Raw genomic sequence first — 144,179 nt, forward strand, 5'->3', positions numbered from 1 at the left:
GCTAATTCTTCCCACCCTAATGACATCCCTATCTACCCAATTGATGATTCCCATGATGAAGAAGAAGCTTTGACTAGAGTTTCCATAGATTAACTTTCAAAACTGGACAATCAATTTGACAACTTCCAACAATGGATGTCCCAAGAATATCCTAATAGTGAAGCTCTTCCATTAATTGAAGGCCTAAAATGCATGATTCAAAGTGATAAGAATGGAATTTGATATATTGTGTGGTATTGCTCACATTGTTGATTCTAATGTCATGCCTATAAAGAGTTGTACTGAGACCTTAGGTTATTCACAACCATCTACACAAATCAATCATTTTATTCCTTTGACCACATCAATGATTAGCATTCATACTTTCACCTCAAACATCATGGCTACTTCAACTAAAAATGTAATACCTACAACCATTAGTCATGGGGGAAATCCCTCTACTTCATTCAATCCTCCATATTTATCTATGCCTTCAATGAGTATTCCTATTGTCTCTCAGCCAATCAATGTGACACAAGGGGGCAATTCATCTATCCCACCTTTTAGTGTCTCATTTCCTACTCAATCATCGCCTATGTCTAATTACCATAGTGTCCCACCACCTTATTCTCAATCAATGCCTTCTTTCAATAACATCACACCACCTTCTCAATCAAACATGTCTAACATAAATTCCTCAACCAAAGCAACCATTAATAATCTTGCTCAAACTATTTCTTCATTGCAACAACAAATTGCTTATATGAGTCAATCCAAGTTTAGTGTGCCCACATTTGATGTTGTGAGCCCACTTTCTCTTTATATTGTTAGATTTGTCCCTCCTAAACATGTTGAAGTCCCTCAATTGGAACTCTATAATGGAAAAGGTGATCCTTTAACACATCAAAACATTCCAAACTTTGTGTACTGACTTTGCTTATGATCAAAGATTGCTTGCCAAATTGTTTACTAGAACATTAAGAGATAAGGATATACAATGGTATTTCTCTTTTCCTTCTTATTCTATTACTTCTTTTCAACAATTAGCAAATGCTTTTATTCAACAATTTCAAAACAACATAGGTCCTAAAATCACTTTGACTAATTTAATGCATTGTAAACATGGTGTTAAAGAAAAAGAGACTGATTTCATTGGTAGATATAAGCATTTGTGTTCTCAAATTACTTTTCCAGTGCCTAATAATCATATTCAAATAATTTTCATTTCTAATTTGCAAAAAGACATTAGGGACAAGCTTCTCCTTTCTAAGTTTACTTCCTTTCTACAGTTGTGTGCAACACTTAACAATTATCAACTGACTGTGAGTCAACTAGAGAAATCTACTCCTATGGCTCTGAGTGATAAGGGTGAGAGTTCTCAACAACCGTTTGCAAAGTTCAAACCGAACAAAGGTTTCATCAAATTCAATGACACCATCAACAACAACAACGTGAATGCTACAACAGGTGTGCCACCTATTTATAAATTTTTCAAAAGAGAAAGACAATTTATGCCTTTGAATGAATCTTTGTATAGCATCATGTCTCAATTGTTTCAAATAAATGTTATCAAACTTCCTCCAATCAAATCAGTTGATCCTTCTAAGGCAATATCACCTCACTTTGATACTTATTATTTTTGTCAATTTCATCATCAACCTGGTCATGATATTGAAAAATGTTTTGCATTAAAAAGTAAGATTCAATATTTGATTGATAATAATACTATATATGTGGCAAGTGTGAATGATCAGGGAAACAAATTAGTAGCTCCTCCTAATCAAAATCTTAAGATTTTCACTGATCCTTTACCATCTCATACCTCTAACGTGATTGAAATTGAACATACCTCTTTCTCTCCCTCTGATCTCACTACCACGACTCTGAATTTGGTTAATATGGTAGAGAAACAAGAAAAACCTAAGGATCCATGTATCACATTTGATCCTAGTGAGACCATTAGAGCACCTGATGGCCTTTATACATAGTTGCAAAGATCCAAGGCAAACCTTGTCGTGGTGTGCTTATTGATCCCTCTTGCATGGTTAATGTCATCATTGAAGAATATCTTTATACTTTACACTTGCATAAATCAATCTATGATGATGCTAATGTGTTTGTCAGGTTGTTTGATGGATTTTCTTGTCCTACTATTGGTTCTATCACACTTCCTGTTGAGGTTCATACTAAATCTATAGATGTTAACTTTGTTATCATTCCTTCATCTTAATAATTCCATGTGAAGTTAGGCTACCCTTGGTTGTCTTCCATGAAAGATATTGCTTCTCTAATACATAAGTGTTTGAAATTTCCCCACAATGGAGAAATCATAGTTGTTAGCCATAGCTTATTTCAACCAACCAAAAGAAGCCCAAGTGTTCCTATTGATTATTTTTGGCCTCAACAATTTTGATCTCTTCCACCAAGAAGTGATTCTCTCTTTCAATCCTATCAATAATGGAAGAAAGATATGATTTTATCCTTAAGCCAACCTAGAACTCCAACACTTGATATTCCCATCATTCTTGAAGATGAAGTTCTTCCCCTCATGGATAGAACTAATCTTCCTCCTAAGGAAGATTCCCAACCTATTCCTATGGATGAAACTATGCCTTCTCCTAAGAGTAAAAATAATATGCCTCCTCATGTTAGACCTATACCTCCTCCTCTGGACAGACCTAGTCTCCTTCCTACACCAAACGTTCCTCCTTTATATGGTGCAGTTCTACCTCCTTACTCTTATAGATAGAAGATAACTACTTCTCCTCTTGTTCAACCTAAGAGACCTCAACCTAACCATCTAACTACCAAAGATGATAAAATTCCTCCTTCAACAAATATTCCTCCTTCTCAACCTTCCGCTAAGACTCGACAGAATCATTGTGCGAGAGAACGCTGAAGAAAACATCCTGCTAGATCTCGTGAAGTTGTTTCTCAAACTATTCAATCTCCTAAAACACCAACAATTGACATGATTCCATTTTCTCCTAAGCAAGATGTCGAACCTAAATCTCCAAACAATAAGTTGCAAAAAACATGTGATGGTTTTACTTCTATTCATGTTAGAGCACCTCTTTTTATAAATCTTGATAAAGAAATAGGTGGAAATGTTATTCATGATGGAAATAAAACTCCTAATGCTTCTGATAGTGAATATGAATATGTTGATATTGACAAACATTTATCTATAGAATTTTCAAAAGCCTTAATCCTAGCTCCTCAAAACAAACAAAGTGACTTAGCACATGAGCATAGTCCTTGTTTAGATCTTGTGATAGCTCCATCTGCTATACTCGATGTCTCTCCTATGGTGTGTTTCTCACCTTCCCAAAATAATGATCAGCAAAATCGAGAGGTGGATGTCATGCTAGACTAGTTGCATTAACACCATAGACCCTCTACCTCTCTCTTTTCTTTCTCTTTTGTGATCACTCTTCTATTTGTTGTCCCTAGTGATGTCTACTTAAGGATGATGCAAAGCATTGAGATCTCTTTTGGTCTCTTTCATGCTAACTCAAAAGACACATGTGTTCCCTTTCTTCCAAGGTGGTTTCCTTTCTTTGGGGAATGAGGACTATTCTATGCATATATATACATGATATACATGAGTTTTCATACAACATACTAACCCCGAGGAAAGTGAAGCCACCTTGTGCTTTTTGTTTTGTGTTCATTATCCTTGGGTTTATTCCTTGATTGGGGGATAAATCCTTGCGACAACATGCTCCCTCTCTTTCTCTCTCTTAAGTGTATCCTACCTTAAAGCAATCACTTCCGATAAGGTGTGTGCAATCGCTTTAACGTGGGGCATACACTCCTCTCATATTTTCCTTCTTAATACTTGGAGTTACTTAGCGGACTTTGGATTTTCTTTGTAATATTTTATATCCTTTCTTTTCATGACTCATAGTGAGGGGAACCTTACTACTTGCAGTCATGGTTCTCTCACTCTTGATCTTCCCTTTCACTTTGTCAATCAAAGTTGTAAGATCCTTAGTCCACTGGGGGCTTGGTGTATCTTGCCTCCTTGACATGGTGAAAGTCTTTCAATCTTGTCTCCTTGTACTTTACTGATAGTATTGGTGTACGCCTATACTCCCGCTAAAGTGGGGGCTAAATGTAGCATCATAAAATTGCGACCCTTGAAAATTTTTATTGCATTTGGGTCTTTGCATTGGCAGATGAATCCCTAAGCCTGATCGGAGACCTGATACATGGTCAAACATCAAAAACTTGCATTTTATACAACCTGCACTACCTTTTTTGTCACTTCTTATCCTAAACTAGGGCATGATAAGGGTGTGGCGCCCCTATCCCAGCCCTATTTTGGGCCTCCCTTGGTCAAATTTTGCATTGGGCTTGTCAATTGTGAGCGGGAAAAAGTTTTCCTGTGTCGGCCTAAGATGGAAAATCAGCTAAATACCCCTAATTGGCAAGTATATAAGGAGAATTCCCCCCTCCTATTTGTATAATCCAAGTGAAATTAAATAGGCAAAAGCGACGATAAGCGACAACAAGAAAAATCAAACTTTCAAACATTCAAGCATTCGAGAATTCGTTGAGCATTTCAAGTCTCCTTTCAAGGCTAGGTGTTGCATTCAAGTCAAGGATTCAACCATTGAAGACGAGATCTCCATCAACATTCAAGACATCCTATCCCACATATCCTTTCAAGAAAATTCATCAATTGCATCCCCTTAAGGTGGATTTTACTTCAGACATTTCCTTTCATTTACTTGCAAGTGTTTTCAATCACTTGGTTAATTCCAAAACAAGGTTTGACCTAAAGGCAAACCCCCAATCCCAACAAAATTTTTCTCTCTTTTCTGTGTGTAGGTTGTAGGTGTGCAGTTGTAATTGCAAGTTTAGGCTTCATTTTCAGAGACGGAAAAACCTTTTTCAGTGCGCAAATTTTTTAGAGGACCCCTCTTTAAAATGTAATGCACGTGAGAAGTTGAAGGGAATCCTTTGTGAAACTTTCACTCCTTTCTTGAGGGGAGTAAATCTTTCCACTTGATCTCCCCTCACCACTTTTAACCACATTACATTAACTTAAATTTGCACCAAATCTATCCTATATGACTACGTACATAAACATGCAAACAAACATTTTGGTGCTCGTGTTGGAGGATGAATTCACTGGTTGTGTGGAGGTTGTGCTTATTGAGAACTTCATAGATATTTCCTTTCTTGTTCTCATTTGTAGTTATAACAAAATCATTGTAATATGTGGCCAGTGAAATAAGTCTTATGTGAATCATTTTTGTTTGTTACTCACGAGAAAAATATTTTATACCATTTTGGATCATGGTTGTTAGAGAGTTGATCTATATGAGTTATGTAATATTGACTATAGGGGAGACAAAAATAAATATATTGGACATCATTTTTGAAAGAATTATCCTGAAGTTCATTTTAAGAATTCACTGAGATCATCTTCAGCCAATTCATTGGGAGGAAGGGTGTCCACTCCTTTGGTGTTGAATGAATGTATATATATTTTTTATTTTGCATGGTGTGCGATTTTAATTCTGTTTTGCATTATTTTAATTATGTGTTATGGTTGTCATTGATTCTTGTAAATAATTATGTAATTGATTCTTGTAAATAATTATGTAATTGATTCTTGTAAATAATTGTAGTTGATTTTAACTATCTATTAATTTAGATTAAATTAGTTGTTATAATTTTTGTGTGAATTAAATATTTTGTTGATTTGAGTTTTATTCTTTCGCTTTGGATTTTATGAATTTGGTAATTGGTGTTTTGTTTTAGAATTCATTGTGTGTACAGATCCTATCACCAAGAAGTGACAATTCCTATCGCCATGTTTATTTTGATTTACAATAGGTTTTCTTTTCATATTTTCATTCATCCCCACTCATCTCACGACTTTCACCCCTTGATGGCATATTTCTCTGACATCTCTCACAAGTTTATGCCCCCAGATTGACATGTATAGACCAACTAAAATTAGTTATTAAACATCAATTCTATTGCACTTTTTGCCCTAGTGTTGGCCTATCATTTTGGCATCATTTCCAAGGAGAGCTGTCAAAGGCCTATTAGCTTGATGAGTTGAGTTAGGACCAATGCATTAGGAAGAAAGCTCACATGACTGTCGACCTCACCTGAGTGACTACTCCTGGATTGTGTTGTTTAAATCATATAGATGCATTGTTTGACTTTGTAGGTAGATCTTAGAAATTAAGAATTATTTATATATCCACACTCATTGTTGTGATTCAATCAATATAAATCAGCAAGTGTGAAGAAATAGCACAAAATTTTTAAAAATGTTGCATTTTCAAGGGAGTCCAAATGCATCAATTTGGGGAGAAAACTGCTTCAGAAATGAAGAATACAAAGGCCGCACAAGAGGGAAACTATATTTGGTATTGGGGGCATTGCCCCTTGACCCTGCCCTGTATCGCAACAAGGAGTGCACCTTGAGTGGTGCCTCGGGACCTCGCAAGGAGCATTGACCCTTGACCCCACTAGGGATTTCTGCCCCTGAGACCCTCGCTTTTAAATTTAAAAACCAAAAAGGAAATTGGTGGGAAAATCGCGTTGAAACAAGGTGATGTTTTTACACCCCCTCTATCTAATGAATTCAACATGAACTATCTCGAGCTTCCATTACCATTGTCACATGCATCTATAAATTTTATTCCTATAGATGAGCAAGAATAGATAATTGATGAATTTCTAGGACAATGGAATTTTGAAAATGAATATTTAACCATGTGTTGTTCTTATTGTTACAAGGAGGAAGCTAATTGCACATGCCAAGTTGATCAAGAGAACGTGCTAATGGATATACAAGATATAAGTGAGCCTCATCAAACAAGGGTGGAAGTGAACAAGTCTTTTCTAAAACTCAGAGACAACTTCACACGTTAAGTTGGGAAGATCAAGGTATGCATGATGATTTTGAAATATCTATTGGAATAGGAAGATACCATGTTTCTTCACAGAATTCTTCTTCACCTACTATATATAGTGAACAGAAAAATTTATCCTCACAACAACCACAATACATATTATTACCATCTCCATCATATGTAATATGATCTTCATCATGCCCATCCTACTTAAGCCTGCCCACTATATATCCAAGACAATTTTTACCATTATCGCATTTGTGTCACCAACTATCCACTTCCACATATCCACCAAAGGCAACCATGATGCCTAATAAAACATTACATAATAAGGTGCTTGAAACTACATATAATAATGCAAATTCATGGATCCCTTTACATTCTAATAATGTGCTTAAAATTGGCCAATCGCGGTTCAAGTATATTGCTGCAATTAAATTATGTGATTTTGATTTCCTTGAATTAGAAGAACACTATGATCTATTGAAAAATATTCAACTTATTTCTTCTCATCTTCTTCCCAAATCAAAAAATTTACATGACATTCACACACATGGGGAAACACTTCAAAATGAGTTTAATTTTATTATGGAAACACTTCAAAATGAGTTTAATCATGCAATAAGAAATGTTGAACTAAATACATTGGTCATTCAAGCATTGTGTGAGTTAACAAATGCAAGCCTACAAGATTTGTATCTTTTAATATTTTTATCCTTAACTATATAAGATCTTTGGAAGCCTATGTTGGCAAATGCACACTTCAATGAGAAATTGTAAGTGATTGAATGTTTTGTCATTGATGGCAACCTTGCAATCATTTGATACCGGCAAGACAATATACCAACACCGGCAACAACAAACTCTACACCGGCAAAGAAAGGATAGATACCGGCACCCTGGCCGACAGGAATTTTGTTTATAATGTATTTTGTAATTAATTGTAAAATCATTGTAAGCTGACATGGTGAGTTGTAATATGACTCATATATGTATGAGATCATTGTAGAACATTTTTTAACAAGGAGATAGGCGAAATAAGGCAGACCTAATATGCGAATTAGAGGTCAAGGGTTTATGTATGAAGCAGAGCTAAAACCGGTACTGGATCTAGCATAGCAGATGCTAATTTGAAGTAGTACAAGACATTGGATTTGTATAATCCATTTTGTAAGTCAGTGTGACTTCTTATTTTGTAATTGAGCAGTGAGCTCTAGGCACTTGGCCTTCCTGCATGTGCAGGCCCCTATTTGTAAGAGTAATATTTGCCTATTGGCCAGTAAGCAAATATTATGGGTCACAAATCCCACCGAGGTTTTTCCCACACCGGGTTTTCTCGTTAAACTATTGTGTTATGGTGTTCTTTTCATGTGGTTGTTGTTATTCTTGTTTACTGCATTTTTCTTGGTTTATTGGTATACAGTATTGATAAGCTTTACATGTTTTAAATCAAGTAAAGTCAAAAACCGGTTAGATACTGATTCACACCGCCCCCCCCCCACCCCTCTCGGTATCTTTGGGAATCCTAACAGCTTATGGTCAAAATTTGTATTCCTCACATACTCATTGATTTAGGCCCACCAATAACTGATTTTATGATTGAGCATAATTAAGATGGGTTTGAATGCATTGATGACCATATCAAACATTGACAAGGATATAATGCTACAATGATATACTGATACACAATAATGAGTGTTCATTGACAAGGATCAAGGAATTAATATTTGTATCTTTGTCATTCTTGATTATTTATCTTAAGATAAACATTCAGTGAAACAAATCAAGGTATTATTTAATATATCATTGTATCTCTTTATTATTTGGATTATCTTACAATGACCATTCATTGAGCATGCTCAAGGTATCATTTACTGCATCATTGTATTTCTTGATCCCTTGGATTATCATGCCAACCTCGTGAGTTTGTAGTATGAAATTAAGTTTTTTTTGGGGGGGGGAGGAAATCCCTTGAATTTTGGAAAATCCTTAATTGATTCTTGACAAAGACTTCATTGATTTCATTGGTGCTTCTAATAAAACCACATGTGTGAGCTTTGGAAAAAATCAAGGTATGCATTCTAATGTTAGTTTGAATTGAAATTATATTTTATTTACACAAGCATTCATCGTAATTTATCCACATTATTATTATTAAGCATTTATTCATACATATAACTCTACCATTCATTTTCTCATATATCAATTTATTATAATGGTGGAGTTATTGGATGGATGATATTTCTTTACTATACTTGATATGCTTGGTCTTGAGAACATGATTACAGGTTTCTTATGATGGCACCTTTGCACTAGTAGCAGTTCACGTACATGGGTATCCAAGACACACTTTCCTAGCCTTGCTAACTAGATGGTGATGAGCAAGTTTCTTCTGCGCTTCACTCTTGGAGTTCACAAAAGGGTTTTTATGCCAAGTGCTCAACATTAATGGACATGCATTCTCTTTTTCATCATCCTTGCTACTAAGACCATGTGGACAACACAATGCCAATTGGTGTAACAATGAATCTTGCAGTACTATGTTCATTGACTAATTTTTCACAAGCCACACATCCAGAGAAAACTTGAACACATGTGGAAGTCCTACAAGGAGCCTAAGCATATTCTAATATGGATCATTGTGCTTCATCATAAGGATTGATTCATTTGCCTAGATTTGTTAGGAGACTACCATTAGTATTTCACTACATTGCCTTATCTTTGGAAGATTGCTTCTATCATAATTACTTCTTTCAACTAAGTAATTTGGCATGTCTTCTACAATTCTATAGTCAACTTTTAGATATGGTGGCATGCATTAAATGGGATCATATTATGCAATCTTGTTATACACATATGCATGGTCAAAATTGATGAAGGTATATTTCTTGTTGATAATCATTTCAAGTTCTACTCTCACCTTTAAAATAAAGTGGAATGAGCTAAATGAGATCAATATTGTTTGTAGCGGTGGTTATATGTTCCAAATTGTGCTCAGGTTATTATTGGTCATCATTTCAAGCTATGCATCATGTAACCAGTCTCAAGACTTTCAAGGCTTCACAAGGAGCTCCAACTTTTGGATGGTATCACTTTAACATCCATATGAGAGTTTCAATATCCTTGGTCATCATATGAAGTTTTTCATAAGGCATAAATGAAAAATAAAAAATAAAAAAATGAAAAAATTGAAAAAAAAAAGAAAAAAAAGGGGAAAAAAGCAATAAAACATCCAACAATGAAAACCTTAATATCTGAAAATTGGATTTCGGTGGATATTAATTGCAAAATAAACTTAGAGCTGAAAACCAAATTTTCAGTGCCTCTAGGTAGTGACGGGTTGAAAACCAGGATACCGACAATCTGTTGTCATTATCAAAATTGAAAAAAACAAGAAAAGAAAAAGAAAAAGAAAAAAATGCAATAATTCATTCTTTCTATGCGCTAATTCTTTTCAGGTACACAACCACTCTCATGGTTGCCCTCTATCTGAATGCCTCTAGCACCTCTTGTTTGGTGTGATATGCTCCAGTTTGTTGTGGTCTACACAATTTTGATCACCTGTGGCACAACTTACAAATTTAGCTGAGGTGCTCAACAAGTAAAGAAAGAATTAGCTACCAATAGTATGTTCTATAGTGCTTCAGTCAAATGGCAATCTTGTAATTCTTGGTGTAGTATGTTGATCCTTCCTTGTTGGCAAGTCACAACTAATGATTTCTTCTAGTTACTAGACCTTGGCATAGTTCGACATGCAAGTTGGTAAAATAATTAGTTTTATTTTTAATTGTTTTATCTCTTAAATTTATTAATATTTCTTATTTATATTGATCATATATGCACCATCCATGCCTATCGTTTCCTTGTTTCCCAAGGACGATCAACCCTTTAAGTTGAAGGGAATCCTTTGTGAAACTTTCACTCCTTTCTTGAGGAGAGTAAAGATTTCCACTTGATCTCCCCTCACCACTTTTCACCACATTACATTTTGGTGAACCCGGCATCTTACATGCTTTACATTAAAAATTAATGCATATTTTTCATTTACAAGTTTAATTTTCTTGAAGAACTTAGGGGTTAATTCAATCAAAATCCTAGTTGTTAAAATTAAAATTGAACTTGTGTTTTGCAAAAATTGCTATCTATTGTCTTACATCTGAAAAATGCATTGCTTATAAAATTCAATTCTTTCATTGTCTTGTTCAATTTGCAAATCAATATTACAAAATTAAGTGGTTAATTGTCAAAACCCTAATTTTCAAACATCATCTTGAACTAGTTCAAAAAAATTGGGTTTACATTTAATTTTCAGATTTGTGATTATTTTCAGACTTGTCTTCTTGCCTAAAATTCAAATTTTCAATTTCCCTCCTTTTTCCAAATTTCCAAATTTCAAAATTCAGTGGTTAGGTCCTAAAACCCTAATTTTCAAATTTAATTGGATTTTGTGCAAATTTCAATCAATTTCAACCAATTTCAGTTTTCTAAATATTATTCAAGGTGGCCCTATCCATTAGGTGTGACCTTTTTCAAAATTGCAATTCACTTTCTCATATTTTTCAAAACCCTAATAGGGTCTTATTTTGACATTCAAACCTTAATTTTGCCTATCTGGAGATCATAAAATCAATCAATTTTTTGAGGTTGGCTCTCAAATCATCATAGCTTTCATCCCTAAAAATTTTTGAAAAAGTTGGGAGGACCGGGTACACCTTCAACTTGGTCTCTATCTTTTTCCCAAAATTTCGGGAGACTGTTATGACTGTATTTAATTGCTTAAATCTAGAAAATTGGTTGATTTTGTTGAATTTTGGTCCCTCTAAAATCGAAAATACTTCCTAATTTCAACATCACAACTTCCAAGGAAACATTTAAAATTAAGTGGTTAATTATAATCTGCCCTAATTTTAAGATCTTACTTTTGTCAATTTTAATTTCTAAATTAAGTGTTATCCCATTGGCCCTAATTTTAAATTTCAATATCTTTTTGTGTCATTCTTCTTTCCACAATGTTCAAATTGTATAATCATTATTTTTCTTGAATTTTGCATTATTCAATTTTTCAAACTTTGTTCCCAAAATTCACAATTCAAATTCAAATTTCAAATTTTCCCTCTAGTGCATAATTTAGGTGATTTTTATAATGAGGATATTGTTAATTTTTCCCACCCTAATGACATCCCTATCTACCCAATTGATGATTCCCATGATGAAGAAGAAGCTTTGACTAGAGTTTCCATAGATCAACTTTCAAAATTGGATAATCAATTTGACAACTTCCAACAATGGATGTCCCAAGAATATCCTAATAGTGAAGCTCTTCCATTAATTGAAGGCATAAACTGCATGATTCAAAGTGATAAGAATGGAATTTGATATATTGTGTGGTATTGCTCATATTGTTGATTCTAATGTCATGCCTATAAAGAGTTGTGCTGAGACCTTAGGTTATTCACAACCTTCTACACAAATCAATCATTTTATTCCTTCGACCACTTCAATGATTAGCATTCATACTTTCACCTCAAACATCATGGCTACTTCAACTCAAAATGTAATACCTACAACCATTAGTCATGGGGGCAGCCCCTCTTCTTCATTCAATCCTCTATATTTATCTATGCCTTCAATGAGTATTCCTATTGTCTCTCAGCCAATCAATGTGACACAAGGGGCCAATTCATCTATCCCTCCTTTTAGTGTCTCATTTCCTACTCAATCATCGCCTATGTCTAATTACCATAGTGTCTCACCACCTTATTCTCAATTAATGCCTTCTTCAATAACATCACACTACCTTCTCAAACAAACATGTCTAACATAAATTCCTCAACCAAAGCAACTATTAATAATCTTTCTCAAATTGTATCTTCATTGCAACAACAAATTGCTTCTATGAGTCAATCCAAGTTTAGTGTGCCCACATTTGATGTTGTGAGCCCACTTTCTCTCGATATTGTAAGAGTCATCCCTCCTAAACATGTTGAAGTCCCTTAATTGGAACTCTATAATGGAAAAGGTGATCCTTTAACACATCAAAACATTCCAAACTTTTTATACTGACTTTGCTTATGATCAAAGATTTCTTGCCAAATTGTTTACTAGAACATTAAGAAATAAGGCTATACAATGGTATTTCTCTTTGCCTTCTTATTCTATTACTTCTTTTCAACAATTAGCAAATGCTTTCTTTTCAACAATTATCAAATGCTTTGGATTTTATGAATTTGGTAATTGGTGTTCCATTTTAGAATTCATTGTGTGTGCAAATCCTATCACCAGGAAGTGACAATTCCTATTGCCAATTTTATTTCGATTTACAATAGGTTTTATTTTCATAGTTTCATTCATCCCCACTCATCTCATGACTTTCACCCCTTGATGATAGCATATTTCTTGAACATCTCTCACAAGTTTATGCCCCCAGATTGACATGTATAGACCAACTAAAATTTACTATTAAACATCAATTCTATTACACTCTTTGACCCAGTGTTGGCCTATCAGGGATACTCAAGTTTGACCTCCCTTGTAATCCACATATATGACATGTTGTTTGGTAGGGACCACATTATACTTAGCCACTTTATCGATCCCATATGCTTGCAAGGTGCCTTACCTATCAAACACAACCCCTATGGGAATTCGGGGTTAATCAAACTAGTTGGTCTCTTTTTGTCCATTTCCCCCCACAAACCCGCACATTCAACTGAATGACATGTCTCTGCACCACATGATTGTGGGCTAATTAAATATTCTACCTCTTACCTTCTTCTCGCACATCCATGTGGCAACACAACAGATATTTATCTACAAAGAAGGGTTGTGTGGAATCATCAAATTTATCATTAACCCGAATGTTTCCATAATGAGCAATTGTCAACATCACGGGGTTGTGGGGCTTTATACTTGGGCACACTTTTCAGTCACATGAGAAAGTCAAGACTTAATGAAGGGTCAAAGGGTCAAAGGGTCATTGCATTTAAAATCTTTGATAAATATAGATAAGTCCTCAAGGCGACCTAATTAAATAATAAGAGCATCCTAGGGAATAAATGGAGGGGCCATAATTTTGAAGATACTAACAGTATCAACAAAGATAACATCATGAATATATGAAGACTCGAAGTCTCTATGCAATTGTTGGATGATGGTCCAAGTAATGAAAGGGAACTCAATGTGCTCAATATGATAAAAATATCCATTCCATATGTAATACCTATTATTCTATAGACTTCATCATGTTTGTCAAGCCATTTGAACTCATCATTTTCCATCTAGCTCAAGAATGAGTCTAAAGAGATAGGGCAATAGATGACATTCACGACAATAAATCAATATCCCTTGTTTCCAAGATAGATAGTTCTCTAAATTTAGCTTAATGACAAAAGGATGAAATTGTGGTTTAGATGACATGATGGACCTCCCAAAAGTGAATCATTTTCTTAGTTTATGATTATATGTACAATCCCCATATCATCTCAATTAGAGTCTCAAACTAAAGAAATGAAGAAGGGTTTGGAAGCATACACGACACACACATGTTACACCCCCTTCCCTACCCCTCCCAACCCCCCTTGATTTAGTTTTAGAGTCTCCCTTACAACTAGCACTTTATAAGTACAATGCATAGTCATAATCAATTGGAGCAAAAAATGACACTTTATAAACATAGTATGAAATCAGCTCCATTGGATTGGGAACAAAAAAAGCAAAAACTTTTGCAAGAAAGAGCAAAACTCAAATTTGAGCTACCGAACAAAAATTACATGAATTCCAAGTTTTTCCAATTTACCTAGAATATAAGTTAAAAAAATTAATGCCTTTTTGTAAATTTACAAGCTGCATATGTTTTCTTTTGTGAGTTATAAGAGGAGGAGAGAAAATGAGATTTTGCTACCATGATGAATAATAACATGTGATACATTCAATTGCCTGTTATCTCCAAATCATAGGAAAAAACAAAAGACCAAAGACAAAATTAGTACAAATTTTAAGAGGAAAAATACAAACTAATTTTGAAATTCAAATTTATGCTTGCCCTCCAAAATGTCCACTGCTGCAAGTTGCCTCAAATTGACCCCAAATTTGAAGTTTATGAGCACAAATTAGACACAAAACCTATAGAACTAAATTCTAAACTAAGTGAAACCTAACAGATTTCAATGCCTTCCTACAATTTGAAATGGCGCCCAAACTGGTCATTACCCATACTAGTGCCAAAATAGACCCTCGAGCAAATATTTGAAGGCAGGGGTGAACTTCTTAGTCAAGAAATCCTAGAAGAGGCAAGTTCAATTTTGCATTTAAATCGTAGATTTATACTCCCATATTTCATGCTAGAGGTCACTTCAACCAACAAAATAAATAAACTTTCACACAACATATGCGCACTCCAAAAGTGAGTGGCAAGGTGGATGAAAAATATTGAAGTTGTTGCCAAAATCAGTGTCCAAAGAAAACCAAACCAACGCCAAAGTAAAGTCGACTTTCCTGCAACTCCAACACCTTTTCTTTGCATGAATAAAGCTCAAGTTAAAGGTGTTAAGAATAGAGGCTGATATGACAGACCTGATTTGCAAGAGATCAACCAAATCATTAACGATTTGCATCGAATTAGAAATGCCTTGTACAAATATTAGTAAATTGAAAATATTTCACCTGTCTTTTTAATAGACGTGCCTTTGCGGAAAATATGGCATCACCCTTGTACTGTTAATTTAAAATGAGCAGAGAAAACAATTAATCAATGCAAAATAAAGAAAGAATAATACAACAAGAACACAAGAGACGAATTTATAGTGGTTCACCATAAAGGCTATGTCCACTCTCAAAGTAGGGAAACTCTTTATGATCATTATCAACTCTTGGTGTTGAGCTCTCATATCTTGGTCTTGTGGCTTTGGATAATTTCATGATGAAGTGGGAGCTATTTATCCTACCTTTGACTCGCCTTTGTGTGATATTTTGACTAATGAAGTTGATTCAATTATTAAAGAATTTCTTGCCAAATTGGATTTGACTCAAGATGAGGATATTGAGGCAAGTGAAGATGAACCTGAAGAAGATGAGACCGAGAATTGGGAGGATTACCAGAACAATTGAATTTTGAGGCTAAAAGAGGAGAATCTATGGCTCGCGGAGAAAATATATTTTTTGGAAGATGAAATGGAAGATTTGCGCTATCGTATGCTCAAAGAAGTAAAGATAGTAGAGCCAGAATATGAAGTTTTCATGATGGAAGTTCAAGAGGTGCCTCGCCAAGAAGAATTTTTTAAAAACTTGTCGACTAAAGAACTACTTGAGAACAAATATGAAACTAAAGAGACAAAGCCTTCTTTGGAGCTCGGAGAAGCAACTGAAGCTGAAAAGAAAGAATAAAGCTTGAAGAAATCATTAGGTGTTGAGAAATAGTGTGTTTCTGATCTTGAGAAGGCTTTACATGAGATGTGTTCTCAAATTGTTGAAATTAAATTTATATCTAATAGTAAGTTGGCACAAGCTCGTGAAATGGCGTCGCAGTAGTGCAAGAGTGGAAAACAACAAGAAATGATAAAAAAATTCAAACCAGATCCTGGTGAGATATCAAATGACATGTTTGGAATAATTGCAAGATTGAGAACGAAGAAATTCTCAGAGCATCTGTAGGCTAGGGAAGATGTATGGAGTCGGGGATGACTTTTTGGAGAAGGTGGTAGTGAAATTTAACCTCCAATAGGTGCCACCAAGGGCACTGAGTTAAAACTCACAGAGAAAAAGGAAGTGTGATGGTATGATGAAAGAACAAGGATCCGGTTAACTACTGAGAGGGGGGGTGAATCAGTAGATAGAAAAACTGATAAACTTCACCAATCTCAAAATCAATCTCTCAAAGTAGACTTAGAACTATCAATGCAATAGCACTGTCAAGATAAAACTGTCAAGCTAAACCGGTTGATTGTTACAACAAATTAACAGTAAAAAACTTGTAACTCACAAACATCCAAATACTTTTACTAACATAAGTAAAACTTCATTTCATATTGTTGTCGGTTATCACGACTTATCAAAGTGGATTAAGTAGTTAAGCAAATCAACCATAGAAAACATAACCACAAAAACATTCACCACTTGACACAATATTTTTGACATGGAAACCCAAATGGAAAAAACCACGATGATATGAGACTCACAAGATAACTATTTGAACTCTTCTAAAGTTCACCGTGTTAGGAGCCAAGCCTGTTAAAGCTTTTACAAAAAGTCTTAAGAACAGATCCTGTTAGGGACTGTAATACCCTAAAAATGGTCATCTAAACCATGGGCCCCTAATCTCGACAACGTCACCAAGGTCCTAACCAAAGGAAGTTAAAATAAATCTTGAGCACACAATTAATTCTAAAATCATCCAATGTCATATGGCAAAATCAATCATCAATATTAATTAAATATTTATTTAATTAATTAAATCATTCCAAGTAAATCATTTTAAACAATTATCTTATTTATTTTAATTAAATATCCTAGCATATTTAATTAAATAAATCAAATTGTCATAAATCTTCAAAAAAGGAAACAAATCAAGAAAGAGGAATTAATTCAATTAAATAAATCAATTGAGCACAAATCTTCAAAAATGGAAATAAATTTAAAAAAAGAATTAATTGACCAGGAAAGGAATTAATTGAGAAAAGAAATCAATTTGAAACAATCTTGAAAAAACAAATTAAAAATTGATAAATAATCTTAAAGAAAGCAATTAAAACAATTAAATATTAAAATTGAATGAAATAGATAATAAATTAGTTTTTTCCTTATTTTATCTTAATTTTAGTTCAATTTCCTTTAAAACTGAGAAAAGCATCCTGTAGTCACATAAATCTGTCCACTTAATTAAATGAATACTTAGTATTTATTTGATTATTTAACCATCAATTAATAATTAATTAAATTAATATTTAATTAATTCATCTTAACCCTTCATTTCCCTATTTCTTCTATAAATAGAACCCTTCTCCTCAAGCAAAGGGAGAAGCATTTTAGAGTATTGTTGTTATACTGGCATTAGCATAGAGCTTTTTCATAGCATCACTATCTACTCTAGCATAGTATTTAGCTTTTCATTTCATATTTGAAGCTTAGTATTAAATCTCAATCCTCCATAAGCATCCATAGTGCAAAAAGCTGCTGAGAGCTACACTCATTTGGGACTTGGAGAGGAGAGGAACAAGGGAGGAGCAACTATGAGCATCTTGATTAGCTATTTCATTTTATGTTTATATGCTTTCTATTTCATGCTTAATATCTCTCTTGATATGCCTGTTTAGGATAATCTTTTGTTGCTAACACTAACGTTTGTTTCTTGTGCTCTTGTGTGTGTTGCCATCAAACTGATTTTCTAATCCTTTTTGCAGAGCATCATTTGGTGAACCCGACGTGAATCCAAACACCAAAAAGATCATTTTTTTTTTTTAACCAATAACATGTTTGAATGTTGAAAATGTCACACAGGTTGCGATTTTGACACTGTTTTGGTGCGTTTGGCATTATTTTGGCGCTATTCCCCCTGTTTCAGTGCTTTTCCCTTCTTTGTCTTTCCCTTTCTTTTAATACGTTTGTGTTAAATAGTGCCTCTGTTCAAACGCAGACTAGCGCTATTGTAACAAAACGTTGTACAAATCACCTTGTAACCAAAAAAAAAATAAAAAAAATTTAGGCTTGTAGAAGCCCACCAAATAGGCAGATTTTACTAACTATTTTTCTCTTTTGTGCAGATTTAAATTAGATTAAAGAGTAGATTTATATTTTTTACTAACTTGTTTTTGAAGTTGGTTTTAAAAATGAATTCACTTTTTATTTTGGTTTAAAACTAACTTCACATTTCAAATTTGGGCTTTTGAAAAAGAATCACACATTTGTTTGGGGCTCTTAAAAAGAATTTCATTGTTCAAAGGTAAAAAGAACCACAAACTTATACAAAAACAACTTTTTTTTTTTTTTTTTGCAAGTTAGGAAACAAACTTCGTTTTGGTGCTTAAAATCAACAAGGCAAATTTTATTTCTTGCATCAAGATAAAACTCACAATCCACACTTCCATTTTTGGTGCAAATAAAATTCACAATCAACTTGTCTCATTTTTAAAGCAATCTTACTTCATGCAAACGTATTTTTCATTAAGTTGACCAGGATTTTCAAATTCTAGTTTACTCAAACAATTGCTTTTGAAAATTAAAAAGAACACCATGATTGTTGGAGCAACATCTCCAAATAGTTAGATCACATTGCAATGATAGATTAAAAAGAACAGGTGTTTTTCGTGCTTGGCACACTTGTGCAAAGAGTTGGTCGAGTGGTCCTACTTCTAACACACACTATCCTCTCCCTTGGCTTTCGTGGTCCTAGGTGAAAGAGAAAAGTGTTAGTAACACTCACATTTTATCTTTTTAAGAGAGGCCTGCCAAGGGATCGATACTCTTGGGAACGACCTCGAGCGGTAAATCCTTCGAGCCGCTATAGAAATCAGGTGAGAGCGAAAGCTGTAGCCTTGGGTATAGCTGTTCCTACAGTGTAACTGGTCGAAAGGACAAATGGGCCCCACCACCAGTTACAAGGCTCTTAAGTGAGTCACTGCAGAATGAACTTATGTCCAAAGCCATCGAACATGACTAAACACCTTTAAGTAGTAGCCCACCTGTTCTATTGATTGAGGATATTTGAGGTATAATTTAGTGCAAGAGCATAGATGGTTTTGCTCCCAAGATACTCACCATACATATTTCCTTGAGTAGAAACATAGCTTTTTGAAAAGTCACTTGTGGCTTGATAAAAGTGGTGACTCCCCCATCATAGGGATCATCTATTTGTTATGCTCGTGCAAGACTTAGTATATCACATCCTTACCTGCCATGGCGGGATTCATAAGGTATGTAGTACCAAAGTCAAAGAAATATCAAGATGTGGGCTAAATTTATCACAACTGGCCATTTGACCTTAGGGATAAAAAGTGTTTGAAGTGTGTTCGTTTTACAGACCAAGTACAAATTGAGCCGACTTCAGGCTTTGGAAATACTCCTTAAAATACATCTAAAGGAAGGGTCATATACAAGTCCAAGGATTGGGTTGATCTAGACCCATACTCATTTGTGCCTTTTAGGCAACATTCTTGTGTTTGTGTGCTTGCTTTGTTTTCTTGTCAAAGAAAAATCAGAAAATCAATCCCAAAAACAAAGTATTCATCCAACATTTCTCAAAAACAACCAAAAGTACCAAAAACAAAGTGCAAAACAACACAAAGTCACAACTTTTATGACCATTCTTCACATCTTGCGAAAGAAGAAGTGTCATCAGAGTATCACCTTGAAAAGGAGACCACTAAGCTCAAAGGCTTTGATCAAAAGGAGGAAATTCTTCTATCTCAATAGACAAATTTTTGTCTCACATAGAGTCTTTCTACATCGCATGCGTCTATACCTTCAAGGTAAAACAAACGAGTTTGATTCAGAATCATTGAACCGCAGAGCTTTTATGCAATATAGAGCTTTGAGTTATCACAAAAATCAAGGAGGAAAGATTAATCCCAGCTTCTTCCCAAACATCTGTATCACCTACAACACAGCTCGAGAAGTGCCACCAACGCTTGAAAGGGAAGAGATAGAGTTTGTCCCATTTGTAACACAAAGTTTTTATTGAAGTTGAAAACACTTTCATCCATCATCTTTCTCATCCATCATCATTTCATCATCAATCCATTCCAACTCTCAAAACATTAGGAGGTTCTTGTCCCAAGATTCCGTTTTAGATATTGCTTGAAATCAAACACACCACATCACTTTTTAGATTGTTTCTACATCTAGGATAAGCTCATCCTAAGAGACATATCTACGCAGGTTAAAACTAGTTCATGAGTGAATCCTCTCATTGCTAGGTAGTCCAATCTGTAACACATCTCAGATTTCTCTACACCTTATCACATCCAAAATCATCAAAACAAACAAGCAATTCAAAGAAAGAATTCTGGTTACATTTACCTTTAGAGTGCTAGAGATCTACAATCCACTAATCATCCATCTTTCATCGAACAACTCATCATCATCTTCAATCAACTTCAAAACAAACTTGCAAACAAAATGGCTCAAACCCGATCACGGTCAAGGCAACGAAAAATTGAAATTGAAGGACATGACCCAAAAACAACCAATAATGATCATCAGATGTTCAAGAATCCCCTTCCATCACAAGATCAAAGGGGTCCTTCCACTTCCAGACGAGGTCCTGATACCACTGATTATACGCAGGCTGCGTATAATTACACTGTCAATCACCTGTATGATGCCAGTGAACAAATTGCAACTATCACCTTCAAAAATCCCACCTCAAATTGCAATGTTGTTACGCGTCGCGGCAAAGTTACCATCAAGGCAGCTCCACAAGGCACCACCTCCATCCCAAAGCAGTACAATCTTGTGGAACAATTAGACAAAACCCCTGCACTTATATCCATTTTGGAGCTTTTGCGTTTGTCACCCTCTCATAAAACAATCTTGGATCACGCACTCCAAGAGGCGTCAGTCCCTGCAAACCTAAACACGGACCAATTTCAAGCCATGGTTGGAACTCTAAAGTCATCACCTTGTCTCACTTTTTCCGAAAGTGACAACTCTTCGTTCCAACAACCTCATAACGCCTCACTCCACATTGAAGGCTTTGTCAACCAACACAGGATCAAGCGAGTCTTGATAGATAATGGAGCAGGCCTAAACATTTGCACACTACAGTTGGTCACAGCATTGGGATATGCAATAGAATCAGTGGATCCTCGCAAGAAGATCACCATCAAGGCCTATGATGATGCAGAGCGTTCATCCAAAGGAGCTGTGGTACTACCAATCCGAGTGGGCCCTGTGGTAAAGCATATCATTTGTCAGGTTCTGGACCTTCCTCTGCCATATAATCTATTATTAGGGAGACCTTGGATACATGCCATGCAAGCCGTTCCATCTACCTACCATCAATGTATCAAGTTCCCACATAATGGTGCAGAGATCACAATCCCGGGGGATGCAAATCCCTTTGCATTTTGCCATAATATTAGCCATCAACCAGAAATTACTGTTCCTAATAATAGAGAAGCCATTTCCTCCACATCATATGTAAATCCCGCCTCTCTTGCCAGTTCAAACACTCCTATACCCAAGCAAGAAAAGCTTAAAATGAAAGTAGCAGAGGAAGGTCCTGGAGAATATAACTTGAGTCAGCTCTTTTGTGTGGGACAAATGCCCACTTCTCCTAGAACACATGGTAAACCACAGCAGTTGCTCCAGCAACCACTAATCACGCCAGCATGTGCCTTAACGCCTTTCATTCTTGGAAAGAGTCAAGAGGAAGAGACACAAGATGAGGACCTAGCGGACTGGATCTATAAAGATCCCATCACCACTGACAAACCACAAGTTACACTTCCTACGGAACAATATGGCAAAGGCCTCCTCATTATGCAAAGAATGGGATATGATGGTCAGAGTGCTTTGGGATACTGCAAACAAGGACGACACGAACCGCTGCTACCAGAATTCAAGCCCAAAGGTAATACAGGCCTAGGTTTTGAAAAAGAGATCCTTCCTAAACTCAGATTCAAAGGAAAACCTAGCAAACCATTTTTCCCACCTACTGCAAAGAGGACACCTTTCATAATCAAAGCACCATCAAGCCATATCCCCACTGCCCCCTCAAGGCTCACAACTCCACCATCACCAATGTCACTCATCCCATCAAACGAACTAGTAATCCTATCAGCAACACCATTTGTAGCAGCAACTATATTGGAACCCGCAACAGCATCTATGGCACCAGTAGTTCCAGCAGAAGCCACTGAGTCACCATTACCGATACTTCCAGTGACAAATCCATTAAACCCCATCACAATTCCTGCAGCACCGATCACTACAAGGATACATAAACCAATCACACCTGCCGTGTTTAACTCCAAAGACATCCCAGTATGGTATAGCAATCGGATGCTGGAGAGTGATTCAGAGACCGACTCACATGAGTGGGAATTCGATTCAGTGCAACTTAACACTTCAGATGAGGAAGACACATCACCACCTCCACCCCGCAAAGACATCCCTGTTTACGGAGAAGCACAGATAAAGACCACTTGGGTACCTGAGCTGGAAACATCTTCCACAGACCCTACGTCTCATCCTACGCCTGATTCTGACAGGGAGAGTACCATCAACAACCTTCACCACACTGTCTTAACCCTCACTGATACATCTCCCGCACTTAACTTAATCGATGAAGCAATGCCCATTATCCACCCTGAACTCATTGAATGGAACCAACCAAATCCCCCATGTCTTGACCTCTTCCAAAACGATGAGGCTATCATTGACTTTTTGGAATTAAGGGATAATCTACCAAGCGGGGATCACAAAGCTGGATTCGCCATTGAACTTAATAGCGCAGCATACTTCGGGGCGGATGCCAAACCCTTCAGCTGCAAAAATATAACATTAAAACATGGATCTTCCAGTGAAAACCACACTGTGGCACTGTTTGATCCAACAAAAGTAAAAAGAAAGAGCGTATCCAATGGTGAAAACCTCTCTGAGGCGCCTGAGGATGAAGGGTTTGACATCCTCCCTGCTAGTACACAACAGGAACGATCAACGATTCTTATCGAGGAAACCAAAGAATACAATGTGGGGACTCCTGAAAACCCTCATATCATACATCTGGCATCTCTTCTCACTCCAGAGGAACAACCTCAATTTATAGAGTTCTTCCAACAGCGTCAGATCAACTTCGCATGGTCATATGCAGACATGCCTGGGCTTGACCCTGATTTAGTCATGCATCATCTCACAGTAGCAAAAGGAGCCAAACCTGTCAAGCAGAAGCTTTGTAAGATGCATCCTCAGATTGCCGTGCTAGTCAAAACAGAACTCAAGAAACTCCTGGATGTTGGTTTCATTAGACCAATTGATTATGCAGAATGGATCTCCAACATTGTGCCAGTCGGCAAACCAAAAGGAGGCATCCGCATTTGTACAGACTTCAGAGATCTGAATAAGGCATGTCCTAAGGATGACTTCCCCCTACCAAATATCGACATCATAGTGGACCTGACAGCAGGACATGCCATGCTTTCACTCATGGATGGCTTTTCAGGATACAATCAGATAAAGATCGCACCAGAGGACCAACATAAGACAGCCTTCACATGTCCATGGGGCACATACTGCTGGAATGTAATGCCTTTCGGTCTAAAGAATGCAGGAGCGACCTATCAAAGAGCAATGACCACCATCTTCCATGACATGATGCATACTATAATGGAAGATTATGTGGATGATTTACTAGCAAAATCACTTACTAGAGAAGGACATCTTCACATCTTAGATAAAATCTTTGATAGACTGGAACAGTACCATGTTCGACTCAACCCAAAGAAATGTGTCTTCGGCGTGACCTCCGAGAAGCTTCTAGGATACATTGTCTCAAGCAAAGGTATTGCGGTCGATCCAGCAAAGGTTAAGGCAATAATGGACATGCCACCTCCGAAGAATATCAGTCAGCTAAGAACACTACAAGGACGGCTTCAATCTATCCGCAGATTCATTGCACAATTGGCTGATAAGTGTCACCCATTCACACACCTGCTACACAAGAACATCCGCTTTCAGTGGGATGACAGATGCCAGCAAGCATTTCAGGCGCTTAAAGACTATCTCATGAATCCACCATTGCTGATGCCACCAGATCCAAGTAGACCGTTGTTACTTTACATCTCAGCGACAAGTACAGCATTAGGTGTACTACTGGCACAACATAATGCAGAAGGAAAAGAGTGTGCTATTTACTACATCTCTCGCACACTTGTGGGCTATGAACTCAATTACACACCTATTGAGCGAGCTTGCCTAGCAGTAATCTTGGCAGCCACTAAACTGAGGCACTATCTGTTAACACACAAGGTGCAACTCATTGCAAAGATTGATCCACTCAAGTATTTACTCAGCAAAGCAGCATTGACAGGCCACTTGGCCAAATGGGTAATGATTCTAAGTGAATTCGACATCGAGTATGTGGACCGTAAAGCTATCAAAGGTCAGGTCATTGCAGATCAATTGGCCGATGCACCACTCATAGGCGATCATCCTCTCATTTCCAATTTTCCAGATGAAGAGATATTCATGATCACAGAAGCACAACCATGGAAACTATATTTTGATGGTTCATACACTAGGCACGGCTCGGGGGCAGGCATTCTGTTTATCACACCTCAAGGTGATAGCATCCCGAAGTCTTACAGGCTCACATTTCCATGCACAAACAACATAGCAGAGTATGAGGCCTTGATCACAGGACTCAGGTTAGCTGTACAATGGAAATTACAAGAACTACAAGTATATGGCGACTCACAACTGGTCATTCGACAAGCAACTAATGAATATCAGACCAAAGATGATAAACTCATGCCATACAAGCAAATGGTGGACAGTCTAAAGACATCATTTACTACTATCACTTTTGAGCAGATACCAAGAGATCAGAATCGAGCTGCTGACTCCATGGCTACCATCGCATCTCTACTAGATCTTCCACAGAATTCAACACGCTACGAGTTCTTGGTAGAACAACTTTGGATTCCCGCTTATGATATCCCCGAATCTGAAATGATATGTTGCCTTGTTGGTTCTGAATCCCCATGGTACGGTGAGTTCTACACCTATCTCCGCGATCACACCCTTCCTCCCAACCAATCAAATAACCAACGTAAAACCTTCATTCGCCAAACTGCTCGATATACCATTATTGCCGAAACCCTATACCGACGCGGTCTTGATGGTACTCTCCTTCGATGTCTGGAACAAGGTGAGATAACAAAGGCTTTGGAAGAGGTACATGAAGGAATTTGCGGGACTCACTCAAGTGGTCCATCACTAGCCAAGAAGATCATGCGAGCTGGATACTATTGGCCATCTATGGAAAAGGATTCCTACTACTCTGTCAGGAAGTGCAAAAAATGTCAAGTTCATGGCGACCTAATACATGCACCAGCTCAAGAACTGCAACCAATCACAACACCATGGCCTTTTTGTCAATGGGGTCTTGATCTTGTGGGTAAAATCCATCCATCTTCATCCAATGGCCATAAATTCATTATTACCGCCACCGAATATTTCACCAAGTGGATCGAAGCTGTTCCACTTACCCAAGTCACCGGCAAGCAGATCGCCTCATTCATCCTCAATTACATCATCTGTCGGTATGGTGTGCCCATGTCCATTGTCACAGATAACGGACTTCCTTTCAAAAATCAGGATGTCCGTGAGCTTTGTGAGAAATTTCATATCCAACACCGCTTTTCCACTCCCTATTACCCACAAGGCAATGGTCAGGCCGAAGCATCCAATAAAAACATATTGAGGATCCTAAAGAAGACAGTCAATGATGCCGGCCGTGATTGGCATGTTCAATTGAATCCAGCGCTATGGGCATATCGAACTAGCATTCGGACCCCTACAGGTGCAACTCCTTATTCATTGGTCTATGGTGCTGAAGCTATCTTACCTATTGAGGTCGAGATACCATCCTTACGAGTTTCATTGCACAATCTCATTGATGATGAAGCATACAGAGTATCCCGTCTTCAAGACTTAGAGTTACTAGATGAGAAGCGACAAGCTGCATACAATCACCTCAAAGTCTATCAGCAGCGCATGAGTAGAAGCTACAATCACCGAGTTAGATCTCGTACATTTGAGGTAGGTGATCTTGTTCTTCGAGAAAATCCTCGCAACCAACCAAACAGAGAACATCAAGGCAAGTTTGAATCAAACTGGTTGGGCCCATATGTTGTCACTGCTGTATTCGGGTCCGGGGCATATCAGTTGGCTACATCAGACGGAGAACCACTCGCAGATCCAATCAATAGCATGCACCTCAAACGGTTTTATACCTAAGGTATACAGAGCATCAGGCTCCCCTACATATCAGAAAATATCAAAAACATTCAGAAAATGTCCTAAAGAAAATACAAAACCATTCAAAAACATTCAAAAATTCAAGAAAAATCATGCATCCAAACGGTGAACAACCACTCCGGTGGCACCTTGGGTAAGTACGATGGTGAAAACCTGGCAAACAGGTGCCACTCGTAAAAGCAATGGCTCCAGTATCTTTCAGGCTCGTTGCGATCACATTCATGCACACATACATCCATCCATCCCAGCCATGGTTTGTTATTCATCTGTCATTAAGAAAGTACTTCATGCGTCTAGCATCCCACCTTTTCATAAGTCAGGTCTACAAACTGGGGGCAATACCCTTACCCTAGTGATGGAAGTGGATTCTAAATTGTCTTATATGTCATTACGCTCTTCATTCAGGTAATCATCAGAAAAAATCCAAAAACATTCAAAAATGACTCACAAAATACCAAAAACATTCAAAAATGTCTCGCAAAATCCAAAAACATTCAAAAACTATTACACAAAATCCAAAAACATCAGAAAACCCATCAAAAATCACACAAAAACATGGCAACACCTTGTACATATTTATCCGATCCGATACAAAATGAACATTGACAACTACTCACACACTGACCACTTACCACACGACAACACAATTGACATCAACAATCCAACCCGTCTTTAAAACAAGGATGCATCCTTCCTTATCAAAACAAAGACAAGATGACATTTTCTTTGACAAGAAAATTATGTTAAGCTATCAAATACTTGGTTGATTTATGAGTACAATCATTTGTTTATCTGTATCGGGATCTTTCAGCATTGTTTTGTATCGTTTGCGCATTACTTCCGATGAAGTTCTGGGGCATGTACTAATGGTGTCTACGTGGGAAGTTCACCAAGCTACATGATCTTATGCAAAAATATAGTCATAGATCACTACGGCTTGCTGACTACAGCGTATACCTCGACCATATGAGCATGAACCATTACCAAGGATCCTTATTCTTTATTCTTTATGTATATATTGTTTTTTTGCAGGTACAATGCTCCTTCTTTGGTTCCTCCTACCTCATCCAAACTGGATAAAGGTTTTATCTCTTAGTACGGTATGCACTTGTCTCAGGATATGATCAGCCTAAGATCAAGGAGGACGATCCAAGTCATGCATGAACGGAGATAATCCTTGTCTGTTCCGCAAGCAATACTCAGGTCAACTTGATCCATTATATCAAGTTGCTTGTATTAACTTGCTATATAAAAATCCATGTAAGAAATACTCTGGTCATCTTGAATCTTGATGTCAAGTTGCTTGTATTTTCTTACAACATTTTAAAGCTCAATGATGAAAAATAAAGCACCATGGATCGTCATTCCATCTCATCTGTATATATTGCATTTCGTTGCATTCCAACCATCCATACATTCATAATAGCTGCATATCATGCATACATAGTCATAATAATGCATACTCTATTTTCCTCTTCTTCCATAGGAATGAGTCATAAGTCCTCCATATCTTCTATCTAACATCAAATTCCCCCTCACCCTCCCTATCTTGATCATCAACATCATCCTAATCCCTTCATCGCTTCCCATCCTCATTCATCCACACAATCCAGCAAGTTGCTCTATCTGCACAGATACATCGTCTCACACACACCTAGACTATCAACAGATACTCTGATCAAGTATCTTCGGGTCTCAACAGGTAATCGATTATGGTAATCCTAGACTACATCAGGCATTTATCATAATGACCTAGTCTCAACGGGGCTACCATGATTCCCCACAACCATCCATCACACGCACATCCTATCAATTGATCAACCAATCAAACACAATCCAACGGACAATTACATCAATTGTCTACGTCTCAACGAGTATTTTGCTTCATATACCTTGACTTCATCGGGCAATTACATCAATTGTCTAAGTCACATCAGGTCACTTTGATTCACTTACTCAGACTTTATCATGTTCAAGCGACCAACTGACATCAACTGTCACGCTTTGACTCGACCGGGGCAATTAAACCGATTGCACCAGATTGTCCAAACCAATTTTGATCAATTGTAGAGCATCAATCCAAACCCCACACTACATCTGTTGTATCTCTTGCATGACCTCAGGGTACTCGTTGGCTTGTTGTTTCTTCATATTCACTCCATTTTCTCCCATTCTTTCATCATTAGTTCTAATTTCTTCTATTCTACCTCCCCTCCACTTTGCATTCTTTTTCGAGAGATCGCCCGATTTTTCAAAACAAAATTTGGCCCATCCCTCGAGGGGGCATACCACCCATTAAATTTACATTTTATGGGGCATTTCTTCACACCTATTTTTCTTTCTTTGAAACGACGCGATAAACCGCACCGTCTCAAAGAGGGGCAAATGTAGTCACATAAATCTGTCCACTTAATTAAATGAATACTTAGTATTTATTTGATTATTTAACCATCAATTAATAATTAATTAAATTAATATTTAATTAATTCATCTTAACCCTTCATTTCCCTATTTCTTCTATAAATAGAACCCTTCTCCTCAAGCAAAGGGAGAAGCATTTTAGAGTATTGTTGTTATACTGGCATTAGCATAGAGCTTTTTCATAGCATCACTATCTACTCTAGCATAGTATTTAGCTTTTCATTTCATATTTGAAGCTTAGTATTAAATCTCAATCCTCCATAAGCATCCATAGTGCAAAAAGCTGCTGAGAGCTACACTCATTTGGGACTTGGAGAGGAGAGGAACAAGGGAGGAGCAACTATGAGCATCTTGATTAGCTATTTCATTTTATGTTTATATGCTTTCTATTTCATGCTTAATATCTCTCTTGATATGCCTGTTTAGGATAATCTTTTGTTGCTAACACTAACGTTTGTTTCTTGTGCTCTTGTGTGTGTTGCCATCAAACAGATTTTCTAATCCTTTTTGCAGAGCATCACATCCAATCACATCAATTCACCTAGATTGTGCTTCCTCTTGAAAAATCTTGACCGCTCATCATCATTTGATCTCAACCGTTGGTTTCTTTCTGAATTTTCTATAAATTCAGGCTCATCTCTCATTCAAAGGAGGTTGGAGAATACATCATTATTATACTGTTTTTGCTCTAGACTCATTGATATATTGCATATTAATTATTTCATATTGATTAAATCATTTAGCTTAATATTGCTTAAATCTTGTTAGATCAATATTGCATCCATCTAGCATTCATCATGCTCATATAGATTAAATCCTTCGTCTTGATATTGTCTAGTCACTAGTATTGCTAAATAATCTGAGAGCAATCTTATACTCGCATCTTTTACAAGCCAATGAGTCGATTTGTTATGGTTTATTATTCATTGATTATATCTGACTAACCATGCATGTAATGACTTGATTGAAGTGTTGTGTATTGCAGATACAGATACAGGTCCACTTCTCACCCCCACCATTTCTGGTGCCCACCGTGGGGCTCGAACCAACAACTACAAGATTTCTAATATTTCTTGAACAAATTTAACGTCTGGTTTTTATAACTAATAAACATGTGTTAAATTTGCAAATAAAGTTTTTTCTTTTTTATTGTTCTTCTATGACAGTCAAAAATGGTCTCGGTTTGGAAAGAATAACTTTTTATTTAACCATTGGATCTCAACCAATTTTTGATGTGTTTTTTAAAATCAAGTTTTCTACAGGTTCACTAAAGGGATTTTCCTAAAGAGATTGTGTTTGAAAGTTATGATTGATAGAGTGCAGGACTGTCATTTTACTCATTCTTCTATGATAGTAAAAAATGGTCTTGGTTTGGAGAGCATAACCTTTTATTGAACCATTGGATCTCAACCAATTTTTTATATGTTGTTTATATTAAATTTTTATATAGGTTCACCAAAGGGATTTTTCTAAAAATGTTGGGTTTGAAAGTTATGATTGACAGAGTGCAGGACTGTCATTTTACTCATTTTTATGTGACAGTCAAACATGGTCTCAGTTCGGAGAGTATAACTTTTTATTTAACCGTTGGATCTAACCCACATTTTAATATGTTTTGTAAAACCAAGTTTTACACATTTCCACCAAAGAGATTTTCCAAATTATCTCTGGTTAAAAAGTTATAAATGATAGAGTGAAGTAATATCAAAACTGTCATAACTAGGATAGTCATAAAAAATGGAAATTCTTGTTAGATTAGTTTAAGTTATAGTTTTCATGCTAGAATTTTATTTTGATAATTATTTTTATGTTATTTTGGCAACTAATTTTGGGCTTTTAATTTTTGCGGGATGCTTGTCAAAGAATCTATCAATCAAACATACGCCTGCCAAAGAATCAAGAAGAAAATGACTACTGACATATTGGTTTTGCAGGTTGCCTAAGGAGAATCGACTAAACATTGTGTATTCATTTAGTATTTTCTTAGGCACTTAAATTACTATCTGGTTAAAGAACAAATCTGTCTTTCATGTTTTCAGAAAAATCTAAGAGGTAGGAGAGTATGCTCTTGTCTTTTATAGACAATCAGAAATCTAGACCCTCGAAGCTTTTTTCTAAGTTTTGAGATTTGTGTACCTTTAGCGGGCCTGTCATAGTGGGAAAAAGTAATCACCCTATGAGAACAACCCAAGTGAGTACAACTGGACCTGAGCATTCCAACTCACTATAATAAATAGGCCTCTGGTGATTAAAGTCTCAGAGGATGGGATTATTTGAGTTTTCTCTTTGAGATCTCTCATATCGAGCATTTTGTAGGGCCTCGCGGTCTCAATCACGTTTACGTGACTACACCTTGTTTCGGTACCTTGTTGGGCTATGGGCCTCAATCATGCTTGCGTGACTTCAAGGGGTAATTTCAAACAAAATTCCTGACTAAGAACTATAAGATAGAAGCTACCCGATTCACCTCTGAAAGGTTGATAATCTTTGTGCAAGAGAGATAGTAACTCTCCCAAGACACTTGCCATATCGTGCCCCCATTAGCATTTGGAGTCGGCTAATACGGCGTTGAGAATCCATTGCGTGAGACTCAACAACCGTATTCTGATTAGCTATTGGGTGTGTACCTAAGTCAGCAAGCAAAGGTTTTCTTCTCTAAGCCAACTTCCATAGGGTTAGCGTGTTGTGAATGAATTATTATATATCTTGTGTGTTTTCTATGTTTTCATCCCTAAAACTAAAACTGAAATACTAAAACTGGAGAAAACAAATGAAACAATATCAAACAATTCAGTGATAAACTCTATCTGTGTCCAAACTGGTCTTTGTCAGTCATCGAAACATCAATCCTTATCAAAAAAATGGTAGTCATCAGTCATTGAAACTTTGTCTGTCAAAATCTCGTCTCTGTCCAATCCTTTGTCATATGAATTCCTGATCTTGTCAGTCAAAACAATCAAAGTTTCCCAGATCAGTCTACAGCAAGCCTAAAACTAGTTATCATCCTCCTGAGCATAAACAACCTTGATAGTGTACCTCTGTCGTTGTGTTGCACGATTTTGTCGATCATCTCTAAGATAGTTCAAACAAACATCTTATCAAACCTAAGTTAACTTAGATAATGTCTTACACAGGATAGATCATTCCTGAAACTAGACCAGATCTTTAGTTACTTCTCTCAATCAGTACGTTAAACGAACTACTAGCTACAATTTGATCTTGACTTCTGCAACACATCTCGCTCTCGGTCCTGTCGGTTAAAAATACCTATTCAAACCAAAAGCTCTTCTAATTTTTTTGACAAAAGTAAGAATCTCCTGGATACCTTAGCTCCAATTCCCATGGCTACCTATGCTCAAATGCTTCAAGATATAAAGAAAAAAATATATGACATGGAAATCCAACAAAATAGATCAATGACTCCATTTGAAAAACAAATGTATGATATCAAGTGTGAGAAACTTCAAGAATTGCTAAAACGATTATGTGATTTGTCAAGCAAATACCAACAAATGATTGACAATCAAAAGCCAAATCTCAAACAAGCTCACAAGACACCTTCACCAAGACAAAAAGACATCTATTCCCTAGATAGACAGTTTACACCTTTGGGGCAATCTATTGAGTCTGCTTTGGAAGAGCTTATTAAGAACAATCTTATCATATTGCCTAAAAAGACCACATGGGGATGGGAATTTATGAGTAAGTATTGTGCATATCATAGACAAAATGAACATAAGACTTCGCATTGCATAGAATTAAAACATAAGATTCAAGATCTCATTGATAATGGTGTCATTGAAATTGAAGATCCTAATGACTCACCTAAAGAAAAAAAAGGAACTATTTCTAAGCATGATCAAAATCATGAACCTATGTCTAGCAAGGCTCCATATGTAGCCTCCATCCCTTCCATGATGCCTTCATCTCCTAAGACTTCTCAGAAACAATCCATACCATCTCCTTCAAACAATGAAACTTCTAATGTTGACCTTCAAGGGCTATCTCCTATGGTAATCCAAGTCAATGGAAATATTGATACAAGTTCCTCTAAAGATTTAAAAATCCCAGATCATATGCCATCATACACTCCAATTCCAATCATACCCACTCCAGAAGGCCCTTTCCAAAATGCTTCCCCATCATGCCAGAATATGAAGACCTTCCAAGAATCCCCTATACCTATGCACAATCCTACCCATTCCTTAGAAGTGACTCCATGTCAAGAGGATAATCTAAAAAATGAAGAAACAAGTCCTATCATAAATCAAGATCAAGACACCAAAACTCCCCAATCCCATCTAATGATTGAAAAAGATCCTATTTCACTAGAATCCCATGATGATCCCATTATACCTTTCCATTTCTTCCAAGATGATCCCCTTCCATCTCAAGAACAAAGCATCCTTCCTAAGCAAGAGCATGATGCCTCTTCCACCTTTTCAAATGGTCCTATTCAAAATGAAGAGTCAAACACCCTTCCTACTCTATCCAATGGTCCTCTTCCATGTCAAGATCAAAGTTTACCTTCATCTCCTTGTCATAATCTTCCATGTTTAGCTCAAGGATCCATCATGCCTATAAAGCCCTCTCACGATCCTATTATTCCTTGCATGACACCTCCACCTCAAAATGAACTTGCCTCTAGCATCAAAAGTAAGAAGAAACCCTTTGTTAAAAAGATCTTTCAAAGCATGCATTATCAAAGAAAAGGGTTAGAAATTCATGAACAAGGTATATTGGAACCCCCTGCTATTAAAGAAAATGTTAAAGGTCATGGCCTCAGGGAAATTTCTCAAGATGTTGGTATCTCTCATAAATCCTACATTTCTCCATCATCACTTCCATCCATTCTAGGTCCATATATCCCTCCATCCCTTATGCAGGAACAACAAAGGCACACATCTTTGAGTACCTTCCATCCATCTAAAAGACCTCCATATCATTCCTATCTATCCACGCATCTCCCTCCAAGCAATTTGGATGCCAAGCATAAAAGTCATAAGTCAAGCAATCCACATGCATTCAAGGATCAACATGTCCCATCTAATCAACATGTCAAAACAAAGCAAAATATGATCCAAAAAGGAAAAGAAAAATACAAAATGCCACAAAGGCCAACAAAGAAAGAAGAAAAGTCAAAAGTTATATGGGTTCCTAAGGTACTTGTACAAGCAATGCGCTCTAAGGAACTACAAAAGCATGAAAAATCAAAAACCATGTGGATCCCTAAGCAACTACTTGAAGCACAACAGTCTAAAGAAAAATCAAAATCGACATCCAAAATTGTTGTTCCTCCATCCAAACCTTCTGAGTCTATTCCTCCATCACCTCCTTCATCCATTTTGGGTTCTTATGCCCCAAAATCTGTAACCTTTCCTCCATCCAAATCTCAAAATATGAGATTCACTTCTCTTCCATATGCCCACCATCCCTCAAGGTGTGTGCCAATGTTGATCTTTCCAACATTTCCATCTAGCCATACACAATTTTTCCAACATCACATCCATTATCCAACACCTCTTTTTCACCCTTCCATCCCTCTTATCCAATCATTTGCATAAATCCTTGCCTTAGTTTCATTTCATTATCCTGCCAACATCTTTGAGCATACCTTCATAGCCATGGTCTATTGCAAATCATATTCTAAGGGTGCCATCCAAAGCAGCGAGACATTGGGGTCCTTCTTCCATCTCCTATCATGCCTCCATTATCTTCCAAAAGAAAAAAATGATGAAAAAAAAGTGAAAAAAAAGAAGTAAAGAGAAATAAATTCGTCCTTGTGTGAAAACCACTTCTTGTGGCGCCTTGGGCAAGTACCATGATGAAAACCTGGTAAACAGGCATCATGCGTAATCCATTATCCTTTTGCACTTTACACTGGGGGCAAGTTCCATCCATGTACATCCATCTATTATCCATCTTCCTCCATTATCCTTCATCCTTCATTATCCCTCATTCATTCTATCTACATTCATATCCATTTTCCACCTTTGATCTTGACAAGGTTAAGGATCCTTGCTGGCTTCATGTGTCCTATTTATTACACTTGATCTAGACCCTTTGGCTCCTATCCATTTCTCGCTTACATCCTTCATTACCACCTTTGATCTTGATTATCCTATTTGTCCCCTATCCAAATCTTGATCAACACTATGGACAAAATGCAAAATATGCTTTCCACAAACCTCTTGACATGGCCACTTATTTGGACCATATGGCTACGTTACGCTATATCCTTGCTTTACATTGCTAAAATCCTTGCTTTACATCGCTAAAATCCTTGGTCTATATTGCTATATCTGGAACATGTGCTTGGACTAATGTTGTGAGATAGTCCTTGAAAGCGTCCACCATCATTCGCTTATCCATTCATGTACTCAAAATCCCCTTTGCCTTGCTAGACACTAGGGGAAAACATTAAAAAATCCTAAAAATTAAAAAAAGTCCTGAAAAAATCCTAAAAATAAAAAAAAAAGTCCTGAAAAAATCCTAAAAATCAGAATTAATCCTGAAGAAATCATAAAAAGTCCTGAAGAAATTCAAAAAAAGAAAAAGAAAAAGAAAAACAGAAGAAAAAAAAAGGAAAAAAGAGAGAAAATGCCTTGATGAAAACCTGGTAAACAGGCACCTTGGTAAAAATATATATGAATCTCTGCCAAGCAGGTGAAAACCTGGCAAACAGGCGCCTCTTGTACTCAAGCGCTCCATCTATCAACGCAATGTTGGCATTCCCGCTTTCCTGCATATTTGCTTTCACTTGTACATATTTCAGTCACTTTTGTGACATCCTAGTTCATTGGAACCCTCATGGCTTGAAACCGATCAATGTCCTAGTCTTAGGTTAATCAACCAAGCACATTACATGTCCTAAGCAGTATCAACCAAGTCAATCTTATGGTAGTGAAACCTAGTCATCCACTCCGAGTCAGTTACCTGTCTCCTGACTACTGAAGAGTTTTATCATTGAGTTAACAAGCAAAACAACAAAACTAAAAACAATCACTAAGTTGTTTGAGATATGCATGAAAATTTTCTTTGTGTGTTGTCTTTTATATTGGTTTTTGATTATTATCCCTCTGAGTAACTCGAGGAAGTCTATTGTGACTAAGAGGAGCAAGGATTGGGGGCATAATATTTTCTTGTTTTCTGCTTGTAGGAATGATCCCAATGATCTGGAAACATCTAAATTAGCTGGGTGTCTGTGATAAGAGCCTTCACATCAAGGTGGAATCGCCTCACATACCTTGACTCCACTTATTTGAATGCTACAGGGAGGTCCATATCATTTCTTTGTTCGTTTTGAGGAAATTTCTTTATCATGCAATCCGAGTCCCTGCGAAATCTGTCCAAGGATATGAATGAAAAAAGGTCACTGCGGACAAGATCCTTAATATTGCACATGAAAAGAAATGAACTCTATTCTGCCTGCTATAATTGTAAAATGTTCAATGATGAAAATTAAGTTGTTCAAATCCAGTGACTAGGTTTAGGATTGCGTCTCATTTTGCATTTCATTCCGCATTTTGTGAATTTGGAGTGATTTCGATATAGTAACAATGCTTCCTCTTTGTCTGCTGAGCGTCATCATTTCTTCGCTAAGTGGTCTCTTTTCATCATTTCTCTGATTGAGTACTTGTGTTTTGAGATGTTTAGCTGCATACATAAGCATATTATATAGATTCATACATTCACTATCATTCATTTGCATTCATCTTATTGCATAGAAAAACAAAAAAAAAATTGCATTACTCATTATCATTACTCATTCACATTCATTTATTTGCATATGAAAAGAAAGAAAAATAGACACCAATACTCATTCACATTCATTCATCTATACTGAAAAGAAATGCATACATATAGAATAAAGCATATAGAACATCTCATAATCAGTCAACACAAGTATGATGAAATCAAATCAAGAGCTTGTAAATCGGCTGTCCTGATCCATTTTCGGGATCGAAATTGAAATTTGATGTCAACTCTCTCATCGAAATTTCACAAAAATTTGGACCACTTAGTGCTTTTCATCAAAAGCTCATTCTCTCTTCTAATTGCGCTCAATTTCTCATTAATCAATGCTGAATCTCAATTTAATTTCTACAAATCAACTTTGCGCTCAATTTCTCGCTAAAATTTCAAAAATTCCTCTGAATCATTTGTGCTCAAAACAACTTATCATCGCTCAAAATTGCCTATAATCATCATGTACCCTCGCTATTTTTCGATTTCGCTCTCGAGGGGGCATACTCATGACCTTATGACCTCACATTCTTCAATGTCGAGAAAATTTTCAAATCTTCATCGAAAGTCGAGCAAATAAAAATCTTTTCAACTAAAGAAAATCAAATAAGATCTCATCACTAGGGGCATATTAGTTTCATCGCTTCATATCAAGTTGATATTTGCCTTTTATCTGAATCAATCTCTTTACGTTAATCAGTTCCATCGCTTTTCATCAAGCTAATTTTTTGTTTAAACTCAATCAAGGGTTTAAAGAGTATCTTCGATCATGCTAAATCTAAACAAATGTTACGTTTTATTCGTTTCTTGATCAAGCTGAATAGTTTATCTTCATCGTATCTTGATCAATCAAGTTCAAGATCGATTTTTATCATCACTCACTGTATCTAAGTTCAATCAAGTTCTAAATCAGTAAGATCCACTTCTTGATCAATCAAGTTCAAGTTCGGTATCTTTTGTTTTCTATCGTTCCCAAATTCAATCAAGTTCTGGAACAGTATCACGTTAATCAGACTTTATTCAGCTTTGTCGCTTCAAATCAAACTAAACACCTCACTTTTTTATGTAGTTCGTGATCAATCAAGTTCAGAACTGACATCTCCTAGACATCAAATTTTCTTTGAACCAACACGTTGCTCGCACATTAATTCAAAGAGGGGCAAATGTAATACCCTAAAAATGGTCATCTAAACCATGGGCCCCTAATCTTGACAACGTCACCAAGGTCCTAACCAAAGGCAATTAAAATAAATCTTGAGCACACAATTAATTCTAAAATCATCCAATGTCACATGGCAAAATCAATCATCAATATTAATTAAATATTTATTTAATTAATTAAATCATTCCAAGTAAATCATTTTAAACAATTATCTTATTTATTTTAATTAAATATCCTAGAATATTTAATTAAATAAATCAAATTGCCATAAATCTTCAAAAAAGGAAACAAATCAAGAAAGAGGAATTAATTCAATTAAATAAATCAATTGAGCACAAATCTTCAAAAATGGAAATAAATCAAAAAAAGGAATTAATTGACCAAGAAAGGAATTGATTGAGAAAAGAAATCAATTGGAAACAATCTTGAAAAAACAAATTAAAAATTGATAAATAATCTTAAAGAAAGCAATTAAAACAATTAAATATTAAAATTGAATGAAATAGATAATAAATCAGTTTTTTCCTTATTTTATCTTAATTTTAGTTCAATTTCTTTTAAATCAGTTTTTTTCTTGATTTAATCATAATTTTAGTTCAATTTCCTTTAAAACAGAGAAAAGCATCCAATCACATCAATTCACCTGGATTGTGCTTCCTCTTGGAAAATCTTGACCGCTCATCATCATTTGATCTCAACCGTTGGTTTCTTTCTAAATTTTCTATAAATTCAGGCTCATCTCTCATTCAAAGGAGGTTGGAGAATACATCGTTATTATATTGTTTTTGCTCTAGACTCATTGATATATTGCATATTAATTATTTCATATTGATTAAATCATTTAGCTTAATATTGCTTAAATCTTGTTAGATCAATATTGCATCCATCTAGCATTCATTATGCTCATATAGATTAAATCCTTCATCTTGATGTTGTCTAGTCACTGGTATTGCTAAATAATCTGAGAGCAATCTTATACTTGCATCTTTTAGAAGGCAATGGGTCAATTTGTTATGGTTTATTATTCATTGATTATATCTGACTAACCATGCATGTAATGACTTGATTGAAGTGTTGTGTATTGCAGATACAGATACAGGTCCACTTTTCACACACACAGGAACCACCTGGTTAAGGGATTGACTATAATGCCTTATTAGAAGCAATACCCTATGAGGAGTAACATTTGTAAGGGATTTAGAATCCAAGATAATGGATCACCTTGTTAGAGGATTTGAATAGCACCAAACTTGTTAGAGCTTACCTGGTTAAGGGATTTAACTGTTGTAATTGTTAGAAAACAACAGGAGTTTGTTGATCTATTTGAATAGCACTACACTTGCTTGTTCAGATCCTTTTCATGCTCCTATCTTCCTTTACTCAAACTGCAGACACATCATCCGGTTCGGCAACCACACACTCAACTAAAACTTTGCCAACTCTGAAACTAAACAACTCGTCGACCTTATAAACAAATCAACTAGGTCGGTAAAACAACAAAAACCTAATTCACATAGAGATTACAAAAAAGTCGGTTCAAGTATGACCATTGGATTACATAACAATCTCTACACATCATTCAAGAAAGCCTCGACCGCTCCTTGATCACTGCTTCATCGAACTTAGTAACTCATCATGTGCTTTACATTACATGCAGTATACTTGCTCATTCCCAAGACAAAAACTATTACCTCAACGCGCCAAATACACTTTGAAACTCTCTTCATACAATATGCATGTGTCATAATCATTACCGCTCACCATCAGATCATAAACCAATATAACCAATTCACCAAACTTAATTGGTTAGGGTTTATCAAAACAACAGGTAGGGTTTATCGGTTCAACACTCCAATACTTAGCAATACCGGTTCACTCCACAAACTTACCTACCGGTTACAATTTCCTTTCACTAGCTCTTCCTACCGGTTACAAAACAACATTACAATAATATCATTACCAGTTTAATTGACATCAATGACAACATAACATTTCATAAATGTAATCTTCATGCAAATTCCAACAATCTCCCCCTTTGGCATTGATGGCAATACAAATATCAATACCATTGATTGTTGTGATTGTAAATAGGAATCCCGGTTTACATTTTACATTTTACCATGTCTTCAGCTTGTCACTGGTTCTTTTCTCATAATCACATAGTTCTTCTCCCCCTTTGACAATAATACCAAATTTTAAGTAAAACATGCAATGTAAAACTTCAGTATTCAGCATCAACAACCTACAACTTGATGCTCCCCCTATGGAATAACTCCACTCCTACACCAATCCTGCTGTAAAATTCTGCAAGTAGCTCTGAGACTGATGTACTCTACATCATGCTCAATTTACCTCATGAAGGAGTACAACCCCTAGCTGACTTCTAAGATACTCAAAAGTAGTATTAGGCAGAGGTTTAGTAAAGATATCTGGAAGCTGCTCCTTGGTAGAAACATGCTCCAAGATCACATCTTTACTCTGCACTTTTTCCCTCAATAAATGATACTTCAATTCAATATGCTTGGTTCGTGCGCAATAAATAAAAAAGTAGTTAAGGGAAAGGATACGTCAATATCATTTGATACATGGAAATATATACTCAATGTTCAGTGTATATGTATCTGTATGTGTATATGTATATGTATATGTATATGTATCTATATGTATATGTATGTGTATGTGTATATGTATCTATATGTGTATATATCAATGCAAGACAGGGTTCTTTGAAATATTTATGGCACCGGTATTGTCACATAAGATCTTTACAGGGTCTGTAAACTTCATCTTGAAACCTTCTAAAATGTGCCTCATCCAGATATCCTGGGTACAATTCATATAAGCTACAACATACTCAGCTTCAGCAGTAGACTATGAAATACAACTCCGCTTCTTGCTACTCCATGAAACAAGTCTTCCTCCCAGAAAAAATGCTCCACCGGTTGTGCTTTTCCTATCATCAACATTACCTGCCCAATTTGCATCTGTGTACACCTTCAAATCAAAGTTTCCTTCATATGGATACCATAATCCATAGTCAACAGTACCTTTCAAATATCTAAAAATCCTCTTGGTTGCTATCAAATGTGTTTCCTTCGGATTCTTCTGAAATCTTGCAACTAGACCAATTGCATGAGCTATATCCGATCTACTGTGAACAACATAGTGTAATTTTCCAATCATTGACATGTACTCCTTCTCATCAATAGATGTGGCCTCATCTTCCTTAAACAAATTACAACCTGTAACCATTGGTGTCCCAACTAGTTTACAGTAACTCATACCAAATGTCTTTAATACCTCCTTCACATACTTAGACTGTGTAATGAAAATATCACTATTCATTTGTTGTATTTGCAAACCTGTGAAATTTTTTATCTCTCCAACTAGACACATTTCAAACTCTCTTTTCATTTCATTTGCAAAGTCATTGTTCATGTCATCATTCCCTCAAAATATGATATCATCTACAAACACTTCACTAACCAGTATCTTATCTCCTTTAGATTTGAGATATATGTTGCTATCTTCACTGGTTCTCCGAAAACCTATCTTCATCAGGTGTGAATGAAGCCTTTCATACCATGCTCTTGGTGCTTGCTTTAATCTGTATAATGCCTTATACAACTTACATACCATGTCTTTTTCATCAGTCAAAGAATAACCATCTGGTTGCTCAATGTATATTTCTTCTTTTGATATTCCATTCAAAAATGTTGACTTTACATCCATCTGGTATACTTTGAATCCCTAGTGTGCTGCAAATGCAAGTAAAGTTTTGACACATTCCAGTCTAGCTACTGGTGCAAAATTCTCACCATAATATTCTCCTTCTTGTGCATAACCTTTGCAAACCAATCTAGCTTTGTTGTGAACTGCAACACCATCTCCATTCAGCTTATTCCTGATAACCCACTTAGTACCTATCACATTTTTATTTATCGGTCGGGGTACTAGAGCCCAAGTGTTGTTCTTCTCAATTTTTTCAAGCTCCTCCTCCATAGCTTTAACCCAATCATCATCTCCAAATGCTTCCTTAGCAGTTCTAGGCTCAATAGTGGAGATCATGCAAGAATTCTCTCTGATTCTTCTTTTGGTCAATCTAGCATCCTTATCTCCAATAATTTGCTCAGGATTGTGATTGAGTCTCACATACCTCAGAATAACATGATCATTATCTTCAGGTTCTACTTCATTATTAACGTCATCTTCTTCTAAATCTACATGTTCTGGTTGAATTGGTACAACAACATTCTCTTTACCGGTTTCACATTTCACATGTTCTAGTTCCAAAAACAAAATGCAAGGATCTTCATCCTTTTTCTCCACACTGGTTTCCTCTAAGACTTTAGGATACTCATCCACTTGAACATCAACACTCTCAATGATTCTCTGTCTCTGGTTGTTATAACATTTGTAGGCCTTACTCTTGGTGGAATAACCAAGAAATATACCTTCATCACTTTTACCCTCAAACTTGCTAATATAGTCACCTCTCTTAATAAAACATTTGCTACCAAATATCTTGAAATAACCAACATTGGGTGATATACCATACCATATTCATATGGAGTCTTGTCCTTACCTCTTTTTACCAAAATTATGTTCATTGTGTAGACAGGTGTGCTGACAGCTTCTCTCTAAAAAGTCTTCGCTACACCTCCTTGTATCAATATTGTCCTAGCAGCTTCAACAACTGACCGGTTTTTTCTCTCTATTGTGGTGTCCTCGATGCAGAAATTTGTCATTTGATACCATTCTCTTCACAATATCTAGTGAATTCCTCATAAGTGAATTCTTCGCCTTGATCAGTCCTTAGACACTTTATCTTCTTGTCACTCTCCTTTTCAACTAAGGCCCTGAATGCCTTGAACTTACTAAATGCCTATGTTTTATCCTTCAAGAATGTGACCCACATCATCCTTGAGCAATCATCTGTGAAGATCATGAAATATCTATCACCTTGAATAATTTTAGTCCTTATTGGTCCACGAAGGTCTGTATGAACCAAATCTAACAGATGTTCCGCTGAAAAAGATTTGCTCTTGAAAGTTGAGGATGTCATCTTTCCCAACTGACATTCCTTACATAGAGCATTAACCAGTTTGTCCAACTGAGGCAAACCTCTCACTGTCTTTGACTTACTCACTTTAACAATGTTATCAAAATTTATATGATAAAATCTCCTATGCCAAATCCAACTATCATCTACTTTAGCAATTAAACAGTTGTTGACTTTAGGATTCAAGTGAAACAAGTTACCTTTAGTTTGTTTGCCAGTTGCAATCAGTTCACCTTTGCTCCCATAGATTTTGCACATACCATTCTTAAACTCCAATGGATATCCTCTGTCATTGAGTTGGGCAACACTCAACAAACTGTGCTTTAAACCTTCAACCCAGTAGAAATCATTTGTACTGCTCTTTCCATTAAGAGAAATAGTTCCCTTACCTTTAACCATGCAGGGTGAGTCATTACCAAATCTTACAAATCTACCATCAAATTCCTTCAAAGAAAGAAATTTGCTTAGATCACCGATCATGTCATGTGATCAACCACTATCAATGATCCAATCATCAGAATTATCCATTCGTGAAACTAAAGCCTTCTGATCAGATGTTTCCTCTTTAATGGCTACAAACACAATGTCTTCATTAGCACCACCATCAAATTCCTCATCAGTGATACCACCATCAACTGCAACAAGACAATCTCTTTTTCCTTTTGCCTTGTACTTCTTGAATTTATGTCGCTTGTGCTCATTATCACCATTAGGACAGTTAGAAGCTATGTGTCCAATCTTGTTGCATGCAAAACATTTCAAAGGTAATTTACCTATATATTTGTTGGTACCTCTGGGCAACCTCTTGGCCAACAATGCTTCAAGCTCAACCAAATTGTCTTCATCATCAACTTCTTTGCTAGATCTAGATTCATAACTGTGACTGACATCTCTACTTTTTCTCATAGATGGGTTAGAAACAGAAGCTCTAAATGTTGATTCAAATTTCTGAATACTACCATCATAATCATTTAATTCAAAAGCAGTAAGCTTACCAATGATGGAGTCAAGGGTTACCTTGGTTTTGTCAATAGATTTCAACTCCCGAATGGCTGCAACTCGGATAGCGTAGACCGGTAGCAGGGTTCTCAATACCTTACTAACCACTATGACATCTTCCACTTTACCACCAAAACTCTTGATCTCACCAACTATCTCTTTTATCCTCTGACCATATTGTTGGATATTCTCACCTTCAACCATCCACATGACATCAAACTTTCCTCTTAGACTCTCTTCCTTGGAAATCTTTACATGTTCATCACTCCTATAAATCTCTTCAAGTTTCTTCCATGTCTCATATGCAGTCTCCAGACCATGGACATCTACATACTCTGCATCAGACAAAGAACTGATAATAGCCTCCAGTGCTTGATTGTTTTCTTGTTGCTCTTTCTTCTGATCATCAGTCATAATCCCACTAGGTGCAACATATTGAGTATTGACATGTTCCAAGTATTGATTTCCAAGACTCTTGATATAAATTTTCATTCTATCACTCTATATCCTATAGTTCTCTCTATTAAACTTCGGACCTTCCTTCTTCATCATGATCTACAAGATCTTTACCTCAAGATGTTAGACTTAGACCTTAGAGGACCTAAGATGCTCTGATACCAATTGATGGTATGATGAAAGAACAAGGATCCGATCAACTACTAAGAGGGGGGGGTGAATCAATAGATAGAAAAACTAATAAACTTCACTAATCTCAAAATCAATCTCTCAAAGTAAACTTAGAACTATCGATGCAATATCATTGTCAAGATAAAACTGTCAAGCTAAACTGGTTGACTGTTACAACAGATTAACAGTAAATAACTTGTAACTCACAAACATCCAAATACTTTTACTGACATAAGTAAAACTTCATTTCATATTATTGTTGGTTATCATGACTTATCAAAGTGGATTAAGTAGTTAAGCAAATCAACCATAGAAAACATAACCACAAAAACATTCACCACTTGACACAATATTTTTGATGTGGAAACCCAAATGGGAAAAACCACGGGAAGATGAGACTCACAAGATAACTATCTGAACTCTTCTAAAATTCGCCCTGTTAGGAGCCAAGCCTTTTAAAGCTTTTACAAAAAGTCCTGTTAAGAACAGATCCTGTTAGGGACCACCCGGTTAAGGGATTGACTATAATGCCTTGTTAGAAGCAATACCCTATGAGGAGTAACCTTTGTAAAGGATTTAGAATCCATGCTAATGGATCACCTTGTTAGAGGATTTGAATAGCACTAAGCTTGTTAGAGCTTACCCGGTTAGGGGATTTAACTGTTGTAATTGTTAGAAAAAAAACAAGATTTTGCCGATCTGTTTGAATAGCACTACACTTGCTTGTTCAGATCTTTTTCATGCTCCTATCTGACTTTACTCAAACTGCAAATACATTATCTGGTTTGGCAACCACACACTCAACTAAAACTTTTCCAACTCTGAAACTAAACAACTCATCAACCTTATAAACAAATCAACTAGGTTAGTAACACAACAAAAACCCAATTCACATAGAGATTACAAACAAGTCGGTTCAAGTATGGTCATTGGATTACATAACAATCTATACACATCATTCAAGAAAGCCTCGACTGCTCCTTGATCACTGCTTCATCAAACTTAGTAACTCATCACGTGCTTTGCATTACATGCAATATACTTGCTCATTCCCAAGACAAAAATTGTTACCTCAACGCACCAAATACACTTTGAAACTGTCTTCATACAATATGCATACGTGTCATAATCATTACCGCTCACCATCAGATCATAAACCAATATAACCAATTCACCAAACTTAATCGGTTAGGGTTTATCAAAACAACAGGTAGGGTTTACCGATTCAACACTCTAATACTTAGCAATACCGATTCACTCCATAAACTTACCTACCGGTTACAGTTTCCTTTCACTAGCTCTTCCTACCGGTTACAAAGCAACATCACAATAATATCATTTCCGGTTTAATTGACATCAATGACAACATAACATTTCATTAATGCTTGATCTTCATGCAAATGCCAACAAAGTGAAGGCGACAAATCATATATGTGAGCGGTCAATTTCTTTGTCTATGGGGCTCAAAAGCCTTGAGAAAAAAATGTAGCTTCCCTGGAAGGGTGCCATTGACATGACTTATGCCAGTTTGCCTAAAGAAAAGAGTGAGGATTTGAATGAACAAGATGATGGTTCGTCTTTCTTTGTTTGCAAGGAGCTTCGAAAGTGGGTTCTTCATCTTTATGTTAATGATTACCTATTCACTTTAGGGGATCCCACAGGGCTTGCAATGATGGATTCAAGAGGGGCCATTCTGGTCAGGTTAGCATTTGGGAGAGGTTGGGGGGATGTGGTGAAGCAAGTGCTCCTCAATTTCTCAGAGATGGCCAGACAGATTGTGGTGGTGGAGGATAAATCATATGGTCATAATGGTCATGGAGACTATTTTGGAGGGGATCATTATAGTAGTGTTTGTTATGGTAAAAGGGACCATGGAGCTGATAATAGGGTCCAATATGGCAATTGTGAACAATATGACATTGATCGTTATGTATCTAACTGATATGCATAAAATAGATATGGAATTGGAGAGGGCAATGTTAACATCTAGGTGCATGAGATTTACAGTTTGCAAGACGAAGCTCTATAAGGTGGATTGACTGAGAATGAGTTTGTGCTTGAAAGAGTTTTAAACTTTGACTTGGCATGGAGAAGGTTAGTTCACACCATTCATGAACAAGACTTCACAAAGCTAAAATATTGTAGGTTGGTTGTATTATGAGTTTTGGAATGGAAGCAGGGATGTTGTTGTGCATGGTTGTACTGGTTGGACTTCATGGGGGATATTGTTAGGAATTTGAATCCCAACGGTCACTTGACCATTTTCCTTCTCCACACTCTGTGTTTTACAACTAAATATGATTCTATAAATTTGTGTCTTATGTCCTTGTATTATTTTCTTTCCCTATTTTGTGTTGATTAATTGTTTTTCTCTTCTTGTTTTAACTTAACATGTACATCAACTGATACAAAGTTCAAATTACAAATAATCAATGCCTTTACAATTGAAACACAAATAATTCCAACCTGACATCAAAACACCTTTGTAGAATAAGATCTAATGCAAACGAGACAATTATGGTTCCAAATACCACAAAATTCATAAATTTAATAGTGCTTCAAAATGATGGAAATTTTAATTTTGACCATCAAAAATTCACTAGCATAAATTTATGCCAAAATAAGAAGATTTGAAGTCAACACCTCATGTGAAAGTTCAATGCTTTAAAATGCCCCTGATTTGTAAGTCTAAATATTTAAATACTATCAGATAACAAGTTTGTGCTCCAAATTTGATGCCAATATAGTTGAGAAAAAGAATATTGAAGCCAAAAACAAATTGAGTTGTATAAAATTTTTACAATTTGAAGGTGATTTGACAATTTCAAAGCCTATTTGCAAGTGACGAGGTGTGATTGTAGAAATTGAATCCTATTTGCAACAACTTCAAAATAAACTGCATATATTTGACAAATTTGCACAAAAAATACAAATATATGTAAATATCCATTATAGATTTGTAAATGGAGTTAAAATTTCCACTAAAGCAAATATCAACCATAAATGAAGTAGTATTTGTTTACTTTGAAAATTTGTGCATAAATGACTAGACCACAAGAATTTTGTCAATCCTCTACAAGTGGAAGTCAATTTGATCAATTTTGGTCAAAATTTGCAAAAGAATGACCAATTGAAAAAAGTTATTCAAATACCGATCAAATTTTGCCACGAATTTGTAGATCTTCACACCAAATCATAATCAAATTGCTATCCTTGTCTTAAATCTTGAAATGACAAAAAGAGAGAAAATGCAAGGCAAATTGAAGAGTGATTTTTTAGTGAGGATTGGTAAAATGTGTAAAAGGGGTACAAATAAAAAATAGATTTTCTACCTACCATGTCACATAGGCAAGCCACCTAAGCACTTATTTAAGAAAGATTAACACACCAACACAGTCATTTGGAGAAACACCATCAATAACAATCCAATCTATTTTTTGTCTCTACTCCATTTCTCTTATAATATTAAAATAATATTTTGAGCCCCTCGTCACCTTCATGGAGCCAACCATATTCGACCTGATTTTGGCACCTTGATGTTTATAGTTTTGGATCTTTCTCAACAAGTTATTGGTTCTAACTATCTTAATCTCAATATTCAAGTCTTTAGTGTTACTGTGCACCGCCCTCTAAACTTAAGAGTTTCTCTCATAGCAAAAAAATTGACTTCCTTCTATCATTCACCTTCTTCTTACCCAAAATGTTAAAAAAAAATTCTCCATAAGGATATCAAGATCTCACACCTATGAATGGTAGAAGCATCTTTATTCAACATTTTAGTTATCTTTGCAGTAGTTTTAATTCCTTTCAAGAAATCTTGAGCATTTAGGAGGGTGATATTTAGTTTGAAACTAGAGATTTGAAACTTCTTGCCACACATCAATCTAACCTACCATCACAAAACTTACAAGCCTCAATAGGAGAATGATCTAGAATAGAATTAGGGACACAAAGACCAATCTACCTTTACTAACCTTTTCAAAGGAGAAAAAATACTTGTTAGCATAGAATCTCTCCAATCTATAGTAGATCATGTTGAACAGACCACAGGATTGAGAGGGGGGGTTAATCAGTCTAGACCTTGAAATACTTAGATATTGATCTTCAAACTTTAAATCATAACCATATAATTCCAACAATAACAACTCATGAAGTGTGAAATACAACAAACAAATGAACATCAGATTTACATGGAAAACCTAATCAAGAAAAAACCACGATGAGAATCAAACTCATGATATAAATATAATTTGGTTACAATGTTGCCTCCAAAACACCCTGCTCTTCAGAGGTCTTGCAAAACTAAGGCGCACAACCTTAAAGGACAAGATACAAGTGATTTGCAAGACTAAAACTCACTGTTTCAAGGCAAGATACAAAAAGATACTAAGAGACTCACTATCTTCCAACAAAGAAACAAATAGTTGAATTGGAATAAGCAACATCTCTTGATCATGAACTTCATCTAGAACCACTATGTCAAGTAATCAATACCATGTCAAAATGTTGTACTTCTAAAACACAATCTATGAACTTTGTCACGCTAAGAATATCATCACCAAAGTTGTTCACAACTGTCTCTCACACATCTTCAATACCAGATCTATTTGTAGGTCTTTCACACCTTTGAAAAATTAATTCACACCCATTCCACACACTCATTAATACATCTGCACTCATTTATATACAAGATTAATCATCAAAACCCTTAATTAGGTTGGTCACATATAGAATATAAATTATTACATAAATTTGGCCACCTAGACCTAAAATATCAAATGCAGCCCACTCCAAGAGATACAGAGGACCCAAAAAAATTACAATACAATATTTCCAAACACGCACATCCTCCAAGATCAACATCAAATGAAATGTGTAGATGAACAATAAAGCAGACCAACCAGTCGGCCTAAAAAATATTATCTAGCACATGAAACTCAATGGGGATCTACACACACCATGGTGAGACCCAAAATATTGGCCATACACCTCCTTCGAAGCAAACGCAAACCAAAATAATATGATCCAAGTAGGATACAATGTCACAATTAGTCAGAAACTAAACTAGTTTAGAACATAGAACATAGACAATCATAACTTCACATGCCAGTAAAACCATCATCTAAAAACCAAAAAGGAATGCAACATAATCCATATGAACATGTCCTCCAAACCACAGTATTTGAATTTACCTATTTAGAAACCATCAGACCTTTTTTTGGACATATTATGACAAACAATCTTAATATCATAAACATCAATAATTAGCTCAACCAACGGAGCCATTGAGAATCTACATACCTGATAGTGCAATTTACATAAAACATAAATATTGTATTCAAAACCATAGCACATAGTCTTTAAAAACTGGTGAAATACAAGACATTCTTCCACAGACATTAAAAACTCTTTCCTGCATAAATATTGTTTCCTACATATAGAAACTTCTACTGTACCACCCTTTTAAAAATACATCAACATTTGCACTAGTTAATTCAATAGTACAAGAACACATAAATAGTCTTTCCTACATATTGGAACTTCCATTACATAATACTGGATCCCATAGATAATTCAAAAGTACCAAAACAGATAAATAGTCTTTCCTGCATATTGGAACTTTCACTATATCATCCTTATTTCAACATTTATGACAACTTAAGACACGTTGACATCAAGGATAACATAAGACAAGTTGACGTCAATGAAAACACAACACCGTAACTCAAGTTTGTAACATTCTCCCCCTTTTTAATTAAAGGCAACACATGTGTACCACCAACAACAAAGCCAATTGAACTTAAGTTGTATATATCTCTCACTTTGACATCAAGGACAAAGGGAACTATACTGAATATTATCCCCATTTGACATCAAGGAAGACAAATCATACTCTTGAATAGCTCTACTCAGTAACACAACAAGCAATAAACTGAAAAAATATCATAAGAGACTACAGTACTCCCCTTGACAGGGATGTGTTAAATGTTCGGGCAACTAAGAGGGGGGGTGAATCAATTGACAACTTAAAATTTTTCTTCAATACATTCACACATTCAAAATAACCAGCAAAATTAATTAAAGTAGATATAACATGAAAGCACATACGCAAAACGGATCACACAATGAACACCAAATATGACGTGGAAAACCCAAGAAGGGAAAAACCACGAAGAATGTTAGTTCTCAATATATAGCACTAGTTAAGGTGATTTTTACAAAGGGTGGCTCACTACATGAGGGCTCACTACCTCTAGAGAAAAAGGCTCACCGTCGAAGGAAGAAGAAAGAATAAAAAAGAGAATCCACCACTGTAACACAATTTGCAATACCAAAACTATTTTTGGTGCCTTAGCAACCATACACTACATATATCATCAACTGGATTATTCTTTTTAAGTCTCACACATCTTCCATATCTCATATAATCAGATCATCCACATTTTTATATATCTTCGAGAAACATAATATTCTAAGTCGACCAAGACAGAAATTTGAAATAGGTCAACATTAAACATTTCGGTGGTAGGAAGGAATGAGAAGTATACCATACCTCAACATACATCAACATTCAAATCAACATGTTACATCCATCACATATTTCGGACCCAAATCATGACTCACATGCTACACAAATATCGATACTCATCCTAAAATTCTAGACCTAATCTGAACCCAAAATAACACTACTCAATACATCAAAAATAAGAATGGGACCAAGATACTCATGAATACAATCGATCAACACCATATCTGGAAAACAGAGAAATCTGGATCACAATCATCACAAACAATCAACACTAAATATCATTTGTAGCACAACTTCTGGAGCACCAAAGATTTTGTGAACACATCTTTTGGATCACTAACACCAATTTCATATGTTGACATCAATGACAATCACTAATGACAACCGTTAACATCACATTTGCAAAAATCTCCCCCTTTGTCATTGATGGCAACATCCATCAACAAAAAAACACATAACACATAATTCTCTCTACATCATGAGATCGACATCTCTGCGTCTCTCCAACTCAAAATACATGTCTCCAACTCTCCCCCTTTGACATCAAGGACAAAGGCGAGCATAACTCCCCCTATCAAAGTCGCTCTTGCTCCTGTTGGTAACAATGCAACAAACTAAGAGGGGGGGTGAATAAGTTTGCACAAAAACTTATTGCAACTTAAACCTCAAAACGGATCTGATAGCATGAAACAAATCAACATCAATAACACACATAACACCAAGATTTTTGATGTGGAAAACCTTGTAAAAGGAAAAACCATAGTGGGAACCTACTCACAATGAGATAATACCCTTTTAGGAGTAAATGTAATATTACAATGGGGAATGCACATGCATTCAGACACACTCCCTAGAGCTCACTACTCAAAATAAGAAACCCAAAAAGGCTATAACCTTACAGGAAATCTCACTGCCTTATAGGAAGTCTCACTGACTTACAGGAAATCTCACTGACTTACAAAAACATTCGAACAACAATCTAGATTACATGATTTGTGAAAATAATATCTCCATATGCCTGAATATAGTTCTAGTTAAGCACATAGTCTACTCTGCAACATACTTATCTTCTCTTCTTCACACTTCTGAAAGATCAAATCACTTGTTCGCACACTTTCTCGATCACACACTCACAATCGCAAACACAATGCAAACATACATCTTACATGATTATTACATTTATTTATACAAACCCTCAACCTCTATTTCAAGGTCGGCTAAACCCTCAATACAAATTACAAAATAACAACCTCACATGCTACAACAATACATGCAGACCAAAATGATGTCGGTGAAGACATAGTCTGGACCCAAATCAATACCGCAAATATGCAACACCTCCAACAATTACACCTCGATCTTCTGCAACACACTACAACCACCAAAAATGTTGCATAACACGAAGAATGCCACCGGATAAAGAAAATTATCAGTAATGTGCACATCAATCAATACGGACCACCAATACGTATAGAACACGATCTAGAGACATTCACAAGCATGTGAATTGCACCACAACAACTGCAACAACTCGGATTACAAGAATCATCATCATCTCTCTACTGGAGGTCAAGAACATCATCATAATTGACTGTCAACTTGAAATATTTGCTTGTGTATTTCCAAATCATGAACCAATCAAATTCAGGACACACATCAACATCCAAAACACATCCCACATGTCCACAACAAAAGATATAGCAATTCTAGAGAAATATGGAGAATAAATCATAATACCAAATAACATGAACAACTGAATAACATCCTCAATACTGGATCACAAAACTTAATAAAAACATCATGTGAACCTCTGCAGATGGGAATGAGCCATCTGTAGACAACATATCGGAAACCCTTTAATCTACATCACCTCATCTGCAACATACAGGCTAAACCAACCCATCCAACCAAACTGCAACACTGGAATACACAGAAGAATATGTTGACAACACATCAATGATAACACATCAACCAATATCCAACAGCTCCCCCTAAGAGGAAGCACCCAAATATTAGTCCAACTAAGAATATGCAAGAATACCATTGGACCAATGCACACCCAAATGTACATCAATTCAAATTAGGAAGGGGTAATACCCCTAAATTCAAGTATATTTACACAATGCCTTTGTGAAGATATCTGCAATTTGTTCTTTTGTAGGTACATATTCAAGCTTTACTTCATTATCCAACACCTTTTTCCTCAAGAAGTGATACCAAATAGATATATACTTTGTTCTGGAATGTTGTACCGAATTCTTAGAAATGTTTATTGCACTAGTATTATCACATATGATTGAGATGGGTTCATTGAATATTACACCAATATCCTTCAAAGTCTACTTCATCCAAAGAATTTGAGTGCAACATGAAGATGCTACAATATATTTTGCTTCGATTATAGATAAAGATATAGAATCCTACTTCTTTCTTGACCAAGCAAGCAACTGAGAGCCAAGAAAGAATGCTCCACCACTTGTACTCTTTCTATCATCAACACTTATGTCCCAATCTGCATTTGTATAAGTTGTCAAAGTGAAATCTGAATTTTTGGGATACCATAAGCCAAACTTTTATGTCCCTTTCAAATATTTAAAAATTATTTTCACTGCCACAACATGTAATTCTTTTGATTCTTGTTGAAATCTAGCTGCCACACAAACTGCATACATGATATTCAGTCTAGTAGAAGTCAAATATAATAGTCCTCCAATGATTGATCTATACTGGCTTGCATTAGCTTTAGGAGATTTGTCTTCTTTAGTTAACTTGCATCCGCTGGTCATAGGCGTACACACCAGTTTGGAGTTCTCCAATCCAAACTTCCTCAACAATTCCTTAATGTATTTACACTGAGAAATGAAAATTCTTTTGTCATTTTGATTTACTTGCAAACCAAGAAAGAAATTTAACTCACCAATCATGGACACCTCAAATTCCTTCTGCGTTTCATTCACAAACTTCTTGCACATTCCTTCATTTCCTCCAAATATTATATCATCAAAATATACTACAAAAATCAAGATTTTACTTGAATTAGTTTTGAAATATAAATTGTTGTCAATCAATCCCTTCTAAAAACCTTGATCAATCAAATATTTATCTAGCCTTTCATACCAAGCTTTAGGAGCTTGTTTCAATCCATACAGGGCCTTCTTCAATCTATAAATAATGTTCAAATCATCTTCAATTTAAATCCTTCTGGTTGTTGGACTTGAAATGGCAGGTGAGTGCGAGATGTGCAAGGGTTGAGCTAAGGCATTCATGCCCTAGCTCATGTTCGGGTTTTTTTGTTTGTGTATGGGGGAGTGGGTTGTGATCAACGTTTCATGGAGGGGTGCAACTTGTTTGTTGTAGGTGGTGGTTTAGGGGTGTCGGAGGTGTTTGATCTCAAGTTCCGATTTGTTTTGCTCCTGTGTTTTTTGGTGTCAGCGGGGTAGGGAGGGCTCGTGTTTGGGAGCTTGTCTTGGTGGTGTTTGGGAGGAGAGTAGGGTGGGTGTTTTCGGGGAGTGGGTTTTCCTTTCCCATATCTGCTTGGGGTGTGGGTTTTCTATCGTGCATGATGGCTAGTTCGCAAGAAGTGGCTTCGGAGGCATCTCCTAGCTTAGATTTTCAAGCAGCTTTGGGTTTGAAATTGCCAAATCATGGCATTAAGACATTTGATAATAATCTCTTTGTGCTCGGTTCGGGGGTTACTGGCGTTGGTGTATCCTATGGATCTCTGTTTTTGAAGGTTAATGGTTGTCTTGAGAGATGTAAAGAGAGGCTGAAATTGGTAATTCCACTTGAGATGATTTCCGAGGATGTTGAATATTTTTCAAAGCATTAGGTTTACTGCAAATTTTTTGGGATGAGGGTTTCTCTGCAATTTATGGAGAATTGGGCTCAGAGGACTTGGACGCTAGAAGGGGAAATGGATATTATGTTGTTGGCAAACAATTACTTTGTGGTTACTTTTAATTGTATGGATGATTGCAACATGGTCTTTAAGGGAGGCCCATATTTTGATAACCGGGTGGGGTTGTTCATCAAACCTTGTATGTGGAATTTAACCCTTCAGAGGAGCTCCTGAATAGTGTCTCATTGTCGATTCATTTACCTTGATTTCTGGTAGAATGTTGTCAGGAGGATGTGTTGTGAATGCTGGCTTCATTGCTTAGGAAGCCTGTTGGATCTTCAATGCAAACCTTGGGGAGAAAGGTAATGACTTTTTCTCGTATCTGTGTTGAAATTGATCTTAGTAAGCCTTTTTCCAGATGCTATAGATATGTGTGCGGGATCTTATTCTTGGGTCCAACAACTTGATTATGAGACTTTACCCTTTCAATGTCGTCTATGTCATGAGTATGGTCATTTTCAGCGCAAGTGCCCTAGGTCTAAATTGGTGGAGAATGAGCCTCAACAACCCACCCATAACCTTGATGGGACTGATAAAGGGAAAGCTTCCATGTCTAGTGAAGTTGTGGGTGCTAACGGTTTTGTCCCAGTTAAGACAAGGAATAGGAACTGGGGTCAAAAGAGGACCTTGTGGGAGAGACAGGAGGAGGATACCTTTAACAAATTTGAAGCCTTGGATGATCTTAGCCAATAGGAGGTGAATTTGGGGATGTTTCTTTTAGATCAAAGTGCAACGAGTTTGGTACCTGATGGTTTGAACTTAGATACTACCCAGGATCAACAGGAGGTTGAGGGTCAACAAATGGATACAGATCAACATGTAGTGGCTCAGGAGGGACCCATCTCTAGTGCTGAAGCAAAGATGGTTGTTGGGGATGCTTCTCTTGTAGTATAGAAATTGGACTCTGCTGGGGTTAAAAGTAATAATATTTCTCTATATCTGGGTCTTCTCCGGAAGGACATTAAAAAAGGAACTATGGAGAAGATATCGAAGGCTGGCATAAAGGACTTAGATAAGATCAAATTGATGGGGGAGAATTTGGTTGAGTTAGGGTCGATAAAGACTCTAGATTCCCATTTTTCTAATCCCCTAAAATTATTGTGCTATCATGTAATGCTAGGGGCTTGAACAGTGGCCCTAGAAAAAAAAGTTGTTCAGGAATTGATTAAGAGTCATTCACTTGATGTCATTTTCTTGCAGGAAACTAAATTATCCATGAAAAGTATGTTTGGTCTGGTGCCAAATATGTGCGGGAGAGGTGAATGTCAATGTATTGGGGCATATGGCTCCTCTGGAGGTGTGGCTTCCCTTTGGAACCCCTTGAGGACTCATCCTATATGGTGGGTTTCTTCCAGATCATCCTTATCCGAGATTGCTTCTAGTCTTGAGACTAGGGAGTTTATCTTGCTTACTAATATCTATATCCCCACTGATCTTCAGGGTAAGCAGAAATTGTGGTCTCATATTACTTTTATGTGTGGGTTATTTCCTTTCCATCTGTGGATTATGGCGGGTGATTTCAATGCTATCTTAGAGTTGTGTGAGAAGAAGGGTGGTGTTACGTGGCTAGAGCCTTCTTCCATCATTCTTCGGGATAGTATATCAGCCTTGAATCTTGTTGACATCAAGTCCAATAATGGTTTATTCACTTGGAACAATAGAAGGATAGGGAAATATTGGATTGCAGAGAGGCTGGATTGCTTTTTGGTTTCTAGTTTTTGGGTTGGTGGGGGGGTGGTCCACATGCTCTGAGATTTTAGATTGGAAAGGATCACACCACTGACCCATTAAATTAGTGTCTTCTTCTGCTCGGTTTGGTCGCACTCCTTCATTCAAATTCCAGGTTATGTGGCTGTGAGACTCTTCTTTGCAGGATCATGTTGCGGAGTGGTGGAAGAGAGGGAGGCCAACCTATTGCACTGCTATGTATTCTTTTGCCAAGCAGCTACAATTTGTTAAGTTTGAGCTTAAATGGTGGAATCGTCAGTGCTTTGGTAATATTTTTCATGCTAAGGCAGCTGCTCCATTAGAGTTGAATGGCATTACCAGAGAGATAAGAGAGCATGGAATGTCAGAAGCCTTGCTTAGGGAGGAAGACAGGGTAGTTAAGGTTTTAGAGTGGGAGCTAAGGGAGGAAATCTATTGGAAACAGAGAGCTTGGATTGATTGGCTACAAGCTGGGGATAAGAATACTTTGTTCTTCTTCAATTCAGTGAAAGCAAGAAAACATGGTAATTCCATCCCAATTCTTGTTAATGATAGAGGTGAGCAGTGTTTATCCTTGCAGGAGATTTCTAGGGAGTCTATGCAGTATTTCCAATCCCTTTTTAGTGAGGATTCTCAGGGGGAATCTAATGAGGAAACTCAGGTTCTTTCATGTATTCCTTCTCTAGTTACTATGAATGAGCAGCTTATGGGACCTATTTTGTTGGACGAACTAGAGAGGATTGTGTTCCATATGAAGAAGGAGAAAGCCCTGGACTGGATAGGTTTCCAATTAAATTCTATCAAAAATTCTAGAATATTATCAAGTTGGACTTATTAGAGGTGGTCCAAGAGTCCGAGAGAAATAAATAGATGCTTTGGGCTTTGAATACGTTTTCCATTGCTCTCATCCCCAAGTGTGATGGGGTTGATTGATTAGGCCAATTCCGCCCTATATCTCTCTATAATGTGATTTATAAGATTATTTCTAAGTTGATAGTGGAAAGGCTGAAGAAATGGCTTGGGTGTCTCATTTCTAAGGAGTAGAGTGGTTTTGTGGAGGGGCATCAAATTTTGGATGGAGTGGTCATTGCTACTGAGACCATTCATTCTATGGCAGCTTCAAAAGAAAAAGCTATGTTTATCAAGATGGATATGGCAAAGGCTTATGATAGAGTTTGATGGTCCTTCCTCCAAGATATTCTTAGGGAATTTGGTTTTGTTGCTGAATGGATCCAATGGGTAATGAGTTGTGTTTCCTCTACCTCATTCTCTATGCTAATTAATGGAGATCATACTGATTTGTTTGGCTTGCCCAGGGGCCTTCGTCAGGGGGACCCTCTTTCCCCATACTTATTTATTCTTCTCGCTGAGGGACTGGGGAGACTGATTAAGTATAATGTGGGGATGGGTATTATTCATGGTTGGAGATGTGGTAATGATATATCTCCTCAGTCTCATTTGCAGTTTGTGGATGATACGGTCCTGATGGGACTGGCTAGGATCAGAGAAGCTATAAATTTACATAAAATCTTAGATGTCTAGCTTACTGCTTCTGGCCAGTTGATCAATGAGGATAAATCTTCCATCTTCTTCTTCAACACACCTGGAACTATTTAGTTGAGGATTTTCTCATATCTTGAGATTCCAGGTTGGCTCTCTTCCCTTGACTTACCCGGGTATTCCTATCTTTGCTAGTAATCCTCCCATGGACTCTTGGCAGGGTATTCTGGACAAATTTCACATGAAGGTTTAACATTGGACACATAGATGGTTATCCTTTGTTGGGCAGGTTCAACTAATCCAGTCGGTGATTCATGCTCTCCCGATTTATAGGTGTATGCTCCAAGTGGCCCCAAGGTGGTTTGTGAAGGAATTGGATTCTTTGGCAAGGCAATTTTTATGGGTAGGCAACTTGTCCTCCTCTAAATGGTGTCTTGTCAAGTGGGACTTGGTCTATAGCCCGAAACAGTTGGGTGGGCTTGGCTTAAGGCAGACTACTCTTTTTGGGGTGGCTTTAGCGGAAACATTGTACAGGAGGTGGTGTGTAGAATAAGATCGAGGTTGGGCTAGGATTTTATCTTACAAGTATATGCAAAGGATTCTGAAGGAGGAAATCCCAAGATATCTGCTTGAGGGAAAAGGCTCTATGATTTGGAGTACTCTTAAGAAAGGGGTTGCACTAATAAAGGAAGGACTTTTTGGATCTGTAAGAGGGGGGAGGAGGCACTTTTTTGGTCTGATTCTTGGGATGGTTACCCTCCCATTATTAATCAGATTCCTAATCTAGTGAATCTTTGCCAAAGGTTCCTTGAGGCAGGGTGGCCTAGAGTGAGCGATTTTACATCAGTTTATAGGCGTGGACAATTGGAGATGGTACGGTGGAAGGTGCCTAATGAATGTCCGGTTGTTGGTATGGAGGAAGATTGCACTGAGCTTCATGACATTTTGGCTAGTAGACACTATAGTTCCCTCAAGGATAGGGATAGACTTTCTTGGTCCCCAAATCCTAAGGGCGTTTTTACGTTGCTAGTGGATACCAAGAGTTGTTGTCCTATAGATTGGAGGGGAGGGAAGTCCATTGGTGGAAATATGTCTGGAAGAAATTCTCTTGGCCAAAGTGTAACTACTTTGCTTGTAATTTGGCTTTGAATAGATGTTTGACCTGGGACAATATTCACAAGCGTGGGTTCCATGGTCCCTCCATCTATGTTTTGTGTGGTAATGGGGAGGATGATTCTTCACACTTGTTCTTCAGATGCCCCTTCTTGATGCAGATCTAGCATTACTGGTGGGGGTGTGGAAACACCCTTGTGTTCATGTGGATTCTCTGGTGGAGTTTTGGAGCAGTATGGGTAGGCCTCCTACTTTGTCCTCTTTTCTCTAGATTGTTTGGCACATTGGGCCCATTTTCATACTTTGGCAGATCTGGCTAGAGAGGAATAAGAGGATCTTTTGGGAAGTCAAGCTGATAGTTCAACAAGTGTGGTATAGAATAATTGGAATGATTCAGGAGATGGTGGAAGCTAAATGTGAGGTGAATTTTCCTCTGGATAGAGGAGAGGCTGAAATTGTGAGTAGGTTGGGTTTGCAGGAGTTGTCTCTTGTTTCCGCTTATGTCAGAAGAGGTAGCATGCTATGAAGAAGGTTAAAAGGGTGGGAAGATGGTTGCCCCGTCAGGATGATTTCATAAAGATCAACACAGATGGCTCCTCTCATGGTAATCTGGGTCTTGTTGGGATTGGAGGTGCTAGTAGGGACCGTCTGGGGATTGTGGTTTTCTTCTTTTCAGTGCATAAAGGGAAGCAGACTAATAATTTTATGGAGGGATTATCAATTCTCTATGCCCTAGAGCGTGCATATGACTTGGGGTGGCGTATGGTTATCTGCAAATCGGATTCACAAATTATTTTTAATCTGTTGAGTGAACAAAAGTTGAGTGGGATTAATTGGCAGCTGGCAGGGTTTGTTCATCAGATTTTGAAGATTAGTGCTATGATAGATGGTGTCCTTCATCCACATTCCTTGTGAGTGGAATAGAGCAGCTTATTGTTTGGCTAAGTGGGCTTCGGAACATGGTGATGATTGGAAAGTTGAGGGTTGGGGGCATCTTTCCCCTAATTACTATTAGGATTTGCATAGGATCTTTGCTAAGGAAATGGATAGTTATGAAGCTAGTTGATTACTTTATTTGCTTGTAGTTCTCTCCTGAAGACTGGGGGCTTTGGGTTTCTTTTGTAAGGCTTGTTTATGATTATTAATAATTTTTTTACCCCTTTATTTAAAAAAAATAAAAATCCTTCTAGTTGTGAACAATGTAGACTTCTTCTTTCAGTTCTCTATTGAAAAATGTTGACTTCACATCCATTTGATAAACCTTGAAATCTTTAAAATCTACAAAATCCAAAAACATCCTAATTGCCTCCATTCGAGCAACAAGTGCATATGTCTCCTCAAAGTCAATGTCTTTAACCTATGTTTAACCTTTGCAAACCAACCTTGCTTTATTTCTCACAACATTTCCATCCTCATCCAACTTGTTCAGGAATACCCATTTTGTTCCAATTACATTCTTGTCTTCTGGTCTATGAACTGATTCTCATGTCCGATTCTTCTCAATTTGATCCAACTCTTCTCATTTCCTTTATCCAATTTTGATCATTGCAAGCTTCTTCTACTGATTTCGGTTCAGTCTCAAATAGTAAATATAATAGAACTTGTTCTTGAGCTACTTTTCTCTTGTGATAATTCCTTTATTTTTATCTCCAATACTCTGGTCTACTGAATGATTCTTCTAAACATATCTTGGGGTTTTAGATGTAGATACTAGAGCATCCCGAGTTTCCTTTTCTTTTTCTCTCTCTTTGGTTTTCTCTTCCCATTTTTTGTCAATTGATTCATCAGATTCATAACCTGCCAATTTGTTAGAGTCTTTAGAAATGTCTTCATCAATCTTTACGTTTTCACTTTCAACAATCTTGTTTAGCCTTTTGTTGTAACACGGGTATGCCTTGCTCCTTGTAGAATATCCTAGGAATATGCCTTCATCCGCTCTGCTGTCAAATTTTCCAAGATTACCTTGATCTCTCCACATATAGGACTTGCTTCCAAATACCTTGAAATATTTCACTATCAGAGTTCTACCATGTCATAGCTCATATGATGTCCTTCCATGTCCTTTCCAGTATAAAATTTTGTTGAGTATAAACTGTTGTGTGGATTGCTTCTCTCCAGTAGAATTTTGGTAGTTCTACTCCTTTGATCATTGTTCTAGCTACCTCTTTTATAGTTTGATTCATCCTTTCCAATAGTTCATTCTGGTATGGTGTCGTAGAGGAAAACAATTACCTTCTAATGCCATGTTTCTCATAGAAATTTTTTAACTCGTTAGAACTAAATTCTTCTCCTCTCTTAGACCTCAAACACTTAATCTTTCTGTCAACTTCATTTTCAAATATAGCCTTAAATATCTTGATTTTTTCTAGTTCTTTTGACTTCTCTCTAAAAAATGAATCACATGACATTCTAGAATAATCATCAATCAACAACATGAAATACTTCTCACATTGTATAATCCTTATTTTGGTCGGACCACATAAATCTGTGTGCACTAAGTCCATCAATTCAGTGGATGACTGATCCTTTCCTTTGTATGTTCGCTTCTTCTTCTTTCCAACTTGACATTCTCTGCAAATATTGTTATCCAATTCGATCAACTCGGTAAGTCTCTCGCAACACTTGATAAATTGATCTTTACCAAAATATCAAAGTTGATATGACACATTATCCAATGCCAAAGCCAACTATAATTGTTCTGAGATAACAATGTCCCATAGCTCCTTGTAGCAAATGCATGTTTGCACTGGTATTTTTGCCTACTGCAATCATAATTCTGGATCCCTTCTGGATCTCACAACCACCATCCTAAGACTCAACATTGTAACCATTTTTCGCACATTTCCCAACACTCAAGAGATTATGATGCAAACCATTCACATAGTAAAAATTGTCAGTATTATGTTTTCCATCAAAAGAAATAGAACCAATTCCCACAATCTGTGTTGTTTGATCATCTCTGGACCTAACTAAACCTCCATCATACTTTTCAAGTTTTACAAATTTTCCTTTATCACTAGTCATATGATTTGAACATCCATTATCAATCAACCATTCATTTCTATCTCTCCTATCATGTAAGGTAGTAGCAACAGTCTTAGGAATATCAATCTTAGGTACATCCTTTTCTACCAAAAACAAACAATCACCATCTTCATAGTCTGATTCATCATCTAAAATACTAGCATCATCTTTAACATAGTAGGCTTTCTTATTAAACTTCTCTTTACCTTCTCTAAACTTTTGTCTTGGTCTTTTTTTCAGACATCTAGTAGCTATCTGACCAATCTTCCCACATCTAAAGCATCTAAGAGGTAACATACCTTTATATTTGGTGGTGCATTTCTTCAGTTTCCTTACAAAGTTCACTTCTGTCTCATTTGAACTTTCATCTTCTGGATCTTCCTTAGAGGTTTTAAAAGAAAATTCAGATTTAGCTTTGTCTTTTCCAAACTTCCTTATCTCAAATGCAGACAAGGTGCCATATAGTTGTTCCCTAGTAAACTTCTTCAAACCATAAGTTCCTTCAATATCTTTGATCTTATCAATGTAGCTTTCTGGTATAGACATTATAATATTCTCGATTATGTCTTCATTTGTCAAGGTGCCACCAAGTTCTTTGATTTCATTTACTGCACTATTAACCTTCTAAAAATAGCTTGTTATATCTTCTCCTTCTTCCATTTTTAAGTTCTCATAGCTGTGCTTGGCTATTAACTTCTTTGATAATTTGACTTTGTCATTTCCTTCATAGATATCTCAAAACTTTTCCCAAACCTCATAAGAAGTATTCAATGAAATAATTGTTAGGGTTTAAGCAGATCCAAAGCAAATACAAATTAACAATTATATGCAGATTGGAGTACACAAAGATGAAGAAAAATACAACACAAAATAACATAGAGATTTAACACAGTTCACCCAAAATGGGCTACATCCACAGAACACAGTCGTCCAATCTTTTCTTATTATCCATTAAATCAGTACAACACCATTACAATGCCTTTTACATTCCAGTCGTTTATAACATGCAATTTTTAGGGCAACATACAAAGACAGTTAACAAATTAATCCTAACCCTAAAAGAATATTCTCATAATGTTTTCCTCGTACTCGTATTCTCATATTCACATACATGTAATCTCATATTCTCGTACACATATGAGAAAATATAATTTGCTACAAAGTTGCCTTTGGAACACCTTTGTCTTGAGTGGACTTGCAAAACTAAGGCGCGAAACCTTAGGGAAAGATGTACAAATGGCTTGCAAGACTGAAACTCATTGTTTCAAGGTAAGATACATTTTTTTTTCCCATGAGATTCACATCTCTTGATAGATAAACAAATAGCTAAATTGGAATGAACAAGATCTCATGATCATGAACTTGATCTAGAACCATTGTGTCAAGCAATCAATACCATAACAAACTCTTCTTCTTTCAAAACACAATCTTTAAACTCTGTCATGCAAAGAATATCATCATCAAAGATCTTCACAACAATTTCTCAAACAATCTCCAATATCATATCTACTTGTAGGTCTTTCAAACCTCTGACATATCAATTCACACCCATTCCACACACTAATTAATACATCCACACTCCTTTATATACAAGATTAATCATCAAAAACCTTAACTAGGTTGGCAACAGATAGAATATAAATTATTACATAAATTTAGGGACCTAAATTATCAAATGTAGCCCACTCTAAGAGAGAGAGAGGAGTTAAAAGCATTGCAATACAACATTTCTAAATTGTTCCAATGAATTGCACCTACTTGCACATCCTCCAAGGTTGATATTAAATGAAACGTGTAGATGAATAATGAAGCACGTCAACCAGTTGGCCTAAAACACATTCTCTAATGCATGAAACTCAATACAAATATAACACACCATGGTGAGACCCAAAACATTAGCCATACACCTCCTATGAAGCAAACCCGATCCAAAAGAATATCATCCAAGTAGGATACAATGTCATAGTTAGCCAAAAACTAAAATAGTTGACAACACAGAAGATAGACCATCATAACTTCACATTCTAGTCAAACCATCATTTGAAAAAACTAAATTAGAACACATCACAATCCATATGAACATGTCCTCCAAACTGCAGTACTTGAATTTACCTATTTGAAAACTAGTAGACCTTTTTCGAACATGTTCCTGACAAACAACCTTACTATCAGAAACATCAATAATTATCTCAGCCAACTAAGCCATAGAGCATATGCAAACCTAATAATGTGATATGAATAGAACATAAGCATTGTATTCAGAACCATAGCACACAACCTTCACAAAACTAGAGGAATGAAAGACATTCTTCCACCGAGACATTAAAAACTCTTTCCTACATAAATATTGTTTCCTACATATAGAGACTTCTACCATACCACCCTTTTAGAAATACATCATCATTTGCACTAGATAATTCAATAGTACCAAAACACATAAATAGTCTTTCTTGTATATTGGAACTTTCATTACATCATCCTTACTTCATCATCATACTGGAACCCATATATAATTCAATAGTACCAAAACACATAAATAGTCTTTCCTGCATATTGGAACTTTCACTATATCATCCTTATTTCAGCATTTATGACAAGTTAAGATAGGTTGACATCAATGACAACACAAAATAGGCTGGCATTAATGACAACACAACACCACAACTCAAGTTTCCAACAAATCCTTTTAGCTTGAGATTGATTATTGCAATAGATAAACCAAACATCCTTGTTGTTGGCCTCCTTATTTTCAAGAGGACCATAAATAAAAAGAGACCTTTTCATTCTAGACCAAAACATAATCTCAATGAAAAAACACCCTTACCCCTAATCTTATCCTCTTTATACTCCAACATATTGAGATCTCTTACAATAAACTAAGGGACTCTTTGTAGATTGGAGGCCACCCAATTCCACAACCCACACCTTTTTTTGTAATCGTTGGGGGCATACAATGAACAAAGACTAAAATACTTGGTCTACTTCTAGGAGAATCTAGATAAGCCTATTACAAGGATAAATAACCCATTGAACAATAGATTCAATCCAAATTGGTTTGATGAGAATAGCAACACCACCTTTACCCTTCTCATGATGACTATAGAAGGCACTAGAAACTTTCTAGAAAAAATTCATCACATAGTCCATTTGAAACCAAACAACTTTATTTTCTAGAAGATATATAAAAAAGCATGCAATTACAAAAGGACCTTACAATATTTTATATCTAGGGATTCCAAACCCTTGCCATTCCAAATACAAATATTAAATATCATTTACAATGAGAAGAAATTTTTTCCCTTGAATTCTTATAAATCTTGTCAAAACATTTAGGAATCTTTTCTTCCTTCCCTTTTTTAATAATTTTCTTATCATTATAAGACTCAACAATTTAAGAAATTTCTCTTTGTTTCTATTTTTCTTTATGTCTTTACTTTTAGATTCATCCTAATTAGGCAAACACAAGTCTAAAATAGTCTAAAAAAATAGGTTATAACATACTAGAATAAGCTTGTCTCCATCGATCTTATAATAAGCTTGTCTCCTTAAAATTTGGGTAGTGCAATCCTCTTAAGGTCTTAACCCAATTCTTCAATTCTAGCTGAATTATTATCTCCTTGGTTTTCATTCTCTTGATCCTATTCTCCTTGATTTCCTCTAACCTCTTTCTCTATGTTGTCCATCTTCTTTCTTTGTTTTGTCAAAAGGTTGAGGATTTGGTCCAACCTATTAGGTTGCTCATTGATCGACCCAATGCGGTCATTGTTTATAGTTTGCATCATAGTTGGTAATGAAATGATTATCTTGATTTTGTTGTATGATCATGTATGAAATGTGTGATTCATGTATTGTGAGTGTTATGCAATGTATGGTATATATGATTCATTTTTGGCATATGTGTGAGCCTATCTAACCCCATTTGTATTTATTGTCTAAGTCTATTAGAGTTTATTTCAAGAAGTTTAGGGAGGATTGAAAGTGATAAGGGTCCACTCGATCTTCACCCTTGCTTATAGGTGTCACCTAGTGACCGAAGCTATGTTTGGCACTTCATATCCACACCTTTTCATTGTTTTCTCCTTCCTTGGGCATCATTAGCGTAATTTGACTACACCAATGTTTTTTTGGTGTATGGGGGACCATGTTGTGTCTCTAGTTCGCTCACTGCCTTGGACACTAGTACGTTTGGATGACTACAATGCAAAAAATAAGTAAACAAAGGACTACAATGTAAAAAGTGGACAAATGTGTGAGTTGAGGACCAATATACATCCTTAAGACTAAGGTGCACCATGATAGTGTCCTCGAGGTGTGAAAGTGTCTTCATAGGACATCTTGGTCCTTTGTGGGTGCCCCTTGTCTAGTGAGGTTGTCTAACAGGGTTTTTAGAGTTTTGAAGGGTCAATTTGACCTCACCAAAGTTTTTAGTTAGCTATTGTTGTATTTAAATAAACATTGAGGTGTCCTTATTATATTTCAAGTGAGTTAGAGTATTCTTATTGGCATTCATGTGTGAGTTGGTGCTTGTTAGAGCCCATCCATGGTACCTAGGACCTAAGAGAAGGTCAAGTTTGTGGAGTAGATTCTTGTAACTTCTTGGAGGGTCTTGTGTGAGTCTAATCACCTTAATAATATTGTCTAATATTCTTAGATACATTTAGATATTCTCAATAGAAATCTCATGGTTTAAGTCTTCCATTAGTGCATTGTCGCATGCTAACAAGTTGTCATGAGTTTAAGGTTTGGGCTATTTTTCTTCTTTGAGATGCATATGATAAACCAAAGTGTTTAAAAAAATTATAAATTCATGTTTCTTATATATTTCTATCTCATATCCTTGGGCTTCCTTGGTGGGGCATTACAATATGCAATTTTAACCAATTAAAAGATATAATGCACAACATATTCATGATAGGAAATATTCTATACGCATGATGAATTTATCTATGTGTGTGTGTGTAATTCCCATCATGTCAACCATGTTGAACACTACCGAATTCTGAGAGGGGGGGTGAATCAACATATACCAAAACTTAAACATATTAAAACATTTAAACCATAATCTCCATTCAACATATAAGCAAGAAAGTAAATGCCAGAAGTTGCATAAGCATCCACACAAGAACGCCAGGATTTCTATGTGGAAAATCTGAACTAGGAAAAACCATGGTGAGATTCAACTCACAATATAGATAACTACTATTTTTAGTGATTTAGGCCATGGGTTAGGGAGCTCATTTCTCCAAACTTGCAGACTAGGGTGCACTAGCTCAAGCAAGATACAAAGGAGAGACTTGCACAACTAAAGAGAACTTCTTCAAGGCAAGATACAAATCATTTGTCCAGATATAATAGGAATAATAAATTTGAAATATAGAAGGTAATGAGCTAAAATATTAGCTCTTTTATTTCTATGATTGATAAGTTTTTCCTATGTTTTAAATTGCATATTGGGACAATGTTTAAGTCATATGATGTATTCGAGTTTTGATTATATGCATTTTGAATGATAGCCAAACCCACTGAACCCTGTATTGTTTTGACTTAATATTCCTATAGCTATGCAGATTATCATAGGTAATATCATGCATGGATGTATAAATGTTGTGATTAATGGAAATAGATATATATGTATGCTTGTATGTTCTAACCTTTAATGCAGGAGTAAATAAATTGTTACAGAAGCGGTTGTTTTAAGCCAGATGGAGAATCACGTCATGCAAACAGTTGGAGACATTTTGGGGTGATTGAACATTTAAAACAATAGAGAAGATGGTGTGCAAGCGAATTGACAAAGGAATATCAAGGCGATACCAGATTCTTTTATGGTTGTCTCCAACAATCATCAATCTAGTAACCACCGCCATGCTATATTCTTGGCTGCGGTTTAGTAAAGTTCCATGTTTTTTTGTGGAATAACTTCTTCTCCTTGCAGTAATAAATGTTTCTGCCTAATTTCATGGGCATGATCTAAGTAATTGAAAGTTTGTTATAACTTTCTTATAAATAAAAATCTGCACCTCTTCACAGAGGTTAGACAACGTTTTCCAGAGTTAGAAGTATTTTCTCTTATTTTATGCACTGTATCGACTTTTGAAAATAATGAATAAAAGCTATGTTATTCTGAGTAGATAGAATCATTTTTGAAGTCTGGATACACTCATCCAAGGGGGTCCACTTGGTGAGTATTCCTGTGTGATTGTTAGATTAAGTTTCATTTTTGCTGCAGTAGATGTTCTAGCAACTGACTGTTCCTGCAACCACTGGAACTAGATCTTGTGACTGTACTTGTAGCCAAAGTAGACAGAGTAATTCCTGTTTGTCAGCTGTGAACTTAGTTAACAATTATTTAGTTAGAATCTTATGTTAATGTTAAGATTTCCTGTAGCCATTCAGTTGTCATATTTTCACTTGTTTATTTTAGATAGACTTAATTGTTGCAGTTATAATTGAATTAAAAAATTATATTATTTGAGATTAAGAAAAAGAGTTACCTACATATTACCTCTTACCAACCATGTGGAAATTCCATGGTCTTTGTCACTAATCCTAAATAACCTCCTACTAATCACTCTTAACCAAAGGCCATGAAGAATACAACTTTGGTGAAGATCACTACTCTTTCTTCTTTAAAGGTGAGAAGCTTTCCACAACCATTCCCAATAATGTGACATTAATTATTAAGCTTAAGTAACTAGCTAGCAAGCCTAAAAGGTTGCACTCCAAAAAAGTTGGTATCAAAGTCCAAGCCAACTATGAAGGCCATCACATCTAAGAAGAAAGTAATATGCCCTAAAAAGAAGGTTAAGAAATGGAAATAAATTACATTGATTTATAATAGTGGAATGTGTAATACTTTCCTTTTTAATCTAAATTTATAGATCAATGGTTGCTCTATGTGCCAAAAATTTTAGTAGTAATAAAATTTCAGTCTATTTATTTGTAAGCATTGTGTTTTTGTGTAATGGAACAAAACATTTTTAATATTTTAAATTTTATTTTCTTAATAATTGATTTTTTATAAGCAATTCATTCATTCATGTTTAGTTGTGTTTGCAAAGATGGTACATAGTTATTGGGCCTTTGGTCTATTGTTGAAGTTGAATGACTCTAAATAGGTCCACTAAGGATCAAGTTTTGTTAAATGTAAGACCTCAAACATCATAATGAATGAGATTGGGATCATGCCTTGAGTGGTTTTAACAAATTGAATACCTCCCAATCTTTTAAAATCACAAATTATTATTTTAAAATAATAAAACTGATAGTGAATGAGGATGTGGTAGTGAAGTGTGAAATGACAAATGTATGGAAAATGTGTGAATGGGAATGCATAGAGATTGATAGGGCTCAAATCATGAGATGAACCTAACATAAGAGTATGCCAATTATTGGTATATATACACATGACTGCTAAATTGACCTGACCTCTAACATAGGTAGGGACTCAAGAATGCAAGTTATATTTCTTAGATTAGATGACCCTTCCCAAGAATCTAGAGGCACCATATTTTTCCTTTCATGCAAAATAGACAATTGCCAACATGAAACCAAAGATAAAAAGTTTATTTATTTTTCTAAGCAACTTTGCTTTATTCAAAGGCTTACTTTTTCTATATTAGATACTTCTATGTAACATGTAGTGGAAACTTATTTTCCATTCAAGAACATTATTAGTACAGAGGGATTTCAACTTATAAAAGTGTTAAATGTTAATGATTGTACTATGCTCCACAATTCTACTTCTAGGGTGAATATTGTAGGCTTTGAGTTTCAATAATTTTTGACTTATATTCAAATTGATATTATTTGTTCTTTACATAGTTTAAAAATATATATTTGCTTAATATCATCTTTATTTGACTTTTATTTTTTTAATTGAAGTGAAAATATTTATACATGATTTTGCAACATATGTGAAGAAAAATGAGAAGCGACAATTAGTTGGTAGAGATGGTTGACAACAATACCAATAACAAAGGTCAAAATTCTTGTTAATAAATGGAGATTTTGAAGTGGGTAGAGGTTGTAAGTTCAAGTTGATGCAATGACGAATTTTGGTTTAGTTTTTAGATTGTTGCTAGATTTTTAGCATTAGTGGTTGTGGTGACATGCCATGTAAAACATGTATTTAGACATAGCATAGCAAAACAAGACTATGTAGTTGTGGAAAACACGTGATCACATTGAACAAGGTAAAACACATCCTTAGACACCACTCTATCTTGAATTGGCCAATTTGCACCATTGTTCTATTTGTTTAATAATATAAGAAAAAAAATGTCGATGATAAAAAGAACATAGAAATAGAATGATTATTCAACCATAATTTATAACAACTAATGAAAAAAATGTAATAATTTGAATTGTATATGCATATTTATCATCTAATAATATTTAGTTTAATGACAAAATCCATGTTATAAACACATAGATAATGTTAAGGTCAACTCTTCTACAATACAAAAAAAAAAAACTAACAAACAATCCTTTAAGCCTCTTTTGGATGTTGAGATACTTCTTAATTTAATTTGTTGACATATAATTTAATGCCCCCAAAGTGGTTACTTCCAATTTTTATCTTTGCCCAAATGTAGTTACTTTCAATTTTTATCTTTACTTGCAGGGACTTGCAGGGACGCTCCTTGCACGTACCTTTCGGCATTGCCATTCCACAGTTGGAGACTAAGTGCGATTTCTAGTTCAAGATACATCTTATTTACCGCTTGGTCATCTCATTCAATCCATCAAACTAGTATAGTAGATCTCATTTTTGAGAATTTCAGGTAGAGTACGTTTTTAGTGGTATTTGAAGTTTCTATGAAAGATTCCTATGCTTTCTTTCACTGAGGATCGTGTGGACATGAAGAGATTTTACATGGGTACTTATTGTGGTTGTTTCTATGCGTCCGCAGGATCGGCGAACATTATATTTAACGATGGTTGGATCCAATTGTATGTATCTCAATACTTCGAATCCTTTTTCTAAGTTTTTTTTGAGCAAAATTACTACAGCACAGGGATTAATTTTGTTGGGCGTATGCTTATACTTTAGCTCGATTGCGCATGATTGATCAATTTAACGATTTAGACATTGATTTAATATCTTTAAATGGATTTTATGCGAAAAAATAAAATAAATGTAATTTAAAAAAAAAAAGTTATTTTAGGTTTTTTGAAACGTTTAGGGCATTTCGAAAGTTAATTTTGATGGATTTTTGGCAATATGGAATTATCTGTAGTGATTTTTTTGGTGGCAGCTGCTCTGTCTATACAACTGGGCTGATGAATTTTATTACTTTGCAATTGGTAGGGGTAGTTTTACATGGATATTATGGAATATGGTGTAGGCTGTAAGTACTGTTAGATTTTGTTTAAACAATCATAAAACATTATAGGTGAATTTTTGTAGATTTTAGGCAATAGCGTGTATAAGGTTAGTAATTAAATTTTACCGGAGTATAAATGCTCAGTCTGTAGTGCCGTATCCGAAAATATATGACATGGTAATTAATGCATAGAACCTTACAAGCACGGGAGAGTAGGTTTATAGTGTTTTTATTTTATTGTGGTAGATTGTCGGTTTCGAAGTGGATTCTTGGATGGGGAATTCAATGATTTAGGTATTGATTTGGTTGGTTTTACATGGGGTTTGGCAAAATCTGAATGGATTACTAGTAGGTTTAGTTTGAGGGAAAATTGGTCTGTAGCTGGATTATTTACAGAGAATTTAATGAACTTATGGTTCTGTTCATGGGTTGCTCTTGTTTGTTTGTTTTTTCTTTTTGAACAGCATTTGGGCAACCTAGCTCCAGTCCTTTTGGCACACATTCACCTTTTAGACAACAAAATGCGGCAACTAGTAATCCTTTTGCAGCAATTCGTTTTGGGATTACAAGTCATTCTGGTGCATCGATTGGAACTACATTGTTTAGGGGCTGTTGGGACTCAATTTGATAGTCCCAAATTTTGCAACTAGTTGTTCAATGGAAAATTGACTTTATTGGGTATCTTGTAAGAAGTGAACCAGTGGTGGCTATAACACTTGTAGTTTTTTTGTTTGCACAAGGTATGTGTTCAAAATTTGATGCGCTTAAAATAATTCTTGAACCAGTCGATTGACCTTTTGCAAGGAATGAGCTTGCCATTTGTAGCCTGATACTTTTTGTTGAGTTGTTTTGTGGGATTAGAACTAGGCCCTAGCCTCATTATTTTAAGATTTCTTTTGTGCAAATGTTCACATAAATGGTATCTTTGCTGAACAAATTACAGTCAGCGTAGAACTATGTTGGCTGAGGAAGGTTGAGTTCTTCGTCTAGTAGTGCCTTATAGAAGTTTTCACCAATAGATTCATCTTTATTTTTTCTATTTTGAATTTTTTGATCTAATAGCACCTTAGAGAGGTTTTCACTAGGGGATTTCACTTTTTTATTATTTTTTACCTTTTCGTGACTAAGGAACTCTTCTTGCTCCACAAAATATCCCGAGGTATCAAGTTTGATTGTGAAACCTTGTTTATGATCTCCTAATAGGATGTTGTCTTCAAGCCCCCTTAAATTCAGGAATTACTTCATTATTCTAAAAGAAATACATTGATATATGATCTTGTTGTTCCTAGTTAATATGTGCAAGGGATTGGTTGTCAATGTTAATGGTTCATTGAAAAAGTTATTGGCAACAAGATTGTTGTAGCTGTAACATGCTGAATGAAATAAAGTAAAATAAACTACAACTTGCAACTTTTAACAGAAAGGAAAGAAACACTATATTTTTATTTTTTTTGAACATTAAATAACTGAAATGAAACTAGATCTTAACTGAAAACTTGAATAAAACAATGATCTATGCTATAAGCAAGAATAGTAGATACGAATGTAACTTTAAACATTTCAATTTCAATGAAAGGAAAGGGTTTAGAAAGTACATTTCTCCAAATGTTAATACTTTGAACTTTCATAACTTTATCAACAAACCAATGAGGGAAAGTATCATCAAAGTGCTTTTCCTCCCAATTACGGACTTGCTAGTCCCTCGTGTCATATCCGACTGGATTGCCCTGATCCTCCATAGGGAGGTAATGGGAAGTTGAACTCATGCCATCTGAGACTTGGTGTATAATCCCACACGGTTCCCTAGTCGGTAATACACTATAGGATACCCCTAACTAGTATGATGACCTTTGACTGGGGTGTGTATTTGGACTATAGAACTGACTGACGTTCATAATAAGAGCAATCACACTTAAGTGTGATGTCAGTTCCACCCTTCTCGGCTTCAACTTAAGGTTCTAGGACATAGGTCTAGAAACAAGTAAGAATTAACTTATAATTGACCATATGTGAACTCACTTAGAGATTCTTAGCTGCACAATAGTTTTACATTATTTTTGTTATCAGCACTAATTCTCTTCACAGGTTCTTTTAAATCTTTCTCACAAATCATCACATAAGTTATCAGAGTATACAACTAAATCCTTAGGTTAGGAGAGCTAAATGACCTAAGAGCTGCTAGCTGCTCATATGAGCTTCAAATTTGGAACGACCATCTTGCATGAAATGTCTCTTCTGTCAATGCAATGTTGATTGTATTTTCTTTTGGAATTAAAATGCTAACTGCATTACGGATTCTCCTGTACGGATTCTCCTGTTTGCTCTTACCCATTTTCCTTCCTAAACTAGGGTTTAAATTTTCAACATGTGCTAGATAAGGTAATTCTCAAATTGAATGATCAGCCTCACTGCTGTGATATTTTTCAGATTGGATAATTCTGAGACAGCTCAAATTAAGACTTTGTAATTTCTTCATGATATGAGTCTTTTGAATATGCACACCCTCTAATCTGAGTGGTAATATTTTGTATATCTGTAACCAACTATGCTCTACAAAGTTTCCAGGTTATAACCCACACTCATATACACATACATGTATATGTTAATATATATATAGAGTGTGTGTGTGTGTGTGTCTGAGTGTGGGTTATAACCCGAAAAATTTGTAGAGCATAGTTGGTTACAGATATACGAAATATTACCACTCAGATTAGAGGGTCAGTGCTGTGATATTTTTCAGATTGGATAATTCCGAGACAGCTCAAATTAAGACTTGGTAATTTCTTCATAATACGAGTCTTTTGGATATGCACACCCTCCAATCTGAGTGCTAATATTTTGTATATCTGTAACCGACTATGCTCTACAAAGTTTTCGGGTTATAACTCACACACACACACACACACACACACACACACACATATATAAATCCAACAATATATATAGGATCCGGAACACATTTGGGTCGGCCACAAAAGATTACATTCTCCAAGACAGGAAAATGAAACGCGTAAAATAAGTCGGACCCAAAGTGTGAAGATCTCCTTTGCCAAGGACAAGAATGAAGTGTGGACCACCTAGGAAGGTCGGCCAAGGGCTTGGGAACATCGTGTGTGGTGCCAATTAGATCCGCAAGTCAGGAAAGCGCTCCACAAGAGAAGAAATCTCCAACTAGCCGATAAGATCAAACTGCTTTGGGAACCAAGAAACAGACATTTCGGAAGCGATAACTTGCCGAAAAAGAGTCCAAATGAACTGAAAATCAAGAACAAGGAACAAGAACAAGTTTGGAAGCCAAAAATCTGACCCGCTACGAAAAATGAACAACTACCGAAGAATGCTGGAAGAATCGCAGAAGCTGCAACACAAAATTGAACAGGAACAAAACTGAAAACAAATATTTTTTGGTTGATGCAAGGTTGCTCATCGACCGGGGATGCTCCTACATTATATATATATATATATATATATATATATATATATGTCTATAGTCCTTCATGATGTATCAGCTAGTATGCATTTTTTGTCTTACACATTTTCAGAATAAGAAACTCAACCAGCCTTGCTGTACCTTATCATAATACATCCTTATTACTATCAAAAGAGGTGTTCTCAGCTATTATCTATAACACAATGTGTCATAATGTTCCATCTTCAAGGATTTTTATTTTATTTCTCTTTAAACATCACTATTAATGCTGCTATAGCCTATTGCCTTTTAACAGTGAAATTTATTCAACTCAGCCATACTGAAATACTGCCCAGTCATACCATAAAATTATACATTGAATATTTTCTTACTGTCCACAACATTCCTGCTCAGCCATACATCTCTACGTCTAGAGTGGAATAAATTTTATTAACAAAAACCATTCCACAACTAATCATGGTAATATACTCTGAAATAGAAATTCTTATAATGAACTCAGTTAACTACAACATATCCACTCATTTCACAATGAACCTGAGATTCTGTTATTAAGAAGGGTTTTACAACAGATATTTAGCAGAAAAACAGTACATATATTTTCTGTAAATCTTCAGAATTCTCAAACCCTATTCAACATTCATGAGCATTTACATTATTTTTGCTCCAGATTGTTTAAATCTTAGAAAAATCGAGTAAGATCAAAAGATTTTTCAGAATATACATTAATCCTACTCTAGAATGCCCAGCTCACAGTCAAATATGTTGTTTGTAACTAGGCTCAGAAAAGGGGGGATGCGGATTGCCTAAGGCAACATCCGAATCCCTAAAGGGCTGGGCCCTTTTGCCAAAGGGTAACGTGTAGGGCTGGACCCTTCACGCCAAAGAAGATAGCATGCTCCTAAATAGGGCCAGCCCTATAATGAACACGCCACACTCTAAACCAAATTGGCGCCAAATATATATTTAAATAAAGCCGACTTAAAAGGGTATATGCACCATATAAATAAAGACTATTTGGCAAGTTTAAAATTAATCATTCATTCATTCTCTTAGTGAAATTCATCTGCTCCTTGGTGTGCGAAAATAAAAGGTTAACTTGGCGAATTTATCCAAGGAAGATATAGCAAATTTTGGTGCTCCTTATTGCTGTTAGATGGTGCATTAAAGAGTAGACCTGGTGAATATAGAAGTGCAGACCTGGTGTATTAAAAGGGCAGATCTGATTCATTCAAGTGTTTAGTTTGAAGCTCCCAGATCTGAGTCACATGATTTGAGCTAAGTATTGTATTGTTACAATTCAGAATTGAATGCATAATCAGACGTGGGTCTTTAGTGCTGGGTTTTTCCTCCTTGGAGGTTTTCCTAGGGTAATTGAGTTGGTCTCTTATGCACTTGTTTTCCTTTCTTTCGTTTACTTGCTTATCATTTACTTAATGTTAACTTGAAATTAAATGCTGAAAGTCTGATTGCTGGTCTGAGACACAAAAACTAACATGGTATCAGAGCTAAGGTTTTACTAACTTCAGATTTTAGTAAATTATTTGGTTGCATCTAGTTGCTGTTTGTTTTCAGATTAAAATGTCAGGTTTGAGGGTTGAAGATAGACTCGATGGAGCCCTTGACTTTGCTGCTTGGAAAGTCCGTATTCTATTGATTCTTGAAGAGAATGAGCTCCTTAAATTTGTAGAAGAAGAAAACCTGTCCCGTCGTGAAGATGCTGAAGAACTGAAGCAGTTCAAGAAAGACTCTCTCAAGGCCAGGAAGATCATAATTGAATCAGTCAAGAATCATCTTGTCACCGTCATATCAAAATTAGCTTCAGCCAGGGAAATGATCAAACACTTGGAAGGAATGTATGAAGTTAACAACCTCAGCAAGGCTCTTGCTCTAAGGCATCAGCTACTTCACATCAAAATGAAAGAAGAAGACTCAATCATGGCCTACTTCATGAAGATCAATGAACTGAAGGATAAGCTAAGTACTCTTGATTGCCAAATTTCAGATAAAGATCTTGTTATGATTGCATTAAATGGCCTACCTGATGGATGGGAACCATTCATTCGTAGCATTGGTAGAAGAGTTGAACAACCCAACTTTGAGCGTCTCCAATCTGATTGCATTGAAGAGGAATCTCGCATTGAGGTAAGAGGAAAACACAAGAACTCTCACAAAGATGATAGTCATGTTCTCACAGCTAAGTCTAGGAAAGGTGGGCATTGGAAGAAAGAAAAGAGAAGCAAAGATTTTAGACCCTCTTCCTACGATCCAAGAAAGAAGTCAAGAGATTCCTCCCACATTCGTTGTTTCAGATGTGATAAGTATGGTCACTATGCTAGAGATTGTTAGAATGATCCTAAGGAAAGGGAAGCCAATTTAAATGAAGTCATTGAACAAAATGAGGACTATCTTCTTATCTCTGTTCTATCGAGCAATGTTTCTACGGACAGTGATACTTGGATAATTGACAATGGAGCCTCCAGACACCTTTCAAGTTACCGTGAGCATCTTTCAGATCTAATAGAAAAGGATACCAACCTTCATGTGGTAATCGGTGATGATGTTCGATATTCGGTAAAAGGTTCTGGTACTACTTCTTTAAAAGTAGATTCTGGGATTTCCTTACAACTCAATGATATTCTTTTTGTACCTGGAATTAAAAGAAATCTTATTTCCATTTCTGCTTTAGAAGATAAGGGTTTGCAAGTAGCATTTTCTGAAGGTAAAGTACTTGCTTGGTCTAAGAAATCTAGTTTCAAATCTGCTTGTGTTAATGGAAATAGATGTGATAGTTTGTATAAGCTTGCAGCTAACCCAGTTCAAGCTCTCATTCATGAGGCTCCTGAATCATGCAAGCTATGGCATAGAAGACTTGGACATCTGCACTTCCAGGCTCTTCCCACTCTTGGTAAAATGGTTAAAGGTATGCCTAAACTCAGTTTATCTCATAATGATGCTTGTAAAGGCTGTGCAATGGGTAAGAATGTGAAGAGTCCATTTCATAAAAGTGATAGTAGGGCTAAAGAAAAGTTGGGAGCTTATCCATTCAGATCTATGTGGTCCTATGTCTGTAGCATCTCCTAGCAGTTTCCTTTATTATGTTATCTTCATAGATGATTTTTCTAGGAAAACATGGATTTACTTTCTTAAATCTAAAGAGTCTGACGAAGTCTTAAATAGATTTAAAGAATTCAAAGCCTTGGGTGAAAATATTTCTGGAAAGCAAATTAAATGTTTAAGGTTTGACAATGGAGGTGAGTACACTTCAGGTAGTTCTCATGATTTTTGTGTTGAGACAGGAATTAAGAGAGAGTTCTGTGTTCCCTACAATCCTCAGCAAAACGGAGTTGCTGAAAGAAAGAACAGGTCCATTGTTGAAGCTGCAAGAGCCATGATTCATGATCAAGACTTGCAACCCTTCCTATGGGCGGAGGCATCCAAAACAACAGTTTACATTCAGAATAGATGTCCTCATCATGCTCTAAAGAATGTAACTTCCGAAGAAGCCTTTACAGGAATCAAACCTGACATGAGCCACTTAAGGATTTTTGGGAGCCCTGTGTATGTTCATGTGCCTAAGGAAAAGCGAACCAAGTTGGATCCCTCTGGAAAGAAAGGCATCTTAGTAGGATACAGTGAATCTTCCAAAGCCTTCAGAATCTACATTTCAGGTCAAAGGTATGTTGAGGTAAGTAGAGATGTAACTTTTGAAGAAGATATTGCATTCAAAAGATCTAAAGATTCATTATCTAATAATGATGATATTGTGACTGAAAATCAAGAATCAAATGTTGATACTAACCCTGAGATATAGAAGGAGTCTATTGACCTCCTAGATTAGGAAGTTCAGGATGATCTAGCTGAACCCATGGACTCTACAGATATACCTAAGGATATTGTGGTCAGCAAGAAGAGGCCACTTTGGGTTAGAAACACCATTGAAGATGTTGAAAGATTTGTTGCTCCCAGAGGAACCTTCAGAGATAGCAAGAGACCTCAAAATCATGCCAACTACATTTCAGTAATGTGCAACATCATTGCGTCTGAACCTCACAATGTCAAAGAAGCTATGACTCATCATGCTTGGAAGTTAGCCATGGATGAAGAGTATGAGTCTATCATCAAGAATGATGCTTGGGACATGTTGTGACCTTTTCCACACATCGCCCCATTGCAAATGGGGACCCTCTCTTTTCCTGCTTTCTAGGGTTTTTGTTAGTATCCTATGACCTTCCGCTTCAGTTTCACCAAACCTTGCCTAGTTTTGAGCAGTTCAGGCCCTAACGATTAAAAGTTAGTTTTTGCAAATCATGTGATTCCAGAACACAAACACCACCAGAGTGCTTAGACAGGCCGGAGGACGAAGATCGCAATTGATTTGGACGAATGCTGACAACTTTCTATTTTTAGAAAGTATGCTTTTTTGCTTTTTCCTATTTTTTAGGAGGTTTCGTTTTTGGCATTTTCAACCCGATCCTCGGTATGGCTATTTTTAGAAAGTTTTCCCTATTTTTTAGGGATGCTTGCTTTTTGCTTTTTCGGGATGGGAATCTAGGGTTTGCATTAGCACCACTGACCAGCTTCGACTGGGACCCAAAAATTCCAAGTTTTGATCTAAAAAGCTAGTTCCCTACATTTTAGGGGGCGTGATGCCTCAGATGATCCACCTAGGCATGGATTTCAAATTTCAAGTTAATCCGGTTAAATTTGATTAAGCTGTGAAATTTTGAAATTTTTCTAAGAATTCTTCTAAGTCTGGTTAACAAGGGTTTTTGCAGGTACAAACTCCGCCCTATGCCAAGGGAAGGCCTCCAAAAGTCCACCATGTTTTGAAGACCCTCCAAAGTTCGCCTTGAGCCTTGTATAAATGATGCCATGTGTGGGAGCCATGAAGAGAGGCACCTAAACTCCGCCATGTATGTGTGGGAGATCATGTGGGAACACCTCCAAACTCCGCCATACCATGAAGGAGGACCCTCTAAACTCCGCCCTAGGCCATGTGAGATAGCATCCAAACTTCGCCTTGGTGGAGGGTCACCAAAAGTCTGCCAAGGGGCTAGTCTAAACTCCGCCTTGGTAGTCAAGTCTGCAAAGTCCGCCTAGGACATGTGGGAACACCTTCCAAAGTCCGCCATATGTTGAAAAAGCTATGAAGTGGCACCTAAAACTCTGCCATGTGTGTGAGGTCATCAAGAGAGCCCTCCAAACTCCGCCATGCCATGAAGGAGAACCCTCTAAACTCTGCCCTAGGATAGAAGGTCACCAAGAGAGCCCTCCAAAGTCCGCCATGGGGAGATAGTCCAAAATTCCGCCTTGGTGGAGAAGTCACCAAAGTCCGCCCAAGGGGTGCAATCAAAGTCCGCCCATGTTGGTGGAAGTAACACCTCCAAACTCTGCCCAAGGTCTTCAAATGTTGAAGAGGTGTCTTAGAACTCCGCCATGCTTGAAGAGCTAAGCCTTGGAAGTCCGCTCAAGGTAGATAGAAGTCGAGTCTAAACTCCGCCATACCCTTGGTGCCACCTCCAAACTCCGCCATGTTAGCCTAGAGACCTCCAAAAGTCCGCCAAAATTTGAAGGTGATGAGAGTTATCATCAAAGTCCGCCTACACATGAAGGGTCAAACAAAGTCAACAAGTTGAGTGATGTCATCAAAATCCATAAGGATTTCGAACTTGAAAAACAAAATAGAAAGTTTTGAAAGGGGATATTGGAAGATCCATAAAGATTTCGAACTTGAAGACCAAGATAGAAAGTTTTTTTGAAAGAGAATGTTGGAGGACTATTGGATATTTTCGAACTTAAATCAAAATGGAAAGTTTTTTAAAAAAAAGAGATATTTTCTTAAAACTTGGAAACATGAAGTTAAAATTAGGAAGTATGAGTTGGAAGATTTTAAGGGTTTCTACTTGAGGATTTGACCTTGTTTTCAAATACTTCATTATAAACTTCATTTCTACACCAAGAAGTTCGAAGTTACTAAGGAGAGCTTAGTAAAGTATTTCAATTTGAAGATCATTTGGAGAAAATTTTGATATTGCTGGAAGTTGGATAACTTTTTTGACAAAAGTTTCACAGATTTTTGGAGAAGGGCAACTAGTACGAGGAAGAATTATTTAACCTTTTTTGAATTTTCTGAGTGTTCTTGAGAGAGTTCTAGCCCTACTTCTACCCATTCGAAGGTGAAACTAAATTCATGATGCAGATTTATGGATTTTTTCTGAATATTTTCCAGAATTTAATAAATAACTTTTTCGAAAATTTTGGAGAAAGAAAATCATTTTTCAATTTTTTTGGCTAAAGTATGAAATTTTTTGAAAGTTTTGACACTTGGTGGTAACCACAACCAGCCTTAAGATTGAGGGTTTCGGAGGTGAAAATTCAATTTTTTTTGCTAAGTATGAGAATAAAAATGAAAATTTTCCAACACTTAGCCATTTCGCAGCCCCATTATTTTCGAAACCTTGCAAATTATTTTCTGACTTAAAATTTCATTGTTTGTCTGCAGGTCCTAGACATTATGAAATTTCAAGTGGATAAAGATGCTCCTCTGGAGTCGAGGATGACTTCAAAATGGAAGAACGTCAGCGACACCAACCTTGGACACATCAATCTGAGGGAATTTAAGAAGCGAATGTTTGGTCTGGACAACCTCGTGCCTACCATCATTGCGCGAAAGATGATGAAGAGTGGCATCGTGCATGCTGCTGGCTTCCTCCCCACCATGCAATGCAATGAGCTAGTAGTCGAATGTGCCAAATATTACAACCCCATCAGTAAAGACATTGTTGCACCTGATGGAAGGGTACTAGTGGACATCAGTGATGAGGTCATCAGAGAGGCCTTCAGGATCCCAGAGTATCACAACACAATGTATGTGACAAAGGACGAAGCTGACGGTCTGTATCAGGACCACCTGGAGGAATATGATGCCATAGTTAACCATTCCTGGCTAGATAAGCCAAGGAAGGGCGCCTCCAAACTTCAGAGGAAGAGCCTAGTGCGAGCATACTTCAAGGAAGACATTAGAGACATGATCGTCCTGCTCAATAGAATAATGGGAAACCCTCAGGGAGCTCCATTCGAACCCTGGATGTATTATTTCATTAATGAAATAATCAATGGAGTAAAAATGATAGATTGGGTCAGGATGATCAGCGACAACCTAGACAGCCAACTGAGGAACCTGGAGACGAATAGGACTTTCTTCATGAGTTCTTACCTATTTTATTCCTTGGCCAGGACCTACAGATACATAGGTCTCACTTGTAGAGGAGAAGTAGGGAGCAAGGAGAACCAGTTTCCAGTGTATGATTGCTATCCCTAGCTCCACATGGAAGAGAAATTCCATTTCAAAAGAGTGAATGATACTTTCCTTATGCATATCACTCGGACATTGCAAGGTGGGCTGCACCAGAGACTCTCCCAAGAGTTTATGGACTTCATCAGTCGGTTTGGATATTGGTACATCCAATATCCAAAGTTCACTTACCTTCGAATCCAGGGATTCTCCGGACCTCCATACAAGCTTCTAGCTTACCCTACCAACCGAGTGGTGTTGCTCGAGGTTGTAAGACAATTGGAGGAGTCTATAGTGATTCAAAGGGATAAGCAAAAGAAGGTAAGAACATCCTCACTTACAATTGACAATGGGCTGGAAACATGTTCATCATCACAAGCTGCTGCGACCGCTGAAAAGGAGCTAGCCTGGTATCCCTTCTATCAATACAAGGCAAGAAGGAATTTCGATCCATTCCATAGGATAAAGAAGGTTGAAGGAACAACGTTTGAGCATAGACCAGACCTAGAAGATTACTGGGCTAATGCGGCCGACAACTTAGAGATCAGGAAGAGATTCTGGTCGAGAATTCCTTTGAGCATGGTGAGAGCAACAAAGGTATTCAAAGTTGTTGATCAAGTGGAGGAAAGCCTAGAGCTTCTACAGCCAGGCTTTGAAAAGATGAAAAATGAACCCCTAGTTTTAATAGATTGGATAGAGGGGGAGAAGTCAGATCTAGCAGACCTCATAAGGTCGGTAGTTGAGTACTCGAGGTGGTGGACATCTAAAAAGACAAGGTAGTTAAAGGCCAAAGGTGTGACTTTGACCTACGAATTGATGGGAGCAGATGATGCTCTGTCCATCAATCCTTGTACCTCTGCCGGTGATGCCCGAAATCCAGAAAGTGTTGGGTCTCGAAAGAGGAAGGAGTTGGTTGGAAGCTCCACAAAGGTGGTAAGGAAAAGGGTTGTAGGTGAAAGAAGGGAGTCCAGTGATGGCCACTCCATCCTGAGTGCCACTTCCATTGTGCCCGATCAAAATGCAATTGGGGAGCAAGAGATGAACATCTGCATGATTGATGATGAAGTTAGAGTGCCTTTTCATCCGGTTAGGGAAGTAGTGGAAGAGGTCGTCCAATGTCCAGACAGAGAGCAAGCTGAAGTGCCCACAGTCTTCTTGGATGGCATACCAGCAAACCCAGGAGAGGCAGATGATGAGTTTGACTGGAATACTGTAGAGCAATCTACCATTCCGGATTGGTTGAGGGAAAGAATAAAGGCCAAGGTCCCCAAGGAAGCCTGTTCCGAAGAGGTCACTGCAGTGTTTCTGGAGAGGGTGAATGAGCCCACTATAACTAAACCACCCAAGCCCGCCAGAAAGTTTTCCCTAATTCAGAGAGACAGCGCAGGGTTCAGGACAGTCCAGATAGCGGTGCCCAAAGAAGGAAAGACTAGGGACAATGTCACGGCGGATGACTACAAGATCACTACCATAGAGTTGGGCAAGCCCGCCCAGGACCAAGGGGTCCAGCATATCGACGACTCCTGCAACACTCTAAAGACAAGTCTGGCCCAAGAGAAAGAAAAGAGGAAGAAGGTCGAAGAAAAGAACCAGCAGTGGAGAAAGTATGTTCTCCATCTTACCAAACCGCTCAACCATGAGATCCCGCTTACTCCGCCACAGCCTCTTCAGTAGGGATCGATGAAGGATTATGAGGATATGAAGGGAACATTGACACAGGCTAAGGAATGGATTTCAGATGCCTCAACACATGCAGATATACTGGTAGAGAATTTAGTGTCAGCACATGAGTTGTCTTCTTCACTTGTCAACCGTATCCAGGATCTAGCCACCAATTGGGAGGATGTGGAGGAAATTCAGGATGAAATACTCCCACATCTAAAGATTATCCGAGGCTTGTCGAAGAGAAGCCTAGTGGATGCAGGTATCATACAGGCCGGAGACAGGTATGATTTCAGCACATGGTACTATGCCTTGGTCACTCGGATTGAAGTTCTAAAGAAATCCGAGACCAAGTGCTTTGAGACAGAGGAAAGTGTTAGAGAGATCCTGGGCAAGGTATTCCATGTGGCGTCAGAGATCTAGAAGAAGGAAAGCATAAGGGAGAAACATTTGCATGCAGAAAACCTGAGAGCCAGGATCCAGTCTAGCTTTTTCAAGGATTCAGGGATGATTGACAAAGGCGATCTCCCGAAAATTGCAAATCTTCTCTTCATCGATGAAAATTTCCTTGCCCAAGCCTTTGAGTGGGAGAGCATCCTCGCCACTTGTATCGATGATGTGGACATCATCGACTTCCAGATTGGCAGTTTGCCAAGTGTCACCATGGAGGAGGTCAAGCTCATTGTGTCTAGATACGTCGAATCTCTGAAAGAGGAAAGTGGACACTCACCTCAGTGAGATTAGCAACTGCGCCATGTGTCACCCTCTTATTCATTTGAGCTAATAGTATTTTGGGAAACCCTAATTAGGGTTTATGACTTTCAATCTTGGCCCTTGATCATTGTTTGATCTCGGCCATTTGTTTATTTTGAAAAACTATTTAAGGTTGTCTCCTCTCATTTGGAGAGTGTGAGGTTTTTGATGTATTGTTGCGTAAGGTCATTTCCAGATAATACATTGCATGTGCGTTGCTTTGTAATCCCTATTGTTTGAATGATTTGCATGGTTTCAATTTCCTCAACACCTAGTTAGAATTAATTTAGATTTGCTTCCATTGTTGTTAATTTGAACGAAGGATTTGATAAGTGTCAATTGATGGTGTATCTCCGCTCATACTTTTGGTAAATGGATGATTTCCATTCTACCGTGCAAAGTTAGTCTGAGCCCATCCCTTGTGCATCCCAACATCTCGATCATAAGCACAACCCATTGAAGATTGCACCGGCCTTGTGTAGTTGTCCCTAGTGTGGCGAAGCAAGGTTTGGTTTCTTGAGAGCACTCAATTGATACCGTCTCCAGAGTTCACAGGATTAGATTAGCCTTCCTAAACCCTATTTTTTTTCCCTTTTTTTGAAAGTCTAAATCCCCAGAAAATCCCCCAAAAAAGAAGAGCCTAAAATGGCTAAATCCATCTAAGTCCAGCAGTTCAAGACAGTTGTTAAACGTAAGTCCCCCTTGAGATTTTCAGCATACACTACCCAAGAAGCTATTCCACTAAAGTCGCTTGTTCGCACATATAGACTTTGGAATCAGTAGTGATTTTTCAGGAGAGGATAGAATACCTTCGAGTATCCTATTCTAATGTTTGGTAGATGATAAAACAGACACCAACAGGACATTGTACCCAGACCCAAAGGTAAGTCTGTTGTTTCCTCTAAATGGTTATTTAAAATTAAGCATAATGCTGATGGTAGTATTGAGAAATATAAAGCTAGATTTGTAGCTCGTGGTTTTTCTCAAAAGGAAGGAATAGATTATGAGGAAACATTCGCTCTTGTTGCTAGACATACTTCTATTAGATCTATAATAGCTATTGCTGCAGCTAAAGGTTAGGAGCTACATCAAATGGATGTTAAGACAACTTTCCTTAATGGTGTTATTGAGGAAGAAGTCTATATTGAGCAACCAGAAGGTTATGTAATCCATAAAAGAGACTCTCATGTTTGCAGGTTGAAGAAAGCCTTATATGGGCTCAAACAGGCTCCTCGTGCTTGGTATGAAAGAATTGATAAGTACTTACTGAGCTTAGGATTTCGTAAGAATGATGCTGATGCTAACCTTTACTTGAAAATATGTAATAATGATATGCTAATTCTGGTTTTATATGTGGATGATTTATTTCTCATTGGTGAAAATAAATTGATCATGATATGTAAGAAAGAATTAGCTTCAGAATTTGAAATGAAGGATCTAGGTCTAATGCATTACTTCCTAGGGTTAGAAGTATGGCAAAAATCCAATGAAATTTTTCTAAGTCAAGGAAAGTACACTATTGATATTCTGAAAAGATTTAGAATGATGGATTGTAAACCTATGTCTAGTCCTATGGAATCTAACTTAAAGAAGTTCAGTGTTTCTGCAGGTAAATTTGATTTTGCAGATCCATCTGAATACAGGCAGTTGATCAGATCCTTGATGTATCTAGTCAATACTAGACCAGATATCTGTTATGCTGTGAATGCTCTCAGTCAGTTCATGAGCATGCCTAAACTTGTTCACCTGGTTGCAGCCAAGCACATTCTGAGATATTTGCAAGGCACTATTGGTTATGGGCTGAAGTATTCACTTAATACCTCAATCTCCTTGGAAGGCTATTCAAATTCAGATTGGGCAGGAAGTGTCAAGGACAGGAAAAGTAGTTCGGGTATTTGCTTTAGCTTGGGTTCTGCAGTAATCTCTTGGGCCTGTAGAAAGCAATCTTCGGTAGCATTGAGTACTGCAGAAGCTGAGTACATTGCAACATCTGTTGCATCTAGAGAAGCAGTGTGGCTCCGCAAACTTCTTGTTGGATTGTTTGGTCAACCTAGTGGTCCTACCACTATTCATTGTGATAATCAAAGCTGTATAAAGATGTCGGTAAATCCTGTGTTTTATGACAGGTCCAAGCATGTGGAAACTCATTATCACTTCATTCGGGATATGGTGCAAAGAGGCACCATTCAACTGAAGTATATCGGCACAGATGAACAGGTTGCAAATATTCTTACCAAACCCTTATCTAGAGTGAAGTTTGAATACTTCAGAGACAGACTTGGTATTGTGGAAAATGAAACCCTGGCTGAGAGGGAGCTTCAATCTCAGTGATTCTCTACTGCAGGGTTTGTCCCTTCTTCGCTTGTGTGCAAGAATGGAAGGTTCCATTCTATGCTTGTGTGCTAGATGGAAAATTGTAATTATGTAAAGACCCACTTGTGTATTACACCTTCTATGCTTGTGTGCTAGAACCATCCTATGCTTGTGTGCTAGGTGGAAGATGTAATTCTATGCTTGTGTGCTAGATGGAACTCTAAAGGTTCTGATTATGTATTCTTTTCTTCCCTAGTTAAGAGGGAGTGTTATTTGTAACTAGGCTCAGAAAAAGGGGGACAAATTGCCTGAGGCAACATCCGAATCCCTAAAGGGCTGGGCCCTTTTGCCAAAGGGTAACGTGTAGGTTGGACCCTTCACGCCAAAGAAGATAGTGTGCTCCTAAATAGGGCCAGCCCTATAATGAACATGCAACACTCTAAACCAAATTGGCGCCAAATATATATTTAAATAAAGCCGACTTAAAAGGGTATATGCACCATATAAATAAAGACTATTTGGCAAGTTTAAAATTAATCATTCATTCAAGCTCTTAGCGAAATTCATCTACTCCTTGGTGTGCGAAAATAAAAGGTGAACTTGGTGAATTTATCCAAGGAAGATATAGCAAATTTTGGTGCTCCTTATTGCTGTTAGATGGTGCATTAAAGAGCAGACCTGGTGAATATAGAAGTGTAGACCTGGTGTATTAAAAGGGCAGATCTGATTCATTCAAGTGTGCAGTTTGAAGATCCTAGATCTGAGTCACATGATTTGAGCTAAGTATTGTATTGTTACAATTCAGAATTGAATACATAGTCTGACTTGTGGATCTTTAGTGCTGGGTTTTTCCTCCTTGGAGGTTTTCCTAGGGTAATTGAGTTGGTCTCTTATGCACCTGTTTTCCTTTCTTTCGTTTACTTGCTTATCATTTACTTAATGTTAATCTGAAATTGAATACTGAAAGCTTGATTGCTGGTCTGAGACACAAAAACTAACAAAATAGAATATTAACAGAAAATATTTCTGCATTGTCTTCTTTTCAATTAAATTTACCATGAATTCAAACTCTAAAAAGAAAGAATGGAAGAATAAACAAGCTTGCTGGGTTTTGTCAATATAACATGACCTGAAAATATAAAAAAATACGTCTTGCTGTGCTTTCTTTCCAACTATATTCTTTTCTCAACTCTTTTGCAAAATCCACCAAGAATAACAACTAAACCATGGCGCCTATCAAGTTAACTTTGGCTGGAAAGACTTTTCCAACACAAAGCGTTTCTCCCTTTTTCTTATTTTTGCCGACAAAACCTACTCCCAAAAGAAATGCAAAGCTCCCTATTTTTATTGATACTCTTCTCCAAAAACATGCCAAAATACCCACAAAAAAGGAGCGGATTCTCCATTTTGCCCTAATCCTTAGCAGTCACATGATTTTCCTTCTCCTCACGCCAATTTCATGCTCTTGCATGATGGGAAAGATAAGAAAATCATGTCAAATGCCTGAGAGCTTATCCTTTAATATTTAGTCTTATGCAAATCATTATTTTCAATGCATATTTAAAACACATACTTCCCTTATTTATGCCTGATGATTTTTGTGTTTTAACCATTATATATTTTTTTATATACCTCCACTCGAATAAATGACTCTTCTTTTGCTTTCATATATAGTCTTGATAATTTAAAATAAAATAAGCTTTCAAAGTAAGCTTTAACGGTGCTCTAAAATCATTTCAAATATAAAAGCCCCCTTTACATACTTAGCTTGTATTAAAATAGCCATAATGGAATTGGCTTAAGCATTGCACAAGAGGACCTTTCAGGAAGAACATTAATATAATATATACATATATTTATATATATCAGTTTATATATCCTATGTATACATGTCCATGAGAGCATGTATATGGACGTATACGTACTCACACACACACACACACACACACACACACACATATATATACACGTTATCAAACATGAGCCATTGAAATTTTTTAATTTAATTATTAATAGTAATAACCATAATAAATAAATTAATAATAATAACCAACTAACTTGGAAACCAATCGATGACTTAAAGTCATGAAACCCTAAAACCTCTACACAAACCAGTTAGGGTTACTTGACGCGACAGGCTAACGAAATTAACCATAGTCAACATGAGACTACCTGACTCACTTATGGTTAGGGTTTTTAGATGGCATGAGTTTTCCCTCTCCTTACCTCCCGACTTGATGATACTTCTGACAACGAACTCTTGCACACACTTGGCTAGTTCAACTAGTTAGATCAAAATCTTGTCATACTCTGACATTTCAAAATATCATTAACAAATTAAAAATATCTGAATGTCATAATGTTACTATCAAAACATCAATCGAGCAATTATGAGTCATCAATTCATTGGTCTTAGCACAATTAACATCATTCAATTATGCATAAACATCTAGGGCATCATCATTCAATTAAAACATGAACATCTAGGGCATGTTCATTCAATTTAAAACATGAAACGTCTAGGGCACGATTAAACATCTTGCAAATATAGCATAAACAACTAGTGCACACATATAACATGGCGTAATCACAACATATAAACAACTAGGGCACAAGTGGGATGTAACAGTAGCAACTATGAAAGGAACCTGTCTTAATCTCAGAAGAAGTTTCTTCAAAGATTGTGGAATTGTCACTAACATTCTCATATTCATCACTAGGGGGTTTGTATCCAATGCCATGATATTCTTGATTTGCACAGACATGTAAAGGTTCTTTGGCTTCTTGTTCATGAAGGCTAATCCTTTTCCTTTGTAGTTCATGATTTGACATATGTTGTTTGGTCTAGAATATGTATCACTTTGAAAGCAAGATGCCAAACCATCATTATATAGCCAAAAGTCATTGAAGCTTTCAATTTTCTCATTTGCAAGATAACCTGATTTGATGAAAGAAGGTGTACCAAACTAATGAGGTACCTCAGTTGTCTTCTTATTCATGATGTGCCTACCTTGACTTTTACGTGAAAGGGGAAGTTTACCCACAAAGACAACATCTTGGATTTCATACTCTCCACAACCTTTGTCAATGATCTTGAAATGGGATTTAGAAGACGGGCTTTTGGATGTGCATGGGAGATAATTTGGACAAATTTAGGATGGAGAATGTTGTGGGTTAGGATTGGTAGATTTGTCTATTTTAGGGGCACTTTCAATAATGGGGCAATGATTGATTTTACGATATCACCCTTCCAACATTTTGCAATATTAGAAAGGTTGAGGGTCATGTGACAATGACTTTGATTCTTGAATGGGAAAATTTAATACATTGTTGGAAGGTGGATTGGACAACATGCATGGCATGAATACATGATTGTAAGGAAGGTCAAGATCAATGACATATATTAAAGTTTGTTTTATGAGAGGTCAATCATGGTAACTATCATAGCAATGAGGGCTATTTTAATCTGAATTCCTTTTTGCATAAGCTCATCAAAAGTTGTTGCACAATTAACTTGTAAATGAAACGACATCTCTTGGTTGAGGTTGGTAGCGAAAATACTAACTACTATTTCTCATAGATGGATCAAAGGAATCTACTAGCCACGTTTCATTATCTTTGTAGGAATGAAGAGAGACTCCATTCCTTTGTTTATGGTTACATAGATCCATCATCGTCAATTCACGTTCCACATTATATGAGACATGTCTTACTAATCTTTCTACTAAATCAGGGAATGCTGTTATTGATCCCTCGGGCAGATGCAAAAACCATTCCAAATCTTGACCTCCTAATCCTTGAGGGAACAATTGGATAAGATAATTGTCACTATAAGCTACATCTTGGCATGCTAGAAAAAAATCATTTACGTGTTCACTTGGATCACCTTTTTCTATATACATGTCAAATTTCAGCAATTCAAACTAAGGAGGAAAAGGGATTTGTAGCATGGCTCTATCAAAAGGATGAAGGCATAACTCCCCAAATTTATATGTTTTAGGATGATGCCCCGCTTGTAGGCCTTGGATAGTGTCTTTCATGGCTTGCCACTCCCAGGCAATTTATGTACCCTTAGCATGGTGACAATGGTATGATAAAGTTGGATTGTTGCTGGGGTTGATTAGGTTCTTGAAGTTGTGAAGGTGTAGATGATGGACCTACATGTGAGGTTAAGTTCACCAATTGTTCACTTTAGAGTCACATTTGGTCAAGCATGGTTTTATTTTGATGTTGAGGATTTTGTTATGCTAGGATCTTTTGGAAATAGAAGGAACATGTGGAATATTTGTGGTTGTTTTGTTTTGGTCTATAGGGTTGCTAGTAGTGAGTCTAGTGACATGCTCTATAAAAAAAATGCTCTTGGCTAATGATGTTGTTTAGGTTCTCAAGGTTGTAATTGATAGAAAGCTTTAGCTCCTAGTACTATAAGCTAGATGAGGATGTTGTCTTTGTCGTCAAACAAATAATTGAATAACTTGGACATGACCTTGTTCAATTTTAAATAAGTCATTTTGGTCACCTAAATGCTTGCCATGGTTGATAAGGCTATCATGATCATATTAGTGTTCCATGGGGATGCACCGCCCCCTTGAAAAAAAAACAAAACAAAAAAAAAACCCGCTTCCCCTATAGGGAACATTTCTGAGACTTGGGGACATGGGGGAAACATCCCCCCCTAGCTCCACCACCTCTACCGGGGACGCTATTAGATTGCTTGCTATGTGGCACATGCCATTACATACTAATTGCAACCTTTAACTTCATGAAAACTAGTTGGCCTTTCATGGGGCACGTCATAGAGATGTTATATTGCAGATTTTGCCTTGAAGATTTCAAATTCATCTCTATTTTTTATATCAACACTGCCCACCCACCACTGCTTTGCCACCATTACCTCACCGTCCCCAAACTTAGGCTCTTGGTCCCTAAGTCCCCGAAACCCGTCCCCCCATCAGGGAACTTTGTCGGACCATGGATCATATCCAACATAAGGATTTTGGATGGATGGGGTACTTGAGAGGAAAGAACTTCCTTCAAGAAAATTGAGATTCATATTGACTTTGTTGAATTTTAGGGTGAACTTGGTTGAAAGGTGCTTCTAAATGAAATGGATTGGGCTAAAAGGATTTTCATTATTTAAGCTTTGATTTTTCCTAGTTTGAACTCTCACTATAAGCATGAATCTTATTCTAGTTTTGGTTTTTGCACTAGTTTCAAACAAAGGGATGGAAGACAAAGCATATACATGAACAACCTATCCACTCAAGTGGAGTGTTTGGTTTTGTAGGCTCACACATATACTTTGATCTAGTCATAAATAGTATGACCTATTGGTCTCAAGTTGTTGACTAGTTTTGCTACTCAAGATCACACTAGGGCACGAGAGGAGAGCATACATGGCCTACTATTCCGTTTCTAGAAGTATGGTATTAGTAACTTTTTGAGGCTAACCGTTTACCGGTGCAATACAAAGACCAAACAATTGAAGGGTTCATTGTGCTAAGTTTGTACAAGGGATGTCCTCGATATACCTAATGGTATGAGGCCTAAGTTTGTGAATTAGGGAGTCTATATAAGACGTGTGATTGGGTTCAAATCCCTCTCACTTAACTTTGTTCTCTTGAATAAAGCTGCACCATAAATGACAACTCCACCTTATAGGGAGAGTCTTTTGATTGTCAATCCCCAAAGTTATGTACCTTGCTAGAACATGAGGATTTGGGTCAACGCTCGGTGATGAAATCCAAGCAAAGCCCTCTAAAAATTCAAAAAAAGGAAGAGATGAGTGTTTCTGATTACCAAGATCACAAAATCATGTGAGCGAAGAGCATATACACTCAATTTTTGGGTTACACAATTGACAAACCGTTTTTGATTCTTCAGATTGCCTCACAATGCTAGAGAAAAGCATATGTAGATCAGTCACGCAAATAGATACAAGCAAACAAAGCAGTTTTTGTTAATGATGTAGCATCAGAAGTAATCCTTCTGAACGACTGAGACCAAATATGTGAATGGCTTATCGGCCTTGCATATTTGGTAATTCGATCATTCAGATTTAACCAATCTTAGCCGATTTCTATTAAGCAAATTAATGTTAATATTACTAATCAATAATAGAATTGATATTGATAAGCAAGTCATTGTTAGTCTAATATATTAACATATAGATTATTGGCTTGGTTAATTGATTGACTTTAATTAACACATTATCTAAAGGCTTTAAGTCAGCCGATTGATTAGTTAGCGACTTGTGAGAAAGTCGCTATCCTCCGTGCCTCTATGTAGGGTGGCAACTCTTGGAAAGAGTCACCCCCTCAGCGATGATATAAGTGACAAACAATCTGTTCGAACAAGGATATACAGATCACGTATAATGCACAGTGAATAACATCAGACCCGTAGCACATCGAACATAAGGTTGAATATCAACAGCAATAAATTATCTAATATCAGATCGAATAAGATCGACAAGGAATATACAAATGTTTGACGTATAGCAGAGCACATCAGATTGATACAACTGACAAGGAGGATTCGAATGATTCCCAGTGTACAATCTCAGGTTGGATATCGACAGTCAGCATACACGGGACAGTTAGTATTCACGGTGAATAATATCTGGTTAATAACATATCAAATATATGAATAGTATCAGACTGAATACGACTGTGAACAAACTCAGATCGATACCATATTACATAAATATATATAGCAGACAGTGGCAACTAATACGTATCACCCATTATTATATTCAGCAATATACCCTCGAACATTGCATTAAATTCACATGCGACACATACAACATCAGATCACCATCCATAAGTAAGAAGATTGAATTTATTGTGTCAGGGTGAATTCGCTTAGTGGCGGATTATATATTCTCAGGACTTCAAACACATTCCAGTAGATCGTTTCAACTACTCAGCATATCGTGTAAGCACATTATCAGATTGAGTATTCACAGATCAGCAGACCAAAGGAATATTACTGTTGATTGAATATAGCATACATTATATCTGATAAACGTTATACACCAGCAGATAAAAGACATTGGAACACACAAAAAAGAAGTTCAAATTCATACTCAGAAAGATTATCTAATTGATATCAAATTGTGATCAAAGCACAAATAAAATTTAAAAATTAACTGCTTATACAAATCTGATCAAAACTTAACATGGTATCAGACCAGGTTTAAGAAAAGATCAGATCAGATTCATAGAAGCAGGGTTATCCTCTAGTATTATCTTCAAGATCGACTTCGTCTACCAATGTCAAGATGGTGAATGGAATCAGAGTTGAAGACTGACTTGAGGGTGCATCAAACTTCGTATCTTGGAAGTTTAGAATCATGCTTGCTTTGGGGGAAAACGAATTAGATGATTTCGTGAAGGATGCGGTACCGGAACCAAAGGAAGAGGATGAGAAGCTTCAATGGAAGAGAAAGAACAACAAAGCGATGAAAATGTTGGTTGACTCTGTGAAAGATCACATTGTGCCAATCATCTCCAAGTTGACGAAGGCATGTGACATGTTCAAGACATTAGAGGAGATGTATGAGATCAACAACACCAGTCGAGCTCTCGCATTGAAACAACAACTTCACCACATCAAGATGACGAAAGGAGAATCCATCATGTCTTTCTTCATGAAGATTACCGAATTGAGAGATCAACTCTCTACCATTGGACACACTATAGATAGCAAAGAATTCACCATGTTGGCTCTAAATGGTCTTCCTTCATCATGGGAGTCATTTATTCAAGGGATAAGCGCAAGATCAAAAATCCCGAAGTTTGATCGATTGAAGACAAACTGCATTCAAGAAGAGTCAAGATTGGATACAAGAGGCATTGGACAAAGCTCCACAAATGAAGATATTCATGTTCTTGCTTCGCACTCCTCAAAGAAGAAAGGTAAGAAAGAACATTTCAAAAGGGAGAAAGATAAGGAATCCAATGGTTCTCCTACATTCAAAAGAAGGAAGGATATTTCAGAAATCCAATGCTTTAGATGTGACAAATATGGTCACTACACAATGAAATGTCAAACTAGGACTATGCCTCAAGCTTCCATTGCAGATGTTGGTTAGACTCTTCCACAAAAGGATTCAGATGGATTCATATTCTGATTTGAAAGAGATAAGTTTTATGATTGAATAATGTTCATGAATTTCGTATGTAGTTATTAATTCATGCAATTATATTATGAGTGTTATTTGTGAAACAACATTGTCAGCAAATGTCCGCTTACAACAAGCTGCATTTGGATATCTTGTTTTTTAAATTTCTTCAATGTACTATGAGAAACTTGTCCCTTACATATAGGACATCTTTAGAATCACATCTTGTTGCTTTTCAGGTTATTGAGTTTTGAAGTTCTATTTGTGATGAAGAGATTGAAATTCAGGAGGAATATGTAGAGAGGACTTTAGTGGAGATTCTGAGATTTTGAATTTCCAAATTTTTTATAAAACAAATATTTACCTGCAGAAATGCAACAGTTCACTTGTGAAAGCCATAGAGGCATTTGTGTAGGTGATGATAGCATCTAGGGTTACAAAGTAAGTTGAGACAAGAAGGCTCTTCCAGTGAGAGGGAGTGTACTGCAAGGAGATTTTGTTCTAAATCTCAAAATGGTCATATACCTGCCTAGGGCTCGATCTTATGACAGTAGATCCATGGTTGTTTTGGATCTAGCACTTCCAGCCGTATGAGGATCATACCAGATGATGAGTCTCCTAAAGCAAGATATCTTCCATGATTGGGACCATGTGAGAAGGGGATGGTTTCGTGACAGATGGAGCAGCTAAGAGGATGTGCTTCGATTGATATCCGAGGATCTTGGTCATATTGGTTTAGAGGGAGTGGACCATGTCAAGATGGTTTCTCTAGTGATCAGTCAAAGGACTATGATTCATGGGATGGAGTCCCATGGCCTTTATGCTGACTCCTAGGTCATGATATTCCTGGATAGATGAATACTTAGTGAGCTTGGAATACACCAAGAGTGATGCAGACTCCAACTTTGTATTTCATGAAAGGTCAAAGCACGTGGAGATCAAGTATCACTATGTTAGAGACATGGTGGAAAGGTATGCTATTCACTTAAGATACATTAGTACTAATGAGCAGACGACAAACATTTTCACCAAGCCTCTCTTCAGAATAAAGTTTGTGTACTTTCGAGGTAAGCTTGGTATGATGGAGAATGAATCCCTAGCTGAGATTGAGTCTTAGCATCATTGATTTAGTTATATGTTATACTAATGTATTCTTCTAATTGAGAAAAGATGTTTAATGCGTAAACTCTTGTTAATGCATTTCTCCTTGAGAGAGACTTGAGGTGAAAGCCCTTATCTCCACCCTCTAATATGGTTCATGGTGGATGTCATGTGTGTGACGCCATGACACCATCACTTGAGAGAACTCGTGATGATTTTTCTTGTACTTGTGTGTTCACCCTTTGATGAGCCATGGTGAATATCATTGTGAGGTGATGATCTCACAATAATGGTTGATATCACGTGAGGTGATATCTATGGATAAACCATAATGGTGGATATCACGTGAGGTGATATCTATGGATATGCCATAATGGCTGATATCAAGGAAGCAATAATCGTTTGGGGAATTAATCGGCAAAACAAAAGTATAAGATTTTTTCAAAAAATAAGGAAAAGATCGAATTTACAAAAAATCATAAAAAATTGCAGAAAAACAATCAAAAACTACTTTTTTTTGATATTTCAGGGCATTTCCATAGCATAGAGATATTGTAGGCAAATAAAATAGACACTTGAACACATGAATTGCAGGAAATAGATTTTCATTGTTTATATTCATATCATTGATTACATTGCACAAAATATACTACACCATAAATAATATCTAGATGGTGATAGATGTCAAAATGTCAATTACAATATAGTTTGTGACTTTGAACAAAGTCAACCTGTAAACTAAGTACAAAATTCCAAAATATCAAATGTAGGCAATGACATGCTAGAGGGCAGGAGGACCTGATGATGAAGCTCTTGGGTGAAAGCCTCTCCTAATTCGTTCAACCCATTCAACACCCACGTTGGCTTCCGTCATGAGATCAAAATCTTCAGTCTCAATCGGACGATCATTATCAACATCATCATCATCATCATCATCATTAGCAGTAGTAGCAATCAACTCACACTCTGGATATATCTCATTGAGGTCAATTGGCAAGCCTTCCTCAATAGTTCCTGATTTTGCCCATGTAGAAATTAGTGTTTGCTTTGCAAGTGAAAAACACAATGAATAGTGAATACAATTTCAAAAACTGCAACTATAAATTAATATTCTCACCTTGAGCTTTCCTTATCTTCAAGCGAAGGTTGTGATGAACAAATACCAAGTCATTCATCCGTAGTTGTGATAGGCGGTTGTGTTTATTTGGAATGTACGTGTTCAAAAACACTCCAATTACGCTCACAAGCTGATGAGCTGCATGGTTGGCTCAAAATGCGCACTACCATCCACCTTAAATTTGGTATTTCGACTCCAAAAGAAGCCCACCATGCAGCTGAAAAACACATTATATGGAGATGATATTTTAAGACTAAGAATATCTTATAATCTTAACAAACTTAATGGGCATGTTGGCAAAATAAAGAGATTGTCAAAAGTTTATAGAGTCTATCTAGTTGAATGATCTTTTTGCTTTGTATAGCAGCCCTAGAAGAGAGAAAACCCTTAGCATGCTTGTACACTTCCAACTCTATCTTAACCGCATCAAATTTTTCCAAGTTAGGAAACATTTTTTCCATGCACTTGTAGAAGCCTTGTTTGATCTCAGCATCAATTTCCATGAAGTCAGTCTTATAGAATAACAAAGGATTGAGAAAGTATCCCGCAACATGGGGAGGAGTGTGCATCTGTCCATCCCATCTCCTATCAATTATGTCCCACAACGGCATATACCTATCCCTGTTATTGTCCAGCTTATTCCTTATCACCTCCTTGGTCCTATCCATGGCCTCATACACATATCCCATGGAGGGTTTTTCCCCATCCACTAGTCTCAAGACTTTTACTAAAGGCTCTGAAAATTCTACAATCTGTTCAATCGATTCCCAAAAGGTGGTAGAATACATATACTTTGCCACTGCTATGCCATTTGCTTGAGTTGTGAAGCCAGACTCCATCCACTTAGCTGAAACAAACATTCGCCTCAAATTACCTTTTTGTTCACATAATGTTTGTAATGCAAGGAAATATGTTGCAAATCTTGTCACCCTTGGTTGAACTAGCTCCTTGCCTCCTGTGAAAGAGCGCATTATAGCCAAAACCCTCATGTGATTATAAACAAATTTGGTAATCTTGTGAGCCTTCTGAAATGCCTCCTTAACCCATTCAATTTTTCCAATGTCCTCTAGGGTTAGATCAAGGCAATGTGTTGCACATGGTGTAAAAAACATGGAAGAGTATTTCTTTGTCAGAAGTCTCCCTGCAGCAACACGAGTAGCAACATCGTCTATGATAAATTGAACCACATTTTGTGGCCCTACATCTGTAACTACCACGTCATACATCTCAAACAATGCATTTGTGGATTTCGTCATATTAGATGCATCCACAGATTTAAAAAAAACAGTGCCAATCTCACAAGAGACAAGGAAGTTAATGAGAGTTCGGTTCCTTCTATTTGTCCAACCATCTGACATGATATTGCAACCAGTTCTAGCCCACTGTAACTGATGTTGTTTAACAACATCTAGAACATCCTCTACTGCATCTTTCAACATACCAACTTGTTGGTGTCTGTTTTATCATCTTCCAAACATTTAGAATAAAGTACCCAAAGATAATTTATCCTCTCTTGAAAAATCACTGCGTATGCTAAGATTGCTAGAAGATCATATGGCGATTCCAAGATTTCTTTTGTCAGGTCTTGACATGTGGATAATCTCAATGGGCGTTGTGATTTGCTGGTAATACACAAAGGGAACTACACTTGAACGAGTTGTCAACAACTTTGGAACTTAGTTAGATTTGTCAACTAAAGCTCTCTTTCTTTCTTTCTTTTTGGGATTTTTGAGGTTTAAGACTTTCAAAAAAAGGACAAAAGGGATAAGGGTTGAGAAATCTACTCTAATCCTACAAATTGCAGAGACGATATTGATTAGGTGACCTCAATAAACCACACTTTGTTCTGCCTCACTTAAGACAACTTACACAAAGTGGATGCAATCTTCAAGGGATGTGCTTATTATCGGAAGTTTTAGCATACACAAAATGGAGAGCTCGGACTAACTTTGCACAGTGAATGAAAATCATCCATTCACCAAAAGTATGAGTGGAGATACACCTGTTGATGTGTTTTTTAGGCACATGCGAACACAAAATAAAATACCCAAGAGTATCTTATCCTCTCTTGAACAAAATCTCTCAAATGCTGAAGATTAGCTTAAGGATCACTTGAGAAGACTCCAAGGTTCATGAATGTAGGGTCACTACATGTGGATAAGCTTAGTTGGTCTGATGTGATTATGCTGGAATCACAAGGGGACTTACATTTGAATGCCTGAATGCTTGATTTGTTAGAACTTAGGTCCTATCTATTCAATTGGAAGATAAAAAAAGCAAAAGAGGTAGGGTTTGAGAGAGTCTATTCTAATCCTATGAATGTAGGAAGATGAGTGAATGAACAAATGAAATCCTACTGAGCGAGGTCTCACCATCAAACTGAACAATTTGACACAAGCTCAGTGCAATCTTCTAAGGATATTTCAAAGATGTTCGAATCAATACCAACAAACATTGATCACCATTCAAGTTAATGCATAAACAATGAGTGTAGAACGATTCGAAGTTAGGCTCATATCATTCCAGTTGACCACACAAGGCGCACTTACAAGCAGCAAAAGGCTAGTGGTATGGATTAGGCGGATCCCACATAAATGCATTCAATAACTTCCTCCTTTCAATCTAATCAACATGAAAATAAATTGAGAAGTAGAACCACGAGGCTTGTTGAAATAACAAATTTCACTATAACTTCAATGAAAAGAGTATCTCATTTACAAGTCATACTAACAATTCTTCCCTCTCCTAATCTATTTCTATTCTAATTGCTATTCTTCTATTACTCTATTCTACTCACTATTAGCTATTCTCCAACTATTAACTATTAACTATTAACCTTTACAAATGAAGAGTCTTATAGAGAGCTCATTTACAATGAATGGCCAGGATTCATTCTCCATCAATGGCTAGGATTCTACAATGGAAACCCTAATTAGGGTTTGTTACAACAAACTTTTCCTTAGTCAATGAGAAAATTACATTAAAAAAGTGTGGACCAATAAATATCAAGGGTAGGTGCCTCGGAGTTTGTGCTTTCATGTATGAGTTTGATTCATTGAACTTAGATGTGTTGATGTGGACTTCATTGACTAGAGGGATTTTGACTGGGACGCCATCTGGGATGCCACTTCAACTCATACCTTTGTAGACTTGGAGTGATTGTATGATTTCTCCTTAACACTCCTTTGATCTCTTCATGCCTCCAGGGTGTGGTGAGAATTGAGATTCCTCTTAGGTATTTTGTGCTTGTAAATGAGGCCTTCCCTTTGCGTTCTGGTATAGATTTTGCTCTTGTATTAGTAAATGTTTCTTGTGTAGTCATTTACTTGTGCTCGTTCATGAAGTCTCCTTGAGGATATCTTCCTTGCAACTTGATCTTGATATTGACATTTTCTCTTCAGGACACTTATTTTGATCCTCCTCCAACGTGATTCTCTTCATTTCTTTCCTCATTTTCTGCAAAATAAACAAATAAGTATCAAACACATGATTTATAACCTTTTCATATTCCTACTTAATCAAAGTACATACTTGTTGATGTGTTTTTTATGCACATGCGAACACAGAATAAAATACCTAAAGGGTACCTTATCCTCTCTTGAATAAAGTCTCCGAATGCTGAAGATGTCGCGAAAAGGATCAGTTGGGATGACTTCAAGGTTCCTTGCTGTAGGATCTCTACGTGTGGATAAGCTCTCTGTGGTATGATGTGATTTTGCTGGAATCACAAGGGGACTTACACTTGATGACCTAAACGTCTGTTTTGCTGGAATCATAGGATTTCACTGGCTTAGATTTTGAAAAAAAGGAAAAAGGACGAGGGCGAGGGAAGGATCTAATTCCGATACTAAGAAATGTAGGAGCAATGATTGATCTTTGATGAAATTCTAACTAAGTCTTGTTTTGACATCCCAGGACCATCTCCACAAGGTTAGTGCGATCTTCGGAGGAAAGCTTTATGATGTTCAAATCATCACTACAGGCATAGACACCATCAGGCTGATGCATGTCAATGAAGAAGCGACAATTGAAGTTAAGCTTAAGCTGAATGATTCCAGTTGACTACACAAGGCAAGTCTGCAATCAACAAACTGCTAGTAGTATGGAGATACGAATTTCACCATCAATCAAACACATTTCTTCCACTCATCTAATAACATGAAATCAAAACTGAGAAGTATAGAGACCATGCAAATTGTTGAATCGACCCATAGATTTCACCATTTCTTCAATGAAGTTTTACAAGTCTTTTACAACATCTTGGCAACAATCTTTGCCTTCTCTCTCTACTCTACTCTAATTGCTATACTATTAACTGACTATTCACTAACTATTTACCCACTATTTTTCCACTATTCACTAACTACTTTCTATTTATTTTTTCTATTCCCCTTTACAAATGCAGAGTCGGGGCTTATATAGTGCCCTTAATACAATTCAATGGCTAAGATCAATTTGAGATCAATGGCCAAGATTCCATAATGAAAACCCTAATTAGGGTTTGTTACAACAAACTCAATTCTGACCAATGAAATAATTGTATTAATTGGACACATGTCCTCTCTGGAAAATTTGACCAATGGATAGCTGGGGTAGTTACATCGAAGTTTGTGCCATCTCTCACGAGTTAGGTACATTGAATTTGGGCATGCTGAAGTGGACCAAACCGATTGGAGGAGTGATGACTAGGATGCCACCTCGTCTGACACTTGCAACTTGGTAGATATTCAACTTGATGTTGCTGAGAAGCTAGCTTTAATTAACTCTTCTGAAACTATCCGCTTCTTCAACGAACCCTTGCTCTGACTTCCTTTTGTCTTTGATGTGCAGGATGATGATGTACCTCGCCTTGGAATGCTGGATTGGAAGAGGTTATTCCCGATGATGCTTGACCGAAGAAGGCTGTCCTTGTCGATGCTGGACGGGAGAAGGTCGTCCTTAATGATGCTGGACTGGAGGAGATCACCCTTGTCCTGGACCGGATCTTCTTTGATGAGAGCCTGCCGACTTGTAGATCCTCCAGGCTTGGGAGTTGCCATTTGATGCCTACACAAAAATTCCAAAATTAGTCTTTAAGCATTATATCTTAAAGTGTAGAAATTAAGACTCTCCAAAGGGAAGATTCAAGATATTGATTAGGAAATTTCATGATAAATCTAGAATTCTTCATTTCCTAATTAATTAATCAACAAAACCAAACTCTCAAGTCTTAGGCTTTTTTCAAAAAATGCTATGAAATTAAAACAAGCCTTGACGAAGAATATCAAAATGATTTCCATACCTTCTCTTGAGTACTTAACTCTAAGACCTTCGAAAATGATGAAAGAAGACTGGATTTTGCTAGACAAGGTTTAGATTATAGTCTTCCCTTGGATGAATTACGCCTCCATTAGCCTTCAAAATGAGTTCCACCCTCCTGGATGAATTGCGCCTCCTTTAGCTTCAAAAATGAGTTCCACCCTCCCTAGTCTCCACACTTAGCAAAATTTTGCCTTCAATCTGCTGAATTTCGCTCCTCAAATTGCTCCTCAATTTCGCACTTTAGAAGGGATGAATGAATGATTTGAACTTGAAACAATGCCCCCCTATTATATAGAGCGCTCACCCTCTTTCCTCCAAGACCGACTTGCCAAAAGGGGTAAAAAAATAAATAAAAACTCTTTAAAAAGGTGGCCGACTTGCCTATAAAGGCAAAATAATGCCTTTGAGCGCTCATTTATAAATTTTAATTCAAAAAATTAATTTTAGATGCCTCCAAGATGTCCCTTTTGATTATTTCAAGGTCAAAAATTAATTTATTAAATTAAAATGCCTTTAATTTAATGCGAATTTGATTTAATCTTTCCAAAGGGGAATTTGAGAAATATTAATGCTTGATTAAGGTATCAATGAAGAATGCCAATAGCTTCGCCCTGGACCCTTAGCAAGGGTCAGGAGCGATTTTTCAAATTAAGCCTTGAATATCCCATTTTTGCAAGTCCAAAACTTCACCTAGGCATTCTAAATGGCATCCTTCATTAGTGTTTGGGTTTGATTTCACTTGAATTTTGGAAGATAAGTGCATTTAGGGTTTTTTTGCCCTGGACCCTCAGCAAGGGTCAGGAGCGACTTTTGCAACTTTGACTAAAAATCCTCATTTCCTCATCTAAAAACTTCTTCACCAAGCAAGATCATGTTTATGCCTCCAAACCAAGCAAGAAAATCCTCCTTCCAAGTTTTTCGCCCTGGACCCTCAGCAAGGGTCAGGAGCGATTTTTCCTTCCTAGCCCAGGATCATCAAGTTTTGGAAGCAAATCTTTATTCATCATGTTTTTGAAGGCCTTTTCTACCTTAGTATAACCTTGCCTTAGCACAAACTTGAAAGGAAATTGTTGGTTTTATGATTTTCGCCCTGGACCCTCAGCAAGGGTCAGGAGCGAATTTCCCAATTGGCATTAAAATTCACATCCTTAGCAATCCAATTCCCCTTCAAGGCAATTCAAACATCATCTCAAGCTTATTCATAGGCCTAGCTTTGTTCAATTCTGGAGGAAAAAGTCCAATTTTAGGTTTTTCGCCCTGGGCCCTCAGCAAGGGTCAGGAGCGAATTTTAAGTTTTCAACAAAATCCTTCACTTTTTCAAATTGACACTTTCTCAGGTGGGTAAAGGGAGATGTCCTTGTTTCATCTATGTCCAAAACTTGACTTTTTTCGTTGCAAGATTAGAGAAATTCAAAATTTTGCCCTGGGCCCTCAGCAAGGGTCAGGAGCGAATTTGCTTTTATTGCCCAAAATTCATCAATTTGCACGCTTTCAAACCTTCAAATGCATCAAGTGACGTCCAAGCTTCCCTCCAAGGTACCCTGCACATCACAATTTAGCCAAAATTAGTGAAAAATAAGCTCCAATAAGATTTTCGCTCTGGACCCTCAGCAAGGGTCAGGAGCGAAATCTCCATTCCAGGCTAAACTGCTCAATTTCTTAGTTTCAAACCACTTCACAGGGCGAGGTAAGATCATTTTCAAGGCAAGGAACAAGGTTTCAAGCTCAAACAAGGTGGCAAATGAAGTTTATAATGAATTTCGCTCTGGACCCTCAGCAAGGGTCAGGAGCGAAATTCCTAATCTTGGCCAAAATCCATCATTTTTTCAAGGTTTTCAAACATTTCCAACTTTCCCTTCAAAATGCCTTGCAAGTCAAAATTTGGTCAAATAAGGCAAGAAATGAGTCCTAGATTGATTTTCGCCCTGGACCCTCTGGAAGGGTCAGGAGCGAAATTCGCTTTGGATCCTCTGGAAGGGTCAGGAGTGAAATTCGCTTTGGACCCTCGGGAAGGGTGAGGAGCGAAATTTGACTTTTTGAACTCTCCGTCAGGATAATTTTATGGAATATAACATTTAAGTATAAGAAGTTATATTCCATATATACTTTCAGGATGTTTGAGAGTGGTTTCAGACCTCCAGGAGCTATATTGCAAAATCTAGTTTTTGGAGGATTTTCAGTTTTCCAGACTTAGTCAAATTTCAGGATCAGGGCATTCCAGACTTAGCCAAATTTCAGAATTAGGACTTTCAGATTTAGCCAAATTCCTCACCAACTTGACCTAACTCAAGCAGAACCTGCTATCCAGGTGATCCCCTTGGCGACACTCGAAAGCTAAAGGTTAACAGACAAAACCCTAAAAGACCTAAAAACAAACCCTAGAAAGCAAAAAAGCAGGGGTCCCCATTTGCAATGGGGCGATGTGTGAAATGGTCACCACAGATACATAGGTAACTTGTAAGGAGGTCTAGAGAATCCTTGAATTCTCAGATAGGTAAATCTAGGGTATTGGATGTACCAATGCTCGAATTTGCTAATAAAATCTTTAGATTCCTGAGAGAGCCTTTGATGAAGACCACCTTGGAGCATCCTGGTAATGTGCATCAAGAATGCATCGTTGACCCTCTTAAAGAGAAATTTTTCCTCCAAGTGCAGCTGTGGATAGCAATCATAAACAACAAACTGATTCTCCTTATTCCCTACTTCTCCTCTATAGGTGAGTCCTCTATATCTGTAAGTTCGAGCAAGAGAGTAGACCAAATAGAGACTCATATAAAATGTGTTGTTCCTCTCCAAGTTCTTCAGTTGGTCATCAAGATTATTACTTATAATATTTTCCCAATCAATCATCTTCGCTCCGGTAGTTATTTCGTTGATGAAGTAGTACATCCAAGGCTCAAATGGCGCGCCTTGTGGACTACCCATGACTTTGTTCAACAAAACTATCAGGTCTCCAATATCTTCCTTGAAATAGGCTCTCACAAGATCCTTGGGTAACTTGGAAGCACCCTTCCTTGGCTTATCCAATCACGAATGGTTGATGTTGGCCTCATATTCTTCAATATTATCTTAGGACAACCGTGTTGCTTCTTCTTGGGTCATGTAAACAGGGTTATGATATTCAGGGATGCGGAAAGCTTCCCTGATAGCAACATCACTAATGTTTGCCAAGACTCTCCCATCAGGTGTTATGATCTCTCGGTTTATAGGATTGTAGTGTTTAAAGCATTCCACTACCAACTTAGTACACTACATCGCTGGAAGGAAACCAGCAGCCTATATGATTCCATTTCTCATCATCTTTCTGGTGGTTGTTGTAGGCATCAAGTTGTCTAGGCCATACATTCGCTTCTTGAATTCCCTCAGGTTGATATGTCCCAAGTTAGTGTCTCTGACCAGCTTCCACTTGGACCTCATCTTGGATTCCGGAGGGGAATCTTTATCCACTGGAAACTTCATTTTGTGTGATGTCTTTGCTTGGAAGGTCATCCAAATCTGCACAAGAAACAAATAAACTTAAGTTATAATCTGCATTTTAGGTGCAATTTCAGAGTTTGGAGGCTAAGTAATTTACAGTTTACTCTCTTCTCAACACTTTAGCCTTGAAAATTGGATTTTCAAATACTTTGATATTCTGAAAATCTTAAGAAAATCCTTAAAAAAATCATCAAACTCAAGGAGTTTATTGTCTGATTTTAACTTCAGAATTTGGGAAAATTTAAGTTCATTCAAACTCCTTGAAATTTGTTCTAACATGTTTAAAGGCAGAAAGAAAGAAAGGAAAATCTGTTAAATTTATTCTCTCTTTAAATTTTGAGGGAAAACTTGGGTTCAAAACCCAATACCCTGCCTTCAAAACTAATTTTCACCTTCGAAGATTGAAGAAGAATGAGAAAAGCATTTGTTTGGAGGATGAAAAATCAGATGTTAATCTCAGAAAATTGATAAATTTGTCTTCCAAACAGTCAAAGCTCCTTCAAAATCTGTGTTGAAACTTGTGAAAATGGTTGAAAACTTAAAGATAAGTTTGAAATCTCCTTGAAATTACTTCCAACCTGTAAAAATTCTTAAAGAATTCTCTCAAAAATGTCTTTCACATGCAGAAAACCTTTCTTAATTGCTCTCAACTTGCTCAGAAAGTTCGAACTTCAAATGAATAAATGAGAGAGCTAAAGGTATTTGTATGAGGTTCGGTTTTCATGATTAGAAACACAGAGGATTTCCAAAATTTGTTTCTAATTTGTTCTTCATTCATCGAACCTGGATATTTAGTCTTTCAAGTTTGCAAAGAAAGTTTCCATTTTGATCCTTAGTTGCTTTGTCATCACTATCAAGTTCGAAATCCCCATCTTAATTTTCAAATGCAAGTTTCTAAATTCCTTTTCAGTCCATAATTCGAACTGGATCTTCACATCTTCAAATCCAAAACTTTCTATTTCGGTCTTAGTTCGAACTTCCTCTTCAAATCTTGCTGATCTCATTTTTTGTTTTCAAATTTAGCAATTATCTCATGAAGGCGGACTTCTTTGTATTGATTCTTCTTGCTAGGGCGGACTTTCTAATGTTTGTGCGCCTTTCATATTAGTCAAGGGCAGACTTCATTGATTTCATGTACCACTCAATGCATAGTGGGCGGACTTCCTTGAACTTCATGGCTCATTGCTTGAGGGCGGACTTATTCAAGTTTGTTTCTATTTGCACTTGAGGTAGGGTGGACTTTATTGGAATCAGGAACCATAGACTTGCAGGTTGGGCGGACTTTACTAACTTTGTGCACCATTTACCACCTCCAAGGCGGGCTTGACTGATTGCCTAACTTTATACCCTCTCTCTTGGGCGGACTTCCTTGATTTCTTAACTATTTTCCATAGGGCAGACTTTGCTGTTCTTAGGCACCAAGTGTATGCTGATATATGGCAGACTTTCTTAACATTAGGCACCATGTGCAATGATAGGGCGAACTTCTTCAAACTTGGGCACCACTTACCATCTCCTTCAAGGCGGACTTTGCTAACTTTGTGCACCAACACCAAGGTGGACTTGGTGGATCTCAGGAACCACATGATCAAAACTTGAAATCTCCATAACTTGTGCAATTTCTACCAGATCACCTTGAAATTTGAAAACTGTGCTTCAATCATTCACTGAATTCCTTAAATTTAGGAGAATAGCTTTTTGGGTCTAAACTTGGATTTTAGGAGGAATTTGTTGTTCATTTCAGTGCATCTCAGTGTCAATAGTGCAAGCCCTAGACCTACTTTCTAAAAACAGAAAAAGCAAGGTTCCCTAAAAAATAGGGAAAACTTTTTAAAAATAGCCATTTCGGGGATCGTGCTCAAAATGCCAAAAATGAAACTTCCTAAAAATAGGAAAAAACAAAAAGAAAAACTTTCCAAAAATCGAAAGTTGTCCAAATTAGCTCAAATCAATTGCGATCTTCGTCCTTTGGGCTTTCTAGACACAATGATGATGTCTAGACTTTTTTCTAACCATGGTTTGCACACACTGACTTATAATGTTCAAAACTTAGGTCGCTCAAAACTGACAAACTTGGCAATGCTGATGCAGGAAGGTCACAAGGCTCTAACAGAAACCCTAGAAAGAAGGAAAAAAGGGAGGGTCCCCATTTACAATGGGGTGATGTGTGAAAAGGTCACAACACAACCCTCAATGACTCATAAGATGGGGCTTGAAACCCAGGTCCTACAACTACAACAGCATCTACCATGGGTTGCCAATATGGATTTCTGGAAGCATGAAATGCCGTGTGAGAGGAGTACCAATAATTACCGGTTGCCTTCTTTGCTTGTTCAGTGACAGTTTTCCTTCATCCTGTACTCTCCAAAGTGGTTTGTGATCCTGGTGTAGTACGAGGTTGGAAGAAAGTATTAATGTTTCCTCCACCTGTGTTTGGTCCACGTGCTATAGAATTAGGTGTTGACCCACATTCCCTGAAACTCCCATCTTCGCCATCCTCCTCACCCAAATGGTTCCTCTTGGGATCTGTAGAACTAGAACCTAGTTCAACCCCAATTCTTGCCTTTTTGGCCTTACTCTCAGCAATCTCGTCAAGAGATTGCTTTGCCTGATACGAGACATCTGCAGGGCATGTTTTGCATATCACGGTGTTATTTCCTCATTCTTTGAACAAATGCCATTTGAAACGATAAATTCCACCACTGATCTCTTCTAGACACCAATTGCACTTGACCTTCGTGCTACCAGGAACTGTTGTGCAATGTGTCCATGCAAAGTCTTTTTGACGTGGCATTCTGATCAAGAATCAGATCTGCAAAATCATTTTAGTTCAGTCTTTCAGCATTTCAATAGATAGTTTTGAAGATATGAGTTTTTACGTCTACGATCAAATGTTATGAGTGGACCAAAAAGACAATTGTGAAGGCTTTTAGACTGCATAAAAGAAGGAAGGGTTCAAACACTTATGTTTCTTGTAAGCATGAATATACCCGTTTAGGTCATGTGCAAGTAATACAATTTGTTGAATCATCAATTCCTGCATTGGTGACATGTAGAAGATGACTGTTGCAGCAGTAAAGCATGAGGATTAAGGAAGGATTAAGAAGATCCACAATGGATTTCAAGGGTCCTAAAGAAATTGGCTTGTAAATCTTCCAAGGTTGAGGTGCAATTTGTCCACAACATGAGAAAATACATGCCTAAGTAAAATCCACGCCATTTAAGGACTTGATTGGGGTGAATGCAAGGTGAAATGTGTAGTCTTGTCTTCATCACACTCAACATAAGGCAAGGTAAAATGTGTGAAGGTGGACCTAAAGTGAAACGTGTAAGGGTTTAGATCCCATCTACGGCGTGTGGCCCCAAACTGAAACATGTGGACTCAAAACTGAAACGTGTGGATCTAATTGTAACATGGAGACAAGGAAGATCAATTTGAAATGTGTAAAGGCATAAGGCAAACATGTAAGATAGGGTCAGACCTAAAATGAGGCATGGAAATTCAAAATTGAAATGTATGGATTGGAGATAGCGGACCCAAGTGAAATTTTCCTTCACAAGTAATTCCAAGTGAATTTCCAAAGAACAGAAGATGTGAATTCCTGCAGAAAAGGGCAAACAAGAGCAGAAAGGTGCATGTGCAAGTGCAGGCAATCAGATCACAACCAAAATGAAGAAGATTCCAAGCAAATTCCAATCAAGTCTAAGACAGAAACATGAGTGAATTCCATAGCAGAAGACTGAGAAGCAGGTTTCACCAAGTTAAATCAGGACCAGACCTAAGGGGGAATGAATTTGTGAGGAAAAATCAGGAATTCACAAATCTAGATTGAAGCATTTTCCCCATCAAACTGAATATTTACCAAAATTGAAGACCTCATTTCCAGAACTTTAAGGCATCTTTAGGTCTGATATTTAATTTTCAGAAATTCAAAGTTCATTGTGAGGATTTTGGACAGGTTTGTGAAGATTGTTTCTTGAGAATTCTTGATGAATATAATCTGTTTGCAACTTTTCTGAGTTATGATTATTACAAATTTCCTCAATATGAAACAAGAATAGATGATTTCAAACTCTAGTTTCTTTTGGATTTTAGGTTTCCAGCTGCTATTGTTATCCAAGGTGTTTTTCCACTAATTATAAAAAAAAACTTGCTTCTCTGAAACTAAACTAAGAAAGCTGTAATTTATCCCAGTAATTATAAAAAAAATGGCAATTTAGTTTTTATAATTTGGCATAGCAGCAGTAATTTATCCCAGTAAAATTAAAAAAATGGCAATTTAGTTTTTATAATTTGCAAGTTCATTCCACTCTAATGTTTTTATCGCCTGTTCTAGAAACTAATAGCTACAAAATTTTTGGAAGTAAACAAAAATTTTGATTAAAAAAACAGTAAAAACCTAATAATCCTGTGAAATGCTGCTCCTGCAACTTGCAGATGCCCTCGACTTGCAGATTTCAGACCAAAATATCTTTGACTTGCTGCCCCCGTCGACTTGTATGGCTCGATGTGTGCTCTGTGTGGGCTTTAAAGAAAACACGGGTCATTTTTTCGTGCGGTTTAGGGTTAACTTTTCCATCGCGATTTTTTCGCCTTTTTTGCTGTTTTAATCCCGTTTTTTTTGGCAATTTTCAATGAAAAAATCGTTGACTGATGTTGACCGATTTTTATCAATTTTTTCAGGAAAAAAATCAGGCATCTCCCCGACTCCCGATTAATCATGTATAATCACGATTTTTTCAGGATGTTTGCTTCTATGGTTGATATCACATGAGGTGATATCTATGGATGAGTCATAATGGTTGATATCACTGTGAGGTGATATCTTTCCTTTTCTATCTATGGATGAGTCATAATGGTTGATATCGCTGTGAGGTGATATCTTTCCTTTTCTATCTATGGATGAGTCATAATGGTTGATATCACTGTGAGGTGATATCTTTCCTTTTCTACATATGGATGTAGCCATTGTGGCCAATCATCTCAATGAGGTGATGTAACTTGTAAAGGTTAAGAAGGATTCCTCCCTAGCTAAGAGGGAGTGTTAATGATGTAGCGTCAGAAATAATCCTTCTGCCGACTGAGAGCAAATATGTGAATGGCCTATCGGCCTTACATATTTGGTAATTCGTTCATTCAGATTTAACTAATCTTAGCCGATTCTATTAAGCAAATTAATGTTAATATTACTAATCAATAATAGAATCGATATTGATAAGCAAGTCATTGTTAGTCTAATCAATATATATTAACATATAGATTATTGGCTTGGTTAATTTATTGACATTAATTAACACATTATCTAAAGGCTTTAAGTCAGCCAATTGATTAGTTAGCGACTTGTGAGAAAGTCGCTATCCTCTGTGCCTCTATGTAGGGTGGCGACTCTTGGAAGAGTCACCCCCTCAGCAATGATATAAGTAACAAACAATCTGTTCGAACAAGGAGATACAGATCACGTATAATGCACAGTGAATAACATCAGACCTGTAGCACATTGAACATAAGGTTGAATATCAAAACCATTTTCTGCCGAGATATTTGGTAATATGGAAGCATCCAGTTCTCCTTTCAATAGATGCAATGGCCTTATAAAATATTTAAGCTCAATGGACCAAGAATAAATAGCAATTATACAAAATGACAATAGAACTAGCTAAAAAGAAATTACCATGTTCAAAGAGAATTCACTTTACAGACTCCCGAGTCCACAAGACCATTGTTGTGACAAATTGAAGTAATGTTGGAATCTGCAGTGATGCATGCTGAAGCATGATCTTTTGTGAAGAGAAACATCAATTTCCATGTCTAGGTCATAACCTTGCAGAGATTAAGTTTAGAAACAAAGGAGAACGTATTTGTTTCAAAAGCTTCAGAATACAGTAGTGAAAACACAAGACAGACTGTTTCTTTGCCTTATTACCATCAATATCATAGTGCCTTCACTGGGAAAGGATAAAAAGATAGAAAATAAATCTTGTTTAGTGTTAGGTCCTTCATTAACACCAATAAGTCCTTTCACTTTGGTGGGCTCTTGTGATGGTGAGCCAAACAGCACCACAAGCATTCCTTCAATTGAAGTCATCTTTGTTACAAAGAAGGGGAAGAGACTGGAGACTATCCTAGGTAATGTATAGAGATGGTAATAAAAGCTCATACAGATGCTATGTTGGAAAGATTTTGGGAGGAGAATGCAAAGCATGAGAAAGTAGAACAAAGGTATGTGCAACAGCTAACATCAGTATCAAATGCAATCAATAATGATCTTCCTACCATATTTCAGCATGTTTTTGAAAAAGAAGTTTTGCTCACTAGGCCCTAATGGGGCACACATGTTTACTCCAAGTTTGGAGAAAGCAATCTCAACTACTTTTAATGGTACTTTCCAGAAAGGAATTATTGATAAAGCATTGACTCAATTGGAGAATTCAGTTGGAACAAAGCTAGACTCCCTCATGACTAGGCAAATCTAGTCACAATTTCAGTCGTTTGGAAAGCATGCTCTTCAAGAAGCATTACAGACAAGCTTTGAGAATTCAATAATTCCTGCCTTTTAGCTATCCTCCAAGGCATTGTTTGAGCAAGTAGATCCTGCATTTTAACAACAACAGCGAATCTGTCGAAACTTTCTCTCAGATCAAATGAGTCAAATGACATTGAAATCATTTGAGACCACAACAAATACAACATTAAATGGATGGAATATCAAAAGGAAGCATTAGAAACTTAAAAAAAGAATTATAAGATAACCATTTTGAGAAAATCAGTATTTAAAATAAAATAAAATTTAACATAATATTTAAAAAAAACATAGAATTTAGACGAAGGGATATGGTCCCACTGGGCATGCCAAATGAATGTAGTGAATTTAGAATAAAACCAAAGTTTAAACATAATAATTTTATATTCTTATCCGAAACACATAAACCTTGATGGAGCCTGGATTTGATTTGCTTACACTCTTTGATGGATTTGTAGATGCTCAAACATTGTGCAACCTCTTTAGCAGCATGACAAAAATGTGATTCAAATATTCAAAAATGGATTAGAGATTTTTTAGAGGCTCCCTAAATTCTTGAAAGGAATGGTTCATTTATAGATTTTTAGGTGAAAATATGAAAGGTTGAGATTTATTTAATCAGTCTGGAGTACAAAAATTTGGATTCATAGTTAACTTGTTTGATTGAGTAGCAAGTTCGATTGACTAGCCAATTGATTAATTGACCAGTGAACTAGCGTGATTGATTAGTCAGCTAATGTGATTGAAAGTTAACTTGATCAATAAAGTAATTAACTAATTTAATTGATGAGTGAAAGGTGGAACTGATTAAATTGAACTGAAACGTGGGATTGACTCATCAGTTAACTGACTTTGGTTGATGAGAGAAATGAGGGTGAAGATAAAGAGGAATATTTATTTATTTTAATTTGATATGTGTGTGGATAAATTAGGAGCTAGTTAATTAATTAATAATGATTAATCAATTATTTAGACATTGGGTGATAAAAGGGGAATGGGATTTAATCAATTAATATAGTGTAATGAATTACTCGATGGGATAAATTAACATGATGGAAGCTGATAAGTTGGATGCATGAGGAGGTGATGAGGATAATTTGAATAACAGAAATAGCTGGTTGGATCAAGAGAGCATGATGATGGATTTAATAGACAAGGTGGCAAAATCTAGATGTCTACAGATACCACTTCAACACTAGCTTTGGTGCATCGTCTGCACATGCATATGGTTCCAACTCTAGTCCTTTTGGTGGTATGCTTTTCCCATTTTGATTTTAAAAAGTTTTGTGATTTTTTGTTTGAATCCTCATAGAAAGTTCAAAAAGTATTTCATTTTTAAAGACGCTGATCTACCAAACCCTAAGTGCGTGACAATTTTTTTTGCATTCAAATGGAATTCGATGAAATCATTGAACAACACTTGTGATTGAGGATTCTTTTCTGTCTCTTAATCCCTTGGTTAGGACAAATCCTTTTGATGAGTACTTAGATACTAATCAAACTAGTTGAAAAGCAGTTTACTGCTTGGTTGATACTTCTTGCAACTAAGGTAAATCTCTACCTTAGCCATCCTTCACCAAGAGCCATGAATTGGACTTCTATCATCCTATTAAGCATGAATCGGCATTTGGGTTTGATCTGTAAAAATTAAATGCCTAACAAGTTTGCCAGCCTACTAATAAAAGACAGCAAGTGAAGCAACCTTCAAATGTTGTCTTCAATTGTTACGTATTTCTTCATTCCTAACAAGATCTATTAAGCTATATGAATACTAAATTCATTTCCTTCCATTTGTTTTGTAACATATATTGGGAAAGGCAGTTACACTTGTAAATGCTTATTTGGAATTTGTTGATGAAAACCCATCTCATCTTCTTTATGGTTCTAACGATTTTTAGTTTTACACATGAGCTGAGTATAAAATGAAGAAAACTTTTAGGATGGCGACCTTGTTAGATTCAAGAAAATGTGACTCGTACATATTTGTTTACCTATCTTGGATAAGTGACAAAGGTGCGTCTCTTTAATGTTCGAGATTATGTATAATTTTACTTACTACTCATGTCTAGATGCCATTATCAAGGGTCATATAAAGTGGATTTTAAATGCTACATAAATTTTCACTAAATTTGAATTTCTCAATTATTGTATGCAAGCTTCTGGATTTGATTGTTTCCAAGATTTTAATCATCAACGTTTCGGATCACACTCCGTGATCCATCATTAGGATGCATGAGAGTTCAAGGAGATGTAAGATCGCATACAATATTGACTTGGATTGTGGAAATCTAATAGCATTAATTTCTCAATTACTTATATTTAATGGTTACTGTCAGATTATTGAAGAAGAAGAAATGATCTCTTCAATCTGGTTTTCTTGATAGATTAAGAAAATTTTATAAGCATATGATGTATCGAGTTTGGTAATAAAAAGCTGATTTTTTGTTTTTGTTTTTGTCAGGTAAGACATTTCTCGCCATAATAAAAAATACTTCAAAATTGAATAAGATAATTCAATATTTTTTTTTGTATGTCGGCCAAGAAGGTGGTAATTGTAGTATTTGCTTTCACAATTATTGTGATAATATACTGCATCTTAGTGGAGATACACTTCTTTGACAATATCTGTTTGTTTACAATATGGTGTTATTCCATATGGGGTCAAAATGTGTTTGTGACAACTGATGACATACAATTTTGTCTGATATTTCAATTTTCGATTTGGTTATATAATATTTTACAGATTTCTTCTAATAAAACATCGCGCTCTTTTATTTCATGGAACCTGGTAATGCTTTTTAAGTTTTTAGCATAAAAGGTCTTTATTCAAAGCTTATTTAATAATCATTCTTTTGAATAAGATTTAAGATCATTAGCCAGAATCTAGGCTGTTGTATTGTCAATTCATGAAATTATTAAGTGATAATTGTGATTTTATTTTGACTGTCTTACACAGCAACGTCCATATCGTCCCAAAAACCTGTTAAATCAAGAGCTTATAGTAAATCAGCTCGTTTTGGCACAGCCTCAATTCCAGCATTTGGGAGCAGCCCATTATTTGGAAATACTTTTGGTGCTCAGAGTTCAACATTTGGTAAGCATGACTTTTGTGTGCTCATCTATTTTGTATTTCAATATATGTGTTGATATTTGAATGTTCCACGTGTAAATGTTTTTTTCTTTTGATTTAATTAGTTGGATCTATCTAAAAAAAGTTATTCTCTATTAATGCAATGCCAAATATGAGCCCATGTACTTTTCTAATCCAGGGCTTTTGGACATTGTTATAACATTTGTACTGTTTCTCATTGTTTCCTCTCGCTATCTATTGCTCAAGATTTCAATCTACTACTCCTACTTTTGTCCGCCCAGGTTTTGAGCAAACACCATTTGCTGGACAGCGTGGAGGTAGCAGAGTAGCACCATACACTACCACAAATGAGACAGATAGTGTCAGCAGTGTCAGTGGGCTGACAACTGGAATTTTTCTTTCTATATCAGCTATGCCACTATACAAGGAGAAGAGTCACGAGGAACTAAGATGGGAGGACTATCGATCAGGTGACAAAGGTATTTAGAAAGAATCCTGATTATTGTTATTGTTTGGTATGGGCTATGCAAAAGCCACTCTTAAACTAATTAGCTGTATATTGCAGGTGGTCTTTTTCCTCAGCCAACACAATCTAGCCCCTTTGGTCAGACAACATCATCTGCCTTTGGTCAGACAACATCATCTGCCTTTGGTCAGACAACTTCTGCCTTTGGGCAGACATCTGCTTTTGGTCAGACAACTTCTGCCTTTGGGCAAGCATCCTCTGCAAATCTATTTTCTGATATATCCTCTGGCATTTTTGGAAATAGAGCAAAAGGATTTGGTAACATGCCATTTGGTTCTTCATCAGGTTCTGCATTTAACTCACCTTTTGGTGCCACTGCCACCTCCTTATCTAGTCCTTTTGGTACAGTTTCTTCATCATCATCTCTTTTTGGATCATCAACATCACCGGCCTTTGGAGGGGCATCTTGTGCCTCTCCTTTTGGCACATCGAGTTCTCCAGCATTTGGTTCAACCCCTTTTGGCCAAGCTTCTCAGCCTGGATCTTTATTTGGTTCAACTCCATCGTTAAGATCAAGTCCTGCTTTTGGCTCTAGTACCTCTTTAGGAAATACTCAGTCATTGGGACTGTTTGAATCTTCTACATCTGCTCTTGGCCAGACTGCAACAGCCTTTGATCGGACCACCCCTGCCTTTGGACAAACTACAAATGTTTTTGGTCAGATTACGCCTGCTTTTGGAAGCAACTTGTTTTCTAACAGTACTACATCAACGATTTTTCAGAGCAAACCGGCAGGCCTTACACAATCAATGGTACATGTATTGGAATTTTTTTGTTTAACTAGCACAGTTTAATTTTTTTTCTGTTGGCAACTTCCTTCATGTTTAGTCTTGTTACATGCTTTCAATTTTATCTGCAAATGTTTTGCATTGACTGTGGTATAGGTCTAGTGGAGTTTGTCTTAACGATTGGTTTTTGTATAAATTGCAGCCTTCCATGTTCGGTGGATTCCAAAATCCTACTCATACCCAGACACAAGGTGGTTCATTTACCTTCAGTAATTTTGGGCAGCCACGGCAAACAGGTATGTGAAATTTGATATAATAAGCACTCGGATATTTTGAGTGTGTTGTTGGATTCATGGTTCATGGTTATTCATGTTTTATTGGATCATGAGATTTGACATGTTCTGTTTTATGTAATAAGGAGGTGAAATGGAAGCCTCCAATTTTCAGATCTCCCAGGTGGCGCTCAGGAAACAAACAGGGGAGGTGGAAGGAAAAAATATGGAATCTGCTATAACCTTGATTTTTCAGAGGATGGATAAAGAGAAGGAGATTATGGAGCAGCTCAAAGAAAAGGTGGAGCAACTCACATCATGTGTACATTCCTTGGTTGGTCCTATTCAGTCTTCTGCACCGATGCCTACACTTTCATTTGTTAATGTTGCTGATAAAGATATGCCACCAGCTGGAGAGATTGGTTGCATTGTGAAGGGAACCAAGTCTTGGATGGAAGACCTAGCTGCTCTGGGGTCAAAACTCATCGATGAAGCTGTCATTTTATATCATAAAATACACGATGATTTGAATTTTTTGACAGATATGAACAAGAAGTTTGATAAAGAGCTACAAGGGTTAGAATGGAGTCTACCTCAAATTAAGGAGATGATGAAGATTGAATTTGATATCCTCGTAGCAGAGAAAATTTTTGATGGATCAGATTCTAACTTAAGTATTGAATGGCTCAAAGCTACTGAATGGAGAATTGAGATCTTAGAGGAAGGAAAAACTAAATTCAGGGAGGTTGATGGCATAGCTCATGATGCCCTGGTTGATATCCAAGTTTTCATAGAAACAATACCATGTGGCTTTTATAATAATCAAGGATCTATCAACTCAGCAGGTGTCATGAAAGACCAATTAGCAAAGGTAATAAAGAAGCCAATACTTGATAGTTCAGCCATTGATAGGCTCATGGAGTTGAAGATTTTGTGCCAGAACTTTGAGAAGAAATTGATCAAATGCCGCGAAGTGTCCTCTAAAGTGTTGAATATTCACATATCCCAAGATATGCATTTCAGATATTCCAAAGGCCCAAATCAAACAGCAGTAAAGGAAGCAATTGATAAATTTAGGCAGTATAAGAAACGAGTTTTCAACAATGAAAAGGGAACCATCAACATTCAAGATGGTCAGGGAGAAGGCTCTCATTGAGGGCATATGACGTTCAAAAGATCATCAATTTTTTGCTGAATTGTAATGTTATAATGTTAAATTATAATGTTTCATTCCATGTGGTTTGGAATTTAATAGTTTAATTTCTCCTAAATGTGTCCTTGAGGAATAGTGCATTATGTTTTTTAAATATTTGGGATATCTCAAACGGTAATGTAAACGGTCATGGAAGGAAGCTGAAAGGTCATTTTGTCTATGTATTGTAAATATGAGCAATGTACATATTTTTAATATTCGAAAGACTTCGAGTTTTCATTTGAAAGAATTAGTAAAAATGAGATCTGAACTTTGTGGTGGAAATAATTTTGTACCTAGCATTTTCCTTATGTTAGTGCAGAGTTTTCATTTTTCAAATCTTTTATTATATAAATCTGCTGAAATGTCACCAATGAAAGCTGGCTATGTGTGTTGTTAAATTAAACTCTTGTATATTTGATTTATTTTGTGGTTTGTTCCTTTAAGCATTTTATTTTTTCCCTTTTTTTATATCAGTAAATGGCAGAGCCAAAAAAAATTGTTATTAAAGAAAAAAGTTCCAAAATTACAAAAAACTCAACAGTCTGAGTGCCCTTCTAGGCCTTGCCATAGCAGAAGAAAATTTCCAGATTAGAGCAATTGTCAATCTACGAATTAACCAAAGAGTTCGTCAGAAACTTAGCAAACATCCTATCTACACCATTAGTTTGAGATTATCAACATTACATCTTGATACGTAATTTCAAAAAGAAAACTTATAAAAAATCAGTCTCTGCAAAGCAAAGTCATATCTTTTCTTGTATCAAACCACTCCTAAGATGAAGACCCAGGGTGGGAGCTGGATTGTGCTGAAACACGACCCCCACGACCTCTGCAACCACGACCACGCTCTCTGCCCCGACCCCTTCCTCGATCGTGTCCTCGATTGCTACCTTGACTACTCTGCCCTTGATCGCTTCCTTGGCCTCTCTATAGATGAACTGAACTGTTTCCATTTCGGTTGGGGGTCTCTTCCTCTTTTTTAGGAATGAGGAAACCATTTAAGACAGCAAAATCTTTGAATTCTTCCTCCTTATCTGTGTCTTCAACATAGTCTGTAGAAAAATTCCATTTTAGAAAAACATGTGCCACAACAACAATTGCCCTATGTTTCATGAGGGCTGGACCCTTGAGGTCTAGAAGAAAAGAGTAGAATGTTAATGATACTTCGAGTCTCTGACTAAAGCTAGATCCCCCGGCCGCGGAAGGTCAGTTCCATACACAACATACCCTAAAACTTTACCTAAGCCAACCAACAAGACCAAACTGAAGAGATGGTTAGCCAACTCTTTCATCTCTACCTTGGGCACTTGATTATCCAACAAGGAAGCCACAAATCTTGAGGAAATTTGAGTATTATCCCTATAATACTCGTATCTGTCAAGATGACCCTTTCCCAAGACCATTTTAATTGCCAAAATGACCTAAGCATCCGTGGTATGAAGTAGCCTCTTCAGTCTCTAATCTGTGATTCTTTAAAATTTGCTTGTCTGTTAGGACTTGCCTAAGAAACTAGAGTATCAACGCCAAAACATGAAACTGGGTCCGAAAATGCCCTAATAGTAAATTTTGAGGAGCTGGCCATTATCAATTATCCAATGCGAGGGAATTTTTTCGCTCTCTCAAAACCAAATCGATTCTTTGAAAATGAAAGCTCGACCAAGGTGGAAATGAAAGAAAGGAAGAAAGAAGTGGCCAAATTGAATTGCAAGTTTGATGTGATTGCTCTCATTAAAGACCGACCAATATCCCTGTTGTCAACCTGTTGCATTAATTGCCTTTTGCTTTGAGGTAAGTTATTCGTCGGTTTAAGAAAACTTTGATTAAATTGTTTGCCAAGTGGCCAATTTCAATGCCTTGTTAGTGGATGCACAAAAACTCTTCGCGCTTCAAAAAGCACTTGCTTGGATTGTTGGAGATTTTGACAGATTGATTAATTGCCAACCATACTTACCATTCAGACTACTTGTCTAAAATTATTAAGCTAGAAAATCAAAGCCTTCGAGGTTGATGAGTTCCACGCCATTTTAAACATCGTTCTAGCTAAGTTTTATCAACTTTAAATATAGAGATGATGTGATGCCAGAACCGCAAAATGCTCTCATTGTGAGTGAGAAAAGTTGGAAAATCTTAGATCTCTCTAGATTTTTTGACATTATTCAAGTGCTATCTTGAGTGCCACCTGCCTTATTTAATGTGACCGGGTACCGTGAGATCTCATCTGCCAACTCTTCATTCCGCAGGACCCCATCCATATGCATGATGAGCTGGCAACAATATTAGGTTTCCTTGTAGGCAACTGCTAAAATCTACTCAACGATTCTTAAATTCAAAATCAAATTTCAAAATAGGAATAATCTTTTGCATGAGTATGGTCGAGCAACCTTAGTAACCGTTGGTTATTTTGAATTCAAATTTGCAATGGCGGGAATACCTGCTCCTTGTAGTGTCTAACCTTGACGAAAGAAGAGAAGTGTGGAGGTTAACCTTCAGATAGTGAAATTCTATTGTTTTCCTGAGAAGAAGGTAAGCATTGATTCTTATGGATCGTATATTCATCCGCCCACAAACTAAGATCCAACCCTTCTGTCGCTGATTTAGAGAGCGAATCTACCTCTGAATTTGCTTCCCTATAAATATGCCTACAAGAGAAGTTTTCAAATAAATCCAAAATTGATAAGATCTTTTCCAGCATTGCTTGCAACCTCCAATTAGGGGTTCTTGCAGTTTTGATTGCATTGATAACAATAGTGGAATCCCCTTCAATTTCAAGATTCTTGATGCCTCTCTTTGAACATTCAATAAAGCCCAATAAGTGGGCGTTGAGTTTAACAACATTATTAGTGTCAGGAGAAGTGGGAATAGCTAATTTGCCTTTAACAATTCCATTGTGATCCCTAATAAGCATCCAACCGATCTAGAAGGTCCTAGGTTGCCTTTTGATACTCCATCAAAATTTAGTTTTAACCATCCTATCTTAGGTGGAGTCCAAACAACAAAATTTATTTCACAGTCATTCCCCATAAATGGAAGAACTTTAATGCCATTCCATCTAAATCTAATCTTGCCATCCCAATCTGTGAAATCTTCATTGATGGTGGAGTTAAGAGCTAGCTTGCAATTTAAGTTCTCCACAATTGAGCTTTCTATGGAGTTGAAGACTAATTCTACCTTCCTTGCTTTGTTATAAAAAATATTCCTATTGTGCTCTTTCCAAATCTCCCATATAACACTAGAAGGACTGATTTCCCATAAAGGGCTTAGTAGGCCATCTTTTGGTCTAATTGGCCAACCTTGAAAGAGGGAGACAATATCATTGGGAAGGGTGGTGATCCACCCTAGCTTGACACATAGCCATCTCCAACACTTAGTTGAAAAAGGGTAGTTGAGAAGGAGGTGATCTACTGTTTCCTCCTATGCTTTGTAAATGATACATCTTGAAAGGCCTTCAAAATCCATTTTCTTGAGTATCTTTGTAGTTAATATTTTCTTTCTAGTTGCTAACCAAGCAAATACACCAACTTTTGGTATTAGTTTGTTGCTCTAGAAAAACCTTTGTGAGATTCCAAGATCATTGTGCTTATATTGGTTAACAAAGAGATTATAACCTTCCTTGACATTGTATTGACCTAATTTGGAAGGAGTCCATATCAGTGAATCCTGACCATTTCTGAAAAACAACTGCCTATTCTTGATAGTGTCTAAAAGCTAATTAATTTCATTAGGGGGAAGAGGGAGACCTTCCAAGACCAACCAAAATTAGAACCCTTCTTAGAGAATACTACATAATCTCTAATGTGGATACCCCAGTTTTTCTTTAGCCAAGCTCTTGTGTACTGAATAGATATAAAGTTGTCTAAGCTCGAATAACCACCCTAGGAGTTCTCCCAAAATAAACATGAAGAGCCATCATGGACATCCCAAGAGATATAGTCTGCCACTAGAAATCTACACTTGAGCATAAAATTCCATATCCTAGATCCTTTAGGAGGATTACTAACTCTCATGAAGTTGCTTGGTTTTCCATCTGTAATGTATTTAGCTTGCATTAGTCTTACCCATCTAGCTTTTGGATCCTTTGTCATTTTCCGCACAAGTTTAGCTCCCAAAGCCTGATTTTGAAGTTGCTGGTTGTGAATCCCTAAACCACTTGAAGCCTTTGGTTTACAAATTTTATCCCAAGCTATTTGGGATATTCTATGCCTCTCCTTCGTGTTTTGGCAAAAGAATTTTCTCATTTTTTGAACAATGAATGTATTCATCCCTGCTATTAATGCTAGGTATGACAATAGATAGATGGGGAGAGCTGATATAACTGCTTGTAGCGTAACTAATCTACCTACCCATGAAAACTATTTGCCTTTCCATGAAATGATACTGTTCCATTTTTTATTTCAAGGGGTCCCACAATTTTGAATTTCTCAAACATTTGTCTATTGGTATTCCCAAGTAGATACATGGAAGGTTGCTTTTCTTGCAATTGAGAATTTTTAATATTCTATTTTATGTTGGAAGACGGGTTGAGAAAAAATAAATTTATGATTTCTCTCTATTGATGCTCTGACCCAAGGCTTTACCATATGAAATTAGGAGGCTTTGAAGATGTGTTGCTTCTTTTGCTTTGGCTGCTCCTAACAAGAGATTATCATTTGCAAACTGTAGGTGAGTAGCAATTAAGTTGCATGCTATCTTGATACCTTCTATTAAGCCTCAACTATGCATATCTTTAATAGCTCCACCCAAGCCTTCTGCCATTATAATGAAGAAAAATGGAGATAATGGATCACCTTGTCTGATGCCATTGGAGGATGAGAAATATCCTTCAGGGTTCCCATTTATGAGGATTGAAAATTTTGGTGTTGAAATGCATTCAAAGATCCAATTAATCCATTGGTTGTTAAATCCAAAATCTTGCATTGTCTTGCATAAAATTCGCCAATCAACATTATCATATGCCTTTGATATATCCAATTTAATGATCATCCCATATTTATTTGTATTTTGAAGAGAATGGATAGCCTCTTGAGCAACAACCACACCATCTAAAATTGACCTTGCTGGCACAAAGCCTGTCTGTTCTTTTGAAATAATGTTGTCCATGAGAGGTTTAAGTCTATTAGTGAGAACCTTAGAGAGAATGCATAAGTTGAGAAAATACAACTTCAGAGATCCCAAGAACACCTGTAAGCAAAATACTTGTCACAAGAGAAGATTGGAGACAAAATCAATAATGGCTTATAAGAAAAAGATTATCATTCAGAGAGGGAATCCATTAAAGAAAAAGTACAATACAATCCTTATAAAAGGATATTAGCAACCCTAAAGGTGTGCAACCCTAAAGAAACCCTAAAGGGATAAAGTGTATTTAATAATTAGAATAATAATTAAATACATACAATACTATTAAATACCTAAGTTTAGCTTAAGTGTAGAGTATAATAGACTAATAATTAAATCAATAATTATTAGCTAATACAAGATAACTCTAACACCCTCCTTAAGATGAACTTAGGGAGTAGCTAAAAACTAAATGCATGAAGCAAAAAAAATGCAATTACATGAGAAGACAAAATATTTGGGTCCCAACAACATTGCCTCATGAGGTACTCAATCACAACCAAATCTCTATGAACCGGAGAAATAGAAAAAACCACATGGGAAAAAAACTATACTCCAAAAAGAGATGGAAAAAACAAGTGAAGGACTGAAGAAGCCTCCAAACAAGAATGTTCCAAAAGATAGGAACAAAAGAAGAGCAGAAGAATCATTGAAGCCTGAAGAACCTACAAACACTGTCGAAGAATAACTATCGACCTGAAAAACCTCCACTGAAAGAAAAGATGATCAGATAGAGAAGACTGTAATCTGCATGAGTGCCCTCAAATAACACTACTTGAATCAGATGACAAACAAAGACAAACAACTGAACTTGAAGATACAAATGACATAAAATACCAAAGCCTGAAGAGTTGATCCAACGAACCAAGGAAGCATTAGAACAACAAGAGAAACCCCCATAATGTGGACAAGGGTGAGGGACAGGTTCACTAAAAAGGATGACCAACAAGAACTGCATGACGAAGAACCAGGAACATCGAAGGTGCAAAGAAAGTACATAGTGTTGTGGAAGGAACACTCACTTAACACACATCATGAGGCTAATGTCGTGGAAGGAACACTCACATGACAAAGGTAGATGGCAAACAAAGTAAACCTCAACCCCCCATGACACTTTATAATGTAGTGCATGTACAATAAGGCACAAGATGTGCAAGATCTAAAGTATACAATACATAGTGGTACTTTATCTCAGTGCGTTTGCATAAAAAAATGCTTACAAAAAAATGTCTACAATGATAAGAAGAGACATAAAGCTCTAAATACAGAAATAACAACCAAAGATGAGACATCCGACTCAAAGAAAGAGATCCCAGGACCTGAAACATCCAAAATATTCACCAGAGTGTTGAAAACCAAAAAACTGAATAAAATGTACTTGGAGTAGAATCTGGAAAGAAAACTCATATGACTGGAAAGTGCACAAAACAAGGTTTCCAACGATATAAATTTTTCAAAAAATGGAGTTCGGATGCTCAAGTCATGTCTCCCGGAGTGAAAAAAAGAACTTCTCGATTTGACAGAAAAAAACACCATCAAAAAAGAAAAATTAGAAGATCAAACCTCCAGATCTGAAGAGAGCTCAAAAAGAGCTTTCCGATGATATAAAGTTTTTGAAAAAGCGCTTCTGTATGACCAAGTTATGGCCAAAAGAAAAAAACCCCTCTTTTAGGGTATAAAGAGGGTAAAAAAAAATAAAAATTGACGTAAAATTTTCAACACATTTGTAGGTATAGTGGTACGAATTTTTTGTGCCTCGTAAAGCGTACTAATGAAAAAATCATGGCACAGACGCCCTTGTCACCGAAATAGATCGAATTATATATCAAAATGACTGGAAACGCCCTTCGGAAGCCAACGATGAGGTCTTTTTTTGGTCCAAACTGCTCTAAATTTTATTTTTTTAATGATTTTTCTGACGAATTTCTCGAAATTCATGCCAAAAAAAGGCAAAACCAAAAAAAATGCCCTGAACTAAATTTTTTCGAAATTTGACAAATTTAATATGGAAATGGGGGTTTTTTGGGCGTTCTGAGCTCAACGACAAGGTCCGTTTGAGCCCAAAATGACTAGAAACAAAATAGCTACCCCAGATCCAATAAAAAACTCTGAAAAAGATTGAAACCCTCCTCCAAAAAATCTTCTAAAAAATCAGGAACAAACAACAACAGATGTAGGCTCTGATACCATGAAGAAGTTGAGAAAATACAACTTCAGAGATCCCAAGAACACCTGCAAGCAAAATACCTGTCACAAGAGAAGATTGGAGACTGTAGCGTCCTAAAATTGCGACACTTGCAATTTCGACTGCATTTCGGTCTTCAGGATGGCGACGCAACACGCAACCTGAATGGAGACCCCAAAACTTGCTCGCGACACTGAAAACTGCATTTTTCAAGCACCCTGGCCTGAACCTCCTTGCACCCTGATGTCCCGGGAGGTGGGACCAGAGCGCCCAGCGCCCTGGTCCCCAGGACCATGGCGCCCAGCGCCCTGGTCCCTGGGTCCTATTTTGGGCCCGGTCTCCTAAGGGGCTCGGGTCTTTTTGTTTGCAATTTGGAAATTACATTTCCTGGTCGGCCTAAGGTCGGGAAAATCAGTCTATCAACCCTAAATGACAAGTATATAAACTACATTTTCCTCTTTCATTCGATATGATGGAAAAGGGGTGGAAACTATACTCAAACATTCAAGCATTCAAGCATTCAAGCATTCAAGCAATTGATCATTTCAAGTCTCCATTCAAGGCTAAGTGTTGCATTCAAGTCAAGGATTCAACCATTGAAGAGGAGATCACATACTACATGCTACAACATACAATATACAACATCTATACCTTCGCACATAAGGATACAAACGTCCTTAGAACAAGGTATTAGTACTTGTTTTACAGTCATTTACATTTACAGCTCTTGCTCATTTCTTGGTTAATTCCAAAACCGGGGTTTGACCTAAAGGCAAACCCCCAATCCCTAACCCCCCAATCGTCTTCGCTTTTCTGTGTGTAGGTTGCAGGTACGCGGCTGAAATTGAAGATCTGGAATCCTTGTGCAGAGACGAACAGATCCCCCTTCGTTTCGCGGATTTTTCGGAGGACCGTGGCGCCGGACGCCATCGTCCCGACAACTTTTGCTCAAATTTGCAGGACAGCGCCGTATCGACATTCTACTGCTAATTCCAGGTCCGCAGCTTCATCCTATAGCCCGAACTCAGTTTATAAGCGAATCTTTATGACTTTCTATGCATGCTTAGCTTAATTTCCTTAGCAACATTCTTTACAAAAGAGGGTAGCCTTGCTTTCCTAACCCTTGAAATTCATTTAGCATCCAATCTTGCATTGCGTGGGATTGGATCTTATGAGTTTCAACCCCTCTTTTGAATGTAAAGTCTCTCCCCTAAGTGAAAAACCATCGAATCCTAGCGAATCTCCCTTCTCTCTCCTCGGAGTCGGAAGAGGGGAGAACAACTAGGGTTCGATCGCGATTTTTCCGCTTTACAGAGACAAAATCAATAATGGCTCTGAAGAAAAAGATTATCATTCAAAGATGGAATCCATTAAAGAAAAAGTACAATACAATCCTTATAAAAGGATATTAGCAACCCTAGAGGTGTGCAACCCTAAATATGTGCAACCCTAAAGAAACCCTAAAGGGATAAAGTATAATTATTAAATACCTACAATATTATACTCTATGCTTAAGCCACACCTCTCGTGTGCTTGGGGCTCCTAGCCTGGACCTAGCTCTGATACCATGTTGAGACATGGACCAGCTAGGACTCAAACCTAGGACCTTCCATACGCTGCTGGAGTGCTTTACCACTGAGCTACTGGCCCCTCTTGGACCAGTCCATCGTTGGTCCGGGTGTGGCTTAACACCAACAGGTCTGACATCTATATGTGACAGACCGGTTTGATGAGTGCAGTGCGTGAGAATTGAGTGTTAGAGCACTGAGAAGGGGTTTGAATGTGGTAGAAGGGTACTTTTGAGGTTGACATAACATTTCATGGTCAATGATGGTCACCAATTAGGAGGACCATTAAACCAGTTTGTGGAAGGCGTACAGTCAAATAGGTCTAATAGCCCTATTAGGTCTGTTAAGTGCAGTACTGGTTGGGATATCTGCAAGTTGGTCCAGTACCAAAAACTGAGATATTGTTGAAAAATATCAAAAGGGTATCTGAAAATATAATTTGTTTGCCTAGATCCTTAGAGTGTCAAAAGTTATCACCCGATTCCTTCAAATGGAGGCCTAATTGCAACCAATTCTGTTTGTGGGTGAGTGAGTCAAAATTGGTGTTCCAGTGGGTCTAAACCATGAAATCTGGTTTCATTTGTGTTAAGGTGATGTGAGAACACCCCTCCAAGGGTTGTTGTATGAGATTGGTCAAGTGGGCCTTTGATGTAGCCAGTTAAAACATAATCAATTTAACAAAAGATAATAAAAAATTAACACAAGTCTGGATCAAATGTTCTTCATTATTCTTCCATGCAAGCTCCAACCATTCTGCTATTACAATGAAAAAGTCCCTATTTTAAACAACCAAAATTTTTCTTTTTGGGTAGTTTTTTACAAAATCCGAAATTTGCCTTTTATGGAAATTTTCAAATCTATCCCAAAAATCATGAAATCTTCTGGAAATCTAAAAAATATTCCTACGACACTAATTTCCAACTTTCTAAAAACCCGAAAAAGAAAGTAAAAGCCAATTTTGAGGCCTTAGATGAAGGAATCCGACCCTAAAAATTTGATTTTTTTGAGGCCCTACCAAACTAGGTTCAACTAGGTTCGGTTGGCAATCCAATCAAATCCTCAAGATACATGTCCACATAAAATTTTAGCCCAATCGGACAACCGAGTCAAAAGTTATGACCCCGCGAAGTCCCTGCATCAGCCTTTCAAACCCCTAAAGCCTAGTAGTAGCCCACTCATGTGTGTAGTCACACAAGAACTTGAGAAGTGTTAGTTGTTTGTAAGTGGACATAGTGGAGCCTATGGGTCTTCCAAGGTGTTGCTTGGTGTCGTTGAACCATTGCTTGACTTGGTGTTGGGTAAGAATCCTTTGGAAGTAGGGATTTTGGTTTAGTTTGTGAGCCTTAGAGGTTGGTTGGTTCAAGGTTATCCTTCCAGTCTGTTGCCTCCTCATCACTTAGGGCCAATGAGACTTCTTCCATTGAGATGATTTCATTTAACCGCCTATTTTGCTCCTTTGTAAATATTTTGGGAATGATTGAAAGGAATTTGTTTTGTTGCCTTATATCTAATCCTTCATCATTATTTAGTAGGTTGGAAAATAATCGAATGATTTTAGACTGAATAGCTTGTGGATCCTCTATGACCTGATTCCCTTGATCTTCTATTCTGGTTATTTTGTTTATATTTCTCCTTTGCTTAGTAACATTATGAAAAAAATGGTGTTCTTATCCCCATCTTGAAGCCAACCTTCCCTTGACTTTTGTGTCCAAAATATTTCTTCTTTAGATATAATATCTTTATATTCTGCTAATAGCTCCCTTTTTATTCTTTTATGAAATCTTCTTGAGATATGCCATCCTTAATTATTTTTTTGTTCAGCTCCCCCAATTGGGTTTCTAAATTTCTCTTAGATTCAAAAATGTTTTTGAAATGCTCAACATTCCATTCCAACAACTTCCTCTTGACATATTTCAATTTTGATACAAAACAATAAAGTTTAGAGCCCTCAAAAGTGCCTTCTTTCCACCATTGATCTACAAGAGGCAGGCAATTCAGATCCTTCATCCATAAATTCTCAAATCTAAATGGGGGTTTTGAAAAATTGGAAGAACCCTGAATATTTAATTGTAAAGGATAATGATATGACCCCGAGCATGGTAAGACTTTACAATCGAGAGAGAATGGGAAAGAAGACAAGTCCCCCATCCAAAAAAATCCATCTATTTTTTCTGCAATGTTATTGAAACCTAATCTATTGTTATTCCAAGTAAAGATGCTATCCCCCGATTCCACCTCAAGAAGGTCGTTCCTTTCAACCCAATCATTAAATCGTTGTTGAGATTTTCCAAGCCTATTCAAACCTCCTCTTTTGTCTTTCAAACTTCTAATGACATTGAAATCCCCTCCAATGAGTAAATTCTCATTCTCAATTTGAGATATCACTCCATCCAAATTTGACCAGAAAACATGTTTCAATGCTAAAGACACAGGACCATAGGCATTAATCAACAAGAAAGAAAAATTCAAAGAAAGAATCTTAACTACAAAATGTATACACCTAAAAATGGTTTGGAGATAACTGATTAAATATGTAGTTATTTAATTAATTCCCCTAAATTCATCTACTTGTAAATAAATCTAAATGATTTATTTATATAGTTCATTTCATATCCCCCCCTTTTTGATGAATTAATCTAAATTAATTAATTAATTCCTCCCATTTAATTCAATTCTTCTAATCCTATGATTAAATTAACAAATTCATGATTTGTTGAGTTTAAATATCATGTTCCATTTTATTTGAATTTTTAAATTCAAATTGGTCACATGTGTCCTAACTTTAACCACCTAGCCTAACCAACCCCTAACCTAACCCATCCATTCAACCCTGGGTTTAACTAGCCCTATCCCTTCTTGCACATCCTAACCTCCTGTGGGTTGTATATTTCCTCTTGGAGACACACGTCATCTTTGCCACATCTTCTCCCCTTGGACACTTGCCCTTTCATGAGCAAGATTCCTTGACACTTGTCACTACAGAGATGGCATGTGTCCCTCGCTCCAACCTCTTCTCCAACTTCCTCAATCCTAACCCTTGATATCTCTAGATTGAATCTTGACCATGGATTCCTGCCACCTCAGTCTAGGCCTAGGTATTCCTATAAATATCTCTGATTTTAGAGCAATAAGGATCCCTTGCATTATAGCTTTTTGCATTGTTACTATAGTTCAATTGCATCTCTTGATCATTTAGAATCCTTAGTAATTAGATAATTTTAGCATGTTTAGAATAGTTTAATCATCATAAGCATGATAATCTAGTTTCTCTTAAGCATTTTAGCATAATCATCCTAGCTTTAATCTTACATCAAATCATCATAGCCATAATCTTGTATAATCATGATCACATAGCTACTCAAATTTTGAGTTGCCACTTTGGAGGTCATTGCTTGCTGAGAGCCACCTGCATACACCTTCAAGGTCCTCAAAAATAGAGTAAGATGGAACATCTCAAAGGGAGCTAAGGATTTGTTTGTATTGTTTATTTTCATATGCTTCCTAGTTTAATGTTGTTTCATCTATGTGTTTGTTTCTAATTGACACTATTTTTAACAACACACAACTGATAACCAGTTTTTGTTTGAAACAACCCTTTCAATATGAACCATAGAAGGTTTCAATATTATCAAGAGACCCCCAATGCACCATCAGCTTGAACTGCTTCCTGCTTACAACCATTATATTGGTTCCTAAGACCTTGACCAAAGGATTCTGCTTGTTGAAGATTGAGTTAAGTTTCTTGAAGCATAATGTTGTCTGCATTGATCAAAAGTATTCTTCTTTTGATCAAGCATTTCTTGTTAGGGGCATTGAGGCCCCTAACATTCTAAGTTAGGATTTTCATTTTTTCCCATTTTGAAACTCTATCCCGAAAAGAAAATTCTGAACAAGTTGTAAATGTCAGTGTGTTGTATATATTTTATTTTGGGTTTTCAATAAGGGCCATCTCACTTTCCTTGAGGAATTTTAATTTCAAAATTGTTGAAAATTGATAAATATTAATTAATTCTCCAAGTAGTATTTTTTAGTCTATTGTAATGGGGAATTGGTTTTTAGGATCATTTTATTCCTATTATAAAAAAAAAATCTCTACATGAATATATAACAATTCAACTTTATTTCAACTAGTTAGAAGTATCACAAGATGATTTAATTTCAAGCTTTCAAAATCTTTGTCATGTAGTGTTAAAGAACACCAAAGATTTGCAACTCAATTTGACTATTAAGAAGACATTACAAATGAGGTATAGAGGGTAAATAATTCATCCTGATCTAAGTATGAGAATACAACCTCCAACACAACCAATGCTCAAATGGTGATTTTATTTAAATTTGATTAGGAAGAGGTCTACCCATGGGGACAAGCAAAAGGTATCACATATCCATTTTTCATATTGCAGCAATCTTCAAGGTTAAAAGTTAAACCTTCAAAGTGTAAATTTTTTTTAGAAATCTCTTAACATATTGTCTTAGGAAAATTAAAAAAGCAAAAAAAGCACGAAAGGACAAACTATTCAAAGTTTGAGCAATGTTTTAATGTTATTAGTTATTGCTTTATCTTTTGTGATAAATATACAAAGAATGGTTGTCCTTGAGCCATGGGGTGCTAACATAAGGGCATTGCTCTAGGGATTTAGTTGCATGACTTATCTATATTGAAGTTATGGAAGAATTTAAGAGTGTGAACAATCTATATTGAAGTTATTTATATTTTTATAGAGCAACAAATATAGTATGATACAAATCGCACGATACAAAAATAGACTTTGTTATATAAGAAGGGATAAAATCTCAAATGAAATCCTAAGAAAAACTAAGATAATGACAAGTGCCTTAATCCTATGTTATGAAACCCCAAAGGTAAATGATCTTAGTAAGATTAAGTAACAAGGTGTGAATGGGTCCTAAAGTAAAACTAGTTAGTTAGTACAACTCATTCACACCAAGACCCCTCTTAAGGGCAAATGAATACATAAAAAGTAAAGATGGGTTTTGACAACAAGGGTTAATGATGTATCATTTACAAAATATCTCTCATAAATAGAGAAAATGAGGGAACCACGTGGATTAAAATTCATGTCCAAACAAGAAACAAACATGAAAATAAAACACATACAAGCAATGGAAGGAGCATTCAAGAAGACCCCCCAAGGATAAAAAAATTCACCTCAAACATCAATCATAGTTGAAGCTAGTGGGGTGATGCCAAAGGTTCAGTGAAGATGTACACAACCTGCTCCTTGATAGGCAAATACACCAAGCTAGGAAAACCATACTAGATGGGTTGCCGAATGAAATGCATGTGTGGAATTTCAATATGCTTTGTCCATTGATGTTCCATTAGGTTGTAAGAAAAATGATTGTCACTCTGATTGTCACACCAGATAATGGTGGGATTATTAAGAAGAAATCTAAACTTTAATCTCCTATAAAAATCTAAACTAAACTATATGCAAATACAATTATAAATGTATACATATAATAATGACTAACAAATTTCATCATTACTCTTCATTTAATAGCACAAAATCTAAATAAATTAGATTACTACCAAGATAACTTATATACTATTCTTTTTTTTTAAGCAAAAGGCCTTGGCCTATAATATATTAATTATAATTGAAAAGTTTACATATGCTATTTTAACAGGAAATGCCACTACCTCCTAAACCCTACTAGAAACATTTCTGATTGATCAACCCTCATTTTTGGATGATCAAGGGATCTTTGTAATGAAGGTAAACAAAAAAGAACCCTGAATAGTGGCTATATGACAACCTATCATTGCTCGATTTGGACAACAAATACTAACACCTTACATACATATGAGAAGATTAACAAAAAACTTCAATGTTTGAAGTTGTCTTGCTCGATACTACCCTACTTCTAACAACATACAAAACCACCACCCCAACAAAAAACCTTCATTTAGAATTTCCTGATTCTTGAGAAGATTTGACCTCTGTTGGAATTGGAAAAGAAGATTGGTAGCCGTGAGGATCAACCTAAGCATGTTCACAAATTTTCCAAACAACATTGAATTTTGCCACTACGATTGAAACTAATGGATCTCCAATTTGATGTGCATACTGTTGAACCCATTGGATGAAGGTTTGAGGAGAAGCATATCCAAATCCATAAATGAAATAAAGGAAGATTGATCTTGGCACTGAATCATACACGAAGTAATCTCTGTTTAAAAAACCTCCCCACCACACCTCCCCTGAAAACAGGTCATAGTTATCCAATTGAGTGTTCAATTCTTCCCATGTAAACATAGATGGATGAAAAAAAGCCCCCATTATCATCTTTGTGTAATCTTGAGACTGGGTGAGATCCATCACCATAGAGGCCATCCTAGAAGCAACTAAGTTTGGAGTAGCTATCGGATTAGCCGCTATCCATTATTCACCAAGAATAGTCCTCACTGGCCACTCACTATTTGCACACGCAATTGCCAGTGTATCAGATAATCTCAGAGGATGAGTGATAGCATTTTGCCTCGGACCATGACGACCTCCCACCAGGTAAATTCGAAGAGCCATAACCGCCAAATGAGATATGCTAAAAAGAAAAAACTAAACTTTGCCAAATGAAATCAAGACTTGAAATTCTGATGAAACATGCTAAGAACGGACAGTATATAGAGAGCTGATGAGGAGGTGATGCGATGTATTTTTTGCAACTCGTGTAAACCATCACAACTATATTCATTTCTTGTCCTTAGACCTCCACGAAAGTCCTTTGCAAGGGCCTTAATCAAATCACATTTATTCCATGAAATGATGTGCAAACTGTCAAATGTGTGGGAACTCGGATATTTTATGTGTTTGAGATCCTACACAGGAATGAAGAGATTGAGCATGAAGCAATGAAAATCCATGTGCCATGTTTTTCAATTCCACATGCTTGTAGTACCTCATGCTTTCCCAAGGAAACAGATAATTGACCTTTACCCATGTGTGAAGAGATTGGTATGGTACCCGAAGCGTGCAAGCTTCCAATTTAGATAGACTGATTTCATCTCGTACTTTCATGCCATCATTATTGAATGTTGTGAGGATGATCCCCTCCCATTGTGTTGAAATGAACTGACAGGTTAGATGTGTCCTCGTAGCACAATCAGTAGCGACTTGGCTCACACTCCACATAATACAATGCTTTTTAACCTTTGGCACAAAAGTCTGCCCACCACCCACCCCACATGGCAAGTCTGAAGAGAACGTTTGAATTCAAACAAGATCTAGATTCATAAATTGAGGCTTTGGGAGAAATTATGAATTAATCCAATATTGCGGGGAGTGAGGGAATCCTGCATCCAAACAAACAAACATTAAGCAAATCACTCGGATTAGGAAAGGGGTCCGGCATCAGAAATCATTTGTGATCTAAGACACTCATCTTCCTGGACTTGCATCGATGATGGAAAATTCTCCTCCTCATTTGATTCACATCCCATGTTAGCCAATAAGTCTATTAAATTATTTGCTTCCCTATAACAGTGAACAATGCTATATCCTTGAAAACAAGAAATCTTCTCTCTAGCTTCCTGAATAATATAATCTATTTTCCAATTGGGAGCTTGGAATTTTTTAAAGCTAATATAATATTCAAGGAATCCCCTTCAATTTCTAAGTATTTAACCTACTCCTCAATGGCTAAGTTAATACCAAACAACAAAGCTCTAGCCTATGCCACGTTATTTGTGCCATCTAGTATTCTTGCATAACCTTCTCTCAATACTTGGCCTGATTGATCCCTGAGTACACTTCCAATTCCAGACACTCCAGGGTTACCCTTCGCAGCCCCATCAAAATTTAGTTTAATAAAGTTCTTCGAGGGGGGTCTCCATCTAATTCCTTTTCTATTGATTTTCTTTTGAGCATTTACCATCAAACTTCCTTTAAATGGGTTTTGCAGGACTTTCCAACCTGTCATTAGATCATTATCCCAAGAAATGAAAGGGGAATCCAACTTTTTGAATTTAGCTATGTGAGCATTGACAAATTCTGAGATTGTTAATTCTAATTTGATAAGCATGTCCTGCACACTGTGACATTCCTTCCTAAAATTGTGCCTGTTCCTTTCCCACCAAATGTTACAAATGAGTATGGTAGGAGCCATATCCCAAATAACTACAAAAAAAGACTTTGCAAAGAGCTTTGGCCGTGATTCAAAAACTTCTAGTAAAGTAGATTGTAATGGAGAATTCCACCCTAGTTTGTTGAGTAGCCATTTCCAACATTCTTGTGCCACTGCACATTCCAAAAAGAAGGTGGCTAGTTGTTTCAATGGACTATTTACACAACACATAATCAAAGGGCTGAGCAATCTTAAGTAGAGCTAACCTATCACTAGTTAGGATTCTACCCTTTAAGGCTAACCAAGCAAATGACCCTGCCTTTTGTAATCCACATCCCTTCCAACAAAATGAAAACTTTCTGGACGATTGTTCTATCCCTTGAGATATCAGCTGTTTAAAACCCTCCTTTACTAAATATGCCCTTGATTTAGAAGGAATCCAAATCAGTTTATCTCGTTTCCCTTTGAATAAAATCAATCTATTTCTTATTTCCATGGTTAACAACTATTTTTGCTGAAGTGGGGTAGAAATATTATCTAAATCTTTCCATTTCACTTTTCAAATAACCAGTAAAGGATGGAAATAGTTACTTACAAAATGTCCCCAAGAGTTTTGTAAAACTTCCTTAATGACATCCAAATTTGGATTACTATCCAAAGGCGGATAGCTGTTCCATGAATCCTCCTAAAATATTATTGGCCTACCATCTTGCACAATCCAAGATAGGTTTGGCAGCAAACTCTCTTTGCATTTCACTAAAAATTCCACATCTTTGAACCTTTTGGAGGATCCAAAACTGTGAAAATTCTTTCTGGATCTTCTGAATCAAGATACTTACCTCTGATAATGGCAGCCCAAACAAAGGAAGAGTCCAAATACAACTTCGACATGAGCTTAGCCCCTAGAGCAATGTTCCTATCTTCAAAGTTAGGTATATCTGCCCCCCCATAAACTTTGGGAAAACAAACTTTTTCCTAGGCCAATAAGTGTATTTTATCTTTTGGATCTCTACTGCCCTTCCACAAAAAAATATTTAGGAGAGATTCCAACTTCTCTTAGATCTTGAATGGCATGGGGGGGACTGACATTATGTAGTTTGGAATTGTTGCCAGGATAGATTTGATCAACAAAATTCTCCTAGCTAGTGATAACCAATTGTTCTTCCAAGAAGCTACCTTATTCTTGATCGACGGGACTACAAAATCCCAATGGCAGCCTTTTATCACTCCTGAAAAGAGAGGAACTCCAAGATACTTGCACGGTAAACTAGCTTTCTTGAAGCCCAGAGTATTTATCAAATTTTTTGACAAAAGCAGAGAGCAATGAAATAAGAATGTTTTTGATTTAGTCTCACTTATATACTATTCTTATTTGACAACCTTTTGTATAAATATTATATGTGAAATTTCCATTACTACTAAAAAATAAAAAATTGTCTTAATGAAATATTAATTACTGACATAATTGATGTCTTCTTCTTATAACTTTGGAAACATTATCAACTTTTGGCTGATTTGATACACTGTTATTTATTGTCAGAGATTAAAGAAGAGAGAATATCTTGACACAGTTTAGAATGAATCTAATTTACAGTTAAGGCATAGAGTATATCGATAGAGGTTAACAAATATTCAGTTCACGGTCAGCGAGTACGTGAAAACTGCAAATAAACATTCAAACATTTATATCAAACATTCCATCTAAGGCTATTTTATGCAAAACATTTTGGTGATTTTAAAAGAGGTGATAGGAGACTTCAGGTGGTAATGCGGTATCCAAAATAAGTTGAAGAGCTCTTATTTCTAACATAGTACTAACTGAATGATAGTAAAAAGATATTATAGTTCTTTGAGCAAGTGCAAGGGATTTGGGAACCATCTTATCAAGCATACATGGCAGCTAATCTAGTGATCATGCTAAACATAGATTTGGTTTTGTTTTTGAAGAAGAAGAAAGCAATGAGACTTAATGGATTTAGAACTCTAATCTGTTGTTAAGAACAATGGTGAATAAGCATAATGATGGATAATGAAGGATACGTAGAAGAGCTCTACCACTTCTACCAAATTGAGTGAAAGTTAAAACGAATTGTTTAAATCATACATATTAAGTTTTGATTTCTAGGTTTAAAAGTGCTAAACATTCAGAGTTGATTGACATTTTTTAGATTTAATACGTTGCTTAATGTGTGTGATTTAAGATTGATCAGATTAAAATAGTCACACAAAATACAAATAATTAGAAAGTACTCCAGACCGCTTTACTATTGCATTCATGGCTTGCTTAAATTTGATTCAACATACCGGTTCTTGTCCGATAATATAGTTGGAAATGGGCTGGTAGGCATGTATGCAATGTGTGAATGCATAATTAGAGTTCAAATATATGCTTGTAGAGATCTATTAGAGATAAATTGATGGGAGCATTAATTTATCTCTATGTCAAGAATAACAAGATGAAATAAAGTTATGAGAGCATATTGAAGATTTCTACATACATGAGATAAATACACTCCATTGATAAGCTAAACCATAAGGTAGATTAATTAATGAACTAAGCATCTACTTATCTTGTTGTTTATTTGAATTTCTTCTACGTCACCCATTATGTATATGTTATCTGTGATTTATATTTTCTCCTCACTGTTGTGTCACGCTTTCTTTGACTCATGTTGGTCTCTTCCTTTACTCCTCATAGATAGACATGCAAATGAAAAATCAGAGTTTGCAATGTAAACCTCCCCACCCCCCACAAATGATAGAAGGTTGTTCTTTCCCAAAAAAAGGCTTCAGCAAAAATCTAGTGTGGAGTTAAAGAAGCAAGATATGCCTCCATGTGGAGACATAAATTTACTTGCAAATACAATATCTTGTAAGTATGTGAATCTCAATATATCTTTTCTGTGATAGTGTTGTGATGTGAGGGTATGCATACTCTGATGGGGGCAATCCGTATTTATGTACAAGGGAGAACATCATGGAGAATATACTACACGTTAGTGTTGATTAGTTAGAATTGTACTTAAATAAAAATATTAAAACATGTAATCAATATAAGATGTGATTAAAACTCCTTGAAATATATGAAATGGTTTAGAGACGAGTGATTGAAAAAATGTGAATTCATAATGTTGCATTAGTGAAAATCATAATGAATTGCAAATTCTTTGTCCTCTATGAATGATAATGCATGTTTGAGGTGATAACAGTTAAACATGGATGCCCATGTGATGGGTTGTAATGAAGTGCAATTGAGTTATTTTTATGTGCTTGTTGCATTGATGCATAATATCATGTTGGTGATGGTAGAATTGTGTGTATTTATCATGTTTGATCTTGATTGGCAAAGGATGACTTGGTGAGATGTAATTCACTATGATATTTATTTCTTCTTGTGTGGTCTTAAGACTGTGTTTTTTCTTATATTTAATGCTATGAGTGTGATTCTATAGGTTTTGGAAGGCTTGCTGTCAATTTTTTTTTTTTGTATGGTTTAGGAGATTGTTTCAAACCATAAATTGATTTTTTAACTTGCAAACTAAATGTCCATTACCGTAACAAAGCCAAGAGGTTGAGATGTATATATTTCCTCATGTAAATCACCATTTAGAAAAGCACTTTTAACATCCATATGATGAATAGGCCTATGCATATTAGAAGCTAAAGCAAGAACTAGTTTAATAGTAGGCATTTTAGCTACAGGTGAAAAATTTTCATTATAGTATAATCCTTGAATTTGAGAAAACCCTCTAGCAACTAATCTAGCTTTAAACTTACTAATTTAATTATTTGCATTCAATTTAGTTTTATATAACCATTTACAAGAAACAAGATTTTTGCCTTGAGGTAAAGGAACTAAATCTCAAGTTTGATTAGCAAGAAAAGTATCATATTCTTTTTGCATAGCTTTTTTTCAATGAGGTTGATTTTTAGCTTGTTCAAAAGATTTAGGATCATTTGAATTCATAATAGTAGACATCAAAGCATAATTGCAACAATTTATTCTTTTAGCCTTAAGGTTATCCATTCTAGCTAAATAATCATCACTTTCTTGAATCAAAGTTTTAAACCATTTAGGGTTCCTTTTACAAGTAATAGAATCATCGCTAGAAGAAGAATCATTAGGAGTAGAATTATCACTATCATCATCACTATCACTAGAAGGAAGAGATGCATTAGGAGTAGGGTTTAGAGAAGGAGGTTTGTTCTACACAACCACAACTTTACTTTCAACAAATTCATTATCTCGCAGTTTATAACTGTAATAACCCACTTAACTTAATCCAAAAACTCAACTGATTTTTTTTTTTTTTTTTAATATATAAAAAAATATATCCATATGGGACTAGGCATCTAACCATACAGGTTAGGCATCTATCCATACGGGACAGGAGGTTTCATCTATCTAATCCGGCATAGGCATCTACCCAAACGGGGTAGGCATCTATTCATAAGAATAGGATATGCTCTGGCCAGAGACTTTAGACTCATCGGGACCATCCAGGTCTTGAGCCACTCTCTAAAGACTACACTTCCCTACTAGGAGTGCACCGAGGTTGCCGTCCTTAGGAGTATAAGAATAATTACATAAACAAGCTTGAGTTCTGCCTCGAAATTCGGCCTAAAGCCTCGGGAAGTCAAGCGAATCCATACAGGATTCCTTCTGAGTATGCATTGAATTAATTTTAACCTTTCAATTATTATTTGCATCATTTGATTAAAAGATCAAGGAGCTTCAAGAACCAACTACTCACCCATAACCAAATCCTAACCCCCATCCCTGAACGCTTGAGTACAAGGGACAACTCCGTCCCTAGACTGCCTACATACCCGTTTCGGCACAGGATCAAGGCGTAAAGTATGTAGTTCTGGTTTCTAACTATGGTTTAATGTAAACTGTTTGGTGGGTACGCAACCCTTTCTAGGGTCAATGTCCCAGACAATTTCTCCGCGGTTGCTACCCACGATGGTAGCTCTATAGCAAAAAGGCTTAAGGTGGCCTTCTGCTTGTGTCCTAAAACAACTAAGTTCTATTTTCTATTAAATATGTCACCCTTAATCCATTATCATTCGTTGAATTGTATCAAGATAAAATAAGTTTCCAAGATCTTCAACACATCCAAACCCTAATGGGGTTATCTAAAGTTCAACTGATCGGATGTAAATTCATTTAAAAATTAATATTTTAGATTATCGATCCAAGGGGGATTACCCGCCCCTTGGATTTTAACTTCCAAATGACCCTTATTTCTCCCTGACGATTTAGAGGGACGATGCCATAGACGTCGTTATTGCAACTTTATTAGGCGTTAAGTGCAGTAGTTCAACACGACGACATTACTCGTAAGTGTGACCCAGAGGCACCATAGATACCGAATGTCGCTAATTTTTGGTTTCAACTCCTCTTGTTTAGTTATCTAACTAGAAATTTAACTTTGAATTCATGAATCTTAAATGAAGCAATATACCAATACAATTATGAAAAGAAACTATTATATACAAGGAATTATCACTTGAATCTAAAAACTATAGTATGAATTTTATGTAATTGAAAGGAACATAAACAAATCGACTACTTGGAATAGTATTTAAGGAAAGTTAAAAATTCGAAAACTTGAACTAAATACATGAAATTACTAATTGCTTGGAAACCATGTTACTTCCAAAGATAACTTATGAAAATTATTTGAATTACTTGCAAGATATAATTGTTTTGGGACAAACCATTACACAATAAGTATGAATCCTAGTACTGATTTGCTTGAAATAAAATTAAATGATTGAATAGCAAGAATTTGGAAATGAATTTTAACACCTACTTGTTTGAAGTGAAAATTACTTAATAATGATCCCAACAAATTCTTCCATATGAAGTAATACAAATTTCATCTACAAATTATAACACTACTTTAAATGTGAATCCTAATACTTGAAAGGTACTAAATTGCTTGAAATAGAATTTAAATTATCAAATAATTATACTTTGGAAATGAATTTAATACTCACTTGTTGAAGGGAAAATGAAACAACTATTCAACAATAAGCTTCAAACTAACCACATTATTCTTAGTTACTAATGTTTGAAAAAGAGATTAGACAAGAGTATAAACACTTGCTAGTTAACCAAGTAAATAATACTAAGTCTCCTAATAAACAATTCTAATCAATAAACTTCTAGTTGCTTTTGAACTTATACCTTTGCAAGATTATAAAGTGATAACTAATCACTCCTTCCACTTGAAGTAACGTTAACTTTATTGTTGGATACATTCTACAAATAATAACTTTATCAATTTCAAATACTTCAAAGGGAGCTAATGTTTGCTCCTTAAATTACCCTCAATTAGAATTGTTATTTAATTTTCTAAGTGATCACGGAATAGGTTTCTTGAAACTCATTTGCTAAAACAATTTCGGTTTTGAATAAACTCTCTTTGCATCCTAATTAATACTATTACCATATGAATATTTAACTATGCAATTTACCTCTAATTTTAATGTTAATTAAATTTATCCTTACTAATTACTTGTATTATTAAGTGTAACTTTTCCTTTTTACTAGTCTCATGTTTCTTTTAGCTAGAAGGTAAATGATTTTAACTATTAAAAGAAGTGACTATTCTCAATGCCTTATATACTCATATCTTGGAATCTAATAAAGAAACAAATCAAATAATCAACCTTTCGAATTGAGGCAAAACTTTGTCTAACATTAACTCATATTGCCGATATACCTAAAAGGGTTACTATGAATCTAAACACATTTACTTGTTAGGTAAATTCCTTTAACATTTGATACTTGTACAAATTGAAATATACAAAAGTTAGTTTTGAAATCCAATAATTAAAGAACTTAAATATTTTAAATGTATTGAATATCTTGAGGGAACCCACTTACTATTAGGATTTATTTATTTGATGAAAAGATCCAAAATTATGGAATAAGTGTATCATTGGCGCAATAACATTTTCCTTTGCTTTATTTTTCCTAAGTCAAACTAATTTGTTTAATAAGGAGATTTAACTATTATATCTACATCCTAAGAAGGATTAATTCAAGATGATAGATCTCTTAATGCTCGATTATCTATTGAAATTCTCAAGTGTTAATTGACCCCTTTGTCTTATGCAATATTTATCTTTTCAAAACCCAAGGGACTCTTTTCCCATCATTGAGGGGATACTAACTCTTTAGAATTTAAAAAGAGTTCAAATTTGCAACTTAATTTTCCATAATTAAAACTCCAATAAGGTATCCATTAATATGGGTTAGACCCTTTTCGCTTAAATTTTCCTTTAATATATTAATAATCTAATTCTTAAAACTAGAGATGATATTTTAAACACATTTCCATTAATTTTAATAAGGTTAGATTATAAATAGGTCTTATTAATCCTTTTTAAATAGATATCAATAAATAAAACCATTTTTCATTAAATAGACCTCAATAAATAAATCCATCACTAAATTTGATTAATTTTCAATTATTAAAATTTATAATTATAAACTAATCCTAAATGATTTTTTAATCACCAAGTGCATAATTAAATTTCAAAGAACTATAAGCTTATTAATTTTAATCATTCAAAATAACTTTCAATATTCTAAAACATTTTTAATTTTAAATTAAAAACACATAAAATTTAATTACAAACTCTAAAGTATAATTCAATTTGAATAAAACAATTCGTAACTCAACATATATATATATATATATATATATATATATATATATATATATATATATATATATATATATATATATATATATATATATATATATATATATATATATATATGTTTTTTTTAAAATAATTGACTCAAAATCTTTTAATAATATAATAATAAACTTAAATCTACAAACAAATTTAGAACATAAATTTAATATGATTTTAAATAAATTTGATATATATGTTTATATAATATATATTCGAAGGGAAATTTACTAATTTATTAATCAAGGCAAGATTTTTTTTTTTTTTTTTTTATAATTCATACATGCACAAGGAATAATATTTTTTTTCCAAAAAAAATCCAAAGAGATGAATATGTTTCTAAAAAGTACAGAGATGAACTTCTTCTTCTTTTTTTTTTTCTCTTTAATGCACAAAGATGAATAATGTTTTCCTAAAATCCACAGAGATGGGTATTTATCTAAAATACACAGAGATGAATATATTTCTATTTTTGTTTTCTTTATTCTGATTTTATATTACTTTGGCAATAGATTTATTTTTGTTCAAGTTACTCTAATATATATATTCCATTCTAAAAAAAATCTGATTTTTTGTAAAATAAAGAAAGTTGATTGAGGAAAAGATTTCAGATTAAACAATATTCGAATTTGTATATGCATATTTTTAAAGAA

At 36.4% G+C, this 144,179-nt stretch overlaps 1 protein-coding gene across 2 annotated transcripts; it reads left to right on the forward strand.

Annotated features, from left to right (window-relative positions):
• Window positions 1-71,164: 71,164 nt before the first annotated feature.
• On the forward strand, window positions 71,165-119,104 carry LOC131048981 (nuclear pore complex protein NUP98A). Of its 2 annotated transcripts, none has more exons than XM_057982972.2 (7): window positions 71,165-71,408; window positions 71,538-71,577; window positions 116,002-116,139; window positions 116,418-116,606; window positions 116,702-117,414; window positions 117,593-117,686; window positions 117,809-119,104. In XM_057982972.2, the coding sequence occupies exons 2-7, from the start codon at window positions 71,562-71,564 to the stop codon at window positions 118,816-118,818; spliced, it is 2,160 nt and encodes a 719-aa protein (XP_057838955.2). In that variant the 5' UTR covers window positions 71,165-71,408; window positions 71,538-71,561; the 3' UTR covers window positions 118,819-119,104. The 2 variants fall into 2 exon arrangements, with proteins under 2 accessions (XP_057838955.2, XP_057838954.2); XM_057982971.2 differs by having other exon boundaries at window positions 71,166-71,408; window positions 116,418-116,615.
• Window positions 119,105-144,179: the final 25,075 nt, after the last annotated feature.

The sequence above is a fragment of the Cryptomeria japonica genome, chromosome 4, assembly GCF_030272615.1.
Source record: "Cryptomeria japonica chromosome 4, Sugi_1.0, whole genome shotgun sequence".
Taxonomy (NCBI): Eukaryota; Viridiplantae; Streptophyta; class Pinopsida; order Cupressales; family Cupressaceae; genus Cryptomeria; species Cryptomeria japonica.

What these genes read in the sequence shown, in the direction of transcription:
- LOC131048981 (XM_057982971.2), top strand. An exon ending in CTATCGATCAGGTGACAAAG is followed by an intron (nt 116,616 to 116,701) that starts GTATTTAGAAAG and finishes TGTATATTGCAG; the next exon opens with GTGGTCTTTTTCCTCAGCCA. An exon ending in CAGGCCTTACACAATCAATG is followed by an intron (nt 117,415 to 117,592) that starts GTACATGTATTG and finishes TATAAATTGCAG; the next exon opens with CCTTCCATGTTCGGTGGATT.